The following is a 135,147-nucleotide window of genomic DNA, read 5'->3' on the forward strand; positions in this document are numbered from 1 at the left end:
AATGTCTGACAGTCCCCGTGTGCACCTTCATTTCCTGAAATGCCAAAATCTAGAAAGAGATTAAGGGTACATCAGCAGTTTGGTGCCCACTACATGTTCATGAGAAACCAAGGACTACATTTCTGAAGGTGTTTTGTTCTTTTTGAATCCCGCTAGCTTACTGGACAGGTTTTCTTTCTTTCTGATGTGTGTGTGAAGACTGTGGGGGTAAAGAGGCAAGTCACCCTTGGTAGGTGAAACCATCCGTCCAAAAGATACCTTTGACATGGATAAAACCTTCAATGATCATATTTTTGTTCTTTTCTTAAACCTGTCTTCTTCGGTTTAGAAATTCCTTAATTAGAAATCTGAAGTGGTTTCTTAAGCTTAGGATCTCGGAGATCTGTCACATTCACTTCTCTCAAACAGGAATTTCAATTGCAACGCATTATGGCCAAACTGTTCAGTAAATAGTCTATGCAATTCATTTAAAATAAAATGGCAAGGAAGCCCAATTGTTAAATACCCTGAGCCAAACTTACAATATGTTTAGATGTGAGAAGGTGAATTTTAAAACCCGCTCTAACCTCTTTTACTGTGCAGAACTTATTGGTGACCATACCTCTGTAACAAAAGGCACTATATGGGCGCCTGACCTGACATAGATGGACATGGAGGCACGTATAAAAACCAAGAAACTTTTATTTTCTTCACCTGTGGGGCATGTCTTCTCCGTGATCCCCACAGGCACAACACAGTCCCAAGTACAAATAAATCACCACCAAAGCAAAGCACTCTCTTCTTCTTCCTCCTCCACCACCACTCCTCCCAGGCAACCTTGTCTACCTCCTCCTCCCGACTCTGGCACCCGGAGTGGTGGCTGCTGGCCCCTTTTATAGTCCACCCGGGAAGTGCTCCAGGTGCTTGATTGCCGAGTTCCGGCTGCACTTCCGGGTGTGGTGGAAACACTGCCCATAAGGGCTCAGGAGTTCCAGCTGCAGCACCCCCTGGTGGCACCTGCAGGACCCAACAGGGCTGCACCCAACTCCAATTTCCATGGAGCTCTGCAGGAAACCGAGGCACCGCTCCAACCCAGGGGGGCGGCCATCTAGCGTCCAGGGGGAGGTATTGCACCATCCAAGGCTGCTCCCACTAGGCATATAACAAAGGGGTGTCCCAGCCGGTCATGGACCCCGGACATCCGCCACACCTCCTTAAAATGCCAAGAACAAATAATGTTGGAAACAGGACAATTAAACTACTGAATGTGGCAGCAAACTGCAGAATGAGCAGCCTAACACAGAATGAGCCATCAGTCACAGTGTCACCAGGGTGGTGTAATTTAATATTTTAATTCCAATATGTATTTAGAAAAAAAAGAATACTTTAGGAGGTTGGTGGCAGATTTGGCTGACTGGAAGGCCACAGTGTGTGTGGCTACAGGGCTGTATGTCTGACACTGTGCTAAGTAACACTGGTGCTCCACAAGGGAAAGTTCTCTCACCACAGATTTTAGCTACAACACAGAGGGCTGCCATCTGTAGGAATTCTCTGATGACTGTGCAATAGTGGGAAGTATTAGACATGGTGATGAGACAGAATATAAGAAGGTAGTGGACAGTTTTGTTAACTGGTGTGAGCTGAATCAGCTGCAGATCAACACCAGTAAGACTAAAGAACTGTTGGTGGATTTAAGAAGATCACAACTTCCAGTTACTCCCCTGTCTATTAGGGGGGCCTGCAAGTACTTGTGGGTGTATATGAACAGTGAGTTAGATTGATCTAAGAATATACTGGCCATATTTAAGAAGTGTCAAAGGCTGTAGTTCCTACAAAGACTCAGATTCTTTAGGGTCTGCAACACTTCTATGAATGTGTGGTTGCCGGTGACATTTTTTCCACTGAGGGGAGGGCAGCATGAAGTTGGCAGACATTAAGAGGCTAAACAAACTAATTCAAAAGGCTGACTCTGTGGTCAGAGGTGTAGCTGGGGTTTTCAGCGCCCGGGGACAACTGAAGATTTCGCGCCCTCTCCTGTTTGCCAAAATGCGATGGGGAAGGGAAAGAAAATTTTAAAATGGCGCCCCCTGGATGCTGCGCCCGAGGACAGATGTCCCCCCTTGAGCCACCCCCCCCCCCACCACCAGCTACGCCACTGTCTGTGGTAGGAGAGAAACTGGACAGCTTGGAAATTGTGGCAAATAGAGAATGTTCTCTAGACTTCAGTCTATTATTGGAAATGCTCATCACCCACTTCATAGTGTTATGGTTGGACAGTCAGTAGACTGACTAGCATCAAGTGCTCCGCTGGACATTACTGTCAGACTCTGTGACTCCTCTTCTGGTCACTCATCCACACAACAGGCCGTTCTCTCTTTCCTTAATGGATCTCCCAGAACATTTTTCAGCTACTTACAGTAGATGTGCAATAACTCGCCTGTTGCTTCTCATGTGAACAACTTTTAGCTTTACTTTTTGTTTTCAAAATGTGCAATATTTCACCTATATGTGCAATATTATTATGTGAAATACTTCCTGCTCAGTGTGGTATTCTGTTTTGTAAACTAGGGATTTGGTAACAGACTGAGATGTATAGTATCTATTATATTTAATTCACCATGTACCTGTAGAGCATAGTGAATAAGGATTTATTGTAGTTTATTGTGATATTCATATTATTTTACTTTATATGCTTATTTGTTATATTTGGTCTTTGTGTTACTTGTGCCTTTGTCTATCTGTACAGTTGTACCATAACTAATTTCGTTTGAGATTAATAAAGTTTTCTGATTCTTATTCTAATTAAGTGCTGCTCTGGTTATGTAATTTGCATTGATCTGGTTGTAAGCGATTAGAGTGTGAAACCTCTACTTTGATACTCAATCTGGGGCATCAGCAGCATTGATTTAGTTGGACAGGCAGAATTTAAGAACCTTCAGAAAGAGGGTTTTGTCGTGGGTATGACATTAAACTACATCTGCCCTGCCAACTTTTGGGGCATCTGTTGGTGAAGAAAGATTCATTGATCTTGACTTTTCTGATGATGCTGTGATCTTCGCAGAGTCAATGGAGGCTCTGATCTTCGTGGAGTCGAGAGACTGAGCGAGGAGTCTGAATGTCTGGGCTTGTGGGTGTTCTGGATAAAAGCCAAGATCCAGGCCTTTAATGACCTCTTGGGCACAGCAGTGTGTCTGTCTGCAGAGAGAGTGTCGATCTTGTCGAGAGGTTTATTCACCTCGGCAGTGACACTCATGTCTCTGGTGACTCTTCCTTTGAAGTCACTAGACGGATTGGGAGAGCATGGGGTGTCATGAGGTCACTGGAAAGGGAGGTGTGTCGCTCCTGATATCTATGCAAAAGGACGAAGGTCCAAGTCTTTAGAGTCCTGGTGCTTCCTGTTTTGCTATATGGTTACCAGACATGGATGCTCTTCAGTGACCTGAGACGAATAGATTGGACTACTTCAGTATTGTGTCTCTTCAGAGAGTCCTTGGGTACTGCTGGTCTGATTTTGTGTTGAACATGCGGTTGGTTACAGAGTCCTAATTAAGTCACATTACCTGCATTGTGAGGGAGTGTCAGTTATGGCACAATGGCCATGTGGCGTGATTCCCTGAGCATGATCCAGCTTGCAGAATCCTCATTGTTGAGGACCTGAGCAGCTGAACCAGGCTGTGGCAGGTAGATGGTCATTCCTGGGGGGTGGGACTGGACCGTGTGTCTGCCTGGGGGGTTGTCAACCAGGATCCCAAGCTGTTTCGTTGTGTGGTGGGTGCAGCAACATGCTCTACCATTGCATGCTCACCAAACTGACCTGACCTGGAAGGAGGGCAAGTTTTACAAGCCATTCACTTCCAAGACTGGGGAAATACATGTGACTGAGATGAAAGGACGTGAACACGTTTGTGCTGGCCCACAGCTGGACCGGGGACAAGTTTAACACTCCCTTTAACAATCCCTGAAGCTTGTGATTATTTTCGTTGCCCCAACCTCCTTAAATTTTCCTGACATATGCCAAGAAACGCATTGCTCCTAATCACTGTGCTAATAGCCCGCTTTTGGTTTGTAAATGTGTGGTTTAGCTACACCCCTACCCCCCATTCAGCCAGATGAAGGCATCACCCTGCTGAAGCCCAACTATCAGTCAGTACAAAATAAAAGAAATTTGCATATGTGTGTGTGTTTGCACGTTTTATTTTCAACCAGTTGTCACAGTAGTAACGCTGCTCTGTCACAGATCTGTGCAGATGGTGCAGTAGATAAGCTACCTTTTAGCTGTGGTGTAATAGGTTCAAATCCTGCGTCTTCTCTGTATTTAGTGCTTTGAGTAGTGAGCAGCTATTATTATTATCATATAACAAAAACATACATTTAATGTGAATCTGTAACATTCTGTGTAAATTGATGGTAATTGTAAAAGATGTTACTTTTCCTTGTACACGGACATTCAGATCAACCGGTCATTTGAACAATCATTTTTATTAGATTTATTCTTGGATTCTTGCATAAAAAAAAATCATTCAAATGACATGTTGATGTGACTGTGACTGTGGTGTCTATTTTGCTCAACAAGACACCAAAAAGAAATGATTGAGCTGCACTTGTGTGTCTACTTTTATCACTTAAGCACTAACTTTTACAAGTACCACAAATTTACACTGGCTATTACAGACTCAAATCAAATGTATGCTTTTATTATATAATAGTAATAATAATAGCAACTCACTACTCAAAACGTTAAATTTGAGGAGGACCCAGGATCAAACCTGCAACCTTTTGATTATGAGGAAGCAGTTCTTACCTCTGCACCAGCCAAGTGGAGTTGTTTCCTTCGTAGCGATTGAGAGTTGGGCTTCAGTTTTAACATATTGCCAGTAACATGTAAATGGAACAGTTTTTTTTTTCTCTGGTTATATTCTTGAATCAAAATGCACTTGTTTTGTTATACCTTTTGTGTTTATTTGATATTTGGACTTCAGTCTTCACACGTTATACTGTATATTTCACGTCAGCATTTTGTCATTATTACAGCAAGATGAAAAAGTTTCTGTTTTAGTTATGTGTTCAACATTTCTTGCCTCACGTTTCCTGTCATCCTACATTTACATAGATTATTGTAGACATGGAACACACATGAAATGTATGTATTCCAAATAACAATATATTATTTACCCTATACGCTCCAGGCACCTCATACCCATATTAACCTCTTAACCGCCCTCTGCCAGATATATCCGGCATCGTAGCGTTATTGCTGACGCCTTACTGCCAGAATTATCCGGCATATTTGCCTGTGGTTATGTGAATGCCTGGCGCGTAGTATAACTGACAGTTTGGCGTGGGTATTATTACTACATTGTATTTCGACAACTCTGCGGTTGTATTGGCCGGTCATGTGATGTGATTCGGAAGTGAAAGCTATGAATATGACGAAATGTAAACTGACTTCAAGTGAGGTTTTGCAGGCAATTTTGGACAATAATTCTGATCATGATTGTAGCAGTTCTGAAGAAGATTTTAGCAACAATGATGATCAGCAACGTGCGCTGCATGATACTGTGAATGACGACGCATCGGATAATGGCGATGAGTGGGTGTATCCCCAAAATCTCAACTGGACTGCTGCCCGTTATCTGAGCCAGATAAGAAAGATCCAAACCGTGACCGCTTGTTCAAGCTACGTCCTTTGATTGACCATTTATTTGAAACATTGCAGCAGGTATTTCAGCAGGTAAATACTGCTTGAATAAATGTAAAGTAAAAAACCGAAAATTGTTCAGATTTCGCCTGGCATGGGGAATATTTAGGGAGTTGGCGGTTAAAGGGTTAACACACTTGAGCTCTGAGAATTTTGCAACTTACTTCAGCTCCGTCAGGTAGGGATGGGATAGCAGGCTACTTGCTGCTTGTGCTGATTGACACATTTGCAAAACAAAAGACGCTGGTGAGGAGGTGCGAAGGATTTTAAGGTGTCCTGGCATTACAAATATTTTTGTATACTTCAGGGATTCTAGTATTAATCATTGATACCCCCAACTAGTCCAGGAGATGTGTTAAGGACTGCAAGACCAAATCAACATACTAAGACAGAGAGACTAAGTATATTGGATGTAAGATGAACTGCTTATTATCTAAGTTGTACTTATATTATTAGTCACCTCGTTATTATTATTTTGCCAGGTCTTTTTACTTTGCTTTTATTCTGGGCACAACTGGAAACCTTAAGTCAATCTATGAATACATATGGCACTTTTACTTCTGTCTGTTCTTGTATGCTATCTAATTACCTGGGGTTACAGAAGTAGAAGAAAGGGGAAAATATTTAACTACAACAGCATCAGTCATTTACAGTGAACAAGGCTATAGAGTGGATTTGAGCCATTCTGTTCAGGGCTACATAGTGAAGAGTATAAAGTGGGGAAATTGGGTCACCTAAGACCTTACTGTGACAAAACACTCAGCATTTTTAAATAAAGCTGAAGACTCCTGTTTTAGGACAAGATGTACTTGTTAAGAGTTGCTGCTGAGATTTGTTTTATAATAATCTACAAGTACTACTGTTATATTCAAGTTTAATTATAGAAATTGTGCTTATTTAATTATTCACTTTCTTCCTCTTCTCAGTGTCCATGATGGCACTTGGTCTGCCTGGCAGTGGATGCTCATCATTTGTAATCTACGTTATGTTCAGATGTCGTGCATCCAAATTAATTTGCCATTATCTGCCCACAGAATGATTTTAAGACAAACAAACTTTGAATCTATCAATTTGTCTGTCTGTGTATTTTAGTATATATTAGGTGATTTTTCTCCATTTACAGTATGTTCCAGCATCATATGTATGCTGCATTTCATTGTTTCATATTTTATTTCTAATTGATGTGTAGCATGCTGGGCTCATAAGTGGGAGTGTGTTTAGCATGACTCCATTACCACATTTGCTGAAGCCCCTCTCTTCAGTGTCCTATATATAAATCAGAATGCCACTCATTGGCAGGGCACACAGCCACACTCAGCGTCACTAAGCCACAACAGACTAGTACGGGGTAACAAAGAGACAAGGAGAATGTGCAGGCTGGGAAAGGAGTCCTGGAATCTCCGAGGCAGTACCAGAGCTCCTCCATACTTTCCACTTTGGATTACATTTCCTAGCATTTTGAAGGTTTTCTTTTCTTTAGCTCTCTTCTGTTGCCATCAGGCAATTGTAAATTACTCATTTCTGGGTGAATTAATCATTTGTGGTTTCAACATGTGACACTGTATAACAAGCTGATTGGAATTAATTTATATGGATTGAGCCCTTGTCTTATTAATCATCTTTTACCCTTTTTTTTAGTGTTTTTGGAAGAATGATAAGTTATAGATTGATTTTGGTATGCAGTCATGACATATTATCATATGAAGAAGAAAAATATAAATTCAAAGATACATGAAACACTGGGCTATATGAACTGATGTTCTCTTAAGGCAGAACTATTTTAAATGTTATATTCATAGTATAAAAAGAGAAACAGCATACATGTAAAAACAGAATAAAACAAAAGCGGGCTTAGTGGATAGGATCAAAAATATAGGTGTGAAAAACAAACAGTTACAAGCATCAGCTTGATGAACACCCCCTCAGTTTTTGAATCAGAACGTGAGCTCCCTCTCAGCTCAGACTGTGCGCTCGCCAAACTGAACAAAGCAACAGATGCCAAATTAAAATGAAGAGCTTGAAGTTTGGTTTCTTAATAGGGTCTTCTTGAACTCTCCATGCACTTTGATTACAACCTTCTCCAGAGTACTTCACAAAGTCTGTTTGGGTGGATGAAGCTTCCCATCTTTTTTTAAGTATCGAATTACAAAATCTTTCTGGCCTCCAGTCTTGTCTTCCAAACTGATTCTGTTAAATACACTGCCAGTCCAAAATCACTAGTGTATGTTTCAGGGTGTATCCTGATGATGCATAGTGATCATTAAAACTTGACCTAAATATATAAAAATAGAACCCTGGGGAGCATCATGTAACAAATGTGAAGAAGCTGACCTGAAGTTGCCAATAGAAACAAATTGTTCCTGACAACAAGGGTAAGACTTGATCCAGGACAGCACTGTATTAATGATACCAACTACATTTTCCATGGGATCCAACATTCTGTTATGACTAATGGTGTCAAATACTGAAGAGACACCTAATAAGATAGCCAGAGTCTGCAGCTACCAATAATCCACTGGTTATTTAAACAAGTGCAGTCTCAGGACTGTGTTTTGACCTGAAACCAGATTGAAATTCCTCAAGCAAATAATTATTAGATAAATGAGCTTGTAGTTGCCTCACAACACACACAAACAAGTAATTTGGACAAAAAAGTGGCAGGTTTGAGAAGGTCAGAAGTTGCTATAGTCCAAGGGATCTTGTCCAGGCTTTCTAGGTACTGGGGTAATCAGTGAAGCTTTCGGACAAGCAGAACAGAACTTGTGAGGAGAAACTCATTAATAATTGTAGTTACCTATGGACATAAAATTTACCAGAACTTTACTAGAAATGCACGCATACAATCAAGAATACAAGATCAAGCTGTAGATGTGGCCATAAGCTCAGCAGTTTATTTCTCCACCACAAGTGAAAAGTCTGACAGTTGATTAGTTGTCAACATTAGAACATAAGTAAAGGACGATGAAACAAAAAGCTGCACACAGCTCTGAATGTAAAGATTTTCTTACCCAGTGCTCTGCAGATGCAGACAACTGGTAACCAGCAGGGGAAAGCAATCGTTCAACATCTAAAAACAAACAAATGAGTCTGACCGTTTTGAATTAAACTGGCATAGTGGGCAATCCTAGCCTGTTGTAATACCTCACAGGATCCTGATAATGCTGCATATGAACAAATAAGCCAGTTCTTCTGTTAACATACTCTGACACCGAACAGCTGTCATGGCACCAAGCTCTGGTGTGTTCCACAGGGTAGAACATCAAAGTGATACTGTATGTTGTTTTAAATGAGCCAACTGATATAAAACGGGATGTGATTAAACTGGTGTACTAAATCCTCCAAAGGAATGTTAAAATTCAAATGTGAAATTTGGTTATTTAACATATCCAAGAGAGCAACTGGATTGACATCCCTACAGTTTCTAAATGCAGTAATTACAAAGATTAGCAACGTACATTAGTTGGTGTGGCACCAAAGGTGCACATGAGAACCAGAATATGTTCTTTACAGTGACTAGAGAGATTCACATGTTGTGAAATATCAAAACACTGAAGATTTTAAAAAATTTGCTAAAAATGAACAATTATTTTAATCTATGTGAATAAGAAAATCACCCAGTAATATACTAGGATAATCAGAATAGCTCAGATAAACCTGCAATAAATGGCAATGATGATTTTGGAGGACGATAAATAAATACAGGCGGCACGGTGGCGCAGTGGGTAGCACTGCTGCCTCGCAGTAAGGAGACCTGGGTTCACTTCCCGGGTCCTCCCTGCGTGGGTTTCCTCCCACAGTCCAAAGACATGCAGGTTAGGTGGATTGGCGATTCTAAATTGGCCCTAGTGTGTGCTTGGTGTGTGGGTGTGTTTGTGTGTGTCCTGTGGTGGGTTGGCACCCTGCCCGGGATTGGTTCCTGCCTTGTGCCCTGTGTTGGCTGGGATTGGCTCCAGCAGACCCCCGTGACCCTGTGTTTGGATTCAGCGGGTTGGAAAACGGATGGATGGATAAATAAATACAAGCAGCAAAGGCTGTGCAAGGCAAGATATTCAAAAGATGTTACTTGTTGGAGGAATAACCTTGTAAGTTTGTAAACAGAGTGACAGAATACTGCAAGCCCTCCACCCCGGACAGAATTTCGAGGATTGTGTTCATACGTATACCGAGAAGGTAGCCAAGTTCAAAGCTAAATATCAGAGGACTGCCAGGTTTTGGTCAAACACATGAAATCAACGTTCAGTTCAGTAATAAAGTCATTAATAATCAAGGCCTTATTGTTGAGAGAACGAACGTTCAATAAAGAAGCAAACTTTACAAAGTCTTAGGATTGAACTTGACTAATGTTACTCACCTAACATGGCTCCTGCATAAAATGACACCTAAATACCCAGCAAGACACAACATTTTTAGAAAAATGATGGTACTCAGAGTGCTGTTGAGAAATTCTATGGCAATATTTCCATCACTGAAGTATCTCCAGATGTCGAAATCTCAGCAAATATGCACAAAATTAAAGAGAAGTTTTGAAATTTAATCAGATCTGCGTGGGAATACCTTGCGGCCATTCATAGTTTGCCCAATCCACCATATTCAGGCACTGCGAGCCAAACTTATCAGCAGTATGTATTAAAAACAATGAATACTCCTCGTACATTTGACATTCTCAACATCAACCAGCAGTTGACTGAAGTCATATCCACCTCATACCTCAACAACACGAGACCTGGAGAAAGGCTGAGAGGTTGAAAAATCAGTGAATAAACTCCACTTGCATCTGAAAATATTGGCATCTCCAAGTCACAGCAGTTGACTAGAGTAAAATGCACCTTACCGAGCTGGCTGGCACAACTCAAAATCTGGTGGAAGGTGGAGGGGTCAAAAACCCTCCAAAGTCCTGATGCATTAATTAACTCATGAATGCTTAAACTTAGAACTAAAGCAATAAAAAATGAAGACAAAATTAATCATAATTTGAGAAGTTGCAGCCAACTGCATCAGATTATTTCTCAAATTTTAGCAAACAGTACAATAAATACTCTATTAAGCCACCATGGAGGCAATCGTCTTCTTCAATGATTCCTGCCAGTCAATGCTTTTCACAATTTCAGTTGTTTATTTAAACATCTCTGCCCCACCAGCTATGTTACACATTTAAACACTATTTCAATTATTCTATTCATCATGACTGTTTAATCCAGTTCTGGGTCACTGGGGCAGTGTCGGGTGCCAGACAGTGGCACCAGTCCATCATAGAACATACTTGCACATACCAGGCCAAATTAATAACTTACTTAACTCTCATATTTTAGGGATGTATGAGGAAAGATAAAGTACCCAGAGATAAACCAACGCAGAGACGAAGAAAACGTCCAAACTCCACAAAGACAGTGGCCATGCTGGGATTCGAACACAACACCCTGAAGGGGTCATGAATCAACACTAACCACTGCACCAATTAGAATGCTTTCCACCATATTCTGGAGGAATAAACTCATTATTTTGGAACTAGAGACATTTATTAAAAACAGCTGCAGCTCTCCTCGATTACAAGATTTTGTTCAGTCATACTGAGATGAACTATAAAAGAACTATTTGGGATTCTTTTATTCATATTAATGCTGTTTTACATCTAAACATTCTTTCATTCTTGCCTTGGGTTAGAATGCCAGATTGTTTACAACTAACAAGTAAAGAACTGGAGAAAACTCATTAAAATTCCAAATTAAAACAAGTTAACGACCTCTGAAATGCAGATGGCAGATGAAGGGACAAGCAGGTTAGTTCTGGTCAGGAATGGCCTGGGGGAACTGAGTTATGCCTTAAATGGCATCCCCCATTGGTCAGGAGGTCCTTCAAGAAGCCATAGGACTGGCATACATGAAGATAATAGAGAAGGATGGAGTCTTTCCAGAGGCCATGCCTGAGAGAGACCCCTACTGGATTTAAATAAGCCACTCAGGACATCATCTTCTGACACTGGAGCTAATCTTCAATAAGCTTTCTTTAAATCATTTTTCTTTAAGAATATTATATTGTAATAAGACACAGAAAACATCAGAAAGAGTTGGGGCACCGTAGTGATCCCCGAATATTGTATGGCCACGCATAAACACAAAATGTTAATGCAAGAAATCGTCTTGTTCAGACACAAGCCTTCTTCAGCCTGCCCCAAGATGGAGTTAGAGCCGGTTATGATGTCTGAGGTCAGGTTCAAGAGGGTGGAAACAAGTGATGTCAGAGATGGAACAGCTGTCAATCATCCGTTTTGCAGCGAGGAGAAGAGAGAAGGCATTAGGCAACAGTGCCACCCTCTGGCTTGGAGTGTAACAGTTATTAAATGAGCCCTAAAGGCTGTCTCCCAGATGCACATGTGTGACTATATATATATATATATATACAGTGGTGTGAAAAACTATTTGCCCCCTTCCTGATTTCTTATTCTTTTGCATGTTTGTCACACAAAATGTTTCTGATCATCCAACACATTTAACCATTAGTCAAATATAACACAAGTAAACACAAAATGCAGTTTTTAAATGATGGTGTTTATTATTTAGGGAGAAAAAAAATCCAAACCTACATGGCCCTGTGTGAAAAAGTAATTGCCCCCTTGTTAAAAAATAACCTAACTGTGGTGTATCACACCTGAGTTCAATTTCCGTAGCCACCCCCAGGCCTGATTACTGCCACACCTGTTTCAATCAAGAAATCACTTAAATAGGAGCTGCCTGACACAGAGAAGTAGACCAAAAGCACCTCAAAAGCTAGACATCATGCCAAGATCCAAAGAAATTCAGGAACAAATGAGAACAGAAGTAATTGAGATCTATCAGTCTGGTAAAGGTTATAAAGCCATTTCTAAAGCTTTGGGACTCCAGCGAACCACAGTGAGAGCCATTATCCACAAATGGCAAAAACATGGAACAGTGGTGAACCTTCCCAGGAGTGGCCGGCCGACCAAAATTACCCCAAGAGCGCAGAGACGACTCATCCGAGAGGTCACAAAAGACCCCAGGACAACGTCTAAAGAACTGCAGGCCTCACTTGGCTCAATTAAGGTCAGTGTTCACGACTCCACCATAAGAAAGAGACTGGGCAAAAATGGCCTGCATGGCAGATTTCCAAGACGCAAACCACTGTTAAGCAAAAAGAACATTAGGGCTCGTCTCAATTTTGCTAAGAAACATCTCAATGATTGCCAAGACTTTTGGGAAAATACCTTGTGGACTGATGAGTCAAAAGTTGAACTTTTTGGAAGGCAAATGTCCCGTTACATCTGGCGTAAAAGGAACACAGCATTTCAGAAAAAGAACATCATACCAACAGTAAAATATGGTGGTGGTAGTGTGATGGTCTGGGGTTGTTTTGCTGCTTCAGGACCTGGAAGGCTTGCTGTGATAGATGGAACCATGAATTCTACTGTCTACCAAAAAATCCTGAAGGAGAATGTCTGGCCATCTGTTCGTCAACTCAAGCTGAAGCAATCTTGGGTGCTGCAACAGGACAATGACCCAAAACACACCAGCAAATCCACCTCTGAATGGCTGAAGAAAAACAAAATGAAGACTTTGGAGTTGCCTAGTCAAAGTCCTGACCTGAATCCAATTGTGATGCTATGGCATGACCTTAAAAAGGCGGTTCATGCTAGAAAACCCTCAAATAAAGCTGAATTACAACAATTTTGCAAAGATGAGTGGGCCAAAATTCCTCCAGAGCGCTGTAAAAGACTCATTGCAAGTTATCGCAAACGCTTGATTGCAGTTATTGCTGCTAAGGGTGGCCCAACCAGTTATTAGGTTCAGGGGGCAATTACTTTTTCACACAGGGCCATGTAGGTTTGGATTTTTTTTTCTCCCTAAATAATAAAAACCACCATTTACAAACTGCATTTTGTGTTTACTTGTGTTATATTTGACTAATGGTTAAATGTGTTTGATGATCAGAAACATTTTGTGTGACAAACATGCAAAAGAATAAGAAATCAGGAAGGGGGCAAATAGTTTTTCACACCACTGTATATATATATATATATATATATATATATATATATATATATATATATATATATATATATATATATATATATATATATATATATAAATCCCGGCTGAAGACTCACAACTTCAGTTTAGCATATCCTGACTAGAGCTGTTGGTTAACTGTACAGACTGCATCTCTGTTGTTAGTCATTAGCACTAAAACATAAGTAATACACTAGCTAAAGTACCTGGCATCGCCAGTGTAAATAAACAGGGGAAAAACTTTTTTTTTGGGAATTAAACACAATCCACAATAAAATGAAAAGCCAAACTCCTAGACCAAAGCTGTAATCCAGCAAGACAATGAAACTTCTATGCAGATGAGTTGAGAAGACAGCACCATACGTAGTTGTGGTCTCTTAACATATCACTTTAGCCAGTAGAAAACTTTGTGAGTGCTCCTGATGCCTGATAGGAACTGTAACTGGTTTTTGGGTTGCCCCCTCATATCTCTCTGATATGACATATAGCCCATATTTTAAAATTCCATGAAAACCGGATCAGCCATTATTGTGTAATTAGCGAACAAATGAACTGACAAACAAACATCCAAGTGGCTTACGGTTTTATTTATTTTTATTTATGTATGGGGTGGAATCACCATTAATTTTACGGAATTAGCCCGTAATCTAGGAGTTATCTTTGATTCTAGCACGTCATTTAAAGCGCACATTACAAAATTGTCCAAAATGTGTTTCTTCCATCTTAAAAATGTTGGGAAATTAAGGCATTTTCTAAATATGCAGGATACTGAAAAATTAATTCATGCATTTATTTCTAGTAGGATTGACTACTTGAATGCGGTGTTCACTGGATGTTCAAACTGTTCTTTATATTGCCTCCAGTTAATCCAAAATGCTGCTGCAAGAATTATTACAAGAAGAAGAAAATACAAACACATAACTCCAGTTCTTAAATCCTTACACTGGCTCCCGGTTAAGTTTAGGGCAGATTTCAAAATCCTCGTTTTAACATATAAAGCCTTAAATGGCCAAGGTCCGGCTTACTTGTCTGGACTTATCATGACTTACAAACCAGAAAGTATATTAAGAGCTCAAGATGCCAGTCTGCTAATGATTCCAAGAATTAATAAAATAACAGTGGGAGGTCGAGCTTTTAGTTACAGGGCCCCTAAACTGTGGAATGGTCTGCCTGCTACTATAAGAGATGCCCCTTTGGTCTCAGCTTTCAAATCCCAGCTGAAGACTCACTACTTCAGTTTAGCATATCCTGACTAGAGCTGCTGATTAACTGTACAGACTGCATCTCTGTTGTTAGTCATTAGCACTAAAACATAAGTAATGTGATAGTTATAATTTGTTACTATCTCTTACCCATTCTGTTTCTCTTCTTGGTACTCAAATGTGGCACTTGAGACCACCAAAGCTGTCTGATAGGCATTTAAAGATTTTGGTCCAGAATGATATTAATTTGGTGCACACTCAGAACTCAATAGCTCAATGAGGCTAGGGCTCGATTGCATTGTTCACAGGTTGGATCTTGCCCTGGAAACATTTTGAACAATTTTAAATGAGACAGATGTGCTCAATAAAAGATTTTAAGTTGAATAATTGAATGTTTTGCACATATGGAGTTAGAGTGAATTCTGTGTGTGGCTGCCTTCCACTCCATTTCTGACATGTTAAGTAAGAGATCCTTTTCCCACTGTACTCTAATATCTTTGAAAGGAAGGGACTTTAAAATGTTTTTACCTATTATAGAAATGCTGTCTGAGTCTTCATGACTGATCAATATTTCTTCTGGAATAGAAACGGGTGGGAGGTGAGGAAAACTGGGGAGATTTCATGTAGCAAAGTTTCTAATTTGTAAATAGTGGGAAAAAAATGTGTTGATGGGAAGCTAAATGTGGAGTGTAATTGTTCATAGGATGCAAAGACGTTGTCTATGTACAGATCTCTAAGTGATTTAATCCTGTACGTTTTCCAAACATTAAAAACTGTTTAAGTTTGAGAGGGTTGAAAAAGGTGGTTATCATGTAGAGGTGCCACAGATAAAAGCTTCTCTGTCTTGAAGTGCTTCCTACATTGGTTCTATATTCTGAGTAAATGAAGGACAATTGGGTTGTTAGTATATTGACAATCACTTGTATTTACTAGGGTACAAAACAAAGAATATAAAGATGTATTGTAGGATTTTATTTCTATTGCAGACCAAGCTTGTGTGTGTTTATCTCTTTGTGTCAATGTCCAGGTTTTTATTGATTGTATATTGCCTGCTCAGTAATAAAACTGAAAGTTAGGTAGAGCCATGCCACCTTCTGATTTAGGTTGTTATAGGTTTGCCCTTGTGTGGATGTTTTGAATTCCAAATAAATGAAGTTATGGTTGAATCTAATTTCTTAAAAATGATTTGTTAATGTATATGGAGATGCTTTGAAATAGAAACAGAAGCTTAGGGAGGATATTCATCTTGACAATGTTAATTCTCCCTGCTAAAGTGAGATGAAGGGTAGACCATCTATGCAAGTCTTGCTTAAACTTTTTCTATTCAGACAGCACAATTTTGTTGAAAAAGAGCTTTATTTTAATTTGTGATGTTTACCTCTAGGTATTTAAACTGATCTGCAATGATAAAAGGGAAGGTGTCCAATCTAATGTTGTGTGCTAGAGAATTCACTAGAAAAAGCACACTTTTATTCAAATTAATTTTCAGTCCAGATATCTTTTGAAATACTACCAGTGCTGTTAGGGCTGCATGCACAGAATTTTGTGGATCTGATACATTTAATATCATCTCATCTGCCTTATAGTAATATTTTCTGTTCTTCAAGTCCTTCTTTGATAATCCCCTTTATCTCAGATGCATTTCGACAGCCAATGGCTCAATGGCGATTTCAAACAGCAGTGGTGACAGTGAACATCTTTGTCGAGTACGTCATTCTAGTTTGAAGTAGACTGAAATAATGTTAACATAAACTGAAGCTTCTGGACTGGTATACAGTAGTTTGATCCATGCACAAATGTTCAGGCCAAACCCAAATGTGTGCAATGTACTGAATAGATAGTCCCATTCAACCATTTCAAATGCTTTTTCTGCATCCAATGATGATCTCTGAGGTGTTATACTTTATGGGTGAATATATTACATTAAACAGGTGTTGACGATGTGAAGCTAAGTGTCTACCTTTAATAAAATAAATGTTATTCCTCAGACCAAAACAAGAGATTATATTAATAAACACATTCATATTTTCTCTGATTTTTCACCATCAACAGCTGCTAAACATGCCGCATTTTACAGGATTAAACAGCACTTACGCAAAGCTGAAATCAGAAAGAGCTTCTTGTATCCTGCTAAACTGAGAGTGGATATTCAAGTCAAGTTCTATATTTTTAGTTCTCTGGATGAAGCAGAAAAAGAGCTAAGAAAACTGATCCCGACACTTTTTGAAATACGATTGTTAGTCTCATTGTGTCCTGGCAAGGCAAAGCAGATTCTACCTGCAGTTTGGTCCATTTGCAATGAGACTTTTGCTGTAATTACACATCCTATTTCATTCTCAGCTACTTTTATGTTTTTTATGTTTTACCTTTGGTTTATTGTATTAGGACTGTAATATCATAAGTTATCTGCTTCTCCACAGGTACTGATTAACATCATTTGTTTAAGATTATATTCTAGGTTTATAGCATTTAGACTGTATTGCCAATTGATATCTCTACTTTAATCTTTTTACACCGCTGATGGGGGGCTTGTTTTATTCTGCACATGGTCTGTCTCTAGGGATGTCAGAGGACTGGGACTTCATGAAGTGTGGTTTAGCCTCACTAGGGGAGGCAACTGGGTGAGAGAAAGAGAGCAAGCTATTGTAAGTGCCGACATAACAATAGGTTTCTTAGCCATAACTTCTGAGAAACTTGTAAATTAAAGTTAAAGCTATCATATTTAATAATTGGCTACCTTAATTTAAGACTTTAACATGACAACAGAAGTTCAGAAGCAATGTCTCTAGGACCAAACAGTGGACTTTGTGTGCTGGAATGTCAAAGGTCTCAATCATAAATTAAAGAGGAAAAAAGGATTCTCTTTCACCTAACAGGTCTAAATTCCAAGATAGTATTTTTACAGGAGACTCACATAATTATCAAAGATCAGTTTTGGTTGCAAAGAGATTGGTCAAATATTCCATCCATCCATTTTCCAACCCGCTGAATCCGAACACAGGGTCACGGGGGTCTGCTGGAGCCAATCCCAGCCAACACAGGGCACAAGGCAGGAACCAATCCTGGGCAGGGTGCCAACCCACCGCAGGACACACACAAACACACCCACACACCAAGCACACACTAGGGCCAATTTAGAATTGCCAATCCACCTAACCTGCATGTCTTTGGACTGTGGGAGGAAACCGGAGCGCCTGGAGGAAACCCACACAGACACGGGGAGAACATGCAAACTCCATGCAGAGAGGACCCGGGAAGTGAACCCAGGTCCCCAGGTCTCCCAACTGCGAGGCAGCAGCGCTACCCACTGCGCCACCGTGCCGCCCGTCAAATATTCCACTCCAGCTATACGAAGAAAACTAGAGGTGTGGATACTCATTTATAGTATCAGATGTAGTATCTGATCCTGAAGGGTTATATGTGATGGTGATGGGTGATTTATTTAATTGTAAACTGATTTTGATAAATATCTATGCACTCGATGTGGATGATAGAGACTTCATCCAAAACGTATTTGCATCAATTCCTAATGTGAAAACTCATATAATTATAATGGCCAGAGACTTTGTGTTTTAAATCCAAAACTGGATAGGTCTTCAGCTACATGGGCGATAACATCTAACCTGCAAAAATGATTACATAGCTTGTAATTGCTCATAACTTTTTAGGCCCTTGGAGATTTCTAAGTCCATACTTAATAGCATATTTCTTCCTCTCAACAGTACATTATTGTTGCTCAAGAATTGATTATTTCTTTAGAGATAATAATTTTTTGCCCACGATCAAATATTGTAAGTATGATGCAATTTCAGAGGAACTGAGTAAACCTCTGACAATCTCAGAATTACTAGATGCTGTAAACTCACTTCATACTGGGAAAGCAGCAGGTCTTGATGGCTACCTTGCTGAATTTTATAAAAAAAATTCAATTAAGTTAGCTCCCCTTTTATTAGCAACATTTACAGAAGCTAGAGACAATAAATTTGTACCTCACACTTTTTGCCAAGCATTAATTACCGTCTTTTGATGCTTTGCAATGTTGATTCCAAATATGAAGTCAGACTTTTTTCTATCAGGCTTATTTTTTTTTTTTTTTTTTTGTGACACCATCTTCATTTTTTCATCATTTAGTGTCATCACAGCACATGTCAAATATTAATCACTATTACATTACATTTCTTTTCATTCAGTGATGGAGATTCTTGTCCCTGAACACAATGTGGATAAGCATCACTTGTTTATTGACTCCTCAAAAGTAAATCTGAAAGCCGTCCATCTCCGGAATGGAAATAAAGACCCTTCTGCACCTATAGCACATTATCCTAACTCAAAAGAGTCCCAGGCAAACATGAAGTAACTTTCATGGTAGAATGCCTAGAGGGGGCTGGGTGGTCTTGTAGCCTCTGAATCCCTGCAGATTTTTTTTTCTAGCCATCTGGAGTTTTTTTTTTTTTTTTCTGTTCTCCCTGGCCATCGGACCTTACTTTTATTCTATGTTAATTAGTATTGCCTAATTTTATTTTTTAGATTTTGTCTTTTTTCTCTTTCTTCATCCTGTAAAGCACTTTGAGCTACATCATTTGTATGAAAATGTGCTATATAAATAAATATTGTTGTTGCAGTTTGGTCACACCAAATCCTGCTGATTTCTGCGTGAGTGGAACAATAGAGACAAGAAGAACCACTATGGTTGGAAAGAGTGGTCAAAATTGGCCTCTTATGTCCCAGGATAAAAATTGTGCTAAACACATTTCTGACTTGCATATCAAACTTGGGCTTATAAAAAACTTTGTTAAAGAAAAGGATAAAATAGCCACAGGAGTCATGTATTTAAGAAATACATTTCCCTTGCATAGGTGCCACCAAGGTTATGGAAAGCATTTTTGTAGGACCTCATGTGTGACTGTGGTCAGAATTCGCAAACTTGTTGTTGCTACTCCTAGGATCCAGCTTAGTTCCAATAGGTTACCACCTACTAAGAAAATGAGCTTGGACTTGACCAGACTTAAAGATCAGACTGTTTCTAATGTGTTTGTATGCAGTTTGTGAGAGGAACTTGCGGATTTGGGTGCGACTGACGATCCTAATGTGATATGGGAGACCTTCCGTGACAAGACCCTGAAGGTTGCTGAGGGTTGTGTTGGTGTTACCGGTGTTCCCAGAAGGAGGTGTTTCATCTTGCAGAGCACCCTGGATATCATCAAGAGGAGCTGCAGCATACGGCTCAATGGCAACTCTGGTCTGTACCGGGAACTGAGAAGGACAGCTGCAAGGGCTCTGAGGGCAAATAAAGAGGCGTTTGTTAGAGGAATCTGTAAGCAAGTGACACACCATCTGTAGTTTAGCGACCCACGTCCTGCTTACAGAGGAATTGAAGCATTACGCACATCCGAATCTATTCCTCGGAGAGCCACAGTCAAGGCGGCTGATTGAACGGTCTTCAACACTGCAGTTGTGACCCGCTGGGCTGGCTACTTTGAGCAGTTGTTCAAAGCTGATCCTCCAGCTAGGACATTGGATATCTCTGGGTCCACGATTCTTGAGGCTGATCCTCCAATTAGCTGTGAGCCACCCAATCTCACTGAGATTGCACAGGTGGTGAACCAGCTGAGGGGAGGAAAGGCTGGAGGGATCTGTGGTATCTGGGGTGAACTTCTCCAGGCTGGTGGTAAGGCTGTCCTTCTGGCATTGCAAGCAATTTTTGCTTCCATTTGGGAGACTGGCATCATCCCAAATGACTGGAAAATGGGACTTGTCGTCCCTATCTGGAAAGGGAAGGGTGATCACCTGGATTGTGGCAACTACTGGGGGATAACACTGCTCTCAGTGCCGGGTAAGGTCCTTGCTAGGGTTGTCCTCACCTACCAGCGACCGGAACAGTCTGTTTTACATCTAAGAAGTCTACCATCAACCGCATCCTGGCACTGATGGTTCTCATGGAGTGCAAACGCGAATATCAGCAGAGTTTCTTTGCAGCCTTTGTTGATTTTCGTAAAGTGTTCAACTTAGGTGACCGAGCTACCCTGTGGGACATCCTGAGGGTTCACGGGATCTCCTTGAGGTTGCTGGATATCATGGCTGGCCTGCACACTGGTACTGTGAGTACTGTGCAGAGTGGAGGCAGAACCTCTGCGTTTTTCCCAGTTGATTCTGGGATTTGTCAGGGGTGTGTTCTTGCTCCTACTCTGTTCAATGCTTGTATGTACTGGGTGTTGGGCAAGGTCATGGGGTCCAGTGGCTGTGGGGCATCTTTTGGTGAAGAAAGATTCACTGATATTGACTTTGCTGACGATGCTGTGATCTTCGTGGAATCAATGGAGGATCTCATCGGGGCACTCGAGAGACTGAACGAGGAGTCTGAGTGTCCGGGCTTGCGAGTGTCCTGAATAAAAAACAAGATCTAGGCCTTTGATGACCTCTTGGGCACAGCTATCAGCAGTGTGTCTGTTTGTGGAGAGAGTGTCGACCTTGTCGAGAGATTTACTTACCTTAGCAGTGACATTCATGTCTCTGGCGACTCTTCCTATGAAGTCAGTAGATGGATTGGGAGAGCATAGGGGGTCATGAGGTCACTGGAAAGGGTTGTGTGGCACTCCCGATATCTATACAAAAGGACGAAGGTCCAAGTCTTTAGAGTCCTGATGCTTCCTGTCTTGCTATATGGTTGCAAGACATGGACGCTATAAAGTGACCTGAGAACGAAGACTGGACTCCTTTGGTACTGTATCTCTCCGGAAAATCCTTGGTTACAGTTGGTTTGACTTTGTGTTGAATGAGCGGTTGCTCATGGAGTCCCGAATGAGGCACATTACCTGCATTGTGAGGGAGCGTCAGTTACAGCACTACGGCCATGTAGCGCATTTCCCCGAGGGTGATCCAGCTCATAAGATCCTCATTGTTGGGGACCCGAGTGGCTGGACCAGGCCAAGGGGTCGCCCACATAACACCTGGCTGCGACAAATAGAGGGTCATTTCCGGAGGGTGGGACTGGACCGCGTGTCTGTCTGGGGGGTTTCCAACCAGGATCCCGAGTTGTTTTGTTGTGTAGTGGGTGCGGCAAGGAACTGTACCAGTGCATGCTCCCCAACTTGATTTGACTTGACTCAGGTCAGATAGATATGAAAAGATGAGAGATTTGTAGAAGAATTGAATGATTTTGTGTAATACTATGTAACATTTTATAGTTAAGAGTGAATTTTGAGCTGAAAGTTTGGTCGAAGTATGTTATTTTAGTTCACATTATTATTTTAACAGTTTCATTTAAGATGTGGGTCTTCTTGAGGGTTGAGTTCTGCAAACTCTTGTGACACTAAACTGGATCATGATTATTGAGAGCATATTATTTAAAAAATGAACATGTCTAATGCTTTCTAAAATGTTCTATAAGGCCTGTATGCTCCTGGTCTCATCAGTCGGTTCATTGTGCTCATTTTCACCATTTCTGTATTGGTGCTCTATGATAGACATGCACGTTGTAATAGTTTCTTCTTCATTTACTATCCATCCATCCATCCATTGTCCAACCCGCTGAATCCAAACACAGGGTCACGGGGGTCTGCTGGAGCCAATCCCAGCCAACACAGGGCACAAGGCAGGAAACAATCCTGGGCAGGGTGCCAACCCACCGCAGGACCTTCATTTACTACTAAAACTTTATTTTTTTTTACATGAGTGGAACAGTAGGGACAAGAAGAACCACTATGATCAGAAAGAGCTGGCCAAAACAGGCTTCACTTGTCCAAGAAGCAAAAATTGTGGTAAACAGTCCACTTGTTGACCTCTAGAAAGTTTACCTTCCTCCTCAGCATATCACACTTGGCCTTAGAAAAACTAGAAAACAGTAAAGGATAAACCACAAACAGGATTTATGTATTTAAGAAATAAATTTACCTAGATCAGTGACAAAAAGACTAAATAGGCATTTTTGTAGGCCCTCTGGTAGGAGATACAGTATGTGAAAAGATGAGAGATTTGAAGAAGAGTCGAATGAAGTTCAGAATGATTTTGTGTTATGTCAGCTAACACTGTATAGTTAGGAGTGAATTCCGGGCTGAAAGTTTGGCAGAAGTAACCATCTACAGTGTATTAGTTCAAGTTATTATTATTTTAACAGCTTCATTTAAGATGTGGGTCCTGTTGAGGGCTGGATTTTGCAGACTGTTGTGACCCAGAGCTGGATTATCATTATGTAGAGCAGATTATTTAAAAAGATGTGTACATCTAATACTTTCTAAAATGCTCTATAAGGCTTATGTGCTTTTGGTGTCTTCAGTCAGCTCACCATGCTCCATTTCACCAGGGTTTCTGTATGTGTGCTCCATGATTGATGCTCACTTTTTAATACTTTTTTCTGCATTGAATGCTAGGAAAACTTTACATAATGCCATCGTGACAAACTCTTCAGCATAAAAGAATAGAGGGACATATGCCTATATGCCATCCGCTAAGAATGATTTTTATTTTATTGATGAAAGCTGAAGAATTTTAATGAAAAGCTTTTTCTTGGCTTTCAGGTACAGTAAGTGCAAGTGAAAAATAGTCCCAAGGCTCATTAATAATAGCTATTCACTTTTTAAGGATGTTTGAAAACTGCTGTTAGTGGAAGGAAGTTGCGCAGAAACCCATCTACTTATCTTACTTAAAAGATCTTATGGTGGGTACTGTGGGCACTTTATTTTAAACGCTCATTGTGATTGCAGTTTGACATTTAAAAAATGTCTGTGCTGCAAAGGAAGGACCCATTAAATGGAAGCCTTATATAGACTAACAAAGCACAACAGTACAAGAACAATCAGCAACAGAGCATCAGTTCAGAAAAAGAAAATAAAAAAAATATTCAATCTAACTTGTCAAGTGAAACCTGCGATTAAGCTGTCAACTTGTCTTAGTGTCTTGGCTAGACTGGCTGAAGAGCAGTAAAAGCAGTATAAAGAGTATATGATTAATGTAAAGAAAAAACACTGGGACACCTACAGTCTAAATATGAATTACTAACACAATTTAATGGAGAGATCTTGGACAATAAACCAATTGAAAATTTTGGTGACTTAGTCCAGTGTAGCATCCCAGAGGGCAAACCTCTGAGAGCATCAACAAAAACTGAGCACACAAGACCACTAAGAAGTGAAAGTCTCACATAAAGAGCCACACGAAATAGTCTTCAGTAGTAAAAAAAAATAAATAAGTTACCATTAGACACGTTTAACAATCCCTCTGTGTTCTGAAAGCCACTGCTGACTTACTGTACCTCCATATTTGTCATCTAAACTACAAAGGAGTAAGCCAGTAAACAAGCGAGGCTTAAAGTATGTGAAATATTACAACAGAATCAAGCATAATTAAATGTTTAACTTACACAACACTTGGGTTAAACGGCTTATTTATGGCTCCAACAGACTGGGCAATTCATTATGACTAAGTCATTTTTAGAAGTGACTTTACAGTTATACAACTACAAAACCTCTTCTAGTCTGCAACATCCTAACTGGTCGGAAGTGCTCTTTCATAATTATACAGTGCATCCGGAAAGTATTCACAGCACATCACTTTTTCCACATTTTGTTATGTTACAGCCTTATTCCAAAATGGATTAAATTCATTTTTTCCCTCAGAATTCTGCACACAACACCCCATAATGACAACATGAAAAAAGTTTATTTGAGGTTTTTGCAAATTTATTAAAAATAAAAAAAACTGAGAATTCACATGTACATAAGTATTCACAGCCTTTGCTCAATACTTTGTCGATGCACCTTTGGCAGCAATTACAGCCTCAAGTCTTTTTGAATATGATGCCACAAGCTTGGCACACCTATCCTTGGCCAGCTTCGCCCATTCCTCCTTGCAGCACCTCTCAGGTTGGATGGGAAGCGTCGGTGCACAGCCATTTTAAGATCTCTCCAGAGATGTTCAATCGGATTCAAGTCTGGGCTCTGGCTGGGCCACTCAAGGACATTCACAGAGTTGTCCTGAAGCCACTCCTTTGATATCTTGGCTGTGTGCTTAGGGTCGTTGTCCTGCTGAAAGATGAACCGTCGCCCCAGTCTGAGGTCAAGAGCGCTCTGGAGCAGGTTTTCATCCAGGATGTCTCTGTACTTTGCTGCAGTCATCTTTCCCTTTATCCTGACTAGTCTCCCAGTCCCTGCCACTGAAAAACATCCACACAGCATGATGCTGCCACCACCATGCTTCACTGTAGGGATGGTATTGGCCTGGTGATGAGCGGTGCCTGGTTTCCTCCAAACGTGACGTCTGGCATTCACACCAAAGAGTCCAATCTTTGTCTCATCAGACCAGAGAATTTTCTTTCTCATGGTCTGAGAGTCCTACAGGTGCCTTTTGGCAAACTCCAAGCGGGCTGCCATGTGCCTTTTACTAAGAAGTGGCTTCCGTCTGGCCACTCTACCGTACAGGCCTGATTGGTGGATTGCTGCAGAAATGGTTGTCCTTCTGGAAGGTTCTCATCTCTCCACAGAGGACCTCTGGAGCTCTGACAGAGTAACCATCGGGTTCTTGGTCACCTCCCTGACTAAGGCCCTTCTCCCCCGATCGCTCAGTTTAGATGGCTGGCCAGCTCTAGGAAGAGTCCTGGTGGTTTCGAACTTCTTCCACTTATGGATGATGGAGACCACTGTGCTCATTGGGACCTTCAAAGCTGCAGAAATTTTTCTGTAACCTTCCCCAGATATGTGCCTCGAGACAATCCTGTCATGGAGGTCTACAGACAATTCCTTTGACTTCATGCTTGGTTTGTGCTCTGATATGAACTGTCAACTGTGGGACCTTATATAGACAGGTGTGTGCCTTTCCAAATCATGTCCAATCAACTGAATTTACCACAGGTGGACTCCAATTAAGCTGCAGAAACATCTCAAGGATGATCAGGGGAAACAGGATGCACCTGAGCTCAATTTTGAGCTTCATGGCAAAGGCTGTGAATACTCATGTACATGTGCTTTCTCAATTTTTTTATTTTTAATAAATTTGCAAAAATCTCAAGTAAACTTTGTTCACGTTGTCATTATGGGGTGTTGTGTGTAGAATTCTGAGGAAAAAAATGAATTTAATCCATTTTGGAATAAGGCTGTAACATAACAAAATGTGGAAAAAGTGATGCGCTGTGAATACTTTCCGGATGCACTGTATGTTATATCACATTATTTCGCATGGTACTGATATTCTAAATACAGTTCTCACTTATTTAAAAGACAAAAATTAAATGACCTCTTAACTGCATTTGATCTGCTTCTTCCCCAGTTCATAAATGCTCAGGTTTAAAGGCTTACGCCAAGATATACACAGTTCATTATCATGCTTTATTTCTCAGATAGATTGGAACAAAGGCAGAAGGAGCACTGGGAAGGGAAGCTCCACCATCCTGATTAATGTTTATATTCCCCTCACTGCAACAGAAATGATTCACTCAGCTACCAACTTTGTAATGATAAATCGTTCCAAATATGTGGGGACTTTGAAAAGAACAGTGACATCCTTCCATCAGCATGTATCATGTTCTATTTGTGATAATGGCAAGCTGCACCTTCTGTATTTCAATGTTAAAGATGCCATTTAAAGTAAACAATTGTGCAGACATGATCACAATCTGGGGGGTATTTTTTGTACGTGGATTACTCGTTTAGCCGGATATAATTGTTGACGATTTGGCCTGATCCTGGATCTGTCGGTTTTTCAAAATTCATCATAGCAACACATCCTAATCCTCAAACCTGCTCGGAGCAGGTTTGTTCTATGTAAACAAGGATTAGCTCACACACTTAATCAGTGTCCGTGCGTGGAATTCATTTAGTCATGGCTTCACCGTTCATGAATGAACGACCAATTGATATCGGTGCGCAAATTATAAGAAGAGAATTTCATATAGATAGGCATTTGCGTGATCCGCAAGATCCTTTATTGCTCCCAGAGGAAATTCTTTTCGAAAGATACCGCTTTATCCGAGGGGGAATATTGTACCTCAAAAATGTATTAGGACCTTATATTCGAAGTCAAACTCGGCAAAGTCGGGCTCTCACAACCACACAGACAGTATGCACTGCTTTGAGGTTTTTTGCAAACGGCACTTTTTTTATATACTGTAGGCGATGTGGAAAATCTAACTAAAAGTGCAGTTTGCCAGGCAATTTGTAAAGTCTGTTTGGCTCTGAAATATTTCCTTCGGGTTTTCATAGTGTTTCCTGGACACCTGCGTGTGCAGACAATAAAAGAGGCGTTTCATGCCATTACAGGTAGGTAATACACAGGCTAAAACACCCACAGTTCCATAAAGAATCTCACAATCAGCCTAACATTCTCATTACCCAGGGTTTCCAAATGTGATTGGGGCACATGGGACTGATCAGAGTGGAGTTTGATCAAACATTATTTGGAAAATGTACCTCTCCTCCTGATGAATAATCAGACACAGTGTCTTCATCAAATATTTGACCTTCATCAACATCTTGTTGGTCAGACACAAGTTCTACGGATATGACATTCCCTGCAACTGACCCAACAAAAAAAAAGAGGGCTATATGGAACATACCTATGGCACACATTGAGGACAAATACTGTATATGCAATGACCATCCTTTACCAGGAATGAAGTGACCAATGCATCCTGCCACTGGTTCTGGGGAGGAGCTTCCTCCTGGAATGCCCTGAGAAACAGGGCGATGGGCATTTTGCAGGAGAGCCAACTCTTCTGCAGGGGTTAGGTCTGGACCGCGTGGACCTCCACCTGTTTTTTTTTGTTTGTATTAGCTTTAAAATTAATGTTTTTTATATTAAACAGTAATCCCTCGCTACTTTGCGGTTCACTTTTTGCGGATTCACGACTTCGCGGATTTTATATGTAAGCATATCTAAATACATAACGCAGATTTTTCGCTGCTTCGCGGGTTTCTGCGGACAATGGGTCTTTTTACTTGCTTCCTCAGTTGGTTTGCCCAGTTGATTTCATACAAGAGATGCTATTGGCGGATGGCTGAGAAGCTACCCAATCAGAGCACGCAGTTAAGTTCCTGTGTGCTGCTGATTGGCTCAGCGACGGAGTGCTGCATTAACCAGGAAGTCTCATCTCACTCATTCATCATTAACGTGCTAATGCTTCAGGGGCCGTGTCCAAGCACCAACAGAAGATGCAAATGATTGCAGAAAAGGTAAAAGTTTTGGATATGTTGAAGGAAGGGAACAGCTACACCACTGCAGGACATCGATTCTTTTTATTTAAAAAGGAGGAAAAGCATATAAGATCTACGGCCGCAATGTCCTTTAACCAGGGTGCAAAACGAGCTGAAAGTGGACGTGATAAGGCAGTAGTCTGGATGGAATCTGCTTTAGGAATCTTTGCAACAAGGTCGACGACGTCATGACCGCCTACAAGCTGCTACGTGTACTTCGCTATACAGTAAGTGTAAACTTATCTACCGATTTCATATTGCTTAGCAGTTGTCCCTGTTTTTAATAGAGTAAATGGTGGGTTGTAAACAATACAGGGAGGGTTTAAAAACATCCAAATACATGTTAAATAATTAAATAAATATAGTGTCCCTACTTCGCAGAAATTCAGTTATCGCCGTCTGCCTTGGAACCTATCTCCCGCGATAAGTGAGGGATTACTGTATATGATTATTTATGTCAATAATTCTTTAAATAGTTATATACCAATATTTACCAGTTTGAAGTATATTCTTGTACTTCACTTTAACCTGTTCCCGTGTTCTCCTTGTGCTCACGTTTGATCTGGAATTATGACATATTAAATAATAATTAATCTGACACATAGAAAATGAAACGCTGCATTCAGTAAGTACAATGCACACTACTTAGCATTTAATTTGTCGGCCACTTTTTGCCAGCTGTCTTTTCTGGTCTGGGCTGCTTTTGCAGTGTTACCCCTTGTGCATATTAAATCTTGAAATTCTTCATGTCCTTCAAATAAAAGGTCCTGCTCCGCTTTTGTGAAAAAAAATGCGCCAGTTCTTTCGTCATTTTGTTCTAGCATATCAAAGACTTGCTGATCATGTTTTCTAGACTCAATATTTATGGGCTTTTCAATCAGTGCGGGCGCGCACATTCATCTCTGATGATTAGATCCAGCTCTACTAATCTAATACACGGCTGCGTTTGAAAACCGACTTATCCCAGACGAGTTTCACCGGCATTGACTCATCAAATTTGAGGCATTTGATCTCGAATGATTTAAGCGAATCGGGGGATTGAATACCAACCCCCCCCCCGATCTGTCTTAATCCCATCTACAAGCCTGTTGTAACAACAGATCACTTAGCATTATCCTAGCCTGAAGTTCTCATGTGTATTTGAGTGGTTGTTGTTAGTAATAATATTTCTATTTTTGTTAAACCTCTGGAAAGTCTTGATTTTCTCCTAGGGACAAATAAAATAGTATTCTCTGCACATGTTCATAGGGGACAGCTGACGGGCTCTAGTGACTGTAATTCCACTGCCACACCAGAAGTTGGCCCTGTGTCTTAACGTCTTTCTCCCTCTGCAGACTGGATGATGGATGTGTAGAACACCTGTGATGTCTCTTCTGGTATTCATCCACGTGGACCCGCCTCTTCCTAGCTGGAGGACCTAAAGTCAGAAACTCTGCCATATTTGGCAGTTCCATTTCAACTTGCATTTGCAGAGACGACTCCACAATAATTATATTGGGTGGCCCAACTCTTTATTGTTGTCCTCTCTATCTATCTATCTATCTATCTATCTATCTATCTATCTATCTATCTATCTATCTATCTATCTATCTATCTATCTATCTATCTATCTATCTATCTATCTATCTATCTGATCCAGTGTCCTACTAGCATCACAGAATGGATGAGTAGTAATTTCCTTAAACTAAACGTGAACAAGGCGGCACGGTGGCGCAGTGGGTAGCGCTGCTGCCTCGCAGTTGGGTGATCTGGGGACCCGGGTTCGCTTCCCGGGTCCTCCCTGCGTGGAGTTTGCATGTTCTCCCCGTGTCTGCGTGGGTTTCCTCCGGGCGCTCCGGTTTCCTCCCACAGTCCAAAGACATGCAGGTTAGGTGGATTGGTGATTCTAACTTGGCCCTAGTGTGTGCTTGGTGTGTGGGTGTGTTTGTGTGTGTCCTGCGGTGGGTTGGCACCCTGCCCAGGATTGTTTCCTGCCTTGTGCCCTGTGTTGGCTGGGATTGGCTCCAGCAGACCCCCGTGACCCTGTGTTTGGATTCAGCGGGTTGGAAAATGGATGGATGGATGGATAAACGTGAACAAAATAAACATTTTAATCAGAGGCAGAAAAGTAAAAAAATGAAGATCTTAAAAATAAACTTGACCATCTGAATTTACTAATGTGGCCAGAAGTAAAAAATCTCTGAGCAAAATTTCAAAGCACATATTAAATATATTATTAAGACTGCACAGTTTACTTTGAAAAATATAGCAAGAGTTACCATAGATCTCTTAGGACGGAAACGTTGCTGAAAAGTTAATACACACTTTTGTCTTCAGAATTCTTGATTATTACAGCACACTCCTATCAGAATTGCTTAAAAAAATATAACACAGCTACAGTTTGTCCAGAACACAGCAGCAAAAAACTTTACGAAAAACGTAAAATCTGAACACATTACACCAGCCCTGGTACCATTACACTGGTTACCTGTGTCATTTGGAATTCATTTTAATTGTATCCATTGTAAGGATCTGAACAATTTGTTACATTCTAGCAAATATTCCTAATCATAATATCACATTATTTTCTTAAATATTCCACAAGTAAAGTACAAAAAAATCTTGAAAGCTTTAATGTTGGTGATACACCTTGGCCAGGGGTGGGCAAATTCATTCCTGGAGGGCCGCAGTGGCTGCAGGTTTTTGTTCCAACCCAATTGCTTAATAAGAAGCACTTATTGCTCAAGAAACACTTCTGCTTCATTTTAGTTATCTCCCTCGTTAAGATTATGAACCCTTATTGCTTATTTAATTCTTAAACAGCTGCATTCTTGGTTTTTAATTGTTCCTTATTAGCAATAAGATGCAAATGACAAAAGAAACCAGCAGTTATCCATCCATCCCATTTTGCTTGTTACCCTTTATACCTGTGTGTATTTATCGTGCACTATTTGGTTTAATTAAATACTTGGAAGGAAAGAGAAGAGAAAAAAGTGAAGGATTGAGAATTACCCATCCATTTTACACTTCAAAGTATTTGGATGATATCCTTAGAATGGAAAAAAAAAATCTAGGATATGAGAATGACTTGACATAGCAGAGTTAAAGCACTAACAAGCCATGAAATGTAATTAATGGCAAGGATTGTTTTCTAATTAAGCAACTGGGTTGGAACAAAAACCCGCAGCCACTGCGGCCCTCCAGGAATGAATTTGCCCACCCCTGACCTTGGCAATACGGTTGAATACTTCAGTAAATTAATAAATATTGACCTCTGTAACTTATCTTTTACAAAATGTTTTTCTTTGCTGTGTGTGTGTTTATGGGAGAGTGAGGCTGTGTAGTGATTGGCTCTTATCATAATTGTAATTATTTTATAGAGTGCTCACTACCTTTTTGTGTGTTTTTTTTCCAAATAAATTTGGTAGTAGCCTATGTGCCACTGCCGCTTGATCATAGCCTGTCATGGCCACTTATGACACAGAGAAGCATGAAGTAATCTACGCAGGGCTATACTAACGTTACTGTAACCAATAAGCCTTGACACACGTGTTTGTTAGAAGCCCTTGAGGGGGTTAAGCCATGTTTGGCTTTGGTACCCCAAATGTTTTACTCACCAGCTTTCTTGTTGATTAGTGTTTATTTCCCTCTCTTCCCTGGCCATGCTTGATTACTAGTCAGGACATTTACTGGCCATGTTTTACAGTCCTTAAGAATTTTTTTATCAATAATTGCTCTTCAGTTTTTCACGTTCATCTTTGTAACCCTATGATTATTGTTTTAAAGCACTTAGAGATATTTTAGTACATGAGAATGTGTTATATACACAAAATAAATGTTGTGGTTGTTGATTCTGTGTATATAAAATGCAGTCTAAAGCAGTTCTTATCAATGAAATGGCTGCATTCAAAATAATCCTGAGCTGATGAGCCCCAGTGCCTAAGGCAGTTTTCATTTCCAAGTTACTTTCACCAACTACTGACATGAATTTTAACTCAGTTTGAATATTAAAAAAAAACGTGTTGACAATTGATAGCTCCAATCCTGTTTTAGGTCACAGCCTGGAATATTACAACAGTGAACACAATCCTCAAACTGAACATAATGTGCAGCCCAATAACCCTTCATTCAGTCATTCACCATGTTCTTTACAAATCTGCATTCATTACCGTGTTTGTGTGTTCAAAATTGAAGAGACAGAAAGACAAAAACAAAACATTTATGAACAGTTCAGTTTCTTCCTGAAAAGATTTGCTTTCTGAAAACAGAGGTCACAAATCTGTTGTCTGATATTTTTTAACCATGAAAGGCAAGTCATTCCTGTAAAAATGACTCAGATTTGCCACACATTTCCTACATGGTTCAAGTGATTTAATAACAACTGACAATTGAGGCCACATTAAAGACTATCACAGCTCCCCCAGAGTTATAATGTTTTGACTCCTTACCCCATATACAATAACAGAAGACAACTGGTCAGGATTTTAAATGTATAACTCACGGTCCAAAACATAAATGGACAGATTCTTGGATGGATGTATGTTGGAACTGCATGTTTGTTTTACTGACATCTTCATAAATTAAAACCTTGTCAATTCCTGTTTCATACACAGAGGCCCAGGGCAATAAACCTACTGAACAACATCAAGTATTCAAGTGCATATTCACTGTTAGGAACAATCAGTATGGAGACATTTTCATTAAACAAGTTGATAAATTGATAAATTCTGTTTATTCATAGGGACCACCAGAAACCAGACAGGGCTGACTGCCTGGTTTCAGACTTTTTTCTTCAGTAAATAGATAGATAGATAGATAGATAGATAGATAGATAGATAGATAGATAGATAGATAGATAGATAGATAGATAGATAGATAGATAGATAGATAGATAGATAGATAGATAGATAGATAGATAGATCTGTTCCAAGAGGGATTTTAGCAAGAACAAGTACAAATATACCAAATGTAAGTAAGAAATGTTTGTGGACTTAACCACACATAAAAGCAGATACTCTTCTGTTTTATATTAATTTTGAGTTTTTGCTTTTTTTCTTGTCTCTGTTCTGTTTCATGTTCCATGGAAAGCCCATTTCTTCCAGTTCCTTTGATGAACTTAGTTATTGGCCAAAATTTCCATGTCGTAGACTTCTGCTACTCTTTTGTCCCCATTTTAGACATTACCCAAATATTGCACAAAGGAAAACAAATCCAAATAACTAAACCCAAAGTTTTCAAAAGATTTGTGTGCAGATTTGATACGACTGACACCAATGGCCCTGACATTACTGTGACATCAGCATATTCTACAGACTTTACAAAGGTAAAGTGAACTGAATTAAAAAATTAGTACTTTAAAAATTGCTACAGCAAATGACACTAAGACTAGTAAAAGTACGATTCTCCCCGCCTTGGGAAGTGCAGGACCAAGATTTACTGTGACTGGAAGGACTATGAGTGGCGAGGACACCATATGTACAAATTTCTCCCGTTGTCATGTGTTTTGTTTGTGTTGAGACTTAGATTATTTGTTTCTTTCTGGATATTTTTATTTCCACAATGCTCAGTAACTTAATAGTCATTTCTATTAAATTTGAAAGGGGCCATTTTGAAAAGAGGCATGGTTTATTGTTCTAAAACAATGATTTATTCCCTTTTCAAAAATGTTTTAATGCCTAATTGGCTTCATTGGAAGATAACAGTAAGGTGTGGCTGAGAAGGGTGTTCAGAAGAAATAAAAATCAACATGTGAAGCATAAATGCAACATTCATTGTCTTTCTTTATAACAACTCCATCAAAATGTTTTGTGAACCTGAGCAGATCGACATTACTGAGACCTTCACCTTTGTTTATTTTCAAATAGTGTATGATGGACGCAGTATCTCATTAAGTATCTCATAATTCTTTGGTTGCTAATTAATGAAAAAATAAATAATTAAGGGGTCTGAGTCTTAAATAGCAAGTCAGATAAAATGAAGGCAAATCAAGGTAATTACCAATAAAAATTGGTCAGTAATTAAGATAAGGGTTAGAATGAAAACCTACAGCCACAGTAGCACACCAGGACCAGAGCTGGAGACTCCTGCATTAGAGGAACACAATTAAAGTCCTTGAAGTGATGAATATCATGTGGTAAGTTGCAGAAAATGCATTTTTAGTTTACATGTGGTGAAGACGTATGGAGGTTGGACCCTTGCATCCAAAAGGAGCACAAGTCTCTTTCAACAAACTAATCCATCCATTACCTAATATGTCCAGCTCAGGGTTGTGGGAATCCTTCTTCCAAGAACAGGTGCAATTTGGGAACCAACCCTGGATAAAACATTATTTGTTTATTTACTTTTTGATTCATCACCTCGCCATAAATAATCCCCTGTAGCAGTTGTATGGTAACGATTAATTGTGGTTGCTTACCATGTTAATAGCTGTTGTCACACACAGAATCATGGTGTGTCTCTTATGAGGATCATTTTTAGGGAAAACAGGGATAATAGTAGAAGAGTAGAACAGTTGTTAACTCCGTTTCTGTATTCTTCCTCTCTAAATGGAACAAACCCCACATAGAATATGACTGGCATTACCGCCACTCCGTCCCTTCTGGGCAGGAAGGATAAAACTCCTTATCTTACAGGACCCTGTATTGTGACTAGCAGACCTCAAAGAGAACAGATGATGCTCCTGTGACTGCATTTTTTCCAACTTACAACATCCGTGGCACATTGTAAGGTGGCACCTGTTTATATAAATTACTATTTTTGTTCCTTTAGTCTTTCAAATTGAATATGGCTTTCCAGCTGGAGCCCCTACTCTTAGCTGATGTACTTGTCCTTCCTTTACATTTTAACATAAGAAATACAACAAATGAGAGGAGACCATTCAGTCCGTCCAGCTTGTTTGTTTAGCTAATAGTTAAGATGTCCCAATATCTCATACAGATTGTTCTTAAAGGTTTTCAAGGCTGCAAATTTAACTAAAAGTCTCAGTAGTATGTTCCAGAGTCCAACATCTCTTTGCATAAAGAAGTGCTTCCTGGCCCCAAATGCACTTCTCCTTAATTTCCACTGGTGTCCTTGAATACACAAAACTAAATTGCAAATCATTAACCATCCATATATAGTAAAACAGTATGGTCTGTGTGTATGTGTGCGTCCAGTCTCTCCAAACAATTTGATTGGTCAGTTTCAGTTTGGTTGCTCAGTCAAATGCAATCAAGACAGGAAGTGCTGGGCATGAGAAGTTGACACAACCAAAGAAAGGCATAGGAGAAGTCCTGAGAGTTGCCTTCAAACATAGGAATTATTGCAAGAATATGAATGATATTTTCACAGTGGATAATGGGACTTTTCATAAAGTAAAAAATTAATATAAAAATTGTTACTTGGTTATGGTAACGAAAAAGTGCACTGGAAACTACTTATGCCTTTTTACATGAGACTATTTCCACCTCTTTGCCAATTCAGTCAGTCAGGGGACGTGACCAATCACTGTCTGCTCCTCTTGATTAGGTCCTGAGTTTTCAGAATATAACCTTTGCCTTTAGAAATCTCACTCATCAGCACACACAATTCAAATGTGTGCATCATCTGAATACCACACACCATAAAACGGTTTGCTACAGGCCTTTCTAATGTTTCCCTTTGTTCTCTTTGCTCTTTAAACCCCCAGGTACTTTCAACATACAGTATGTACTGGAAATGTTCTAAACATTTTTCAAGCTGCGTCACTTTATCTTTTTTCTGTCCTTGCCTATAATATCCCATTTATTCCTCCGGGTTTCCTTCTTTTGGAGCTTTCTGCTCTTTACAGCAGAAACTGTTCTGTTTAGGCACAACCACTGCAAAATTAGGCCTAGCTTTAAGTTGGAAATCTCAGAACTCTCTATCCTATAACTTCTGGAAATCATCTTTCTACAGCCTTATGCTTCTCAAGCTATCTGCTGCTAGAATTAATGGTACTGCTGGCTCAAATACTTCTAAGCGGCAATCAAATACATAACTTATTCAGACTTATCAGGAATGAAGCTTTACTTGATGGTCACTTCGTTTTTCCCGTGTGTAGCCATGCCTTCTCTCCTCCGTCATTAACTTGTGCAATTTGGGGCTGTGGGGTGGGATGGGCGCGGTGGGATGGATGTTTTATTTTGTATTGACGTTTTCGTGGTTATGTTTGATTTACTAGAACATGTATATTCTACATACTTATTATATATTTAATAATAAACAATGCAAAAGTGGACAGGAGACAAGCAAGGCACCTCCAAATGACAGAGTCTGAGAAGCAGGCTGTTTTATCGTGTAGGGTCCTGTGGTGACCCTGTTTTTCCCATTATGCTCTTTATTGTGTAAACCTTAATAAAATGTCAAAAATCCCATACACTTACCACTCTGTTATCTGATACTTTAGCACTCCCTCCCCTCTTCCCTTCTATATCTGTAACCTCAGGCAATTAGACAGAGTAAAGAAACAGGTAGGGGTTAAGTTACACATTTAATTATATATTATTGATAAAAATGCCCAAAAATATTAAGGAAGTGAAATACTATGTGAATATTGGCAAACCATACCATTACAGGTGAAGTAGCAGTGTATCTTGCATCCACCGGCAGCTCTCGGCTAATTCTTCCGTCTAGCCTGCTTTGCTACCACATGGCCTTTGAATGAACTATCGAAACAGACCACATACCTGCTGAGACAGAGTTGCCTTCATCATAGTCTTCTCTTCATGGCCATATGGTGAGTGAGACAGAGACAGAGAAAGAGAAAGAGGTAAAGGCAAGGTGACTGACTTTATGCCATTCTTACAACAAAACACAAACCAATGGGATGTTGTAGTACAGAATGGCCTCCAATTCAAAACCAATCATAAACAGCTATACTTTAGACCAATAGAATTAATTTTCCAGTTCCTTCCTGTCCAGTTACCAATAAAACCAATACAAGAGTTCAGGTACGACTCATCCCCCAGTTGCTTTGCTTAGTCAGTTTATGGCCTTTTTGTGGTGGATGACTTGTACGTTCATGTAAGTCCAAGCACAGTCACCCTTGCCAAGCTGGTTTGATGCTCCATGTCCCTCGCCATAAATAACTCATTCTGAGTCAGTCCTAAAGCCTGGATGGTTAGTTAAACCTCAAAGCACCACTGTTCTCATCAATGAAGTAAAACATGCCTCCTGTAACACTAATATTAAATTTGCTTTGTCTAGCTTACAAATAAAAAATATACAAAATATGTACCAAATGATATGCTAAAAATCAGTTCACCACACTGGCTTTGCAGGAACGCACTGGAGAGAGGAAACGCCGGCCAAGGCAGGGTGAGACACACGAGGATACCAAAGAAAGGCTTGGGATGAACACCGATGGCACACATAAGATAAGGGATATCAGTTATCATATATTTTTAAACGTATTCTATTACCTGTCTTCAGCAGATAATGTAGTTTGATGTACGAGATAACTATGTAACACTGCACAAGTTGGATGGCGTGGATTGACTGTTGCTACACGTAACACAAGCCAAACCTAAATAGATAGATAGATAGATAGATAGATAGATAGATAGATAGATAGATAGATAGATAGATAGATAGATAGATACTTTATTAATCCCAATGGGAAATTCACATTCTCCAGCAGCAGCATAATGATACAATAAATAATATTAAATTAAAGAATGATAATAATGCAGGTGAAAAACAGACAATAACTTTGTATAATGTTAAATGTTAACGTTTACACCCCCGGGTGGAATTGAAGAGTCGCATAGTTTGGGGGAGGAACGATCTCCTCAATCTGTCAGTGGAGCAGGACAGTGACAGCAGTCTGTCGCTGAAGCTGCTCTTCTGTCTGGAGATGATACTATTTAGTGGATGCAGTGGATTCTCCATAATTGATAGAAGCCTGCTGAGTGCCCTTCGCTCTGCCACAGATGTTAAACTGTCCAGCTCCATGCCAACAATAGAGCCTGCCTTCCTCACCAGTTTGTCCAGACGTGAGGCGTCTTTCCTCTTAATGCTGCCTCCCCAGCACACCACCGCGTAGAAGAGGGCGCTCGCCACAACTGTCTGATAGAACATCTGCAGCATCTTATTGCAGATGTTGAAGGACGCCAGCCTTCTAAGGAAGTATAGTCGGCTCTGTCCTTTCTTGCACAGCACATCAGTATTGGCAGTCCAGTCTAATTTATTATCCAGCTGCACTCCCAGATATTTATAGGTCTGCACCATCTGCACACAGTCACCTTTGATGATCACGGGGTCTATGAGGGGTCTGGGCCTCCTAAAATCCACCACCAACTCCTTGGTTTTGCTGGTGTTCAGTTGTAGGTGGTTTGAGTCGCACCATTTAACAAAGTCATTGATTAGGTCCCTATACTCATCCTCCAGCCCATTCCTGATGCAGCCCACGATAGCAGTGTCATCAGCGAACTTTTGCACATGGTAGGACTCCGAGTTGTATTGGAAGTCTGATGTATATAGGCTGAACAGGACTGGAGAAAGTACAGTCCCTTGTGGTGCTCCTGTGTTGCTGACCACAATGTCAGACGTGCAGTTCCCAAGATGCACATACTGAGGTCTGTCTTTAAGATAGCCCACGATCCATGCCACTAGGTATGTATCTAATCCCATCTCTGTCAGCTTGTCCCTAAGGAGCAGAGGTTGGATTGTGTTGAAGGCGCTAGAGAAGTCTAGAAACATAATTCTTACAGCACCACTGCCTCTGTCCAAGTGAGAGAGGGATCGGTGTAACATATAGATGATGGCATCCTCCGCTCCCACCTTCTCCTGATATGCAAACTGCAGAGGGTCAAGGATGTGTTGAACCTGTGGCCTAAGGTGGTGAAGCAGCAGCCTCTCCATTGTCTTCATCACATGTGATGTCAGAGCAACAGGCCGAAAGTCATTCAGCTCACTAGGACGTGATACCTTTGGGACTGGGGTGATACAAGATGTTTTCCAAAGCCTCGGGACTCTCCCCTGTTCCAGGCTCAGGTTGAAGATGCGCTGTAGAGGACCCCCCAGCTCCGATGCACAGACCTTCAGCAGTCGTGGCAATACTCCATCTGGACCCGCTGCTTTGCTGGCACGAAGTCTCCTCAGCTCTCTGCTCACTTGCGCTATTGTAATTATGCTCCTTTATCTCCACCATGTCCCATGTAAGAAGTTTATGAACAAAACATGGTCAATAGTTCTATGCTGGAAACAAACTTCAAGCCACTGAAAAAGAATTTGAAATGAAGTGTGTGTTCTGTTCACTGTTTGTAATGCTCTGATGCTAAGGTAACGTGTACAGGTCAGCGTCTGTTCTGAATTTAAATGCCGACTACAGCTTACCTTGGTGTTCTTCCAATGACCCCTCCATGCCAATATTGGAATATTTGGGTTTGGCTAGTGAGCGAATATGTTATACAAAAATGATCCTTTATCCACACATTAACAATAATTGAACCTTTTAATACACAATGATTGGTGCCTATGTGTTTAATTAGATTTGGCCTTAAAAAAAATTCAGGCAAAAAATATAAAACATAGCATAAAGCTCTTTGTTAGTCACTTTGTCTCTATATCCCTCATTTTCTTCTTATAAAAATGAACACATATTCATGAAACCAAAACACAATAATATGTGGAACTCACTTTAGGTAAACAGATAATATAAAAGGTCTAGCAGCATTTGGAACAAAAGCATTTAACGCCCACACCAAGTGGCCGGTTTCTGCTGCCTCAGGTGTCGGCTCAGAGTGACTAATGCTTTTTTGTTTTATTATTCTGTTTTTGTTGCATCCTACGTTCTAACAAAGTCCATGTTTCGTTGACTTGCATCTTTAAATTTGACTGGTACTGGTAAATGTGGGTGTCTTTGTCAGTTTGTTCCTGTGATTAGCCAGAGTGAATTACTGGACTCTATGGGGCAGAACAGGGGTTCAGAAAATGGATGAGTGTGTAAAGTGTGGGTGGGCACAGGGTGTCTTCCTGTTTTGACTTCAACAGGCCGTGGCTTCCTACAAACTGGTATGGAAATAAGCAGGTTCACAAAATAAATTGGGGAATGAGTATACAGGTTCTGCGGTGGGTTGGCACCCCGCCCGGGATTGGTTCATGCCTTGTGCCCTGTGTTGGCTGGGATTGGCTCCAGCAGACCCCCGTGACCCTGTGTTCGGATTCAGCGGGTTGGAAAATGGATGGATGGATGGAGTATACAGGTTTAGGTGTATGTCCTGCATATGGGTGGTCCTGGCTGATTTCCTTCTTAGTGCCAGATGCTACTGGGAGAGGCTCACACTGACTTGGTACTGGAAAAAAGCAGGTTCAGATAATGGATGGATAGATCAGTAAATGGTTTTGTGCACAAGTGTATCCTACATTGCACTCAAACCTGTCAATGCAGGCCCCAAAATCATTGCAGCAGGTTCAAAAAGAGAAGATGGATGACATATTTGGTTCTTCTGCATTCACCTTTCTTTTATAGATAACCGATCATCTGTCACGTATCGTAATTTCACATGTTTAATTTCCAGAGTGACCCAGTGGCTAGCACTGTCCATGTGGAGTCTACACATCTTCCCACATCCCTAATGACCAACAGGTTAGACTGAATGGCAATCCCAAATTGCACCCAGCATGTGAGAGTGTGGGCCCTGCAATGGACTGTTTGTTTCCTGCCTTGGCTTCAGACCCCTGTGACACCGAGCTGCTTTAAGTGGGTTTGAGAACATTAAATTCTGTCTACTCCTGCTAAAAATGTGGTTTCCCTTTGCAAAACAGGCTTCCCCTTTTTTTGCGCTTGGCTGCTGCTTAAAGTTTACTACTAGTGATTCTTGGCGTCAGTAAATATTCATTAATTCAGCATAACACAATAAAATGTTGAGTTCAAGTGGCATGGCATGTTAATAGAAATAGCATAACCATGAATTCCTTTTTGTTTCCCTGCCTGACAGCTGGGACCGAAAGATCTGGCATCTCTACAGCAAACTCGTGAGAAATTGGCCAAGGAACTTACAGATGCCATGCTGGTTGACGTGCTGTCCGTTTCCTAGCAAGTCCTGCTATCTTTCAGAGTGCTGGGTGTGATGTTAAGGGCTTTTACCGTATGAGGAAATGTGGACCTTTATAGCAGATTTATGACGTGTGGAAATCGGTGACAGCTTACAAGTGCTTTAGCCAAACATGATGGCCCAGATTCTCAAAGTTTGTGCATTGTCATATTTGATTGTTTTTGTCTAGAAATTTTTTTTTTTATTAGTGAATTATTAAATTAGATATTAAAATATATAGTGGTAGAAATAGTTCCTATTTTTTCCCTGCAGAAACCAAGCGGATCTCAAGGTAATTTGATTCACTGCCATGTCAATGGGGAGCAGTGAGAATATGTACTGCAATCAAGGCCGATCTTTAGAACAAGGCAGCCCGGAGTAATTACCGTAAGTGCAAAGAACAGCCATCACTCCATCCATCTTCACGCCTAATGCAGCGTCACTGATATGAAAAGCACAGTCCCAATTTAAGAAGCTAATTAAAAACTAGACGCAGGATCGCCAGCGTGGCAAACGAGCGGGCCGAATTCGTTAATGATCATTCTGTATGGGGTCCATCTCCTACTGATTTTATACTTTCATAATTTATGACGAAGGGTGAATCAATGCTTATTATAACTCTAATTGTGAAATACAAGGAATATGTTACTTACTGAATATATGAAGGTCAATAAGTACAAGTATAAAAAGACACATTGTGGAGCTTCAAAGGTAATAGTGTAGGAGGTTTCATTTTAGTCATTCTGTAACACTGCACAGCATAAATTCCCGAGCAAAGCAATATTCCTCCATATCAGTGTGGATTTTTCTCCGCTGTGCAGGTTAGGTTGATGGATGACTTTATTTGGCTCAGTTTAAGTCTTACCATGTTAGATTCTGTCTTTAAGCACTTTTGGTGAGTAGCTGACCCGCATAGCTTGTTCTACCATAACAGAAATAAGTAATAAAATGTACACATGGCATGACATTCAGGAGCGTCCTGAGACATACTGAGAGTTGGAGCGTTTTTACATTTTCTAGTCACTTCATCAAACAATTTGTTATCATGATTTTATCATGTTAAGTCAATTTTCTAATCTGCTTAATCCCGATCAGAGTTGCAGAGTTGGGGGTTTGGGAGATGGAGCCCATCCCAGCTAGCATTGGACGTGAGGCAGGAATCAAACACTGGAGAGGGGGGCCATTATGTGTTATATGACAGTTGGTCATATTCAGAAATATCAGTGATGACAGAATGTGTATGCAAAATACAGTGCTCTCCTTAATGCTTGGGACAAAGACACATTTTTCTTTGAATTACCCATCTGCTCCACAGCTTAAAATTCAAATCAAACAATTCAGACGTGATCAGAGTAGACATTACAGACTTTCATTTAAGGGTATTTGCATACATTTCAGTCATGTCAAGTAGAAATGGCAACACTTTTTCTACACAGTCCCCCCGATTGCAATGCACCATAATGTTTGGGACAATTGGTGTCACGGGTGTTTGTGATTACACAGGTGGATTTCATTGCTTCACTAGTTCAGACATAAGATACCTCAGATAGCTTCTACCCTTTAGTTGCCATTGTTCACCATGAGGACATTTTAAACACTCCAGGACTCTCCAAGAGCTGTGCCAATCAAAGTCAAAGAACCAAGAATAAAACAATGAGAGATATTGGTGAAAACTTTAGGATTACCTAAATCAACTGTCTGGAATATCATTAAGAAGAAAGTATACACTGGTGAACTCAGTAACCACAAAGGGACTGGTAAGCCAAGGAAGCCCTCCACTGCTGATACAGAAGAATCCTCACTACAGTAAAGAAAAAGCCCCAAATGGGTGTTTGACAGATCAGAAACAGTCTTCAGGAGGCAGATGTGTATCTGTCAGAGACTACTTTTCACAGTACACTTTATGAACAGGAGTACAGAGGCCACACTGCTAGATGCAAACCATTAATTAGCCACAAAAACAGGATGGCCAGATAACAGTTTGCAAAAACGCACTTAAAAAAGCCTGCAGAATTCTGGAAAAAGTTCTTGTGGACAGACAAGACAAATATGAACCTGTATGAGAGTGATGGCAAAAGCCACATATGGAGAAAAAAAGGAACTGCCCAAGATCCAAAGCATACCACCTCAACTGCTAAACATGGTAGTGGAGGTGATAGGGCTTGGGCATGTATGGCTGGCACAGGTACTGGCACACTTATCATCATTGATGATGTAACTACTGACAGCAGTGTCACAATGAATTCTGAGGTTTATAGAAATATCTTAACTGCTCAAGTTCCAGTTGTGAAGAGATAGTCTTGAGCAAAAAAATACTCCAACAAAACAGATAAAGATTTGGGGACCGTCCCCGTATATTGTCGTCCAGACAATAAATAAAGAAGCTGATTCATATGACTTTGAAGTACATTGAACACTTTACTGTAGACAAAATGGAGTTTTTATAACAGATTGAATGATGGGACAGGAAATGGTTGGCAGGATGTGACGGGAAGCAAAGGATTGTGGAACCGGAAGTGACATCATCGTGACGAACCGGAAGTGACGTCATCGTGGCCTTTTTGAACCCGGAAATAGAGATTCTTATTTTTCTTCAGGTTTTCTGCAGGTGAAAAGAGATTCAGGTAAGCACCACGTGATGACCCTCTGTCTTGCGATATTTCACTCACTTTAGGCTCTTTGACTGCCTCCAACTCGCATGTGTGTGACACAGTACAATACAATACAATTTATTTTTGTATAGACCAAAATTACACAAGAAGTGCCGCAATGGGCTTTAACAGGCCCTGCCTCTTGACAGCAACCCAGCCTTGACTCTCTAGCTAGACAAGGAAAAACTCCCAAAAAAAAACCTTGTAGGGAAAAAATGGAAGAAACCTTGGGAAAGGCAGTTCAAAGAGAGACCCCTTTCCAGGTAGGTTGGGTGTGCAGTGGGTGTCAAAAGAAGGGGGTCAATACAATACAATACACACAGAGCAGAACAAATCCTCAATACAGTATAAAAATAAAAATTTTAGACGTACAGAGCTTAATTTAACAGTAGATGATATCACATAATAAGATTTGGATATATTTAGAGTCCTGGAGACCTCAGTCATCAAGCTGCCTCCCCGATTTGGCCATTCCACGGCTGAAACAGCGCTGGGCCAGCCAATCCGATGAAAGGACCCCTCTTTCCCACGATTCCTGCGATCCTCCATCAGGGATGACTTTACCTTATGCAGGCAAAACAGCTTGACAGGTGGGCCGTGGCACCAAGTGAGTACAGAGAAGAGAAAGAGAATAGGTGAGGGTTAGTATCCAATTATAACTATCATGTTACTTATGTTTTAGTGCTAATGACTAACAACAGAGATGCAGTCTGTACAGTTAATCAGTAGCTCTAGTCAGGATATGCTAAACTGAATTAGTGAGTCTTCAGCTGGGATTTAAAAGCTGAGACCAAAGGGGAATCTCTTATAGTAGCAGGCAGACCATTCCACAGTTTAGGGGCCCTGTAACTAAAAGCTTGACCTCCCATTATTTTATTAATCCTTGGAATCATAAGCAGACCGACATCTTGAGATCTTAATGTGTGCTCTGGTTTGTAAGTCATGTTAAGTTCAGATAAGTAAGCCGGACCTCGACCATTTAATGCTTTATATGTTAAAAGAAGGATTTTGAAATCTGCCTTAAACTTAACCGGGAGCCAGTGTAAGGATTTAAGAACTGGAGTTATGTGTTCGCATTTTCTTGTTCTTGTAATAATTCTTGCAGCCGCATTTTGGATTAACTGGATGCTATATAAGGAACAGTTTGAACATCCAGTGAACACTGCATTGCAGTAGTCAATCCTACTAGAAATAAATGCATGTATTAATATCTCAGAATCCTGTTTATTTAGAAAGCGCCTTAATTTCGTAACATTTTTAAAATGGAAGAAACATGATTTGGACAACTTTGTAATATGCGCTTTAAATGACATGCTAGAGTCAAAGATAACTCCTAGATTGCGGGCTGAATCAGTAAAATTAATGGGGATTCCAACTGAGTTAAATGATGACAAAATATTGTTGTGATCAGCGTCATTCCCTCCAACAATTAACTTCTCTGTTTTATCTGTGTTTAAAGACAAGTAGTTCTCATTCATCTACTCCTTTAATTCGCTAACACAACTAAATAAAAACAACATCAGAGAAACTTCATTTGATTTAAATGAAAGGTATAACTGGGTGTCATCTGCATATGAGTGAAAATTTACATTATATTTCCTAATGAGAGATCCCAGTGGAAGCATGTAAAGTGAAAACAGTAAAGGTCCCAGTAATGAGCCCTGCGGGACACCATATATAAATGTATTATTATTATTATTATATTGAACTTCTGTGTATAATGATGGAGTACTGTCAGCACATTTCTGTACATATTGGAATCGATTTGATAAATAAGAACTAAACCAAGCGAGTATGGGGCCTGTAAACCCAACATCATTTTCTAGCCTGTGCAGTAAAATAGAATAGTTGATGGTGTCAAACGCTGCACTTAAGTCCAACAACATAATTACAGTGGAGTTTCCTTCATCAGAGGAAATCACAAACTTGTTTACAACCCGCGTTAGTGCAGTTTTTGTACTATGACTAGTGCAGAAACCAGACTGGAATTTCTCAAATAAATTGTAATGTGTAAGGTGTGACTGAAGCTGACTGGCGACTACTTTTTCTAGTATTTTAGAGAGAAACGGTAAATTTGAAATAGGCCTATAATTATATAGTATGTGTTGGTCTAGGTCTGACTTTTTAAGTAATGGTTTAATGACTGACACTTTTAGTGCTTCAGGTACTGTGCCATGCAATAATAATGTTTAGAATAGGCGCTGCAAGAACATCCATTGCACTTTTTACTAGTTTTGTTGGCACTGGATCTAGGGAACAAGTAGTGGACTTCATTTTAGAAATTAAAGTTAAGACTTCCTGCTTAGTTACAGGATTGAAATTATTAAAGTGCTGAATGCAATGTGAGACAGGGTCTGCTAAGATAGTATTTGGTTTGTACTGTGATGCAGAGATCTGGGATCTTATATTTTAAATTTTCTCATTGAAGAAGTTCGTAAAGTCTGTACTGCTAATATCTGTTGGTATTTTGCACTGTTGATCTGAATTTCCATTTGTTAATTTAGCCACTGTTCTAAACAGTACCTGAGGATTTTTATTATTGCTATCTATTATTCCATCCATCCATCCATTATCCAACCCACTGAATCCGAACACAGGGTCACGGGGGTCTGCTGGAGCCAATCCAAGCCAACACAGGGCACAAGGCAGGAACCAATCCTGGGCAGGGTGCCAACCCACTGCAGGCTATCTATTATTGTAGAATAGTATTCTGAGCGAGCTTTAAAGAGAGCTTTTTTATATTTATTAACACTCTCTGTCCATGCAATTTGAAAGACATGTAGCTTTGTTGTTCTCCATCTGCGCTCCAGTTTTCGACACTCTAATTTAAGAGCTCAAGTGTTTTCATTAAACCAGGGAGGGTTTCTAGATGCCTACAAACTCATTGGACAGCGCTTCAACCTACAACAAGATAATATTCCCAAACATACTGCTAAGACAACACTGGAGTTTTTTAATGATAAAGAATAGAAAATTCTTGAATGACCAAGCCAGTCACCTGATTTAAATCCAATTGAGCATTCCTTACATATGCCGAAGAAAAAACATAACGGAACAAGCCACCTAAACAAGCAGGGGCTGAAGATGGCTGCATTAGAGGTTTGGCAGAGCAACACCAGAGCAGATCCTTAGCACCTGCTGATGTCTGTGACTTGTAGACTTGAAGCAGCAATTGCATGCAAGGAATATGCAACAAAGTACCAGATATGACTCTTTTAATATTACCTACTATGGCTATGTCCCAAACATTATGGTGCCCTGAAATTGGGGAAATGTATAGAAAAAGTGTTGCCATTTCTACGTGGTGTGACTGAAATGTATGCAAATACCCTTAAACGAAAGTCTAATGCACTCTAATCACATTTAAATGGTTTCATTTAAAATTTTAAACTGTGGAGCAGAATCAAGAAAAAAATGTGCCTCTGTCCCAAACATTATGGAGGGTATGTTTCTAACACCTTTTTACAATACCATGTGGCTGAAGATTCTTTCATAGACAGCAGATTGCAGGCTCAAAATATGAAAATATTCATGTGCAAGTGTTACTTGTTGTTGGATATGGAGGATCTGAGGTTAATTGCAGTTTATATTTCTTAAAAGATTAAATTTTTCAAAGAAGTACCTGATGGAGATTTAAAATCTGTGCTGAATTCTCCTGCTAAAATCGTTGGCTGTGTTCAAACAAGAAAGGTAGCGGGTCATTGTGGCACTTTGCTAACTAATTACAGTGGCAGAGAAATACTGAATTATCATAATCTTTAGATAATGCAACTGTGAGGATGTTTTTACTGTAACAGAATTTCCGAGAACATATTTAGTCACTAAAGCATTAAAGTATCATGGAGCCAGCTTTTGTACATTTCTCTATAAGTTAAGTTGCTTTTATTTTTTACTTGCACAGACAGGCATATCATGTCACTGACTCGCTTCGATTTCAAAGAGCAGGAGAGCCAAGCTGCTGAGATTGAGGTTTGTGGAAGACGCTGCATGGCCACGGAGACGAGCATGGGATGAGGTGGTGACAGAAGAAGATTGTTAGCATATAACAACACTTACCCCTGCATTCTGGTACAGTAAGGGATGAAACTTAAATTGTTTGGTGAAGAGTAGATAAACAATACTGCTACAACTGCTGTACCAAAATACCTAAACAATATAATTATTAATGAATTCAAAACCTAAATACACATGTAACATCATACACTCTTTTATGGCATCTGTCCCCCAGATACATCTGACCCTGCTACATTCTCAGGGGTATTTGCTTCAGCACACATGACTGTAGGGGTTTCATCACTTTGCCATCAGTAGCGGCTGTCAAATGAGTAAAAGAAAAAATATAAAAAATATACAAGGTGAAGTAACCGCTCTCAAGGTTGAACTGAAACAGTAAAATAAAATGTACTTGAAGGTGCACAGGTTTCTGTGTTTGCAAATTTGCTAATGCTGTTCGATAGGAGGTTTCGAAATTTCAGAAAAGTGTACCATGTGCATAAACAGGATAGCTCAGCGAAAATCAAACAATCTTGGCAAATATCCTTTAAGAAAAAGCGTGCTAAATTTCAACAAAATTGGTCGAGTTGTTTAATGCGGACAGACAAAGACATGGCTACCACACTGGGTGCGTTTTGCACGCCTTAAAAGCTCTCCACCAGCAAGGGACGGGTAGAAGTCAAGTGAGGGATGTGAGCACAACATATTTGTATGAATCAGATGTTAGCTGTTGAAACCGGCCCTTGAAATGTGGAGCTGCGGAGGATGGTTTGAAGTACTTCCTACAGTACATTTAATCCACTTCTTTATTCACAGAAGGGTTGCATCCACAGGAGACCCCCCTGGAAGGCAATAGGAATACTTGCAGTTGCTCAGTTGTGTGTTGGAATTTGTAAGGATGCATGAAATGATTATCTCATTATGAATTCAAATTAGACAGAGAGAAGTTTTGCCTGTTATTTCAACTGTTACACCCAAGAACTATTTGTCCTTTCCAGAGGCGGTGGGCTCAGTGCCTATGAGGTAACATCAAACAGCCCTGCTGTCCTATTGGGGGATGTCTGCTCTCACATATGTAATGACAGAGATACTTGGATGGTGCTGAATGTGAAAAATGCTAGGCGTAATCGGAATGCAAATAATCAAATGAAACTGGATTTTAGTGAGGCCTTAGAATCGAACGTGTTCCATTAAAGAGACTTGTGGAGCCATTTTATGGTGGATGACGGGTAAATGAGATGTCACCCACCTTAGCTAATTTCAGTAGAGTGGGGAACTATAGACCTTGGCTGTATTATTCCAAAGTGCATGAAACACTGGTGAGCTTAACATCTCAACAAACATATGAGCTCACAGGAAGGACCACCAGAAGTGCTCATATGTGTCCATTTCTTCGGCTAAGGTTACACATGTGGCTGACGTGCAATGCAGTAGTAAGACTTGGGGTGGATGAAATCTGGCCATTAACTGTTATGGCACTGGCCATCCTGACATGGTTAAAATACCTCTTCAATGTTGGGTGGATGACAAGGACTTTGAGAATGGTACCAAACTCTTATACTTTTTCATTTGTCAAGAGGTGAAAAACAACATGGACCTGGACATTTACCCTTACACAGGTACCGAGGGGTTGTGAAGTCGGCCAATCTCATCTACAAAGGTTTAACAGACCTTGAATTATGCTTAAGGCTGTGTACCTTGTGGCATAGGGTCCCTGATGCACTTTTGGGGCCAACCAATCATTGTGTCTGCTTAGCAATACTTGTGTTTGGATTCTTGCAGAGAAGTCCTTTGTCAATTTAAAGAGAGCTCAGAACTCCTCTGGGAGTGTATCTAATGCTCCCTGCTGTTCAAAATATATCTGGTTATACTTCCTTAGAAGGCTGGCGTCCTTCAACATCTGCAGTAAGATGCTGCAGATGTTCTATCAGACGGTTGTGGCGAGCGCCCTCTTCTACTCGGTGGTGTGCTGGGGAGGCAGCATTAAGAAGAAAGACGCCTCACGCCTGGACAAACTGGTGAGGAAGGCAGGCTCTATTGTTGGCATGGAGCTCGACAGTTTGACATCTGTGGCAGAGCGACGGGCGCTAAGCAGGCTCCTATCAATTATGGAGAATCCACTGCATCTACTAAACAGTGTCATCTTCAGACAGAGGAGCAGCTTCAGCAACAGACTGCTGTCAAAGTCCTGTTCCACTGACAGACTGAGGAGATCGTTCCTCCCCCAAACTATGCGACTCTTCAGTTCCACCCCCTTTGGGAATAAACGTTAACATCATACAAAGTTATTGTCTGTTTTTACCTGCATTATTATCAATCTTTAATTTAATATTGTTTTTTGTATCACTATGCTGCTGCTGGAGTATGTGAATTTTCCCTTGGGATTAATAAAGTATCTATCTATCTAACTATCTAAAATGCAGCCAAAGCTTTTAAAGAATTCTGCCTGTAGATCTGAGAGTTGAAACCTTGCTGGTCGTGAATAATGTTGACCTCACCCAACTGTCATATTCAAGGAACAGCCAAATGTGATGAGCACAGAATGAAAATCTGCACCTCCTAAGGTGAAATCCATAAAAAATAGGGTAGTTTGTTCTCAGCATGTGAGCAGGAAATCATCTGCCCTAAACGGTCATGTGAGCTAAGGTGAGACTGAACAAAAGATCATTGTAAAGGCCACAGGACGCTAGGCAGATGAAGAGGGAGTGAAGTCTGCAAATTAAATTCTTGATTGACAGGTCAGCCTATAGGCCCACCATCACCTGGGGTCACCAGCTCTGTGCGGTGACTGAACACATAAGATAGTGAAGCCAAAAGAAGATTCTCTGCAGTACCCCCATGAGGGGGCACAGAGGGGATCCTTCATTGCTGTGGAGTAAGTTGAGGTATTTGGGGAATGTAATGAACATGCCAGTGGGTTTCTCTCACAGGAGTTGTAAGCATGTAATTTCAGAAAACAATGGACTAATTCTCTCTCTGTCTCGGTTGACTAAGGAGAATCAGGGCTAGAACCTGACTAGCCATTTGTCACCACAACTATCACTAGTAAATGTGGACTGAGAGTGACTGAGATCACATGTACAATGACAGAATTACTGTGTAGCTGTTTACATAGTTTAATTTACAGAGTGATCTGACAGACAGACAGACTCAGTGGTTGAAATGCACTGCCCTCCTTGTGGTTTGAAGTTTAGCACTTTAGCCACTAGGCCACACAGCCTGCCGATGACTAAGATGGAGCTTCTTTTTAAACTGAAAGTGACTGCAGATGTCTAAAATTGGATCAGAAAGCCAGATTCTCTTTGCAAAGACTAGGTGTCTCATTAATTTGCTTGGCAAACTCATTTAAGGGGGTCAGCACCCTTTAGATAATGTGAAAGAGCAGCCAGCCAGAGGGCTGAAGCTGACAGCTTGATTAAGAATCGAGGTCTGTGCTTTCATTAATCATGTACAGTATGATTTTAGGAGCCCTTACTCGACTATGGTAATATTGTGGTCTCAACGTCATTCCAAATGACTTCAAGAGAAAAAATGAAGCAGCATCTTTGTCTGTTCTGCTCGAAAGGAAAAAAATGTTGTTAGGAAGTAAAGTTGTAGGAACATCTGAAAAAAATTATAAACAGCCATTTAGACCACCAAGGCTTATCAGTTTCTATTCATATTCTGTGTGTGTGTTTTCTCTCTGCTTGGAGCTTCTAGATGTTCTGCAGAAAAAAAAAGCTTTGCTCCTCCATGATCAGCGTCTCCACCAGTACATTAAATCTGGAAAAATCTTCTTTCCACAGAGCCTGAGGATTTGGAAAAGTGTGTCGCTTACTTTATGTTCAATTTACAGAGAAAGCTGGTGACAAGCCCAAGTGAGGTGACAAATGTAGTTTTAATTTCAAAATCTGATTAAACATATTTGAAAAAAAAAGCATATTTTATTTAAAAAATGTTAAGTGTTCATAGTGCAAGGACAATCCACTAGTGAGACTTTTAGTAATGATGCTCACAACTCCAATCCTGGGCACAGTCTAAGCTAAATGGAGTTTGCAAGCATTTCCAGTGTTTCGGTGGGTTTTCTCTGGGTTTTACTGCCCCCTCCCACCCCTCAGCCCTACACGGCAGTGAAATTCTCAGCACTTGTCTAGGGTCAAAGGGTCTTTACACATCCTGACCATGTCTGCATGCGTTTCCTGCTCACATTCCCAAAAGATGTTCATGTCAGATTAATTGCTGACTTTAAAGCAGCACCGTGTACTATAAGTACAAGTGTATGCAGGAGTGGACCCCACAGTGCACTAAGACCCTCTGTCCGGGGTTGTTTACTGCTTTGTGTCCAGTACTGTCAGGTTAGCCTCCCAGTCCACTGTAGCGTGAATTGGATTAAGTAGGTTTGGGAGTGTTAACTTGCTTTCACCTTTATTCATTTACCACATTTCATACATCAGAATCTTTCTTTGCATTTGCCTTCTCACTAAAATTTCATTCTTTTCTTTTCCTAATATGATTATTCGTGGACATCTGGTGGTACTGGGCACATGGTAGGAACCAACACAAGGACAGGGCACCAGTCCACCACTGCACACACTTTTTCTCATCTATCCATTTCGCGAAGGAGCTCAATTAAGTTCAGATTTGGGGTTACTGGGGTCCATCCCAGCATCAGCAGGGTTCACACTCACCTACCCTCCCTCACTAATCCTGGGCCAGTTTAGAATCCCCAATTAAGTGGATATACAGCTTTTTAAATGTACCGGGTAGAAAAAACACTCAACATTATCACCACTTTACTAAAATTCCATAACCTATTTTGTTTCTTTTAGATTGATAGACTGTTTAATAACAAATTATTATTATCAACAGGCACTATATGCACTGCTACTACAGAACAACAACAAAGCACATAGAAATGAATATACAGCCATCCAGCTTACCCAGGAGAGAGTCTCAGGGCAGCTGAAGCCTATCCTAGCAAACATCAGGTGCAAATTAGGAACAACAGCTGGACAGTGTGCCATCTGTGGGTGAAGACACACACACACACACATCAGGGGCCAGTTTGGCAATTCACCTAACCTGCGTGTCTTTGGGTTATGGTAGGAGGCTGCAGCACCCAGATGGGAATCCAAAGTCAGAGTGAGTTACACAAGTGCCCTGTGTAACAAAATGTAGACATAACATTTACAACTAAAACAGTAGTGGATTTTTGCAGCTTTGAATAAAAACAAAAATGATACATTGTCTAGAGTAGTTTGATGGGCTTTGTCTTCAGAGTTAAGACTGCATGTTGTCAAACCAGCCAACTCTCCTATTTCTTCACATTATTTTTTAAGATGTCCTATGAGTCTAATAAAATCGATTCGGGTGCAACTCTTTGGAATCTTGACGCTCATTGGCTCTGCTGTGTTACAGATTAAGGTGCAAGTCTCCCAAGGACTGAAATATGTTGTCCTCTAATGATGCTCCCAGCCATTCCCCAGCAGTTGGTAAGTCGAAGACATTTGTGGATGTTGGTTAGTTAAGAGTGCAGGGTGTGCAAGTGTGTGTTCTGCAGTTTACTGGCGTCCCATCCTTAGTTGCTTTCTGCTTTGTACACAATGCACCTGTGATAGTGTGTGATTCCCATTAGGACTGTAATGAAATAAATGGACTCAGAAAATAGATGGATGACTTGCTAATTTGCATAACAGAAGATGGAATGTTTTTAACGCTATAGTGCTATCTCCCCAGCCAGTTCCAGTCTTGCTTTAACAAAGAGGAAAGCATACTGGAGCTACCTTACTTTGGTCTGAAGCCTGTCAAAGTGCATGCTCTGCCAGATACATACCCAAACCTTTCAAACACACACACACACACCCCTATATTACACATATCATACTTGTTGCCAGCCTGGCCCCTCACAGCCCCTTCTCAGTTAGAAACAATCTGAGTCATCTCTTTTATCCTTTCTTAAAAAGTGTCCTTCAAAGAGGCTTCTGCATTGACATTTATTTTGTCGACACTGGTTCCTTAATGTCCTTCATTGTATACTGTTGTCTTTACCAGATGTCTTCAAATCTAAAAATGGCTTTTTTGTTCTCTTCATTTGAAATCATTCACTGTTGCTGGAGAACACTGCAAGTGTTTCAGAAGTGCATTGAGGCTTCCCAGCAGTGTCCAGCAAATCTAAATAGGCCAAGAAAGTGTTCAAGTAATTAAATCTTAGTATTTGGTTCTTTAAAATGTGCATCAGGGCGGCACGGTGGCGCAGTGGTAGCGCTGCTGCCTCGCAGTTAGGAGACCTGGGTTCGCTTCCCGGGTCCTCCCCGCGTGGAGTTTGCATGTTCTCCCCGTGTCTGCGTGGGTTTTCTCCAGGTACTTCGGTTTCCTCCCACAGTCCAAAGACATGCAGGTTAGGTGGATTGGCGATTCTAAATTGGCCCTAGTGTGTGCTTGGTGTGTGGGTGTGTTTGTGTGGGTGTGTCCTGCGGTGGGTTGGCACCCTGCCCAGGATTGGTTCCTGCCTTGTGCCCTGTGTTGGCTGGGATTGGCTCCAGCAGACCCCCGTGACCCTGTGTTCGGATTCAGCGGGTTGGAAAATGGATGGATGGATTGAAAATGTGCATCAAAAAAAGCAGCATCTTCACCTGGTGTGACGGACATGTTCTAAAATCAGTTAGTCCACCTTATAGTCAGCCACTACTGACATAACTGTCAGTCATACTTTAGAATTGCACACCAGCACGGTCCGAGTAAAAAAAGTTTTCTGTGTGTTTTCATTGTTCGTTTGAGTGCTGCCTCAGAATATAATAATCCTTGTGACTTTGGGTTAAGGAGGCTTAAAAATTGAAGGATGGGTGGGAAAAACATTTTGGCCACCAGATAACGCACCATTCAGACATCCACTTTCGTACTTCCCAGAGCAAAGCTTTTGTGTGTTTTAAAATCTATATAAGAAGGAGTGCACGTGAAAAAGAAAAGGAAACTTCCCATCAACACCAGTACAAAGCTCTGTGGCTAATAAAAAAACAAACAAACAAGAAGAAGGCACCATTGTTGGTGTTGTTGGACAATCCGTGATAATGTTTACTCCTGACAATTCAGTAATCCATAAATTAAGCCACATGAAGTGTGAGCTGCTACACTAAGAGGGTCATACTTTTTTGTTCATTTTCTTTTTATTAAAACATTAAAGTTAAATGTACTAAGGAACAAAACACACCAGCAGTCTTTCTCCATACCTTGAAATTCTTATAATCTTCCCCATTACAGGTCTACCCTTGACAGTGTGTTTAGGATCTCGGACATAAAAGAATACTCACGTTATTCGTGTCACATAATCCACATGTTGGTTAGCCAGTTGTATGCTCAAAATGTGCAAAATGTGTGCTAAGACAGGACAAAGGAATGAGAGGGAGAGGTGGGTCTTCAATTCAAAAAGTGACTCCCATGAGGCTTTAGTTTCCCAGTTATGAATTGTGTGCTAATTATTCCAGAAATATATATTTAACCTTATTTTACCAAGTTATATGTTTTGCCCACACAACTGGATAACTGATATGTGCATTATGCAACACGGGTAATGTGAATTTTTCTTTTTTTTTTTTCTATGAATGTTTTTCACAACATTTGCAGTTGTATGACAATGGTCACTATTGGTTTCTATTTTGTCATAACATTTTTTCTTTTCCATTCTGGATGAAAACACGAGATTTAAAAGTTTTTTCAGCCACCACTACAAACCTCCAAGTTCTTGGATTTTTTGAAGGTGCCCAAACAATTATAAACCCCACTAACTATTCTTTAATGTAAATTGTGTCTAACATACTCACTGGATTCATGAGTTGTGTCCCATTTTGGGGAACATATAAAAAAATATTGTTATTGAGTGGAATGATCCTTTAAATACTTTAAATGGTTTAAAGGATCACTTTGACATGTGATATTATTACTACAACTACTACACTAGCCCACTACTATAAGCTTTGCTAAATTGGTATTGTGAAGTTTAAGAAAATTTTTATCATTTTGTATTTACTTATTTGGCCGACACCTTTATCCAAGGCGACTTACAACATTTATGATACAATCCGTTACATTTCTTTTGGTTTTCCATTTGGAGCACAGGCAGGTCAAGTGACTTGCTGTTGGTCACACAGTGTCAGTAGAAGGATTTAAACCCATGACCTCAGGGTTTGAAATCCAAAGTCTTAGTGCTCCACACTGAGAATTTTAGGACATTCCTCACAGGAAGCATTCTGACTGGTAAGCAATTGGCAGTTCAGTTGCTGTGAAGCAGCACTGGCACTCACTACATCACTGTGCAGTAGCCCAGGTTCTGCATAAATATAAAGTAGAAATCAGGAGGAAAATGAAAACTAAATATTAAACAAAATAAAATTGGTAGCCAATAAAAAGGGCAGTAATCTACATACAAATCTACAGAATGGTACAGTGTACTGACCTGTATAGAGCATTTCATGACTAGTACATGGCAAATGTTATGCCAATTCCGACAACTCTGCAGCTTAGACGCCCACTACCCTTACTTTCGCCATACTGAACACTCCATGTAATCTTTTGGAAAATGTGTTGTGGACGTTAGGGGTTGCTGTTGCCCCTTTCAACCCAACAGACAGACGCCCAGGACACAAGATAAAAGCAATGAGAAGTATTTTAATTCTTTTCTTCTCCTTAATAGTGCCCAAAGCACCACCGCCACCAATAAACAGGCAAATAAATACATTAATAATTACAATTCTCTCCTCTACACCTCCCAGCAAGCTCTGTCCTCTACCTCCCAACTTTGGTTCACTTGATTGGTCTTCAGCAGTCCTTTAAATAGTCCTTGACCCGGAAGTGCTTCTACTCTTCCGTCCATATGACTTGCCAGTACTTCCGGGTCAGACGGAGAATTAAAGTTCTTTAATCAGCCCTGAAGTACTTCAGGGCTCCCGTCCATGTGACTTGATAGTACTTCTGGGCTATGGATGAGGCATGACTCCTCCAGTCCTCCTCACAGCTCCTCCTGGTGGCACCCACAGTACCCAATAGGGCTGAGCAACTGAACTCTAAGTCCTAAGATGCCCTGTGGGAATCTGGGGCACCGTTACACTTCAGGGGAGCTACCATCTAGCGTTTTGGGGGAGGCAGTGTCCTTGAAAATCTGCCTTTCCCCATCCTTCCATCGCAGGGGCGTCTTGGCCAGGTTGAGTGTTTAAGAGTACCTGCTGTTTAAAGCAGCTAGCCAGGAGATCTACAATGCTCACAGGAATAAAAAAAAAAAATTCCCAAAGACTGAAAATAGTATTGAAAACAGTGACCCCTGTTCCCTTAGATCCTATTCTAAGGGTTGTGCTTTAAGCCATAGGGGTTAACAGTAAATGTAGTCGGACAAGAACCGCAAAGAGTTGTTCATCAAAAGTGTATTTTTTTTAGTCAGGACAGAAGAGCTATAAGTCGAAACCAGAATATCGAAATCAAGACTACCTAACTGAACTTGTTCACTGATCAAATCCCTATATTGGACAAAGGGGTTCATGCACTTCAGTAGTATTTATAGACAGTCTTCATGACGCAAGTCAGGGAGGAAGAAGATCAGTTATAACCAGTTGAGATCCCCTAGCAACACATTATCTGCCCATAGTGACTTCTAAAATGGCAATGTGACGCACATACAATTTAATAAAAAAAATTAAAACAAAGTCTTTCTCAAATAAAGAAATTAAATTCAAACTCATATCTAAAAACAAAGCTAAAAAATAAAGTTTTCAATATATAAAAAAACTGAGCACAAAAAAAATTTGTAAGGTGCCAATGTGGGTTTCCCAAATATTAAAACACCCCCTCCAGGCATGCCCATCAGGCTTATGAGAGTAATGATCTTTGAAATGGGTGAGCATGGGGGTCCTTGAAGGGAGATCTTTGGGGCCATCACTCTGAAAGCTAAGAAGATATTCCACTGAGGAGTGTCTCCTAGTAAAGTCTAAAATTCACTGTACTGGAAATTCAGCTTCTCTCTGCACCTGCACTGGCTACTTACTGGATCCAGACATGAAACATGAAATACTTGATGTCGTTCAAGTTGAGCTGGTAAATGATATAGGGTACAGTGAGATACGGTGCTAACTTATACGAATAAGCCTTGAGTTAAATATCTTTAATATAAAACCTCACTTTGTTCCCCACACAAACATCAAAGCTTTTTGTAAATTCAGCAGATTAGACTTTCTGGTGAATTTGGCCAATGGAAGATCTTCACTCCAACTATCTTGTGCATTTAACAAACTTCTCAAAGTCATAATGCACTTATTCTGTCTGACCATGACTGAGAGAAGCAGAAGTGAGTTTTAATGTGCAACCCAAATTTGTTTCCCATTTTTATTCGCTGTTTGATCAGTTATCACAAAATTGAAACAAATGAAAAACAAAGCCCTCTGCACCTGCCGAGTGTTCACACTTTGAATAAACCTGGTGTTGTGGTCATTATAAATTATTTAAGAAACCGAGCACCTTCTATCCACTGTTTCCACACTTCAAGCATCAATTTTATGGCCAGCAAGTCATAATTCTGCTCCACTGAGGAAATGTTTCTGAAGAAAAATGCAAAAGTATGCCACTTGTAACTATGGCCAGTTCTCTGCAATAAAATGGCACCCACTGAGATAACATGAGGTGTCTATCTCTGTTATGAATTGTTTAGTTGAGTCTGAATGTTGTTAAATTAGGTCAAAAGCGAACAATTGTTTAAGCTGTCACAAGAATAACACAAAGACATCAAAAAGGTTTGAGGCAGCCACCTGTATATTGTACCCTAGCTGCAAAAGGTTGTTTTTTGACAAGCTGTATTCAGGTTTGAGTCTAGAACAGAACTGATTAGAGAGTGAGAATATGGCGGCTTTAAAGACCGGGACACGAAGTGACGTCATCAGGACTGGTACCAGAAGTGACGTCATCAATAGCGCCAGAACCTAGCGGGATTTCCCATGGATGGTCTGCAGAGGATTGAGAGAGAAAGTCAGTGCAGCTCGCCAACCCCCTGGTCTGGCATGGTACTACTATTATTCAGGCCCTTTAGCTGCCTCCCAATTGCATGTGTGTGACAAATCAAAAGACTTTTGATCCTAGGTTGTCCAAGAAAACTTCATTTGAGTCTTTTTGCATATGACTTGATTGGAGAAATAATAGAACTGAAATTTTTAATAAACTGCTGGTAACAGTTTGCAAAGCCCACACTATATGGTGGTTTCTTATGTTAAGCTCAAATACCTTTGTCTTACTCATTCTCAAATCTATTCGGGATATCTTGTAACCCAAAAGCAGCACCCTATGAAATTCACACTTTTACAAGTTTGAATAAATTTTGCTTTGACGTAGTCTTTCCAACACTTCTCTGACTTGAGAAATTGGTTCCTCAATATTGTTAGAAAACAATAGGATGTCATCAGTATTAAGTTGACCCATAATGCCTAATAAGTTGTGAAAAATGTCAATAATAAACTTTTGGGAAACCACCAAGTCTTCATGAAGTGAGTCAGGGATAGGTGGTCTCTAGCAAATTATTATCCACCAGTAGGGGCTTCTAAAAAGGTGATGTGTCACAGGCATAATTTAAACCAAAAATAAATAAATAAATAAAATCTTTGTCAAAGCTTGAAAAGTTAACCATTCAAAATAAACTAAGTTTGATCCAAAAAAAGTTACCCGATGCAAAAAAAATTCTTAACAATTCCCAATTCTTAACAGCTAAATGTTAAACACATTCTTTGTATGACAAGACACAATATTTCACTCTGCAGCTTATATACTTACAGGTTGAGTGTGTATTTGCAATGTTTCAATGGAAACAGGCAGCATCAAAGTGGTCTGTGCAGATCCATGTGGCCTTTTAATGATCAAGGAATCCTGAAAGAGACACACTGGTAAGCACATTACTAAAATGGAACAATAAAATTGTATAACACCACCACTGTATTATTTTAGAAGATGGGATCACAGACTGAACATGCTTGAAGTGTTTTTTTTTTCTTTTTTTTAATTATTTTACCATTGTCCTTAAACCTACCTACACACAAATATGTGGCAGTTGGAATAAGTTTTTTGTGACAGTCGATTCTCATTTTTTCCAAATGCTTTTACTATTGATGTGTACACACCTCAGGAGAAAACAACCTCATCACTATTTCACCTTCAAAGCTTTGGACCTGCTAATGTTGACAGTTTTTGTGTGTCTTTTGTGTGCATGACATTTATGTTGCGTGAGAAGATGGTGCTTTCAATATTTAATGACTTCAATCATCAATTGCTAAATCTTTAATGGTTTTTGAGCACAGTTAGCATGGCAATAGAAAGTGTGTCACCTGCAGAGTACCTAAGCAAGCACTGCACTAGAACCTGAGAAAAGGAGACTGCTAAATATGATACCATTGTGAGATCTCCCTAAAGTCTTAGTTCCAATACAGCAAATAGACCTAAACTTAATTGGTATGCAGCGAATCACATACTTCGATGTTTCTGAACATTTTCAACTGTATGTCTAATTGCTCAAAGTGTCTTGTGATAATGGAGTGACACTATGCTCTTAATGTCACAAATCACAACAATGGACTTTCAAATACTGTATGTATGTGCTGATTGATTGATTTCATGACTTTAAAAAAGTTCAAGTTTATTAAGATGGATTGTAAAATATACTTGCAGTATTTACACTGACATTTTATAAAATTATAAAATGATGACCACTAGCTGCTGAAATTCAAACATTTATATAAAGGTACCTTGCGTTGCCAAATGTACACGAGTTGTTTTCGGTCAACCTACATTTAAAATTGGCATTATATACACTAAAATCTGCATAAGCATCAAAAGTAATATTATGACATGAGTGAAAAATTAATTTACATTTAAAAAAATATTTTTTAAAAAGAAGTAGCTTGTGTGGGTACAGAAATAAAAGTATTTTGTCGTGGATTGTAATTCAGCGTTGGTCGGCTTCTGTCTAATGTCTGATATTGTTTAGCTACAGGACGATTCTGCTTCTCTGTAAGTCCAGACAGGCACAGACAGTGGATAACAAGGTGCTATGTGATGTAAGAATTCTTGTGCAAGTGTGTAGAAAAAAGTGCAAATACAAATAACATTTTAATAATTTTTGTTGATATGCAGTATTTACTGCATATTCATCTGAACAGTCAAAAGGTAGTCTGTAATATTCTAATTGAAGAGTACCAAGACTGCAGGGTCAAACAATGAATTTAATCAAGCTCTAATTCAATGAAAGTATTAATACGTATGCATGATGTGATGGGTCTCTATTGTAACGCATGAGTACCTGAGGTTCGCCTTCCGGGCTCATCAAAGGCAAGCACTACCACTCCAAGACATGAGGGGGTGCTGTCGCTGAAGGTATCATCTTTTCTTTCTCTCACAGCTTTAAGAAACTACCCAATGAGGGCAACTGAATCTGGCCTGGCTGCTATAAAGTAGAGGTGCACCCAGCAGGGGTCGTCTCACTCCAGAGGGAGCAGACCACAGAATGGAGCGCCTGCCTGAATATCAGTCACTCTACAGAGTCTTGAACCACCCTGAGTCTTGCTTGGCTAATTTGCTTTTGTTCATTTGTAATTATTCTTGCCATCAAGTGCCTGTTTATTTTGAGACTTTGCAATTTTTAAAAGGGATGGCCAAGTTGGTGCCCCAACATTTCTTTTTGTGGACCTTGTATTCCCTCGGTCGACAACACTATGAACACACCTTATCAGGAGGAGCTTTACAGCTGTTTTCAACGCAAAACTTGCCTCAAGATTTTTCTGTAGCATTGTGATTTTTAAAGCCAGCGAAGGAGGATGACAGAGAATGAAGTTATTATTAACATTTCAAAAAGGAAAAAAAAACTGTAATTAGTACTCATTGTTATTTGAACATAACATGTACAAGTTCATCACATACATTTCCACACTTTTTTCAACAAAAATCTTGTCTTAAATTTGCATTTTGGATTAGACAAAATTAAATGCAGAAGTTGTTATTCCCACATATATGGTAAGTGTGAACCCTTAATGATTTAGCCTTTTAAATTTATTTAATTTTCATTATAGCATGGACGGTGGCAATCCTGTCAGAAGATATAAAAAAAATGGACAACAAGAGGTCCAATCCAGAATACCAAGAGAGACATGGTTGCTGAGCTGTGCGTGAATCTGCTTTAATGAACCTCACATTTCGTTTTTCATTCTCTTGCCGCACTTTAAGTGATTTTCCAAAAAAAAAACCAAAAACAATATGCAGACATTGGAGTGCAGTATATGTAATAAGAAGAACAAACACTATTGCGCCACATCTCCTACAGATTAAATAGCACAGAAGTTATATAAAAAAAAGTTTATCTTAAAAATAAACAGTAACATTAAAAATCACGTTTGGAGTCGTCTGATTGACGTTACTCTTTTCATTAATAAGCAGTACCTACTTTTCATGGAGATCCACTCATTTCTGGATATTATTTCCTGAATGGGTACCATCATGACGGCAGCTGGAAGAACTCAATTTATCCACTTGAAATTAATGGAAACTCCTCTATCCAATGTGCTTCTTTAGAGATTTATTTGCTGTCATTATTGGATGGTTTAAGATTCAGAATGTCAAGGCCACAGGACATTTCAACAGAGGATACAAAAATCCTGTTATACATTTATATTTGAAAATGCACATAAAGACAAAGTAAGCCCTTGCTTTTTAATGTTGTTTTTCCATTATGTTTACTCAATGCTCCTGTCATATTTTTAGCAGCCATCATCACTTACTTTATTTGTATGACTTTTTATATTTTTAAGAAACCATTTTATTTTCATGCAAAAACCTTTTATTTTTAAATATTTATGTCCTGGTGTGGAGGAATGTCAAACCTAATAAGCGGGCTTTGCTTTACTGAGTCCATTATCCTTTAAGAAAAACACATATTCTTTATTCTTCTTGTTTTCTGGTACCAATGCACCTCAATTTTTTCTGTCTCAGTTCATCTCTGAAATTGTAATTGAACAAATTTAAGTTTTCATTGCATAACTGCCTGTAAGCATCAGCAAGGCTTCTGAAATGGCCAATGGTCAGCTCTTTAGGACGAAGACTGGGATCCACATCAGCTGTAAGAAACAATCGTTCTGCAAGCTTTACACGTTGGGCTTCTGGAAAAAGCAGTCTGAAAAGAGACACAAAACAACATTCCGTCACGAATGGCTACAATACTTAGCTTCTGAAATAAATCCTCTACTACGCATGCAACCTTTATGAGAAAATTCAATGTAAGTATTTTTCATTATTTCATTTGACTTGGCTTACATTTGGGTGTCACAGTAAAGACAATTTGAATTTATGCATTTTTAACAAAATCTGAAATGTTGTTTTTATGCTTCTGCTTTCAATGTTTAATTCTCCCCTGCATTATCTGGATGACACAGATATTTTAGAATATTCTGATAAGGGGAATGACAGCTTTATTGCTAATTCACATCAAGTACCAATCAAGGGCTTTGTGAAATGAATAATGGAGAGACTACTTACTCAATTCCACTTCGACAGTATTTCCGTCGAAACTGGAAAGCATTCTTTACTAACTTTTCCACCAAAGGGAAAGGCTGGATAATCTGTGGCTTTACAAGTGGTGTGAAGTGGACGACTCCAACATCTACCTGCAAAATTAATCATAAATGTAAGAAGAAATCAAATAAAGATCATGTTTATAATATCATTCCATTATAAAGAATGAAAATTTGCAATCATCATGAACATTTTTATACATTCTACTTTTGACACTCATGATGTAATCCCTAAATTTAGAAGAAAAAATGATTTACTCTTTTGTTAATACTTACAAGACATTCGAAGAAAAAAAAATAATGGTAATTTAAAAGATGTGTTTTGGTTTCATCTGATTGAAATGTCAGTGTGCTCTGAATTACCACTGCAAAGAAGGGATTGAGTTTACATGACGTTGTTAAAGATTTAAAACCAAGAATACAAGTGAGGAAAAATCACCACTTTTGCAAATTCACAGGGAATGCAGCACTGGTAAGCTTAGACTACACACAAGAATGGAAAGTATCCGTCCATTTTCTGGAATCACTCTTTCAATTACAGGGCTGCAAAGAGCAAAATACAGAAGATTTACTTTGTGCAGTCATTCTTGTAAATGTGATGCTAACATTAAGATGAAAGAGTTTAGACTGAAGCCTTCTTAATATTTGGAAGAAATGATCAAGGGCAATCTCCAATTAAAGGAAGATCAAATAAATCTGTCAATATTAAGATAATACTGAAAATAATGTTATTTTTGAAAACATTTAATGCAGTTCTCTGAAGAGTACAGTATAATTTATTCATTTAAAACTGGACTGGACTGCCAATACTGATGCTCTGTGCAAGAGAGGACAGAGTCGACTATAGTTCCTTAGAAGGCTGGCGTCTTTCAACATCTGCAATAAGATGCTGCAGAACTTCTATCAAACAGTTGTAGTGAGCGCCCTCTTCTACGCGGTGGTATGCTGGGGAGGCAGCATAAAGAAGAGGGACGGCTCACGCCTGGAGAAACTGGTGAGGAAGGCAGGCTCTATTGTAGGCACAGAGCTGGACAGTTTGACATCCGTGGCAGAGTGACGGGCACTGAGCAGGCTCCTGTCAATAATGGAGAATCCACTGCATCCACTGAACAGTATCATCTCCAGACAGAGGAGCAGCTTCAGCGACAGACTGCTGTCACTGTCCTGCTCCACTGACAGACTGAGGAGATTGTTCCTCCCCCACACTATGCGACTCTTCAATTCCACTCGGGGGGGTAAATGTTAACGTTATACAAAGTTATTGTCTGTTATACCTGCATTTTTATCACTCTTTAATTTAATATTGTTTTTTATCGGTATGCTGCTGCTGGAGTATGTGAATTTCCCCTTGGGATTAATAAAGTATCTATCTATCTATCTATCTATCTATCTATCTATCTATCTATCTATCTATCTATCTTTACTCTGACCTGCTCATTTGAATATACAGTCAAGGCAGTCTGAAACGTAATTCAAACCATCATTCACATCATGCTAGTTCAGAGCTGACAATGTAACCTAACTTAACCTCCACATCTTTAGAATGTGGGTTGGAAATGTGAACTTTAGCCAGGATTTCAATCCATGCCTCTGGAGCTCGGAGGTAAGCTGTGTCAACTACTGTGCCACAATGCCACCCCAGCAGTGTGTAATGCATTCATAATATTCAACTACTGTATATAATTCAAGCAATGGCACTGCTTAGCACTACATAGCAACATGGAATCTAACAAGTAAGCCTGGTCTGTGTACAGTTTGCATGTTCTCCCCATTTCTGTGTAGGTTTTCTGAGGATATGCCATACCTCAAAGATGCGTGGCCGGTTGTGAATGAGTTTGGGTTTGTGTGTGAAAGTACTTAGTGAGGGACTATTTCCCTGTCTATTTACTATGCATTTACTTGTCATTTAAATGGCATATGTTCACACCACAAATATGCACCCATCTGTTTGAATATTTTTAATATTTCAGTTTGTAAATGTTCACCTTGTGTAAATTGAATACATAAATTAATATACCATGTTGACAGATAAACTGTACTAGTGGGAAACTCTTCATTTTTGACATTGCCACCATGGCTAAAGATGATAATCATTACTTGTGTACTGTTACCTAGTGCAGTATACATATAATAATAACAATAATAATAATATTATTATTATTGATAAGCGGGAGACAATGGATGGATGGATAATAATAATTATTTACATTTATATAGCGCTTTTCTTACTACTCAAAGCACTATCACACAGGGAGGTTCTGGGACATGAACCCATGATCTCCTTACTATGAATCAGCAGCGCTATCACTGTGTCACAGTAAAGCTCCTTTAACTCCTTTTTTTAACCATTGAGGAAGTAAGCTTGTTTTAAGGTTAGCAAGGTTAAACTATTAAAAAAACAAAGGATTACAAATACCTTCAAGAACCAGGATTTTTATAGCAGAGGAATGATTAGAAATGTGCTAAAAACAGAACTTCTGTTTCTACTAAAATGCAAAAAATATCCAAAGATGATATTTTAAATACTTTTTCTAATACAGGATGGAATGGTGAACCTGTAGTTAGTGCTGCTGCCTGACAATTCCAGCACTTGGGGTTTGGCCCTGGTTTAGTAACAGTCTGTGTGGAATCTGCATGTTCTCTCTCTGTCTTCTTGGAGTTTCAATCAGTTCTCAGTCTTTTCTTGCCACATCTCAATAAAGGTGTGCATTAGGTTATTTGTCAATGTTGAAATGGCCCCATAAGAGTGAATGTGCAGTTTATGAGTGGACTCTGTGATGATCCTGAGTCCGTCCAAGGGTGGATTCTGCCAAGCACCTGACACTACGTTGATAGGCTCTGCTCCCCACAACTGGACAAAGCGAGTTCAGATAATCGATGGTTTTATAGAATACTATTTGATTATTACATTGGGCAAAAGGATAAAAAAATATTTTGCACACCATGGATTTCTTTTTTGCTTGTTTTTATATGAAATGCACGCAAATCTCTTAATCTATACAGTAAATGCAAAATGACATTGTGCACACTATTGTGCTATCTACCTATATGCAAGTTTGTCTGAGGAAAATGGATTTTTAAAGAAATTTGTTACATATCATTGGCATTTAAACTACAATTTTCAAAGAAATGGTTTGAATGTTACCACAATCCTCAATGTGCAAAATGCACTCCAGAATAACCTAACCTAAAGCACATGCAAATATAAGGCAATTTATATTAATAAACACCTCTAAATATGTAGTTTGCTTAGTATACAGAATATTTTAGTACAGTTAAATTATCATGGGTTAATGTGGTTTAATCAAACGTTGTTCCTTGTGTAAATGTGAGTTGCCAAGACACGATCTATCTTAAGAGACTCTTGCTTCATTTTTTACTCTTCCCACGCTCTCCTGCAGCCCAAGGCTACAAATACAGCATGTATCACATAATGCAGCTGCATCCCACGGCACAAAAAAATATATACATATATTATTCCATCCCAGAAATAACAATACTCCTGCAGCTCAGTGACAGCTCAGAGTTTTCCAAAATTTAGTGTGAGAACAAGAGAAAGCAAGCCAAAATTTCACTGCACAGAATGAAAAAAATGATTTGAATGCTGCACACAGAGAAAAGTAGGTAATAATCAGCTTTAAGGCTCTCTTTATTCAGCTGTGCAAATTGCTGTTTGATATGTCTATGAACCCTGACAGCCCAAGAACTGAATGACAGTCTACTTCAGGAAGTAGTTTTTTTTTTTACTATCACTTGCATTGGGCGCAGTGATTTGAACTGCTACCACTCAGCTTCAGGAAACTGAGTTAGTAACGGTGTGTGCTGTGTGGGCTTTTCTCCTGCTTTCTATACATGTGTAGTTTAGGCTAATTGGGGAGTCTAAATCAGTTTACTCTACAATGGGCTGAGGCCTCATCAAAGGCTGGTTACTGCCTTGTGCCTGATATAACATAGTTCAAAGCTTATTCGATCAAAACATTCAAATAAAGCAACATGTATATTCAGCAAGGCACACATAATACAGCAGAGACATAAAACATTTAAAAAAAAAGTTATGCAAGATTTTGACTTTGGCCTGAGCAAGTGCATAGGCTCAGATCTTGAAATCATGAAATACTGGTTTCTTTTTTGCACTTTTTTTGTTGTCTGGATGACTGCATCTTTGAAAAATCCTGAACCCATCAGGGTGGTTCAAATCAGTTTTTTTAATGTTTGTACAAAGCATTAAATAAAACAGACATATAATGAATATATACATCACCTTGGTACTTTACATGACATCTAGTTTTGAACCAGGTACAGATCACTCAAGATTTGGACTTTTCTTTATCTAGCTTATTACCAAATTTAGTAATAAAAACGTCTTACACAACTAGATTAGAGTTGTTTTGCATTACTTAAGAATGTCTGCCATTAGGATATTAGAACAATCTAGATGAGAATAAGCCATTCAGCCCAACAAAGCTCAACAGTGCCATCCACTTAAGTGTTAGACATGCCTCTAAAGTACTATATATAGGATTGTATGTAATTTCAGGTATTCTTAGCTTCTTTCACTCAACAGAACTATGTGATTCTGTTCTCTCTCATTGGGTTCTCTTGGGCCTTCCCCATGTCCTAATCAAGTTCACACTTGACAGCACAATGCTAGCCAAGCATCCCATTACATAAAATCTAAAACTAATCTTTAAGCTAAACTATCTTCAATCAACAGAAGCTCCAACTGCATTAAAGGAGGCTCATCTTTAACCATAAAATCTGTTTAAAATAGTAATATACAAATCTGTTTTTGTTTAAACAGCTTTTATTTTTGCTTGTCTTAATAAAGCTCACTCAGCATGAATTCTAAAGAATTTCTTTTACACATCAAAAGCAGAATTCTTCCAATGGTATGAAACAATTGCTAATAGACAAATCACAGAGGGTGAGATAGAGTATGTTAGCAACTGTATATTCATATATAGTAGACATAGTAATAGTAATAAAACAATGTTTATTGATTTCCAGGTAAAATAAGCAAGAATGGTAACATTGCATATTTTAATTCTTATAACAGTAACATTTAATTCAACTTTTGAAATCACAGTTCCCAATTATTGTTATTGTTTATATAAATGATCTGACTTTAAAAAAAGAGAATTAACTTGTATATTTTGGATTTGAGCATTATAGTAGTGTGCACACATTACTTTATATGTACCAAAAATACAAATGGGAGGGAAAATAGTGCTATTTATAAGTCGTCTAAAGTTCTTGTCCAATAAAGTGTTTCTGTCATAGCTTGAAAAAGGAAATGCTACAGTAGATAAAACTATTGGGGAAAAATGAATGCTTCTGAGACTATTAGTAATTTTCATTCATTGGTAGAATAAAAGAAATTGCTACTCTTAAAAAGGTAATTTACAAAACATACTGGATAACTTAAATGGTGTTACATGAACAGTTATTTGTAATAATAAAAAAAAACATGCAAGAGATTACTTTTTCTGAAATTTTTATTTTTCACAATTCATTTTTATGTTAAATCTCCATTAAAATATACATGTGGCAAGAAATGTACTCTTTATAAAAATGAGATACTCTTTAAAATCTAGAATCAATAGTGTTTAGCGAGAGCCTTTAATTACTCAAACTAAATCAATTATAAGGCTAATTAAAAAAAAAAAACTGTTTAGCATTCTGACCTGTTCTTCTCACTATGGGTGACACAGATGACAGTTTTTCATGATTTAAACAACATACCAAAAGAATGTTTCAGGCAAGTTTATGTAATTTGCAGTATAATTGCAGTATAATTAAGTCATTTGCATTTTGGATGAACGATGCTTTGCAAATTTTGCTTGCATTAATTCACTTTATACGAAGAATGCAGAATAACCATTTTATTAGGTGCACCTACCTTTCCAACAGGATTGATTATTTAATCACAAACAGCACCACAGCAGGAATTGCTCTTTAAAAGGAGGTAGACAGGTGCTAACAGATTGTGTGTATAAGCACAATTTCAGAAGGAGAAAGGGCAAAACTGAAGATTTCATTGGCTTTGATCACAGCATTATAATGAGTAACAAATGTATGGATGTGATTTTATCAGCTATTGTACATTAACCCAGCTGGGGTTTATTCCACAGTAATGTCACTGGTTTGAGCCACTAGTCGAAATGCATGTAAGTCAACATTGGTTTCGTGGATGGAAATGAGATGATGGAGGCAGACACAAGTTGTGCAATAAGGGAGTTGAACTACATTCATTTAACAAGCCGCTGAGCGCAAGTGTTGTCAGAAGGAGCACATCATTTTCAGCTTATACAGTAGTACATTGTCACAGACTGCCGTGCGTATTCATGATACACTTTAGGTCTTTTGAAACAAGTACAAAAATGTTTGAATGCCACTAGCTCTCTGAACAATGATGACACAAGTTTTTTTTTCAGGATTCACTTCATTGTACTTATTGCTAGTAAATATTTTTCCATCACATAAAAAAGTGATTGAATCAATAATAGTTTCAATAGTTCAATATCGGTAGGGGAATGATCAGAACTTTTACAGAGAGTGCAGAAGTGGAAGAGTCATCTATAGCAACAGATGTGCTTGAACTGGCCTTGCAAATAAAAGTCACAGACTACCATACAAGAGACAGAGCCTCAGGAGGCATTGCACAGATGTATAAAGATTTAGTTTAAGCAGACAACGATGCAGGTCATGGTGTGAAAATTTTCAGTGCCAACAGTGAGTTCTTGAAAGGTCAGTCCTGGGGCTGCTGCACTTTTTAATGTATATAAATAACCAAACGTGGTACTCAATGCTGACCAAAATGGAATAAAAGTGCAGATGTTGTCATTAAATAAATTCTCCAGGGGAAAAATTTTTACTGACTACCCCCACCACAAGGAACAACTTTGCATACTGGTGCAGAGTCTTTTAAATACCTCCTAGGGGTACGTCCCTAACAAAACACGGGTGCGGTCACTAAATAAAAGGGAAACATGGCCTATAGGTTTTCTCTGTAGAAATGGGGAATCAGTGCACAATTTGATAGAGATAGTGTTCAATGGGGTGGAATTACACCTGCACAAACATACATTCAGCATTATAAATTAGACTTATAAAAATATGAATACATTTGTCAAATTTGCATATGAAACTAGATAATGTTAGAGCTTTATAGATGTACCAGATGTGCTACCCATCTAAGATGGATTGAAATCTAAGTAATCAGCGTAGACCACAGTGTTGACATTTGCAGTGCACCATGCAAGGCATGTGTCTCTGCTATATACCATTTGGTATGGTAGTCATAAAAGCACTGTTAATGTTTGTGATGCTCTGTTGGAATCACAGAGGCAATACATTTGAATTACTAAAAATGTTTGTGATGCACTATCTTTTGGAATGACAAAGACTTAGCAATCAGACGGACCCAGAGACAGATACACAGGGACTTATCCTTTTATTAAGGTGGAAATTTGTGCAAGTAACCTGAGCCTGTAATCAGTGAAAAGCGCTTAACAAAATTAATTGAATTGAATTAGATGAGGAATATTTCCAGATTTCTGGAAGTCAAAAAAATCTCGTCCCTGATTAAAATTAATTTCTGAGGTATGTGCGTGGTGAAGTTTATTGTAAATAAAAGTAATATTTTATACAAAGAATGACAAAAATGAACTACCTAATTTGGGTGTGTCTAAAGTTGAGTACACTTATGGTCATATAAAGATTAGCAATTTTTTTTTTCACTCGCATACCTACAGGTAACTTGTTCCATGGATCAAGCAACGCTGCAGAAAGTACTGTACAGTACTGGTGACTTTCAAATCATAAATTAGCAAGATTTTTTAAAATAAAACCTAACATAAAGATGTGCAAACTCCTACATGAATCAAAAGGAACATAAAGTATAAAAAGGACACAGGCAATGGTGACCTACAGGAAGGAACATCTGAAAATGATTTGGAGGCTTACAGTGATACAGATATTCTCATTCACCATGGAAAGCAAAGGAGCATTCATTACACCAAATAAATTGTTCAGCTATATGGTGAAAACATTTGAATATAAATAGATGGACAGATACTTTGATGCCAAAGGGGAGCTGCAGTGTTTCAGCAGCTTACATACCGTATATTAACAGCAGACATTTACAGAGTGATTTTAAGCTCAAACTCTGTAATGAACTGGTTCATAGCACTGTAAACAAAGTAATACTCCTGCAGTGGCAGCACCAAAAGGTAAAAAGAAGCAGTTTATACACTGTAAGAAAAGGGAACAATGCATATGATATTTAATATTAAGTTAGAGAATACCTTGTTTTAAAATATAACAATAAAAAATTCATGAGTAATTTTAAGAAATACTTTTCTGCATAATTAGTGGTAAAACCAACATGCAAGAACACTTTAATGCAAAGTATGGTGAAGGTTCTGGTAAATCTTGTCCTAACCCATTGACTTTTTTTGTTAAAAAGGGTCATGAACCCATGAATGAAAATAATCTTTTGTCTCGTCTTTCCACAGGGCTTCGACAATACAATCACCTTTTCAGACTGAAGTGAATCTGAGTAAAGAACTGATGACTTGTGATTTATAACTGAACATTTTTCTCTGAAAACAGTGTAATGACTGATGCCTATCAGGAGGTGTGTACAGATGTGATTGCCCTGTCCGTCTTGTAGAATTCAAAAGCCTCAACCTAACTGGCAGACAAGCTGCAAGAAGGAGGGCTGGACTGAGCTGTAACCACTATTTCCGATACAACTTGTTAACGCTTGCTTGTTTAAAGAAAAGAGGTCTTTTCACTTGCTGCAGCTTCCCAGGGGTCAATCATACTTTGCATTAGTGGAGGAGATGACTAACAGTTTCAGACGTTTTAAGACATCTTCAGTTACCTGCTTGAGTAATTTATTTTAGCTCTTTTATACAATACATTTTAAATGATCCTATTCTCGCTGTAACTTTAATATTGAATTTAATATTACTGACATGAGTTAATTTTTGACTTAATGCAGTCAAACTCAAATGCAGCACTATAGTTTGGAGACATCTAAAAAAAGAGAGATTTTTTTGCAACTTATCATCGTGTGACACAATAATAATGTCAGATAACAATGGGATAGCAATGACAGACACATTTCTACAGGATAAAAATAATGCGTTACATCGAGGAGCAACAGTTGTGTAATGCTTTCATTCTGTTTTCCTTTTGTGCTGCATACATTTTGAAAGCAACATCAGCTTATTGAAATGCTGCTTTTGTGCTGGCCTGAAGGCTGTGATGAAGTAGAGGCACTTATCTATAGTATTGAAAAAGGAAATAATAATAAAAACAAGAAAAGAGTCGGCAATGTACGGGGCATCTATGGACCATAACTAGTTTCTATTGTGGCAATTCTGTTGCTAAGGAAATCAATGTGATGAATGGATCTTTACAGCGAAATCCTTTTTATTCAAAGTTAAAGAGGGAGGGAAAAAAAAAAAAAAAACCCACCAGAGCAAAGTGTTGCAGCCCTAAATCTATGGTCTGCACTGCGAGAGAGGTAAGAACCATAATAATATCTTCACAGCTACCATCAAAATGATGTAAATCAAAGACTGATTGCTTGCGCTTAAATGTAAGAAACTTTTTAAAACAATATTTCACTGCTGTGTACTTTACACATAACCTAAGAGCTGTAATTCAAAATAGAGAAGTTAAGATGCAAACATAGTGATGAGATGCTTGTGTTAACTTTTTTTTTCCTGACACTGTGCCTTTAAGTGCCTACATGACTCCTTCGTGATTCGAATAGCTTACATACTGAAGATTTAAATATAAAGGAAAGACTCAGTTGTAACACAAACAAAGTATTAGCAACCAAGAAGACAAAGAGCTCAGCATTTAGTGTCTATGGTGTTGTATGTTTCATTCACTTTAGTTTAATGTGTAGGCTTTTCTTTTTGCACAAGTCTCATTTTCATATCACATAGTCTACTGCATCCTCAGCTAAGGAGCTATCTGCTGTTACAGTGTCAGAGGGAGAAGAACAGATAGACAAACAGGGAGGGAATACCAGCATGGCATCTGCTGGGATGCAGATCCTCGCTTTCATCTCTGCACTGCTTGGTGTCTTCGGTGCCACTGTTGCTACTTTGTTGCCCAACTGGAAGGTCAGTGCAGATGTGGGCTCCAACATTATCACTGCCATCTCACAGACACAAGGACTATGGATGAACTGCACTTGGTACAGCACAGGGATGTTCAGCTGCACAATGAAACATTCGGTCTTGGTGCTGCCTGCCTACCTGCAAACGGCTCGTACTACTATGGTGCTGTCCTGCGTCCTGGCTGTGCTGGGAATCTGTCTCTGCTCCTTTGGTCTAAAATGCACACGCTGGGGAGGAGGAAGACAGGCAAAAAGACACACTGCGCTCGCTGGAGGAGTCTGCTTCATCCTGGCTGGAATCCTCTGCCTCATTCCGGCTGCTTGGTTCACCAATGAAGTCATTTCTAGCTTTCTGGCTTCCTCTGTGCCAGAAAGTAACAAATATGAGCCAGGAGGAGCTGTGTATGTTGCGTTTGTGTCAGCAGGTTTTCTGCTTGTTGGGGGGTTGATCTTTTGCATATCCTGTACTAGGAAGCAGCAGGGACCACAGTTCTATCCTCGAAGCAAACAGCAGCAGCAGTGCTGCAAAGCCTCTCAACCTACAGACAATAAGACGGGCTATAGCCTACAGGACTATGTGTAATTCATAAGTACAGACAAGCTGGTGTTATTTTTCTGCCTGCGCTGCACTGAGATGAGAAAAAAAAGCTGTGGGGATGAAATGGACAATTCACTGCACCAAAGCTTTGCTGAATGAAGAATCGTTAGTAAAGAGTTTAAAATGCTTAGCAAATCTCTATTTTCAGTAATTCTGGGATTGTGTCCATAAAAACAAATGTGTAGATCAAGAGGGGGTGGCTGGGGGTGGTTTTTGTAAGAACAACATTTATGAAAAGCTGGCTGTTAATAGAAAGAATATACAATTTTTTTTTCTGCCTTCTAAAATAGTTTTCACAATTCACAAGAACTTAAAAAGCTTTTCAGTTTAAAATAATTTCTCATAGTTAATAAGTATTCATAAATTTGACAAACAGCTACATAATTTTTTTTAACAAAATGTGTAAATATACTTTTCATGTTTCTAAAAAGAATATATAATTTTTTAAGTTTATTAGCTAATACTACAAATTCTTCCAGAATTTCACATTGTACAAGTGTATATTCATTCATATTGTACAAATGATGCCTTACCGCAGAAATGACTGGACTTGTTTTTCACAGCATTGCATTTTAAGCAGCCAAACAAGAACATCAGACCCTCAAACAGAATAATAAGCTTTGTAATTATGTTCCTCTTTTCTCATTACCCCAACAAAAACAAAGCTCCGTAACATGCTTTGTGTTGCTCATTTATCCCCCACACAGAGCCGCGTGCGCTTTTCACCAAAAGCTTTCTACTGCCATGGTTACAGCAAGCCTTTTTCCAAACATCTACACTGTCTAAGTGCATATCAGTTTCAGCGGAGCCATGGGTCTCTTCAAAATCTCCTCAAAGTAACTGGCAACATCTGCCACTTTTCTACAAAACGGACAAGAATACAAGTGTGAGAAAAAGCATATATGCTTATCTCCCTGCTTTTTTTTTTTTTTTTAATCAAATGAATAAAATGCTTAATTGTGCTTTGCAGTTGTGGCAGGCTGAAAGAAGTTTGCGCAGCGCCTTTCTGCTTTGTATTTACATTCTGAATAACAGTTTGCTACCCAGATTGTCTTAAAAAAATACAATCTCAGATTTTCATATTAAGCAAAAAATACTGAAGCTTGTGATTTTAGTATTTAATTACAGTGATAGTGTTAAGATAGCAATAAAGAAAGAATACATGAAAATGCTTGCAAAATGTAAATAGCCATATACTCCATAAGCTATATAATACTTGCTGCTGTTGTATATAATGACAATCTTTAAATGATACAGAAATAACACCCCAAATGGTATAAAGTTGTCAATGTGTGCATATGAAGCATGATTTTGATTAAAATATATTGAACAGCTGAGATTTATTTTGCCTCTAATAAATATTCAAGTCCTATCTAGATGCACAGATGGTGGTGAAGTAATTTTTTTTTCTTGTGCGCAGACTTCCACCACACATTATGTGATGAAATCACTAAGGAGTGTTCTATTTTCCATTCTTATGTGCAGAGATTTTTATCCAAAGTATATCTGACAATCCATTAATAGTTCTATATTTTGCTTATATTACTATATTTATAAAAATGTGCCTCAACTGCAACTATAACCTAGAATAATATTAACATCATTTATTATTACAAGTAATTAATTGTAAGAATATCTGATTAAACAAATGAAAACTATGGTTTCTGTTTGATCCATCAATAATGTGAATACCGTGCATTTTAGTGAACTTACTGCTGTTGCTTACTAACTGTTATAAATACAAATAGGAACATTTAACTTACGAAACTGGTAATAGGTTATAGCTCAGTCTAGCTGTTCAGTCAGATAAATGCAGTAGACATTTCATGAGCAACACCAGTTTAATTAATTATAAGCAGAGAGATTGGTTTTGTTTGTTTGATTGTTGTAAAAATCCTCACTGAAAATTAAGCTTGCAAAAGTCTAAGCAAAACAAAAATCTGTTAAACACTATATACTTAATATAATATGGAAAAAAGAAAAAGGAACAATGTTAAAAAACAAAATATATCTAAGTTGCAAATTCAAGAAACATAAAGCTATATACCAGAAGAGCCATATGATTTGCAGAAATGTTATATATGTACATGCTTTTTCAAGCTTAGTAATTTCAATATCTATTGATGAATAAACAAATAAAAACTGTTTCGACAGAATTTGTTGACAATTGTTGTGTGCAATTCTTTCTTCTTGAAGGCACTGAGTCTTCTCAAATGTTATACTTCTCTCTCTCTCTCTCTCTGTATTGCTATCAGGTCACTCTGTTAGTTCAATTACTTTACAAGGGATTGCTATCACAATCAACCACGGATATTGTGTATTATGTGCACTGTGTGAAAAATGTGTTGCTTGAAAACAGGATCATTTTGTGTTTTACAGCACAGGGAAGACTATTTCTTTATATTGTACCTGCTGCACAATTTTGTGAAAATACCCTTTCGATGTTAAAGAAAATAACACGAAATAAATTAGCCCAACTAATCTAAAAACAACACTTTTTAAATTATAAAAATATCATAAAACAATATATTCATCATTCATTTATTTTATCCAACAAATTAGACTTGACAAAAGGAATGTTTATTTTTATGGAAATTAATGGAATTCATAATTTCCCTGAATTATAATCATTGTTTCCCTTTTGCCAGTCAGAATTGTGCCTACTTATACTGAGGGCACCCTCAAAGACTAAATAGAGCTTTCAGTTTAAAAAAACTTTAAAACATTACAGAGTCTCAACAAATTATATCATGGGTTCAACAATGCAGAAGAAATTACACTGCACAAGGTGTCACTTCAGCTCAACCTAACCAGTTTAAATACAGATCTGTTCATGCATATATATCTCTGCATAGCTGAACAAAGGAACAAGTGGAAAATATAACAAAACAGATTACCAGTTAAAAAAAAATACACAGAAAAACATGCATTGTTTGAAAAAGATAAACTTTTTGAACTAACTATAGGACTAATGTGGAACATACTCAGTAATGAAACAGACATGTTGATTCTATTATATCTCATTAATGCAAAACTAAATTATACTTTTAAATTATGGATTCATTTTTAATAAACTGTGTTTTTGTTGAAGAGAAAATCATATTTTTTTGTGAACTGGAATTACTATAACAATGTTGATGGAATAAGTATAAAATAAGAAGTAAAACTGAACTAGATATTGTATTTACCAACATAACATTAAAGAAGTCATCACTCATGAATGTGAAAATGGTTTGGTACAGCAACCATGGTTTAAGCTGAATTTACATTCAAGTATCTATTTTGTATACGCAGTATATAAAAACAAGCATTATTTATAAGTGGCAATGACATTGTGTTTGGATTAACTAAAGAATTTAAATGGTAATTGCACTATAAGTTATTCCACATCTTTATTTAAACAAAAACAAACATGGCAAACAAATGAAACAAAAAAGTAAAATTAAAATAAGTGGCCAGCTTTGATGTCAAATATCAAGTCCAGATTTATTCAGAAAGTTGCAAGAAATTAGGTCATCTGGTAGGTCTGTCAGAGGTGCATAGGTCAGAGCACTTCATTTTCAGGTACTAGAAAAGTTATGACATTTATCATCAGCGCCTTCAAAATTGCACACCTTTGTTCAGTACAGCAACAAACTACAAGTATAATCTAAGCTTTTGTTTTGCCAGGTACCACTATCACAGTTACTGGCAACCATACTGGAGAACAGGCTTGAACTCAGTAAGGACACTGTCTGTGTAGAGCCTGAATACCTCCACCATTTCTACATGGAATTTTCCTCAGGTTACTGATGACTCTAAACTAGTCTGGTATGAGTGACTGTAACATTACAAAGATAAAACAGGCTTTGAATATTTTGCCTATACATATATACATACATACATATATACACATATATACACATACATATACATTATACATATATATATACACATATATACATATATATATATATATATATACACATATATATATATATATATATATATATATATATATATATATATATATATATATATATATATATATATACATATATACATACATATATATATACATATATATATATATATATACATATATACATACATATCTTGCCTGAAGAAGGGGCCTGAGTTGCCTCGAAAGCTTGCATATTGTAATCTTTCTAGTTAGCCAATAAAAGGTGTCATTTTGCTTGGCTTTTCTCTACATTCATAATGGCTAACACGGTACAACACCCTAGTACTACTATATATATACAGTATATATATATATATATATGTATGTATATATGTATATATATATATATATGTATATACACATACATATATACATATACACACATATATATACATACATATATACATATACACATATATATACATATATACATATACACATATGGAAGAGAAGGTCTGTGATACAGTTTGCATATTTGCAGCTGGAGATGCAGCTGGACATACATATATATATATATATATATATATATATATATATATATATATATATATATATATATATATACAGTTAGGTCCATAAATATTTGGACAGAGACAACTTTTTTCTAATTTTGGTTCTGTACATTACCACAATGAATTTTAAATGAAACAACTCAGATGCAGTTGAAGTGCAGACTTTCAGCTTTAATTCAGTGGGGTGAACAAAACGATTGCATAAAAATGTGAGGCAACTAAAGCATTTTTTAACACAATCCCTTCATTTCAGGGGCTCAAAAGTAATTGGACAATTGACTCCAAGGCAAATAGCAGGTGTGGGCAAGTCCGTTGTTATGTCATTATCAATTAAGCAGATAAAAGGCCTGGAGTTGATTTGAGGTGTGGTGCTTGCATGTGGAAGATTTTGCTGTGAGGAGACAACATGCAGTCAAAGGAGCTCTCCATGCAGATGAAAGAAGCCATCCTTAAACTGCGAAAACAGAAAAAAAACCCATCCGAGAAATTGCTACAATATTATGAGTGGCAAAATCTACAGTTTGGTACATTCTGAGAAAGAAAGCAAGTACTGGTGAACTCAGCAACGCAAAAAGACCTGGACGTCCACGGAAGACAACAGTGGTGGATGATCGCAGAATCATTTCCATGGTGAAGAGAAACCCCTTCACAACAGCCAACCAAATGAACAACACTCTCCAGGGGGTAGGCGTATCGATATCCAACTCTACCATAAAGAGAAGACTGCATGAAAGTAAATACAGAGGGTGCACTGGAAGGTGCAAGCCACTCATAAGCCTCAAGAATAGAAAGGCTAGATTGGACTTTGCTAAAGAACAACTAAAAAAGCCAGCACAGTTCTGGAAAAACATTCTTTGGACAGACGAAACCAAGATCAACCTCTACCAGAATGATGGCAAGAAAAAAGTATGGAGAAGGCGTGGAACAGCTCATTATCCAAAGCATACCACATCATCTGTAAAACACGGTGGAGGCAGTGAGATGGCTTGGGCGTGCATGGCTGCCAGTGGCACTGGGACACTAGTGTTTATTGATGATGTGACACAGGACAGAAGCAGCCGAATGAATTCTGAGGTGTTCAGAGACATACTGTCTACTCAAATCCAGCTAAATGCAGTCAAATTGATTGGGCGGCGTTTCATGATACAGATGGACAATGACCCAAAACATACAGCCAAAGCAACCCAGGACTTTATTAAAGCAAAGAAGTGGAAAATTCTTGAATGGCCAAGTCAGTCACCTGATCTTAACCCAACTGAGCATGCATTTCACTTGTTGAAGACTAAACTTCAGACAGAAAGGCCCACAAACAAAAAGCAACTGAAAGCCGCTGCAATAAAAGCCTGGCAGAGCATTAAAAAGGAGGAAACCCAGCATCTGGTGATGTCCATGAGTTCAAGACTTCAGGCTGTCATTGAGAGCAAAGGGTTTTCAACCAAGTATTAGAAATTAACATTTTATTTCCAGTTATTTAATTTCTCCAATTACTTTTGAGCCCCTGAAATGAAGGGATTGTGTTAAAAAAATGCTTTAGTTGCCTCACATTTTTATGCAATCGTTTTGTTCACCCCACTGAATTAAAGCTGAAAGTCTGCACTTCAACTGCATATGAGTTGTTTCATTTAAAATTCATTGTGGTAATGTACAGAACCAAAATTAGAAAAAAGTTGTCTCTGTCCAAATATTTATGGACCTAACTGTACAGTAATCCCTCCTCCATCGCGGGGGTTGCGTTCCAGACTCCCCCGTGAAAGGTGAAAACCCGCGAAGTAGAAACCATATGTTTATATGGTTATTTTTATATTGTCATGCTTGGGTCACAGATTTGCACAGAAACACATGAGGTTGTAGAGAGACAGGAACGTTATTCAAACACTGCAAACAAACATTTGTCTCTTTTTCAAAAGTTTAAACTGTGCTCCATGACAAGACAGAGATGACAGTTCCGTCTCGCAATTAAAAGAATGCAAACATATCTTCCTCTTCAAAGGAGTGCGCATCAGGAGCAGAGACTGTCAGAAAGAGAGAGGAAAGCAAACAAATCAATAGGGCTGTTTGGCTTTTAAGTATGCGAAGCACTGCGGCACAAAGCAGTTACAATGAAGGCAGCAGCTCATACCCCCTCCATCAGGAGCAGAGAGAGAGAGAGAGACACAGAAAAACAAACAATCAAAAATCAATACGTGCCCTTCGAGCTTTTAAGTATGCGAAGCACCGTGCAGCATGTCGCTTCACGAAGCAGCTGCACAGAAGGTAGCAACGTGAAGATAATCTTTCAGCATTTTTAGACGAGCGTCCGTATCGTCTAGGTGTGCAAACAGCCCCCCTGCTCAATCCCCCTACGTCAGGATCAGAGAAAGTCAGCGCAAGAGAGAAAGAAAAGTAAGTTGGGTAGCTTCTCAGCCATCTGCCAATAGCGTCCCTTGTATGAAATCAACTGGGCAAACCAACTGAGGAAGCATGTACCAGAAATTAAAAGACCCATTGTCCGCAGAAATCCGCGAACCAGCAAAAAATCCGCGATATATATTTAAATATGCTTACATATAAAATCCGCGATAGAGTGAAGCCGCGAAAGGCAAAGCGCGATATAGCGAGGGATTACTGTATATATATATATATATATATATATATATATATATATATATATATACACACACACACACACACACACACACACACATACATACATACATACATATATATATATACACACACATATATATATATATATATATATATATATACACACATTATATATATATATATATATATATATATATATATATATATATATATATATATATATATATATATATATACACACAGTGGGTACGGAAAGTATTCAGAACTCCTTCAATTTTTCACTCTTTGTCATATTGCAGCCATTTGCTAAAATCATTTAAATTAATTTTTTCCCTCATTAATGTACACATAGCACCCCATATTGACAGACAAAAAAAAGAATTTTTGAAATTGTTGCAGATTTATTAAAAAAGAAAAACTGAAATATCAAATGGTCCTAAGTATTCAGACCCTTTGCTCAGTATTTAGTAGAAGCACCCTTTTGAGCTAATACAGCCATGAGTCTTCTTGGGAAAGATGCAACAAGTTTTTCACACCTGGATTTGGGGATCCTCTGCCATTCCTCCTTGCAGATCCTCTCCAGTTCTGTCAGGTTGGATGGTAAACGTTGGTGGACAGCCATTTTTAGGTCTCTCCAGAGATGCTCAATTGGGTTTAAGTCAGGGCTCTGGCTGGGCCATTCAAGAACAGTCACAGAGTTGTTGTGAAGCCACTCCTTTGTTATTTTAGCTGTGTGCTTAGGGAGCCCTCACTGACTCACTGACTCACTCACTCATTGACTGACTGACAAACTCATCACCAATTCTCCAACTTCCCGTGTAGGTGGAAGGCTGAAATTTGGCAGGCTCATTCCTTACAGCTTACTTACAAAAGTTAGGCAGGTTTCATTTCGAAATTCTACGCGTAATGGTCATAACTGGAACCTCTATATATATATACAGTGGTGTGAAAAACTATTTGCCCCCTTCCTGATTTCTTATTCTTTTGCATGTTTGTCACACAAAATGTTTCTGATCATCAAACACATTTAACCATTAGTCAAATATAACACAAGTAAACACAAAATGCAGTTTGTAAATGGTGGTTTTTATTATTTAGGGAGAAAAAAAAATCCAAACCTACATGGCCCTGTGTGAAAAAGTAATTGCCCCCTGAACCTAATAACTGGTTGGGCCACCCTTAGCAGCAATAACTGCAATCAAGCGTTTGCGATAACTTACAATGAGTCTTTTACAGCGCTCTGGAGGAATTTTGGCCTACTCATCTTTGCAAAATTGTTGTAATTCAGCTTTATTTGAGGGTTTTCTAGCATGAACCACCTTTTTAAGGTCATGCCATAGCATCTCAATTGGATTCAGGTCAGGACTTTGACTAGGCCACTCCAAAGTCTTCATTTTGTTTTTCTTCAGCCATTCAGAGGTGGATTTGCTGGTGTGTTTTGGGTCATTGTCCTGTTGCAGCACCCAAGATCGCTTCAGCTTGAGTTGACGAACAGATGGCCGGACATTCTCCTTCAGGATTTTTTGGTAGACAGTAGAATTCATGGTTCCATCTATCACAGCAAGCCTTCCAGGTCCTGAAGCAGCAAAACAACCCCAGACCATCACACTACCACCACCATATTTTACTGTTGGTATGATGTTCTTTTTCTGAAATGCTGTGTTCCTTTTACGCCAGATGTAACGGGACATTTGCCTTCCAAAAAGTTCAACTTTTGTCTCATCAGTCCACAAGGTATTTTCCCAAAAGTCTTGGCAATCATTGAGATGTTTCTTAGCAAAATTGAGACGAGCCCTAATGTTCTTTTTGCTTAACAGTGGTTTGCGTCTTGGACATCTGCCATGCAGGCCGTTTTTGCCCAGTCTCTTTCTTATGGTGGAGTTGTGAACACTGACCTTAATTGAGGCAAGTGAGGCCTGCAGTTCTTTAGACGTTGTCCTGGGGTCTTTTGTGACCTCTCGGATGAGTCGTCTCTGCGCTCTTGGGGTAATTTTGGTCGGCCGGCCACTCCTGGGAAGGTTCACCACTGTTCCATGTTTTTGCCATTTGTGGATAATGGCTCTCACTGTGGTTCGCTGGAGTCCCAAAGCTTTAGAAATGGCTTTATAACCTTTACCAGACTGATAGATCTCAATTACTTCTGTTCTCATTTGTTCCTGAATTTCTTTGGATCTTGGCATGATGTCTAGCTTTTGAGGTGCTTTTGGTCTACTTCTCTGTGTCAGGCAGCTCCTATTTAAGTGATTTCTTGATTGAAACAGGTGTGGCAGTAATCAGGCCTGGGGGTGGCTACGGAAATTAAACTCAGGTGTGATACACCATAGTTAGGTTATTTTTTAACAAGGGGGCAATTACTTTTTCACACAGGGCCATGTAGGTTTGGATTTTTTTTCTCCCTAAATAATAAAAACCATCATTTAAAAACTGCATTTTGTGTTTACTTGTGTTATATTTGACTAATGGTTAAATGTGTTTGATGATCAGAAACATTTTGTGTGACAAACATGCAAAAGAATAAGAAATCAGGAAGGGGGCAAATAGTTTTTCACACCACTGTACATATATACATACATATGTATATGTATATATATATATATATATATATATATATATATATATATATACATATACATATATACATATATACATATATATATATATATATATATATATATATATATATATATATATATATATATATATATATATATACACATACATACATACATATATATATATATATATATATATATATATATATATATATATACATATATATATGTTACGGCCAAAACCCGAAATTGTCCAAAGCGGGAAATGTCCGGCCAAATCGGGAAATGGCCAATGTCGCTGTAAATTGACCGGCCAATGTCCGATCTTTTCCTCGATTTCAGGATTTGGCCAGCCAGTTTGCGAAATGGCATGGGGCGATCGGCCAAAATCGGAAGGAAAAAGGCATGAGCAGCGATCTGTTGCGCAGTTAGTAGTGCAATTGCGTTGAGTGTAGCCTTGGCAGCTCATGTTCAGAAAGCGGACGCCACTTGGTTGTTTCACAATAATTAAGATCAGGTATATAAGTAGATTTCACATTTCTGTTATCATTTTAGCAATAAAATAGTGACTTAACATCAGAGACCTATTTTATTGACCTTAAGGTTAGTGTTTGGGCGAGGGGAAGGCCATCTCAAGTGGCGTCCTCTTTGCTGAACAAGACCCGCCTTGAGCAGTTTCTCGTGCAGAATGGAAAACTCACTTCTGAATCTGCATCTGAAAATTTTTAAGCATCTTCGCACCTTGAGCGGACAGTCTTACATCAGCACATCGGATTTTGACCAGGGAGTTCTCGCCACTTCACGAAATGGCTGGCCAAAGTAGCATATACGCTGGTCATTTCTAGTACTTTGGACTTTGGCCACACCTCGTGGCCAAAATGCGAAATGGCCGGTCAATTCGGGAACTGGCTGAACTTCAGGTTTTGGCCGTAACATATATATATATATAAAAATACATACATATATTATATATATATATACAGTGCATCCAGAAAGTATTCACAGCGCATCACTTTTTCCACATTTTGTTATGTTACAGCCTTATTCCAAAATGGATTAAATTCATTTTTTTCCTCAGAATTCTACACACAACACCCCATAATAACAACGTGAAAAAAGTTTACTTGAGATTTTTGCAAATTTATTAAAAATAAAAAAATTGAGAAAGCACATGTACATAAGTATTCACAGCCTTTGCCATGAAGCTCAAAATTGAGCTCAGGTGCATCCTGTTTCCCCTGATCATCCTTGAGATGTTTCTGCAGCTTAATTGGAGTCCACCTGTGGTAAATTCAGTTGATTGGACATGATTTGGAAAGGCACACACCTGTCTATATAAGGTCCCACAGTTGACAGTTCATGTCAGAGCACAAACCAAGGAATTGTCTGTAGACCTCCGAGACAGGATTGTCTCGAGGCACAAATCTGGGGAAGGTTACAGAAAAATGTCTGCTGCTTTGAAGGTCCCAATGAGCACAGTGGCCTCCATCATCCGTAAGTGGATGAAGTTCGAAACCACCAGGACTCTTCCTAGAGCTGACTGGCCATCTAAACTGAGCGATGAGGGGGAGAAGGGCCTTAGTCAGGGAGGTGACCAAGAACCCGATGGTCACTCTGTCAGAGCTCCAGAGGTCCTCTGTGGAGAGAGGAGAACCTTCCAGAAGGACAACCATCTCTGCAGCAGTCCACCAGTAAGGCCTGTATGGTAGAGTGGCCAGACAGAAGCCACTCCTTAGTAAAAGGCACATGGCAGCCCGCCTGGAGTTTGGCAAAAGGCACCTGAAGAACTCTCAGACCATGAGAAAGAAAATTCTCTGGTCTGATGAGACAAAGATTGAACTCTTTGGTGTGAATGCCAGGCATCACGTTTGGAGGAAACCAGGCACCGCTCATCACCAGGCCAATACCATCCCTACAGTGAAACATGGTGGTGGCAGCATCATGCTGTGGGGATGTTTTTCAGCGGCAGGGACTGGGAGACTAGTCAGGATAAAGGGAAAGATGACTGCAGCAATGTAGAGAGACATCCTGGATGAAAACCTGCTCCAGAGCGCTCTTGACCTCAGACTGGGGCGATGGTTCATCTTTCAGCAGGACAACGACCCTAAGCACACAGCCAAGATATCAAAGGAGTGGCTTCAGGACAACTCTGTGAATGTCCTTGAGTGGCCCAGCCAGAGCCCAAACTTGAATCCGATTGAACATCTCTGGAGAGATCTTAAAATGGCTGTGCACCAATGCTTCCCATCCAACCTGATGGAGCTTGAGAGGTGCTGCAAAGAGGAATGGGCGAAACTGGCCAAGGATAGGTGTGCCAAGCTTGTGGCATCATATTCAAAAAGACTTGAGGCTGTAATTGCTGCCAAAGGTGCATCGACAAAGTATTGAGCAAAGGCTGTGAATACTTATGTACATGTGATTTCTCGGTTTTTTTATTTTTAATAAATTTGCAAAAATCTCAAGTAAACTTTTTTCACGTTGTCATTATGGGGTGTTGTGTGTAGAATTCTGAGGAAAAAAATGAATTTAATCCATTTTGGAATAAGGTTGTGTAACATAACAAAATGTAGAAAAAGTGATGTGCTGTGAATACTTTCCGGATGCATATTATATATACACACATAGATAGATAGATAGATAGATAGATAGATAGATAGATAGATAGATAGATAGATAGATACTTTATTAATCCCAAGGGGAAATTATATATATATATATATATATATATATATATATATATATAATAATATATATATATATATATATATATATATATATATATAAAACCATCTATTGGAATTTATTTTACAAAGCATGTAGCAAAAAATGTATTGCATTTGTCATTCCAACAGATGGAGCATCACAAATATTTCTAGTAATATAACACATTACTGCATATGTCTCTGCTGTATGCCATTTGGTTTTGAATTCATAAAAGCAGTGTTAATGTTTGTGATGTGTTATTTGTTTGGAATGACAAATGCAACGTACACATCAGCTGCATTTGGTTATTTACCATAACCTGTTTTTAAAAAGCTACACAAGTGACTGAGAGCAGAAGGACATTAAATATGCACAACCTCTGAATAGTTTGCAAAAGATAAAAAAGAACAATAAAAAGATCAGGCAAAGTACTTGCCATTTCAAATGTGGCATACACAGCTAAATGAATCTGCATTTTCATACCACTATAAATGTACTTTCAAACAGGTGAGAGCCTTGGTAAGATGACTGGAAGTAAATGACATGGACATGCAAACTATCTGCAAGATTATGGGATTTTGAAAAGGCTCCAGATTTAACACTACACATGCAAGGAAAATAAAAAATACAGAAGGTCAATTTGTGCTGGAAGATACACCTCTGAGTGAAGCTTGTGGGCCAACAGTTTGCATGAAGTTTCAGCCTTCAACATTTTAATAACATTACAAAACAATAAATAGATAATGGTTTGAAGAACACAAATAAAAAATGAAAGTGTTAATGTACCATAATATGACTTTACCACTTTCAAAAAGTTTTTTTTTTTTTAAATTAAAGGTGTATCCATCTTTTTGATAAATGCTAAGGGAAAAATAAAGTTTATACTTGTTCCATATTTCAAATGTGTTATTTCTCGAGTTTTGCAAATACTATATAACATGGCATGTTTTTCAAGTTAATGAATACATCATACCAATTTTGGGCTTCGCATGTTTATCAAAGAATGAGAAGTGTGACTGCAGAATTTTAGAATTCATGGAGAACAACTAGAAAAATTGTGTTCTGTACTATATAGGCATGCATGAAGTATCTTTGCAATTTAATTTAATATACACAATTAAAAGAGTTATTGCATTTAAATTTGCTTGAATCCTAAAGTTAAATGGCCGAGGTCCGGCTTACTTGTCTGAACTTATCATGACTTACAAACCAGAGCGCACATTAAGATCTCAAGATGCTGGTCTGCTTATGGTTCCAAGGATTAATAAAATAACAATGGGAGGTCGAGCTTTTAGTTACAGGGCCCCTAAACTGTGGAATTGTCTGCCTGCTACTATAAGAGATGCCCCTTCAGTCTCAGCTTTTAAATCCCGGCCGAGGACTCACTACTTCAGTTTAGCATATCCTGACTAGAGCTGCTGATTAACTGTACATACTGCATCTCTGTTGTTAGTCATCAGCACTAAAACATAAGTAACATGATAGTTAGAATTGGATCCTAACCCTCACCTATTCTGTTTCTCTTCTCAGTACTCAAATGTGGCACTTGGTGCCACGGCCCACCTGCCAAGTTGTTTTGCCTGCATAAGGTAAAGTCATCCCTGATGGAGGATCGCAGGAATCGTGAGAAAAAGGGAATGGCCAAATAGGGGAGGCAGCTTGATGGATGAGGTCTCCAGGAGTCTAAAATTATCCAAATCTTATTATGTGATATCATCTACTGTTAAATTCTGCTCCATACTTCTAAAAAAATTTTATTTTTTATTGAGGATTTGTTCTGTTCTGTGTATTGTATTGTATTGACCCCCTTCTTTTGACACCAACTGCATGCCCAACCTACCTGGAAAGGGGTCTCTCTTTGAACTGCCTTTCCCAAGGTTTCTTCTATTTTTCCCTACTAGTTTTTTTTTGGGAGTTTTTCCTTGTCTTCTTAGAGAGTCAAGGCTGGGGGGCTGTCAAGAGGCAGGGCCTGTTAAAGCCCATTGTGGCACTTCCTGTGTGATTTTGGGCTATACAAAAATAAACTGCATTGTATTGTATTGTAAAGTGAAACAAAGGACAATATTGCTACTGTCCCTCAAAAGTTTCTAGCAATCAATAAGAAAAGGGGTACAGATAAAATTGTAAGGTTTACCTAGAAAGCTTCATGAAACTATGATCAGAGGCAATTCAGCTTGAGACATCTGTAAATAATTATCATTACCATACAGCTTACAATAATACATAAGGCACAATATAAATAAATAAAAATTACTAGGAGCATGTTGCATGATGCTCCATGCCACAATTAAAGTGCAGGTTTGGGCATACAGTTTTTGTAGAGAGTGGAATGGTTTATTAATATACTTCAGTTGCAATGAATCATTAAATCATACAACATTTAAAACCACAAATACACAAAACTAAATTAAATACACACAGTAAAACAAAAAGTGAAAATAGATATGATACTTGAGAGTGCACTCTATCAAAGAAGTCATCAGCAATGTAGCAATGGAAGCTTTCAGTAGAAAATCCCAATGGGAATAAGAAGGAATGTGACTGAGCAACTAGAAATTCTTATATTTTTGAGATCATCATTAGTCTGAATGCATTATAAATGGCAATGCTACTGGCCTTGATGGATTTGGAGGTGTATTTTATTAAAAGCATATGGAAGTATAGGTGCCTCTTCAACTGAGAAATGGACATTTCTTTAACCAACATACAATTAGGGATAGGCACAAGTACACCCCGTGACCCTGTTCATGACTAAGCAGGTTAGAAAATGACTGACTGACATAATTACTGCTGCAACAAAGTAGAAATGAGTTTAAATGCCCTTCTTTTTGTACTATCATGTTATTAAACTGCAGTTTTAATACTTTTATTAAAACATTCTAAATTAAACTAAATGTCATTATTCATATCCTGTCATTCAAAAAGGTTTACTTCTATGAGTTCTGTTACTACCACTCGGGCACTGCATATAACGTATCTGTCCAATGAAGTTTTTAAACCAGCTGTTTTTTGTCTTGATTCATGAAATGAATTTGACCAGGTGGATTGAAATTACATGGAAATGGTATTAGAGGAGGCTAAATTTGGTAACAGCATTGTTCCATGGATTAGAACACTTTATTCCCAACCATTAGCCACTACATTAACAAACCATGGTAGTTTGTTACCTTTCTCACCTTACAGAAGGACAATGCAAGGTTTCACTAGTGTCTTTGAACCTCTGGTCATAAACATAAGGAATCTCCCGCTAATTAAACATAAAAGACTGGGTAATGTGAATCACCATATTTATTTGAATGAGGATTAAATGATTCTTTACATTTACAGTTTGAGCTTGAACATTCATTTTTTCCTTTTTGCATTTGAAGTTTATCTGACTAGGATTTCAAATACATTGTACTATTAATTGTCAGAATAACAAAATACACAATGCTATTGTTTCTGGATATTAATAGCCCATGCACACTTTTATTTTTAAAATAGCAGCAAACCAGATTATGCTTTAATTCACAGGAACTTATTTTTCAAGAAAAGGGACAAACGAAAAGCATACAAAAGAATTAAGACTCCTTCCATTGTTAATGAAAAAAATGACTTCCCTAGAACTCTGCCTATTTCGAAATATCCCTATTTTAATAATAATTCATTTATAAAGCTGTGTCTTCAAACAACATAAAATTCCTAAATGACATTTGTGAAAACAAAATGGACTGGGCCTACATTTTTTTTACAATAAGAGGTTACCCCTAACATAGATGACTTCTTGAATAATGTATGATTCACGATTACTTAAAAGCATAGAATCATTAGGAGGAGCTGCCTTCTTCCTCTCATTCTCCCTGGCTTCTTTAAGTGAGTAGAGAAGAAAGAGAATAGCTACTAAGAAGTGAATCTTAGCAAAATATAGTTTCCTTTGAGCAGTTAAAAATAACTTATTTGCTCATAGCTCTTTTTTTGTATTAGGCATGTAGACATTGAGGTTAATCTATGAAGAATCTAATTGAGAGACCCATCAGACCTTGGAAAGTTTCTTTCAGACTCTGTAAATATTTTTAAATTCAGTGTTCCATACAATCTTCTAAAAGACAAGTGGGGGATTATAGTTAAATAATGGGGATTAACAAATTAATACCTTGTCTACACCTGGCCAATAGTCATCTAAGCTTGTAATATAATAAAATGAAAAATCAAATCAATCACACACTAAAGAAAACACTTCTGCTATATAAAGGTGTTCTGTAAAATTATACAGTACAACAAAAATACATTCCAGCAATGCAGCCAAGTAAGGGACACCTTTGCTCTCACCCAGATGTTAAAAAATGTCCCTTTATCTCTGCGGTCTATGGTGGCTAAGAAATCATCCTTGTGTGCAAGACTTCATAATTTACTTTGTCCTTTGAAGACTTGAACTAGCTATAGCATCTTGTATTCCACAATCTAAAAATGCCCACTATTCATGGGAAAGTGGCAACCTATTGTGCTAAAAGAACATCACAATGTCTACTGAATACAGTGCAGGTGGAATCATACCCAGCTCTGGAACAAGTTCAGTCATGATAATGTAAACTTTACATACACTCACCATTAAACAGATAATTCAATGGATATCACAACTGCATCAGATCAAATGCATTAATGATCAGCAATAGCTTTCTAATTTAGACACAAATCAGCCACCCATTCAGGAAACATGAAGCATGAATCAATCACTTATATGTAATGCATACAAGAACTGTACAAAAACTAAATTACAAATTCCCTATTAAATAGAGATCATATCACCAACTTCCTCTTCAGTTAATCAGCAGGTTACGGTATATGGTGTCTTTCTCTCAACACATGAGAGATCATCAATTTAGCTAAATTAGACTAATCACTACAAAAGTAAAAGGGACCCGCATGTCTCCTAATAATTAATCCTAAAAAGTCAGAATATGATTTTATGCATTACATATGTTAACAGTATCACTTTGTAATTGAGAGAAATTTTAAAACATTCAAAGATTATTAATATCACCTTCATCACAATACATGTCATGTAATTTTCTAACACGCTTAATCCATACCAGGGTCATGGAGGGTGCTGGAGCCCATCCTAGCTAGCACAGGGCACATGGCAGGAACAAACCCTGAACAAGGTGCCGATCCATTGCAGGGCTTTATTTATTTAATAACAGAAACAGTTGTAGTAGTAGTAGTAGTAGTAGTAGTAGTAGTAGTAGTAGTAGTATTACAGTCACAATTCTTGCTGGCATATCCAACATATCAGTGCATAAAGAACAATCATTTTGAAACTTTATAGCTTCTAGTACACAGATTATCTTTAACCCCAAATTTAATATGAACAAAAAATAGAGTGTTGGATAAAATAAATCAGTTACAAACAAAAATATTTACTCTCTCTAATGCTTTTCAATATAGAAATAATTTGATGCTTAACAGTATTTAATACACTGCACCATCCCTAAAATGTGCTCTTATATGAGAACAAAACTACACATTTATCACATATTTTGTACTTAAATATAAATTAAATAAATTAATAAATATTAATGAAATATAAAAGTAAACATCATAAGAATATATAGTGTTGTATTCATTATCTGCTGTTTATTTGTATTACACTACTGTCACTAGACTGAGAGATATACAAATAAGAATTTCATTAAACCCTCTAAACATGACAATAAATCGAACTTGAGCCTGAAGAAAAACTTTACATACAATATAGATAAATACCTTATTATCTGCATAAACTTTTTCATAAGCCTGTCAGAAAACTGTAAAATGCTTGCAAGAGACTCTACATGCTAAAATGTTACTTCTGATGAGTGTGGATCTGAAATGTTTTGCTTGTTGAATTTTAAATGCTTGCACGCGCTGCTAGTTCATCTTTCTGGTGCTGTCCATTTGTATAAACCATGTCAGTTTAACTGTGACTTGCAAACTACATGACAAGTGCTCGGCTAAGCTCTTTAGTGACATGAAAAGTATTTGCACAATGCTTCCATAGAACATTGTTTTTTCAAAAGTAAAACTGTCTTTAATTTTGAAAATAAGTCAAGACTGCCTGGTTTACATGTGTTGGATGATAAAAGAATAACAGGTAAGGAAAGGATTGTACTATTCTCTTACCACTCATATCAGAAAAGATACTAGACACAGTCTTTTGTGTGGATGTTAATTTAAGTATCTTACTTCAGGTTTTGGGACAAAAGCTCGACCTGGAATGGTAAAACAGTTCTTCACCGTGCAGAGATACTGTGCCATGACAGACAGTCTGCTTCTCTGTCTGCTGCCTGTGCTTGCAGTGAGCCTCTGTGAAAGAAAAGATATATTTTCAAATAATATATCTCTGTCTGAAACAAAACTTATGAAACATAACAGTGTTGTAGCAGTAAGGGTTATTCTAACTTTGGTCAACTTAGTTATCCAGTTTCAGAAAATTATTTTATTTTGATTTTTGCACATTTTAATTTGTAAAGCTATAACTTTCTTGTTATGCTGACACCACGCTGACCTATTTAGTATAAAGATATTTACTCTATATGGCCACTGTATATACTCTATAAAAAATATAAAAAAAAAGTTAGTCAATTATTAAAGATATTCTTTGTTAAACATTTCATGAACTTTACAAATCAGCTGTTTCTTTACATGATATATTCAGTCAAACTGTAAAATTTACCTTTAAGAGACTTATAATCTACAGTATATTGAAATTTTTAATTCAAATTCTATTTATCAAATGCAACCTTGAAGAGTTTCTAAACTTTTAACAATCTCTCGGTATGTATTTTTCTATTGCCTTCTCAGTGATTTCATCATCTTTAATCTAACTACAACTCCACATTTTGCAACTTCTCTGATCTTTTCATGAGAGACACTGAAAAACTTTTTATTTTTTTAATTATGTGAGACATGGTTATATTACACTAGTCACATTACCTGTGAAAGACATTTAATGGAATATGTTTAAAAATATTTGATATTTCTTGTCCTACTTGTACCTTTCCTTGGTATCCTTGTGTATCTTTACTTTTCTTGACCAGCCCTTCCTCTCTCAACTCTGCACCCATAAAGCACTTTTCTCACACTTATTATTTTGTCATGTTCAGGTTCCTTGCTTACCTCCTATCTGTTTTTAAATTTCCTGTCTTTTGAAGGAGACTCTCTGAGTGCTTTTACTCCTCCTTGTGTGTCTCATTGGATTCACACTACCCCTTTCTATTATGTCACCAAAGCCAAACTGACCAATCAGATTGCTCATACGGACTGGACACACACACACACACACACAGACTTTACCATTTTATTATATAGTTAGGAACAGATTTTGGAAATAAAAATAATATTACAGTGTTTCTTTCACACCGTAGGCTTAAAAATATAATGAACTACTGTTTTATTTCCAAATAAAAACAGCCAAACTAAACTCTTAGAACTAAAGTTCATATTCTGTTAAAAAGTAAAGGTGAAAACGCATTGTTTTTACTGCAGTTAATGGATAAGATCAGAGTGGGTACAAAACACTAATATTTTCTCTTGTAGCCACCACATCATTTTATGTATTTTCACCATTTATGCAAACCAAAAATAAACAAACAGGGGGCTGCCTAAACAATCCAGTGTTCTAGGCTAGAATTACAGTCATATGAAAAAGTTTGGGAACCCCTCTCAGCCTGCATAATAATTTACTCTACTTTCAACAAAAAAAGATAACAGTGGTATGTTTTTCATTTCCTAGGAACATCTGAGTACTGGGGTGTTTTCTGAACAAAGATTTTTAGTGTAGCAGTATTTAGTTGTATGAAATTATATCAAATGTGAAAAACTGGCTGTGCAAATATTTGGGTCCCCTTGCAATTTTGCTGATTTGAATGCATGTAACTGCTCAATACTGATTACTTGCAACACCAAATTGGTTGGATTAGCTCGTTAAGCTTTGAACTTCATAGACAGGTGTGTCCAATCATGAGAAAAGGTATTTAAGGTGGTCAATTGCAAGTTGTGCTTCCCTTTGACTCTCCTCTGAAGAGTGACAACATGGGATCCTCAAAGCAACTCTCCAAAGATCTGAAAACAAAGATCGTTCAGTATCATGTGTAAAAGGCGCTTTATAGCACCCGACCCGGCACAGACTCAGACAGAGGCACGTACTTAAATAAAGCACACTCCTTTATTTTTCTTCAGCCATGGGGCACGCCTTCCCCGTGTCCCACAGGCCCAACACAGTCCCAAAACACTCACAAACCACAACACTCTTCTCTTCCTTTCTTTACCACCACTCCTCCTCAGGCTTAGTCCTCCTCCTCCCGACTCTGGCTCTCTCGAGTGGTGGTGGCTGGCCTTTTTATACCCCACCCGGACGTAGTCCAGGTGCTTGGTCACCTGGGCCTAATTGCATTTCTGGGTGGGGCTGAGGAATTGACCAGCCGGGCTGGAAAGTCCATGAAGCTCCCCCTGGCGGCCATCCAAGCCCCCAACCAGGCTGTGGAGGACTCCATGTCCCATGGAGCCATGTGCCAGGCTGGGGAATCATCATCTGCCAGGGAGGCTGCCACCAAGCGTACCGGGGGAGGTATTGAGCTGCCCGTGGTGGATCCCCCGGAACAGATGCAGCAGAGGTGTCCCTGCCGGGCATGGAACCCGGCTGTCCTTTACACATGGTTTAGGGGAAGGCTACAAAAAGCTATCTCAGAGGTTTAAACCGTCAATTTCAACTGTAAGGAATGGAATCAGGAAATGGAAGGCTACAGGCACAGTTGCTGTTAAACCCAGGTCTGGCAGGCCAAGAAAAATACAGGAGCGGCATAAGCGCAGGATTGTGAAAATGGTTACAGACAACCCACAGATCACCTCCAAAGACCTGCAAGAACATCTTGCTGCAGATGGTGTATCTGTACATCGTTCTACAATTCAGCGCAATTTGCACAAAGAACATCTGTATGGCAGGGTAATGAGAAAGAAGCCCTTTCTGCACTCACACCACAAACAGAGTTGCTTGTTCTTTGCAAATGCTCATTTAGACAAGCCAGATTCATTTTGGAACAAAGTGCTTTGGACTGATGAGACAAAAATTTAGTTACTTGGTCATAACAAAAAGCGCTTTGCATGGCGGAAGAACACCACATTCCAAGAAAATACCTGCTACCTACTGTCAAATTTGGTGGAGGTTCCATCATGCTGTGGGGCTATGTGGCTAGTTCAGGGACTGGGACCCTTGTTAAAGTTGAGGGTCAGATGAATTCAACCCAATATCAACAAATTCTTCAGGATAATGTTCAAGCATCAGTCAAAAAGTTGAAGTTACTCAGGGGTTGGATATTCCAACAAGACAATGACCCAAAACACAGTTCGAAATCTACAAAGGCATTCATGCAGATGGAGAAGTACAATGTTCTGGAATGGCCGTCACAGTCCCCTGACTTGAATATCATCAATATTCTATGTTATGATTTGAAGCAGGCTGTCCATGCTTGGCAGACATCAAATTTAACTGAACTGGAGAGATTGTGTATGGAAGAATGGTCAAAAATAGCTCCATCCAGAATCCAGACACTCATCAAAGGCTATAGGAGGCATCTAGAGGCTGTTATATTTGCAAAAGGAGGCTCAACTAAGTATTGATGTAATATCTCTGTTGGGGTGCCCAAATTTATGCACCTATCTAATTTTGTTATGATGCATATTGAATATTTTCTGTTAATCCAATAAACTTAATGTCACTGCTGAAATGCTATAGTTTCCATAAGGCATGTCATATACTAAAAGGAAGTTGCTACTTTGAAACCTCAGCACAATGATAAACAAAAATCCAAAGAATTAAGAGGGGTTCCCAAAACTTTTTCATTTGACTGTATGTACCAGGTAATTGTCTGCAAAAATTTGTTCCTCCAATTATTGCATGGGTTTTTCTCTGGGTATTCTGTTTTTCTTCCAACATTCCCAAAGAAGTGAAAGTTCAGTCAACTATTTGCCCTAAATTGGCTCTGTGTAAGTATAAATGTGAGTGTGTACTTGAGTGGGCATTGTGAGAGCCACATGTCCCATTTTGAGTTACTTTCAGTCCTGCACCAAATTCAACATTAGGCTACAGCTCACCACGACCCTGAATTAGGCTAAGCAAGCTTGAGAATGCTAAATTGTCACATTAATAAAAACAAAACACTTTTCGTTTTTGTCATGATATGAATGATGGAAAAAAGTCAATTAAGTCAACAACTAGAAATGAAAGGAAATTTGGATCATGAAAAAGACCATTGAGGCTCTTTTTGAAGTGATCCATTGAATGGCAAGTACTTTGACTAACACTGCTGTGCACATAAAAGTGAAACACTTTTGTCTCTGCAAATGTATTGTAAGTTATTCAGGTAAAAGATTTTAAAGTTTGTAACAACTGATTATCTTCTTAGTTTCTAAACAGAAAAACAATCATTACTGCTTATCAGATATCAGATATTCTCCCTACTCCTAATGTATTAATAGATTTATTTATGTAAGGTAAGGCAGCACAGTGATGCTGTGGTAAACACTACTGCTTTGTAGCTGTGCAGAGCTCGGTCTGAATCTGTGTGCATTCTCCACATGTCTGCTTGGGTTTTGTTCCCACACCCTAAAGACATGTATCCTAGGTTAACGGAAGAGTCTAAGCCGGGCTTGTATGAATGTGTGTGGGTGGTGTCTGTGAATGCCTTGTGGTGGGCTAGTGCCTCATCTATTGCTGGTTACTCCCTTGCACTTGTTGCTGTTGGAAAGGGCTCCAGTCCAGGTCCAACAATGAATGAATGTATACTGTGTATGTTATTAATGTACAGAAATAAATCCATCCATTATCCAACCCACTATATCCTAACTACAGAGTCACGGGGGTCTGCTGGAGCCAATCCAGCCAACACAGGGTGCAAGGCAGGAAACAAACCCCGGGCAGGGCGCCAGCCCAACGCAGGGCGTACAGAAATAAATGAATGCAAAAATTGGATTTCACATTGAAGCTTTTAATTTGTTAGAATAACTTTTCAGCATGCACATTTTCCATTCATATGTACTGTATTATGTTTGTGACTACTTTTGAGTGAAAAAAAAAATACTAGAAATAGTTTCTTTCACTTAAATGAAAAATATCCTTCACAGTTCTCTGGATGGAAAACTCCAGAACCTACAGTATCTTTTACTTTTAACCATTTAAGTATATCAAAATATTAAATACAGTCAGCATATGTAAAAACAGTTTAACATAATCTGTACAATTTAAAATTAAGATTATAGGAAAAAAAATATATTTCTACAGATATAAAATTTGTAAATATTTGCATGGATAGAAAGAATCAGGATTTCTAAGATATACTTTGATATAAAAATGAGAAAATATATTCAATAGAATGAATAATCCCAACACAGATTGATATTCAAAAAGATTACATACTGAAAACATGAAATATGTAACTGCTTTCTAAATGAGACATCAATCTTATTTCAATACTTTATGAATGTTCTATAAATAATTATTACCTCAGCTACTTCTTTTTGAAATGTGAGGGTCAGTTGAGTGCGTCCAAACACAAAAGGTCCATCTTTGTTAGCAATATTTTCAAGCCATTTGACGATTAAAGGAGTAGAAACACTGAAAGGTAAATTTCCAATAATGTGCAAATCTGGAGGATCTATGAACAGAAAGTCAAAATGAAATACAAGTTCAAAGGAAATAATTTGTTAAGACACTTACATAAAGATGGATATAAATTGAGAAAATTATTGTGAAGGGGCAGATAGCCAGTCTTCTCAAAAAGTATTAAAATGTGAAATATTCCTACAATAAACAAAGCAAACAAAAAAAAAGTATCTTCAAACATAACACAACAGTTATCCTGGCAACATTGTGCGCAAAGTAGGAACTGACAGAGTGCCAGGCCACCATAGGCCACACACACACACACAAACACGCACACCCACACACACACACACACAACTTAGAACCATTAATTAACCTAACACACTTTTTGGATGTTGGAAGAAAACTGGAGTACCCAAAGAAAGCCCACAGCAACACAGGAAAAATGTGCAAAGTACAGGCAGACAACAGCCAAATGTGATATTCAAGCCCAGGAAGCAGGAGCCCATGAGGTAACAGCACTAATAAAAAAAATTAAAAGATTTAAAATGCCAATCAAGAAGGAAATGAGTCATAAGCTTTATATGAAAAAAGGATATATCATGTGTTATTTGATATTAAAATAGTGAAATAACTATCATTTAAACTCACCGTCATCCCATGTTTTAGCAATATGTCTTGGGAAGCCCCTTTCCATTTTAAAGGTTAGTATATCACCATGAATAATTCTTAATTTGCCTGGTGCTGCTTCAGCCAATAACTGTAATAAGAGAACAGTGGATTTAAAAATTTAAAAATGTGAATTCAGAAAGAATTTAGAAGTTAGCATCAATACTATGAAAATATTTTAAAGTTTATCCCAAAAAAAGGTACTGTATAGTTCTCATATGTGTCCCACATTGATGTTAAAATGTTGGTTACGAAATTAATTTACTTGCAATCATTTTTTCAAACTTTAAAATGGCAAAGGGCACAAATTTACATCAGTGCACAAAAGGGCATCAACCAAAATTCAGAATCTGAAAAAACAGCCATTGCTCTCAGCACCATACCCTGAGGGCCAGCATGTCTAAATGTAAGGGAATATGGGAGTAGTGTCTGCAGTTTCCTGTGTGCATTGTGACCAAAAGGGCAAACATTGACTGCTTTGCCCAGAGAGGCTAAGCAGTGGCCCCTTGCCAGAAGCCAAGTGCTTCTAATAACATACTGTAGTTTCTGTCTGATACAGCAACAGCTTCTGCTAAACAGGCTTCCCAGTTCCTAATTTCACATGGGACAGACACAATTAGAAAATTTCATTTTGTGCAAAGCTCATAACTGTGCAAAGTTATTATTGAAAATAAAGTTACAGAGCGCCAGAAGATTTTGGAGCTCTCATGCCTCACAATGGGTAAAATCTTCAGGAGACAACACCTTGTATTTTGGTATGCACCTTTCTATTATACTCATAAGAAGTATGCAATTTAACAGGCCAGCCGGGCTGCCTGAAAGAGTGCTCTCTGCTGTGAGATGCCACTGCCAAGTTTTACTGTGTGTTTGTGGCAAGAATTGAAGCTGCTAAGGGTTTGCCACCTCAGTCTTATGTTTGAAATAAAGTGTGAAACTGCAAGAATACAAAGTGTTCTTGTCTAAAGTATTTTAAGCAACACAGAACCCAGAGTAGCTACGGTGTTAAAAATGACTTGAAAAGGTGAAGAATAGTCTGTTACAATCCAACAAAATTCACATAGTGTAGTACATTGCTGTGGTCAATAGTATCAAACGCTTTGCTTAAATCTAAATATGTGATGCTGCAAAATAACTTTGCATTTCAATCTTGTGGATCGTATTAAAAATCCATCCTAGATAAATAGCTAACGAGTATAACTTACTGCATCATTATAATTATTTTATTAGAGTATTATACAACTTCTAACAATGGAAACAGACTTAGCACCTGAACACATTTGTGTCAGTGATTTTGCTTACTATATGCAAATAAAATAAATAAATATAAACATATTGCCACATTTTTTAAGATTCATATCTCACAGTTTCACGAGAATGGTTTCAAATCCCAGTCTAGTAACTGTCCCTATGGAGCTTGAATATTATCCTTACATTTGTGCAAGTTTTTCCTCCAAGCATTCTGGTTTTCACCAATAGAGATATGAAAGGTAGGTTACACTGTAAACTTTAAATTGCTCCAGTATAAGGGAGTGTTGTTGAGTGTGTGTTTGTAAATGTATTCTGTGATGAACTATAGCTTTATTAAGTGCTGCTTCCTGCTGCTGGAATAAGACCCTCTCCTTGTGTTCCTGAACTAGAATTACTGGGTATACAAAATAGAGGGATTTCTTTAGCACAACACCCTGAACATGTATTCATGCAGGTAAACATAACTACCATCCAACAAACCATGCATTAAATCTTCAATGTTTCTGGAGACCTGGGTTCACTTCCCGGGTGCTCCGGTTTCCTCCCACTGTCCAAAGACATGCAGGTTAGGTGCATTGGCGATCCTAAATTGTCCCTAGTGTGTGCTTGGTGTGTGTGTGGGTGTGTGTGTGTGTGTGTGTGTGTGCCCTGCGGTGGGCTGGCGCCCTGCCCGGGGTTTATTCCTGCCTTGAGCCCTGTGCTGGCTGGGATTGGCTCCAGCAGACCCCCGTGACCCTGTGTTAGGATATAGCGAGTTGAAAAATGACTGACTGACTGACTGACTGTTTCCATCTCTGTTTAGCTGTGATCCTTTATTTCATTTATTTCACAAAATCTCTGAGGGTGTGGAAAACCTGCAAACCCTATTAATTAATTTATATTATGGATTGTCTGATTACTTAAATAATACAAAAAGCACAAAAAACAGAATTATAAAAAAAGATGAACGACTGATTCACCTGTAAACCTGGTATAAATCTAGTATCTTTTTCAACTACGAGAAGTTCAGCTGCACCAGCATTCAGAATTGATCTTGTTATTCCTCCAGGACCAGGACCAACTTCGCAGATATAAGAGTTTTGCAGTTTTCCTGCCTGTCTAACAATTTTATCTGTTACAGAATACAGAAAAGACAAAAGAAGAATATAATGAGAATTTCCACAGCAGAAATTTAAGAAAAAAAGTCCCAATATACCAAAATAATCACAGATTATTTTACATGTGCATTTTAAAGAACATGAAAGATTATATGTTGTTTAATAAATATTTAAGAAAAAATACACTCACTGGCCACTTTATTAGGTACACCTGTTCAACTGTATGTTAATGCAAATATCTAATCAGTCAATCTCATGGCAGCAACTCAGCACATAGACATTGTCAAGACAAACTGGTGAGGTTCAAACTGCGCACCAAAATGGGGAATAAAGGTGATTTAAGCGACTTTGAACATGGCATGGTTGTTGGTGCCAGACGGGCTGGTCTGAATATTTCAGAAACTGCTGATCTACTGGGATTTTCAGGCACAACTATCTCTAGGGTTTACAGAGAATGGTCCAGAAAAGGGAAAATATCCAGTACGTGGCAGTCATCTGGGTGAAAATGTCTTGTTGATGCCAGAGGTCAGAGGAAAATGACCAAACTGGTTTGAGGTGATGGAGAGGCAACAGTAACTCAAAGAACCACTCACTGTCCAACCAGGTACTGGCAATGTTTACCTTAAAAAGTGACCAGTGAGTGTATATAAGTGCTACAGTGTACCAGCCAATTTTCTAATTAATAAAGAACAAGTGGCCTCGTGCCTTTTGCACTTGTCGAGGCAGATTTATTTTTCTTCTAGTATACATATCTTAAATTGGACTGTATGTTAAATTATTTCTGTAGATAATATTTATACACAAAAACTGAAAAATCCAAAATCCAAAAAATACAACATAACAAAAAAAATTCCCTGATATATAACCCTAATATACACACAAAGTAGCAAATTACCAGTCTAGGTATTATGGTCATCTGGTCTGGTTATCTGCCCAGATATCAAGCAATATACCTAAGAAAGGATGTGAGAAATTATTAATTTTATTTTAAAATTAATGTCTGTACTGTAGATATGCTGACAAATAACTATTTTCCTTTAACATTTTCACCTTGAATATACATCGGCACAATGGTGCAGTGAGAGTGCGGCTGCCTAGCAATAAGGAGAATTGGGTTCACATTCCAGGCTCTCCCTGCATGGAGTCTGCGTGTTCTTCTTGTGTCTATGTGGGTTTCCTCACACTGTCCAAAGACCTGCATGGCATGTGATGCTAAGTTGGCCAGGGAGTGTGTGTGTGCTTGTCCTTTGCTGAACAGGCACCCTGTCCAGAGGTTAGTCCTGCCTTTCCCTCTATGTGATAAGCTCCAGCAACCCCCCAAAGTGACCCTGGTCTGGGTTAAGTGGATTAAAAAATGAACTGACATGACTTTGAATAGAAAAGTTTCTAAAAATGTAGAATTTGTCAACATATTTGTGCAGACCTCATGCCCTCACATTATTTTATTAGGGTTTATAAGCAGAATGAGCTTCATCAATTTTCTTACAAGAGTAAATTAGATTAGATTAGAATAGATAAACTTTACTAATTCCATTCAAAGCATTGTATCCACGTTTTGATGGCTATCGCAGTGGCAATCATGTCTTTTCAGGGTGTAAATGCTTTGGCAAAGCATGGAATTGTGCATAAACTGTAATCAGAACACAGAAATAATGCTATGCATTAAATGTAAAAAGAAGACTTGGCTGAGGACAAAAAACAAAATGCATACCTGTCTGGGCCTTACTCATACACTTTTTAATATTAGTTAGCTTTATCTTGTTTGTGCTAGAGTCCCCTTGCTTCTCACTGTAAACTTACCTAATTTTGTAAGTGGTGCTTCTGGAAAAATGGCAAGATACTGTGAAATGAAAACTAAAGAACATTCTAAGGAAGTCAACAGATAAAGTGATAGATAATATGCATGGGATTAGGAAGATGGAATATTGATAAGTCATCTGAATGTGTTAATGTTATAGAGAGACTCTCTGGAAACATTTATTATATCAGTCATCAATCATTGCAAACAAATAATCTAAACATACTTCAATGGTATCTTGATTTCTTTGTACTTTTCAAAACTAACAAAAAAACAGTATTTGTTCATCTTGTTTATTAAATGATTGCAATTTGACAAAAACAACTTAGAAGCATTGATTAATGAGGTCTGCTAAACACATAAAAGAATGAACACCAGAAGACATAGTAGCTCTCAAAGACTCGTACACTATGAAGTTTGTTGCCTGAAAGTCAAACTGTCATTTTAGATTGCATTACAAAGATCATTCATTTGTGAAGAAAATTGGATGAGCAAAATTTGAAATACCGTAAATGAAAAATATGTTGCAACACCTTAACTGAGTTTTGAGTAATGGTCATTTTCTGATATTAAGCTGGTACAAGAGAGACTGAAAAATAATCAATGCACATAAATCTTTGCAAGTACTATGTAATATATAATGCTTCACATTAATAAAGTACATTTAATACAGAATACAATATTGTACAGTGGAACCTCGAGATACAATCACCTCTGTATACGAGAAATTCAAAATACGAGGAAAGTATGAGCGAAAAATTCAGATCTAAATACGAGCATTGGCTCGCATAACGAGCCACGAGCCAGGCTGTGGGTATAGCTCGCGGCTTAGCAAGGGGGCGTGGTAGCAGTTGCGAGCCGCGATCTGCGGTGTCTGCGTTTCTCACTTAAGTGCACAGGTGGGAAACTGCCCACATCCATGATTGTTCCTGTGGCTGATGGGCTGCAGCTGCCATGTCCTCCCCGCATATATAGAGAAGCGCGAGCCGGTTAAGGGGGAGAAAAAGTAAGAGGAGAGAGAGAGAGAGAGAGAGAGAGAGAGAGAGAGAGAGGGGGGGGGGGGGGGGGGGGGGGTGGGGGGCAGGCAGGCAGGCGTGCGGGTGAGTGCAGGCTCGCGTGTAGCTGAACAGTGAGCTGAACAGGCGAGCCAAACAGCTGAAGCAGGACGGTGTAGAGAAGGTCAGCTGCATTAAGAGTGTCTCGCCTGTTGCAGAGCCCGCAGGTGAGACGCTAACAGAGAAGAAGCACCGGGGATTGTCATCTGTTTTTTAAAGACGGCATCCTTTTGACGTTTTAACCTCGTGTTAAAGGATTGTTATTCTTGTGTATTTTAAACCTCCACTTCACAACTGTTTTAAGGATTATTTATTTAAAGATTTATTGAATGCTCTACTGCACTTTGGACACCTGTTTTGATTCTTTTAATAATCAGTTATATTATTTACCAGTGTTATTTATTAAAGGTAGACTACAGTATATATAATTTATCAGTGTTATTTGTTAGGAAAATTGATTTTTATGTTAATATATTTGGGGTGCAGAACGGATTAACTGGATTTCCATTATTTTCAATGGGGAAGTTTGTTCTAGATACGAGAAATTCGCTATACAAGCTCAGTGCTGGAACGAATTAAACTCGTATCTAGAGGTTCCACTGTATTTAATTCAGAGTGATCATCTCAATTTATTGTTAAGATTCATAAAGCAAACTAGAATCAAATGGTACTTTACACTACAGAAAGGAAATTGGAGATGATTTCTTATTGGTTAGACTTCAATAGTCATGTGCAAAATAAATGAAGTGGTATTGTAGTATTACAGCTTTTTATTGCCATTAAACAAGTTAAATTACACTGCCTAACTTTAGTAGTGTTAAGTTTAAATTTCAAACTATACCACATGTGGCATTCCAAAACCAGGAAATATAAACAGAAAGATAGCCCAAAGACCTGCAGCTTATAAAAAAACACTGTCTTGCCTGTTAATCTTAAGTCAAGGAGGAAGTTTTGTGACAATTGCTTTTCTGCTCTCAAATTATACAGTTTAATGATTTCTCCAATTGTAGGCAGTGGGGGTAAACGGAAAGAAGCAATTTTGCCAGATGCTGCCATGCTGCTTTCACCTATAAAATAAAATTGGAACAATAAAGTTAATGAAAAGCATCTGAAAACATTCATTCATTGAACAGAACAATACTATAACACTAAAGGTCATTACCGGTACAGAATTATAATCTAACAAGACTTAGCATTAATTTTAAATGCAAACATACAGTATGCATATTCCAAAAACATGTACTACCATAAGTAGTAACATAAGTTCATACCAGATGGTAAACAGGATATTTACATGGCACTCAAGTTTAATATTAATCAAAAGATAAACTACAAGCAAAAAAACACGACAAACTGATATGATTTTGTACAAATTTTTTTTGATTTCAAAAAGAGGATAACAAAGCAAAACAATTTCATATATAACCCATGACACAACTATATAAAACCAAATGGAGTATAAAATAAATCAATAAAACACACAGGCCACTGAAAAAGCCCAAAGGCCCACACATGTGACTGAGTGAGAGAAAAGTTAATTTAGGAATTTATTTTGTTTTTTAACTATTTTTTGTAATAATAATTTTACTGACTCAGTAATTTGCGTTGTATGCGTTCTGACAAACACATATAGCACTACCTCGATTGAGATCGGATTCCAGTTTTTGAGTTTTGTGTCAAATGATGTCAGATTTGGCTTTTTTTCTGTTTTTTTGTGTTGTTCCAATGCACATAAAGGAAATAAACATGTATACCAAAACATTTGTAATTGCAACAATTTTCTGGGAGAAGTGGTGCATTTTCAAGGAAAATTCCAGGGGTGTCGATAATTTCGGCAATGACTGTACATATGTCATCAGTACAATGAAAGTCTTATTCTGTGAGTCCTATAGCAATAAACAAGAATACAGAGCAGTGGACAAGAATACACAACAATAAACAAAAATGATTCAATGTAAGCTCTGTAGGTACATGGTCTCAAGAAGGACTTCCATCCTCCAGGCACAAACTAGCCTGCAGTGCTTAGGGGAGGAGCAGTGGATGGGTTTTATTTACAAGCCTGGTGGCATAAGGGGGAATGTCTTTCAGCTTTGTTGGTCTAGCTGCTATGCTCTTGTAGCATCTCCCTGATGGTATCAGTATGAACAGTTCATATTGTGGGTGGGTTGTGTCCTTAATAATGTTAGGGGCCCTCTGGAGAATTATGGTATTAAAGATGTCCTCTAGTGTTGGAAGTGTTGTTCCAATGATATTTTGTGCCAATTTTGCCACCCGCTGTAGATTCTTGCGGTCCCATGCTGTACTGTACCCAAACCAGACTGATGGAGTAGGTTAAGAAACTCTCAATTGTGCACCTTTATAAGTTGCTGAGGATAGTGCTTAGCATGACAAACTTTTCAGCTTTCTCAGAAATTAGCAACGCTGCCGGGCTTTCCCTGCCAGTTCTGAAATGTTGTAGGTCCAAGTGAGATACTCAGAGATGTTAATGCCAAGAATTTAAATGTGGCCACTCTCTTCACCACAATCTCTCCAATGTACAATGGTGGGTGCTGTACTCTGTTCCTCTGTGTATCAATAACCATCTCCTTCATTTTGCTGGTGTTAAGAAAGAGATTATTGTCCTGACACCACTTCACAAGGCCAGCCACATCCATTTGCCCATTATTCTTTGGGTACTTTATAAATGTATTTACTGTATATGGTAATATCTGGCTTGTGAAGGTACCATGGTGCAATGGTTAGCACTGCTGAATCACAGATACATCATCCTATGCCTGGTTGTACTATGTGGGTTATTCTCCAAGCATTCTGATTGCCCTCCCATGATTCCAAATTGTTCCTGTTTGGGTGTGTGTTAGTGAACCTGCAGTAGACTGCTGCCTTGTCCACAGGTAGTTCCTACTTTTCACACATTGCTAATAGAATGACCTTCAGTCTTGCCTACTCTGAGCAGAAAGTGAATGGTGCTACTCTTTATAACATAACGTTTTTTAAAAATAAGGTAAAATATAAATAACATATATATATAATTGCCATCATCTTCTTTGTTTTAAGGACATTAAGGGCTTTTACTACACTTGATCAAATTTCCAGTAGGTGCAATAAATTGTGATGCAATCCTTTAAATTATTGCAGTCAAGCCAATGCCAAAGAAAACATTTGGAAGGTATATTAGACACATATAAACGAAAGACCTGTGTTTGTGTGTGTGTATGGAGCAGTCCACTTAGCTCAAGCTCAACCACATCCACTGGATGGTGCATGCATGCACCTCACTTCTCAGTACGAAAGACCTGTGTGCAGCAAACGCCACCGCACAACAACAAGATCATACTAATGACACAGATAAAGAGACACAACAAAACGAAGCAATCGCCATGGCTCAGCAACGTGCAAGTGAAACACCTCAGCAATGGAGAGCAAGGCTTGAAATTTTCACTAAACATATTGGGTATCTAGAGGCATTTTCTCAAGACAGATTACTAGGACTCGTGCCAACATTACGGCTAAGATATGGTATCGCCAGTGTCTTCTTATGAATGCCAGTGGAGAAGCACGCATAAGGTGGGTCCACATCCTCTGCAATGGGTAATTCTTAAGAATAGCTGATGCCTCTCCAAGTTAACAAACATAGTAAAACTGCTAGGGAGTCTTCAGGTTGCCTTTTGTCCAGAAGCCCACACGCAGCTAGTTCCAAAGTATGTTTATTTTGGTTCTTAATACTTATCATAACTAATCCATGTAGTCCATGTAACTCAAGTGGAATGATCTTACTGCAGAGAAGAGCCTGATTAATTAATTGAGTCGTTGGAGTTCTCCTTTAGCTTGAATGGCTAAGCCAGCTGCTTTTCACACTCAGTAGCAGTTAGAACCAACATTTGTGTAACAGAAGATCAGTAGAAACATGGCCTATGAGATGCCATGATAAACTCACACACTGCACATAAACACCACAGTTTCTGTTGTCTTAAAACTTCATACTTCTAGGTTATAATAAATTATTTTCCTAGGCAAGTGTCCTATTTGACTACTTTAATACCACAAATCCGAACACAACCATATTGTTCATTCCTGCTTAAAGTGTCACAGTTTCACAGAGGGACTATTTTCACAGTAGACCTAACATTAGCACTGCTCATTCAGAGCTCTACAAACCTGGGTTAATTTCCCTGAATGGATATTATTTATGTAAAGTTTGTACTTTTGCTGGTGGAGGGAAGAGTGGTATTGGTAAAAGAAAACTGAATAGAGATTTTGTATGCATGTGGGAAACAAAAATGTAGTTCTATTTATAGCACCTTGGACTTTTTGGAGCCAGGAAAAATAAAAGCTATTACATGGGTATTGTTTTACTATGTATGCTTGTACCTCATGATTAACTTCCTTTGTTTGTAAAAAAAAGGCCTAATTTTTATATACCCTAAGTTCTTGTCTATAAGCCGGACTCATGTATTAGCCGGAGACCAAAAATCATACGAATTTTCAAAAAAAAATCGTATCATAGATAAGCCGGACTCATGGATAAGCCGAACGTACTATAACCTATAACTAATAGAAGGGAGGGAGGTCAGTGGTCTCACTCGCGCCCATTTAATTTCTTTAAGGGGGGAGAGAGTGTGAGATATTGCCGTCTCTCTCACTCCCCGCATGGCGCGGTTGGAGCGGCCGGAGCGCGTTCTTTCTGCTCTGGGCGTCGCCGAGTCAACACGAGCGCGTAGCGGTCATTTAAATTGTGATTTTATATGTAAGCATATTTAAATATATATCGCGGATTTCTGCGGACAATGGGTCTTTTCATTTCTGGTACATGCTTCCTCAGTTGGTTTGCCCAGTTGATTTCATACAAGGGACGCTATTGGCAGATGGCTGAGAAGCTATCCAGCTTACTTTCTCTCTCTCTCTCTCTCTCTCTCTTGCGCTGACGTAGGGGGGTGTGAGCAGGGGGGCTGTGTGCAGCTGCTTCCTGAAAGAAATGCTGCACGGAGCTTCGCATACTTAAAAGCTCAAAGGGCACGTATTGATTTTTTTTATCTGTCTCTCTCTATCTTTCTCTATCTCTCTCTCTCTCTCTCTTCCTCTCTCTTCCTGCTCCTGACAGAGGGGGTGTGAGCTGCCGCCTTCAACAGCTTTGTACCGGCGGTGCTTCGCATACTTAAAAGCCAAAAAACCCTATTGATTTTTTTTTTGACTGCTTGCTTTGCACTCCTTTGAAAAGGAAGATATGTTTGCATTCTTTTAATTGTGAGACAGAACTGTCATCTCTGTCTTGTCATGGAGCACAGTTTAAACTTTTGAAAAAGAGACAAATGTTTGTTTGCAGTGTTTGAATAACGTTCCTGTCTCTCTACAACCTCCTGTGTTTCTGCGCAAATCTGTGACCCAAGCATGACAATATAAAAATAACCATATAAACATATGGTTTCTACTTCGCGGATATTCTTATTTCGCGGGTGGCTCTGGAACGCAACCCCCGCGATGGATGTATAAGCCGGACTTATGTATAAGCCGATATTCTATTTTTTCATTTTCACAACTTTTTTCCTTAGATAAGCCGCGGCTTATTGACAAGAACTTAGGGTATTTGTATTTTGTTTTTAGCACAATTATTGTAATGCATATTAAAATTATATTATGCATCTATTACGTTATATATTTTTTCAGAATCATATATTTTAACACAGCAATGAAAATAAAGCATGTAACAATACTTAAAAAACAAGAAATCAGATAGTATTTCAAAAACATTTATGCATAACTGGCAGTACCTGGTTTGGTTACTTGAACTTTGATTAAAGTTGTGCTGGTATGCTAATTACTAGACTCTATATGCCATCATATAACAAAGATGTGTTTGGAAAGGTCAAGAAATTGTGTATATTTGAACTTCAAATTCAACTTTAAGTGCTCTAACTGTGGTATGATAGCAGTGTACATTGCCACAGGTTCTGCAGTAGCTTTTGTTAACAAAAAAATGTACATAAATATTTACTTTTTATTTAACTGATTTTAAAGATTAAAAAATTTAACATTTCTTCCCATGGTGAAGATTATAACACTGAGTTTTAACAAAGCAAATCCCAAATTCTAGATAATTTCATTACCAGTGTAAAAAACATGTATTGCATGAGAGGAGCATTGCATTACCATCACTATAAACAGTTAAGAGCAGGTAGGGTCTGAGCATGCAATACACATACTAGTGAAATGGAAAAATAAATAGCATTTGTTTGTAACATAAAAAGACCTGTATCACACAGGACCCTGAAAAAAGTAAATCTATACATATTAACATATGCAACCTCATGTTAGAAAAATAGTTTCAGAAAATAAATTAAAGACCTGAAAGTCAGATGAAAAAAGTACAATATTTTATTTCAAGTTATGCTAAACTAACTTGTCACTAAAACATCATTTCCTTAGTTGCTGTTCAAGGTGTTTTCTTCAAACACTATTTCTATATAAATATCTACTATAAAGGTGGTGCAATGGTTAGTGATGCTGCCTTACAGATCAGTAAGATTGGATTTGATCCCTTGGCTTAGCAGTGTGTTACACCACATGCATTTGCAAAGATGGCACTAGACTACAAACTGGGCATCTTGTAGTTGAAGACCGATTGGGCTCAGAAATGAGTGGTGTTAGACAGGGAAGCACAGACACAAAAAGATGGCATTGCAAAACAAAAGTAGTTTTTATTTACAGGTGCACGTAAAGTAGTGTCAGGAAAGCTTTTTTTACACAGTCCTTACTGCAACTGCACCAGCTCCCCAAACACCCAATACAACAGACACAAGGCACAAGTCCAGCACAACACACATTTAATTTGGATGTGGGAAACGTTTTCCAATTCTCGCACCTGCATAGCAAAGTATAAAACACTAGCACAGTCAATAGAACCGCACACAGCACTTTGTCTCTTCTTTCTTTCTTTCTTTACTACTCCTCCAGCAAGCTTCGTCCTCTTCCACCAGACTCTGGCTCCCTGAATGAAGTGAGGCGTTCTCTTTAATGCTGCACCTGGTAGCATGTCAGGTGGCACAGCAGCATTATCTGAAGTACTCCCAGGTGTGGTGAAAACCCAAAGTAGGGCTCTGCAGCTCCCCCTGTCAACCCCCACAGAGCCCAACAGGGCTGTGCCAAACTCCAATGCCCATGGAGCCCTGTGGGAATCTGAGGTACCGCTGCAACCTGGGGGCTGCCATCTAGCGTGCCGGGGGGTGGCAGTGTTCTGTGCACATCTGCTCCCCTGGTCCTTCCCGAACAAATAGTGAAATCTATATATATATATAAAGGAGAGTTGGGATCCGTGTGACTGTGTTTGTGTGGTTGTGGAGGGATGGAGAGTTAAGGTGGGTGTTGGAGTCACGTGATCATCTCCCCTCCCATTCACCTCATTTCATTCACTTCATTTCGCTCTGAGCTGAGCTCCGCAGCTGACGCGGTCTTGCCGTCCTTTCTCCTTTACTGATTTACTGTTTAGTAGACACGGTATGTACTGAATAGTATTTTTTCCTTTAGTGTTTCTACTTAGTGTTTCTTAGTGTTTAGTAGACGCGGTGTTCCGGTGTTTCTGGCGGTGTTGCGGTTTAGTGTTACTTTCTACTTCATTTTTGTACTTTAGTGTTTAATAATAAATAATAATAATTCATTACATTTATATAGCGCTTTTCTCAGTACTCAAAGCGCTAAAATAGTGATACTTAGCTGATAGCAGTGTAGAAGCAGCACAGCACAACGCAGCCGGTAGGACAGGCGGGTGTGGTAGTGTAGGTGAGCAGCGATAGCAAGCAGAAGGAGGAGGAAGCAGGATTTGGATGTTCCAATACACAGCCATAAACAGTAACGCTTGGTAATTTCAGGCGTGATCTCCCTGGAGCCATAAGCCATAAACCAGGTTAGTATGAACATCAGATCAGTTCCTGGTCGTAGGGTACTGTAAGATGAAACGGGAGCAGATCAGCATAACGAATATAATCATGGAGACAGATCATCCTGAGGTGCTAGATCGCCAGGTACAAAGAAATGTTCGTAGGTCTCGTCCTGTGATCCACAGACTCTGCTGTTCCCAGTAAAGTGGAGTCCATAAAATCTGTAAATATTAAGCCAAATCCATGCAATTCGAGTCAGCTGTATCCACGAACTATACATACAATAAACGAAATAAAACAAGCGTAAGAAAGTGCAGAATTAAGGCGAATTTTGCGAAAAGTGTTGTTAACAGGGAGGAGCGGCAACAACAAGCGTGCACCAGCGTCCCCTCACCTGCTATAATAAAGCAGTTATAATAAAGAAGTTTAGTAGACTTTTACTTTATCTCATTTAGTCTTCTTCCCGGCGGTGTTGCCGTTTTTTAGTGTTAGTGTCTACTTAGTGTTTGTGTTTAGTGTTATGGAAGGAGTGATCTTACCACGGTCAGATTTTGCAATGAATGAGTTGGTAAATAATGATTATTTATCAACAGATCACATGTGCAAATTCAACAAAATTTTAGCTGCGCATACAATTTTCCAACTTCAAGAGGTTTTGCTAATGTGGACTCCTGACATACCTATAATGCCCATTACACAAAATGCAAAACATATTCAAATATTACCTTCTGCAGCTACTGAACGAGTGACTCACTGGGTGTGTACCTATTATGATGGTGCTGTAATTCATGTCTATGACAGTTTAACACTAGAATTACCAGAGCCTACGAAAAAACTCGTATATCCGGCCCACCTTAAATCGCTTCTTAAATCCGTTCACACCTCTCCGCCAGCATCCTTTGTCCTCTAAATGTGCTGATAAAAGACAAGCTGCCAGCAGCCGGCTATTCCATCCCCCCACCGACTTAGAACGTGAGCGAACTTTTCCCAGCTCATGCCTTGATTGATTATGTGGGAGTGAAGTGGAGTTTTACAGTGGAAATAAGAGATCGTTATTCTAAAGTAATCTGTGTAAACACATTGTTAAAACAGAAACTTTGTCATATCTTAGTAATAAATGTTACAAAATGTAGTAGGCATAAACTATAGAATGTGTAAAGCCCGAGTTCCAAAGATCAAATAAACACTTTCACAAAAGCTTCAAGGATGGTACAACAGCCTCTGTGGCATAGCGCGTTAAGATTTGCCTCTTAGAGCCCAACAGCTCTGCTGCCTCACAGACCTGAGTTCAATTCCCCGCTGGGGATAAAATGTTGCTTTTTTTTTTTTCTTTTTAACCTCAAACGGACATAAAATTTATAAATTGGTATGCACTGTCAGTTAATGAGATCGTTATATTTTCATGTGGGATGCTCCTTTTAAAATATTTTTTTAACAATTGAGACTGCAATTAACAGGAACAACTGTCCTTATAACTGTTATTTTTAAGATCCATAACACACAGACAGACGAGCAATGCGTAATAGAGAGACAGACAGGCAGAGATATATAAATAAACAGGGAAGGCACATGTACTGAAAGAAAAAAAAAAGATCAAAGTGCATTGTTCATGCTGCACTGAATGAGCTCAGGCGCTCTAACATCACCCCTCCCTCCAATCTGACTCTCGTTATTTAGCTGTTGATAAGTATTAGTGTCCGATCGACACATCAACTTCCTGGACATTTACATCAAAAGAAATAGTGACGCCACCCTGACCACAAGTGTTTACCGTAAACAATGCTACGCAGACAAGATCCTACACTACGCCAGCAACCACCCGGTATCTCATAAACGGAGCTGCGTGAAAACCCTATTTAAACGAGTCCACACGCATTGTAATACCAAGGAAACAAAAATTAATGAGAGACGCTATCTGTTTCAACTTTTCACCTCGAACGGATACTCAAAATCATTCATTAATCGGAGTCTACACAGCAGACGCTAAAGGAATCAGCATACAATCGACGTAAATCAGAACCCCCACCCCACCTGGCATTCACTCCCGTATCACCATAATGTGTCAGAAGGCACGGCACGCACCCTGACCAAGTGGGGCATCAGAATAGCACATAAACCCACCAACAATCTGCGCATGGTCCTGTTTAATGCTAAAAACAAGAAATCGACAGCCGAAACACGAAACGCAGTTTATAGTATTCCATGCAATTCTTGCTCAGCTGTATACATAGGACAAACGTCAAAAAAAATCTCAACACGTGTACAGGAACATCGCAACGCCGTCAGAAGAAAGGACACACTATCTTTGATATATGCACATACTAAATCGACAGGACACACATTCAACTGGGACAACGTAAAAGTAAAATTTAAGGCCAGTACAAAAAGCGCCAGAGAGTTGGCCGAGTCTTGGCTATCAGATGAAAACGCCATCAACAGACACTTGGACATAAACCCAGCATATGCCAACTTAAGAAGGACATATACACATTAATTAAACTATACAACCCCCCCCCACCCTTGATCATACTGACTTAGTCAACTCCACCCACCCCCCCCCGTCCCCTGCCATACTGAATGTGTTGCTATATATTGCCTTTGATTCTTGTAAGTCTAAGCATTATCCTCTGATGAAGACCCCTGATAGGGGTTGAAAGCTCAGGAATAAAACTATTTTATGATACGTGATTCGTTTTTTCTCCCTTTGTGGATCTCCAACTGCAAATATATATATATACACACTATATATATATATATATATATATATATATAGTGACAAACAGAGGCACTGTCGACCCCTTGAACCCTCAGACCAGACGTCAGACACCTGATAAAAGTCCAATAATAATATTTATTATTATAAATAAAGTGCACAAAGCACCACCACTCCACTATACTCAATAACAATCAATAATCAAATAAACAATCCACCAATCTCCCAGACGCTTAGCCACCCTGCCTCCCAACTCAGCTCGTTATCTGGGATTACCCATGGTCCTTTTATATTCCCTGACCCGGAAGTGGTTCCAACCCTACAGTCCATGTGATTTCTATCACTTCCGGGTCAGGTAAAAACTTCTCCTTTTCTTCATCAGCCCAGAAGCACTTTATTTCTTCCAACCATGTGACTAGGATTTACTTCCGGGCTGTATGGAAAATAAACGTCTCTGTGTCTCCCTGCAGCGTCCCCTGGCGACCCCGACGTTATCCAGCAGGGCTGTGTCCATGATAGCCATGCTGGAATTCCATGTCCATGATGCCTTGCTGGAATTCGGGGCATCTCTACGTTGCAAGGAGGGCTCCATCTAGCGGCCTGGGGGTATTGGCCGGGATGAATGGCCGGCCATATCCCACAGTATACACACATATATATATATATATATATATATATATATATATATATATATATATATATATATATATATATATTACAGTGATCCCTCGCTATATCGCGCTTCGCCTTTCGCGGCTTCACTCTATCGCGGATTTTATATGTAAGCATATTTAAATATATATCGCAGATTTTTTGCTGGTTCGCGGATTTCTGCGGACAATGGGTCTTTTAATTTCTGGTACATGCTTCCTCAGTTGGTTTGCCCAGTTGATTTCATACAAGGGACGCTATTGGCAGATGGCTGAGAAGCTACCCAGCTTATTTTTCTCTCTCTCTCTCTCTCTCTCTTGCGCTGACTTTTTCTGATCCTGACGTAGGGGGTGTGAGCAGGGGGGCTGTTCGCACACCTAGACGATACGGACACTCGTCTAAAAATGCTGAAAGATTATCTTCACGTTGGCTACCTTCTGTGCAGCTGCTTCGTGAAGCGACATGCTGCACAGTGCTTCGCATACTTAAAAGCACGAAGGGCACGTATTGATTTTTTTTATCTGTCTCTCTCTCTCTCTCTCTGCTCCTGATGGAGGGGGTGTGAGCTGCCACCTTCAACAGCTTTGTGCCACGGTGCTTCGCATACTTAAAAGCAAACAGCCCTATTGATTTGTTTGCTCCTTTGAAGAGGAAGATATGTTTGCATTCTTTTAATTGTGAGACTGAACTGTCATCTCTGTCTTGTCATGGAGCACAGTTTAAACTTTTGAAAAAGAGACAAATGTTTGTTTGCAGTGTTTGAATAACGTTCCTGTCTCTCTACAACCTCCTGTGTTTCTGCGCAAATCTGTGACCCAAGCATGACAATATAAAAATAACCATATAAACATATGGTTTCTACTTCGCGGATTTTCTTATTTCGCGGGTGGCTCTGGAACGCAACCCCCGCGATGGAGGAGGGATTACTGTATATATATATATATATATATATATATATATATATAATGTGGCATGCGGCTGGGGGTGGTACCCAGCCGGGACGCCCAGGAAGACAGGAGGAGGGCTCATGCCTCCTCCAGACCAAATTGGGGGCCACGGGTACAGGGCTTGGAAGCTCAACCCTGTAGGGGCCCGTGGTCACTACCAGGGGGTGTCCCCATGCCTGGTGGACCCTGGACCCCAGCCCTTCCGCCACACCATGAAGTGCTGGGGGGAAGAAGAGAGGGGACACCCGGAGTGCTTCCGGGGAGACAGCCGGCACTTCCGCCACACTGGGGCGTGTCCGTGGGAGATTGCCGGTGCACACCTGGAGCACATCCGAGTGGAGATAAAAGGGGCCGCCTCCCTTCATTCGAGGCTGGAGTTGGGTGGAAGAGGACAAGGTCTGAGAGAAGAGAGAAGGAGGCGGTCTGAAGGCATACTGTGGCTTTGGCCTGGACTGTTGGGGTGATTGGTGCTGCGGCACTGGGTTTGTGCACTTAATTAACTGTACATAAATGTGTATTGGACTTTTAAAAGATGTCTGTCTGTCTGTGTCCAGGCTATTTCCCAGTATAAATATATATATATATATATATATATATATATATATATATATATATATATATATACACTACAGTACAGGTCAAAAGTTTTAGATCACCCCAGTTTTTCATGCTTTCTTCAAATTCCTTTTTTTCAGAGGGTGTAGTGACACAGTCTGTTTCAACTCTGCTTTAAGACAGTGCTTTTAAGTAATCGACAGAACTTGGAACACCAGTGCAAATTGTCTGCTTCAGCTTGCAAGGCTTAATTTACTTTAATTGCTGCAGAACATCTGTAGGTTGTAACCTATTAGTTGTTCCATGAAGGAGGCCCATTTGTATATTCTGAAAATTCCTTTTTGCAGTTTTTGATAACCTAAACTTTAAATTTAAACCTTTGGCAGTTTACTATATGGCAGTTAAACATACATTTAATAAATGTGCTTATGCATAGAGCCAAATAAAGTTGTATCTATCTATAATTACATCCAAAAAAATAATCTTTTTTTTTTTTTTTTTTTTTTGCAGACAGCACGAGTGCTGAAATATATATCAGGGGCTCTTAACTTTTCAACAATTTTACATACCTGTTAGAGACATTTAAATTCTGTATTTCTCACAATAGTCTCCCTTTCTTTTCAATATAATTATACCAGTAGTCAACATTACTCCAAGTGTGTTCAGGAAAAAAAATTGTTTACTGTAGAGTGAGTTACATCACCTGCAAATCAACAACCTTTCAGTATATCATTTAACTTTTGGTCATCACATTTTTGGTCTTTCTAAATCCAGTTTTCTACTGCTTCAAATGATTGTTTTTTCAAGCTGCAGGATCTTGAACCGGTAGTTTCCTTATTTATTTCCAGCAGAATTTACTACTGCAATATATTTTGGAAAGGCTGTTGAAATCACTCACTATTTTATACAGTAGTTAATTTAAAACACAATACCAAGAATCATACCTAAAAACAGTAAAGTGCAATCTCAAGATAAACACCTTGTTAAAATCCAATGAATAAATAAAACAATTGCTGCTCCTCCGCATCGAGAGGAGTCAGATGAGGTGACTCGGGCATCTGATCAGGTTGCTTCATGGACGCCTCCCTGGTGAGGTGTTCCGGACACGTCCAACCGGGAGGAGGCCCCGGGGAAGACCCAGGACACACTGGAGGGACTATGTCTCCCAGCTGGCCTGGGAACGCCTCGAGATTCTTCCGGAAGAGCTTGAAGAAGTGGCCAGGGAGAGGGAAGTCTGGGTATCTCTGCTCAAGCTGCTGCCCCCACGACCCGACCTCGGATAAGCGGAAGAGGATGGATGGATGGTTGGATTGCAAAGCTGTTATCTACATTGTAACCAAACCTCCCTTTTGTCTCAGCCATTTTATTCAAGATTGAAGACTGTATTTTGGAATAGCATACTATTCTTTGAGTTAATACTGACATTATTGCATATTATTCTTAATTATTGTTTTTATATTTATTGTATTCATTATTTTTGGATTTGTAATTAAGAAGTATTTTAAGTGTCCTTGTTAGGACTTTATCAATTTCAGACTGGATGTATTGGCATATACTTTTAGTTTGGATGTATGCATGCATGTACCCTGCAACAGGCTGGCAACCCAACCAGGTTTACTTTCTGCCTAGCAATTAATGCTGCCAGAATATGTACTAGCTTCTTGGGACTCTGATCTATATAAACAGGTTTGAAAATGTACAGCTGGAAAGTTTTACAAAACTGATCAAAATGTAGGCTCAGGTAGAGATGGTTGACAGTGCTCTAGGCTGCCCTCAACATGCATGACTGGTAAACATCTTTATTGTTAACGTCATACAAATGAACTTCTGTAGTGTCATCAGGTTCAAAATTCTTCATGCTGAAACTAGCCTAAAGCAATGCAAACATATGGTACCTCCACATACATATCAAGGGAGATGTCCTGCTTTTACATTGGTTGGAAGTAGAACAGTGTAAATTGGCTTCTACAAGTTTGTAATCCAAGGATATTTTTCATTTTAAAGGTCTGTAAAAAAACAAACCAATTCATCATCTGTATGTCAGGCTAAAAAGGATTTAGATATAAAATCACAGTACAACCAGTTTAAATTTTACTTCCATTACTTCAGCTACCTTGTCTTCACTTCACTCAAGCTCCTTTTTTTGTTATAGTTTTCATCATAAAATTTGCTACATGAATTCAGATACATAAAGCAGATTATAAAATAAATTATAAGAAACCCAAGCAGCAATGTCAAGAAAAAATACCTTTTAGCCTACAAGACTATAGCAGCTCTGTATACTTCATATGCCCAAAATAATATTAAGTCAAGAAAAACCCCATGATGCAACTTCCTAACATGCAGCACTTTGTGCAACTGCTCTACTGCCAGGCTGCTTGCCTACATTTGGCAAACTCATCTTGGATAAAGGGGTGTTGATATCATCAGATGGAGAGATTCCCTCTCCAGACTGGATGGCCAGCAATAGAAAACCCAGGTGTAAGTAGGCAGCCAGTTAACTGAAGTCTCCAGGAATATGACTTTACTTTTGACTTTCTGTTGTCAACTGGCCATAGCTCATCAATTAATTAATTAATGGGCAGATATTGTTGGTTTCCAGTTATGTTTAATCTGTTCTACCTTGTTCTTTGTGTGCTTTAACAAATCTCCATTTTTATGTGTTCCAGTTCTGTATTTAGTAATTAGTATAATGTCTTTGTATTATGTGATAATTGTTTACAATGCACTGCACCTGCACTCAGTGGAGAGCACTATACAAAAAGTAAGTTGTATCTGGTTTAATATACAGAATTTACATTTCCTTGTGTGAGGAAGTGTTTATTGTTTAGCGGTTGAGTGAAACAGTATATATACAACTCAAGTCAAGTGAAATTGGGGAGCACCCACTACACAATGAAACAACTACATATATATATGATATATATACATATATACACACACATATACATATATATATATATATATATATATATATACACACACACACACACACACACACACACACACACACACACACACACACATACTAAAACAAATTTCTAAAATAATAATTAAGGTTAAAGAGGCTTCACAGCAGCAATCTGATATGATTCTCTCATGTGATGTTTACTGGGATTGACAAGTGGCAGCAGATGCTTGGTTGTCTCACAAATGAAAAATGCAGCTTTCTATTTGCTTTGCAACATTACTATATTAAAATATAAAGTACAATTAGCTTGGTTTTACCCTATGAAGGCTTTAAACAAAAAAGGATTTTTTCTAGCTATAGAAAAGAGAGAAGAACAGCCTTTAAGTTTGTTCCTGCAGCATACTTCTTCTGCAGGGCTTAGCTCCCTTTCCATTCATTTGTGATCAGGTTTACACCAACAGCACAATGTAACAATCTGAGTAAACAATAATGAAAAGCTTAATGCAAATGTGTGCATTTTTCCCCCTTTAAACACTTTTCATGACACGGTAGATTTATAACTGCTTGTTGATCTTGTCATCCATGATACTGGCTTAAGGTATTATTGTTATATTCACCTAATTTTGCTTACACATACGTATCCATTCAAATTAAATGAAACACTCCGACTCACAGAAAATAATAATTTCAGTTTAAATTCAATTATTAAACTCAATGTGTGTTTTTGTTAATTAAACAAAACAGCAGTGGGTGTTCTAAAAAATAGCACCACAGGATGAAATCAGTAAAGTACACTTTTCCAAATAAGTAATAAACACTTAATGGGTAAAACAATCTCCAGAAAAGGAGCATGGAATAAACAAAAGCGCAATGTTACCGAACCATGCTTCTGTCAGTCTCCCTTATAATTCCTGTAAATATTGATATAAAGGAGTGTGCATTAAAAATCTTTCAGCGCACTAAAATTATTTTTGGGTTGAGAAATATCAGCTATTTTATAAATCGAGCTACAGCAAAATCACAACAAACTGTATGACTAACATAATAAGTTGATTTGCTACTAAAACCAAATCTGTGCAATTTTCACTCTGCGAGGCGTAAAAATGTCTTTTTTTATCGGTAGCCTTCTGACACCACCTAGTGGTCTACTGTAGAATTAAGAACTAAAAGTAACCCGGATGACATTTTGGCAATCCAGACTACAGTACTTCAGATTTTGACCGTTCAAAAGGTAGAGGGACAGTTTAAACTACCCAGTTAAAAAAAGAACTGCCAGTAATATTTAAAAGGGATTCCGGGCATCTGTAAGTAACAACACCCCTTGACAGGCATGGGAACCAAACAGCGTCAGCTCATCGAAAAATTCTTAAATAATTACAAGTATTTGAACAATCTCGTTCATTTAGTATCCCTGCAGGTTATTTTCACGTTCACGAAGTCCATAATTCCAGTGCGTTCATGTGCTTAAAATTGTAAAATGTAACTCGACCTTTGAACACATATGCAGTAAGCTCGATATTTTATTAAAGTTTATTTCTCCATTTTTAATTCATTCAAAATCGAATCATATGATTAACAGTAAAAGTGAAGGTATTTGATCTGACATTGATCTGATTTGATCTATCTGAAAATCTGACATGCCAACACCACATTCGCCTCTAATACCCATGTTACGATCGCCTCGTCCGACCTTCAGCGTAACCAACCCCAGCGTGGTCTCGCTTAGACAGACCGTGCCGGTTCATATGAGAAGCCCAGCCTATCATTGAGGTCAGAGATGCGAACGTTAAAACACCGGTAGTGTGGTTCATTCACTATTCTTATTTTAGCCCCAAACAGCGACGTTCGGATAAAAACAAAGAAGGATGTTGAAAACGCGTGCTGGCTTTCATTTCCTATCCTGAAAACATCACAATTGAGTACAGGTTATATTAAAAAGTTTAAACCAGTATTCTGCATGTTTAATATTGTAGCAATGTATTTTAGCTTATAATGTAAGCGCCAAAAGGTATATTAAAGTAAAATTACATGTTTCACCAAGACATTTAAACGTCTTGTGTATACCATGTTAACGCGTGCGTATATACTCACCAAGAACGTCACCCCGGCGCGTTATGTGACAACTCTTGATTGACAACAGAAATATCCAATAGTAAAGCAAGACGGATGACAATCTTCCAATAGTAAGATGTTTAATTAAAGTTTTTTTTTTATGTTGTGGGCGAGACTTCATCGCTTCTCTATGACCTCATTGGTTCATTGTTAAACGAGTCCAATCCGATTTCAGAGTTGTGTGCTGAGGGAAGTTTTACAGACTGCACCCTATGCTGCAATTTTGGGGAGAAGAAGATGGAATTGAATGTTAGAAAATACATTATAATGTTATCTGGGTTGAATATATTTAATCATTTAATCGACTGTGTGGTGAATGTAGCAACTATAAATATTTTATGTACCCTGTTCAGCTTTAGGCAGCCTTAGATACATTTCTGGATGCATGAGCACAGTACGTCATTACGTTGCTTTCATGGTTTTTATAAAGTCATTATTTTTATTTTTAGAAGTCCTAATGTGAATTGTTTTGAGTGCATTAATTTTCTTCACTAGACACATTGCTGTTGCAACTAAGAGACAGTTCATAGCTTTGTTTTTAGGACAAACACTTTGAACCTGTAATTGTTTCCTTCCAGGCTAGTTCTACCTGTGAACACAATGAAACCTAACTCCGGGCCACTCTAAGAATGCTGCAGTGTTGCCAGAAATCACATGAAATTAGAGCCCAAAATTTTCTGAAAAATAATCCAGAATCAGCCCAATTGAAATGGAGAGTAGTATACCGTTTTTATCAGTATATCATATTCAGAATAACAGGTTAGTTCAGGTCAGGTTGGGCAACACATTTTAATTATATAGCGCCTTTCCCATGCTGACGGTTTCTCAATACCAGAGTAAGCATTTGAATTTTTGGGGTTGCATGTTGTTTAGCATAAGCAAGTAAGAATTTCAATGTGCTCTGCACTGGAGACAAATAATGACCCTAGAAACATAAAAAAACAACCTACTTGTGACTGCATACCTTTACTACAATTCTAGCTTTAATACAGAAGTCAGCTACTTAAAAAAAATATTACTATGGGCTAAAATAAGGACCCAAACCTCTACCACCAAGTTCAAGGACTGAGTTGAACTTTGTAGTGAGTTTGTATTATTTTCTCTCAATCTCAGCTCTAAAACACATGATGCAAACTGTTTAGCACAACTATAGCTAAGTTTGGTTTGATGCTTTGTCATTTGATGTTTATTCTATGCAAGTTAACATTTGTTGTTTTTAATTATAAAATAGCCTAATGTTTTTTTTTTTAAGAGCAAAACAACTGCAACCTGCAAAAGTCGTTTTTCCCTATGGAAAACAATTAAAAATAACCCATTTGGATGGGAGAAACCACATACCTGATAATACTGGTCTGAATTAACTTCAATGACTCCTGTGTCATTTATGGGCAGTTTTGCAGCCCAGCCTTTGTTATAGTCTGTTATCTCCGTTATTTCTCCAAGAATGTGTATTTCATTTTCAGTTTTCACTCTAAAGTATTTACATTTTTGACTATATGGGTTCTATAATCTCTGGGAAAATGGCTCATTTTCATATATTTTGTGCACCGACAATTTTTAGATAGCCACAAGTTTTCTTTTCCATGTTCCTTTATTCCCATTTTGCACTTCAGCACATTTTTTAACACATTTCTTTGTTTTACATAATTGTGACTATGCCTTTTCCATCCATGGCCGCTTATCCTGCAATCTCTCTGATCCTGACGTTAGCCTGCCACTTTATTTAGTTGTGTGCTACCTGCTTGTTGTTTGATGTACATCTTTACCTGCTTAAACTGTTGTACTAGCTCAGCTACTTTATTCAGAGTCAAATCTGACCATTGCCATTCCTATTATGACAGCTCCTAGTCCAATTTTTTATCACTAGCCAATCACGTATGTTCTAATTCTTTACACTCTCAAATGCATATGCGCCTGATAGTTCATGCAGGATTCTAATGTATCCTTCAGTGGCCTCAGTGCTTTTTGTGAAACTTGATTAAAATCTGCATGCTCATGAACTGTGTTTATGTGGGTACAAATGTAATTGTCCAACTTTCCCAATACTCACCGGGGCTATGTCTCTGTTATTTGCCATTTTGTATAGGATTCATAAAAGAAGTGCTAATGTGCACACATTACAAAATACATTCCAATATGGTTCACTTCAAACATTAATGCTGAGTATGCTGAGGTCTACATCAGTTATGTAGATTTTAACCTGTCTTAGACAGGCAGCACAGCTAGTAGATAAGTGTCGTGTTGTGGGTTTTAAATTTTATATTTTATTTTATTTTTGGCTTACACAAACAAAAATGAACTTCATCTTAAAAGGACAATTAACATCAAAATGCCTTTTCTTTCTGAATTGTATCACATTAAAACAAATATTTTGCTCAAATGGGCAGGATAAATGTAACTCTTAAGGAGGCAGGACATCAAAGCATCCAGTTTTCCTGAATTGTACCAGTATCAATCATAGTAACATCTGTTTAAATGGAGCAGAAATCTAGAAGATGCATCAAACTGTATTACTTACTTTATAACCTAAGAATGGATGGGCACCTGGGACAAGAAATTGCAAAATTGTTTTACAGCTCGGGAAAGGCAGACATGTTGGAAAAATCCCATGCGGAACTGTAAAATAAATATGCCTCGTCTGAGAGTGATGATAGAAAAAGAAACAGCGATGACCAGAGCAATGTTAGAAGATGGTGCAACTGTTTTCATCTGATTGTCAGCTAAAGCATTTTGTGAATATCAATTGCTAAATCAATGCCACCCAGGGACAATCATTTTTGACATCACTACTTCTTCGTAAGATTTTTCTAAAGAATATATATCCAGACTTTGCTATCAATCATCTTTTCTATATTTCTTGTTCAATTTGGTATTGTTATTCATTTAATAAATACCACATTGCTTTTAAATTTCTATACTTTGTGTTTATGCCTAGAGTGATTGAAGTAATAAATTGAAAATTAAGGCACCTTTATGGGAGGCAGCCACAGTGCCTTCCCATAGGGTTTATCAAGGCAAAGATTCTTGTGTCTGCGTTCTTCATTGTGGGAGGTGACATCCTTTATATCTTCTATAACTTTGGTGTCCAGTGCAATCTAATAATCTGTGGCATGCTGAAAAGAATTCCTGAAAAGAAAAGGCAACTGCGGTAAAAACAGGGCATATTGTTTGGTTGGTTTGTGGCATAACCAAAAGAGATGCAATTTTAATTATGTCACGAATACACCCGTAAGTTTGTCAGTGCTGGTGATATGTAAATTCTTAAGTAGAGACTCCTATAGAATATTGTGAGATATATTAAGGCTCCATTGTCTAATTAAGGATATTTATTTATGTAAAGACTCCTGCAGAATATTGTGAAATGTATTCTCCATTGTCCATTAAAAGGATATCTATGTGTGAATGTTAAGGGGGTTCTAAGTAGAATATTGCAGGGTGACTGACAATTACTCTTTCACCTGAGACTTTGTCTGCAGGATCTCTATATGTAAGTGTATCTGTAGGTCTGATAATCTTAAGGCGCTTACAGCATTTTTCTTCATTTCCACATGGGCAGCACAGCATGGCACGTGCTCAATATCTAATGGACATTTCAAAGTATTAAAATCACTATTGTGATTGGATTATTGGATTATTGGATTGGATTACTTTTCTTTTCACATGATTTCAACAGCAGACACTCCAAAATTAATTGCAGTTCAGTGTTACCTGGCCCAAGTCTGTCTAAATACTGTATGTAACATATAGTACTTCCATATGTAGTACAGCACCATATGAACTGCAGTATCTTTTGACCCATTTAAGATGTCATATAATGTCATGGTCCAATTGCCTGACAGAATTGGCATATGCACTTATGCCCCGTATGTGCTATAAAGCTGCTGCAGGTTGTCCAGAATGTAGCGGCCCATCTTGTATTTAACCAGCCAAGATGTGCACATGTCACTCCTCTCTTCAGGCCGCTACATTGGCTCCCTGTAGCAGCATGCATCAAATCCAAATCCCTGATGTTTTCTTACAGAGTAGTCAGCACCTGTGTATATGGAGACACTGGTGAGGTGCTATTCTCCTTCTTGCCCACTCAGGTCTGCCAGGGAACAGTGCCTTGTGATGCCACCTCTGTGTGGTATCAAGTCTCAATCTAGACTGTGGTTCCTAGTTGGTGGAATAGACTACCCCGCCTCCATCCGAACTGCTAATTCCCTCAATGTATTTTAAGAAAGCATTGTTCTTTATTTCGCCTTATACAATTTCTTGTATAAGGAATTTGTTAGTTTTCACATACCCCTTGGGGTCAGATTGCAGGGTCAGCCATTGTACAGCGCCCCTGGAGCAATTGAAGGTTAAGGGCCTTGCTCAAGGGCCCAGCAGAGTAGGATCTCTTTTTTGGCAGTGATGGGGATTTGAACCGGCAACCTTCGGGATACCAGTGCAGATCCTTAGCCTCAGAGCCACCACTCTGCCCTATAAAGCAACGCGAACCCGCATCTCCTTACTGCGAGGCAGCAGCGCTACCACTGCGCCACCATGCTGGCCAGTCAATCTGTTTTTTGAATACCTGTCTAATCGATTGGAAAAAAAACATTCCTCTATCTTTCATATTGTTTGTTGATTTGTTGTGGCATTCCGTTTAATTGCTTTATCGATTGTTAATCTATGTCTGTAAATTTATTAGTTGTTATATCTTTTCACTTGTGGCAAACAACTTTTGTTACCTGACCTACTACACTTGCTGAACAAACAGGCCCTAGCCTAATGTTACTCGATTAGATTTACCTCTGTTGTAAGTTACTTTGAATAAAAGCAATATAATGCAAATGTAAATTTTACTACACTGTGTGCTGCTGACCCCAGTATTTAATGGGCTTTTAAAAAGTTAAATTGAATTGTGACACTTTAATTGAACATGTTTTTAGTAAAAAAATACTTTATTGTTAAAGTGCAGTTGATTGTACCTGGCTCAATGCATATACTGTATAGTAAGATATGTCTATTTGCAAATTGTACTGGAGTGGTAGATTTAAACAGGCTGTACACAGTGAAATTGTTAATAATTTTAATGTATAACCAACAATAAAAATATTAATGAAGTAAAGAATCTGTGTAGCCTGAGGCATTGTAAATGGCTTCTCAGGGCACTGACGTCTAGACTGAAAGGCTTTCAGATATGTGATAGCTCTGGAATATATTTTCTACATGTCCTTTCAGCCACCACACATGCATTTTTCAATCTATTTTAAAATTGAATTATGCAACTTTGTCCTACCCTGAATTTTGGTGCTGTAACCTCCTAGTCCAACATTGAATGATTATAGTTAAAATATCATTTATACAGATACACCCATCCATCCATTATCCAACCCGCTATATCCTAACTACAGGGTCACGGGGGTCTGCTGGAGCCAATCCCAGCTAACATAGGGCACAAGGCACGAAACAAACCCTGGGCAGGGCGCCAGTCCACCACAGTTATACAGATACAGTATGTGGTAATGTTTGAGTCACAAAGTTTTATAATAAACATCTTACATATTTCTGCAAATGCAGCTGTTAACCAGTGCTGACAACAGCAGGTTTACTTTTAAGTGACTCCTTTGAGTAAATCCTGAACAACAACAGAAATTTACCATTAACTAAAAATGTATGAATATGTTATGTCATTCTATACTTTAATAATTATCATGCTGTAGAATTTGCATCATCCTAGTCTGACATCTCTAGACAGAAGAGCAGCTTCAGCGACAGACTGCTGTCACTGTCCTGCTCCACTGACAGACTGAGAAGATCGTTCCTCCCCCAAACTATGCGACTCTTCAATTCCACCCGGGGGGGTAAATGTTAACATTATACAAAGTTATTGTCTGTTTTTACCTGCATTATTATCAATCTTTAATTTAATATTGTTTTTTTGTATCAGTAAGGTGCTGCTGAGATTTGTTTAGAGGTAGTTTGAACTAAAAAATCTTCTAATCTGTTTGAAAACATGCTGGTACATTTTTTTACTTGTTATTTTTTGTATTTTTTAAATTTTAGTTTTGGTGTGGTGCCACCTACATATTTTCATGGGCATGGCCATATTGTTTAGCAGTGTCAAGCATGGCAGCCGGCCACATTATATGTGTTACAACTCTATTATTCGTGAATGAGGTTGTCTGCTTCGTCTTATCAGTCTGTGATCTTTGGCATGTGCTGGCAAGTTCACAGCTGATTGTTACATGTTTGGGATGAGATATTATTGTCCAGTCGTGGAAAATAACAGGTGCCTCCCTGCAAATAAGGGGTAAGCAGCTGGGCCAAGTGGAGCTGTTCAGGTACCTTGTTTCATTGTTCACTGGGTATAGTTCATAAATGACGATAGAAGTGTTAGTGAGATTGACCAATTATTCTTTGCAAATGGTGCGAGATTTATGGACTGCTGAGTTCCAAGATGGAGTTTTTGATTTTGCAATTTTTTTACATTCCATCTTCACATATGGCCATGAATTCTGGGCAGTAAATGAAGGAATGAGATTGTAAGTACAAACAACAAAATGAAGTTCTTATACAAGGTTGCTGGGCTCACTATCTGAGAAAGGGCGAGGCCCATCAATATTGGAGGACCTCTAAGTAGTACTACTTCTCTGAATCAACATGAGACAGTTGAGATGATTCAATCATATAATTAAGATACTTCCAGGCACCTGCCATGGGAGGGTGTTCCAGGCATGGCCACCCTAGGAAGATGATCCAGGATACATTCAAAAGACTGCTATTTTTATTTTTTTAAACATCTAGAAGATCCCCAGGAAGACCTTGAAAATGTTTGTGAGAATAAAATGGGCTTGTTTATGCAGCTCATTATATTGTCATCACAAACCAAGGAAAAACAGATAGGAAGTGAGGTGAAATGACAAAACATAAACAGAAACAGCATTATCACAGAAGGAGAAACTTAAATGGTCTCAGTTTCTGAAAATCATCCTATATTTTATATAGTCCCCATTACCAAGAACATCATCATCAGGCATTTTACAAAACAAAAAAAAAAAGTACAGTTCATAGTAATTACAAGGAAAAACACAGCCTAGTCTACATATGTAGGACCAAAGATTGGTCAATTTGACACAAAATACTCGAAGTAGATAAAATAGTTACAGGCAATGCTCATTAAAATATAAGAGAAAAGGAGGATTTGTAACCGTTATCTGAATTTCCCAACTCAGGTAGCTTCATGAACAGGCCAGTGAGTAAAAGCAAAAAAAGAATGGACTTTCACTGAGAGATACACAATTGATGTTTAGAATAGTTAGAATGCTAACAATCAAATATCTTGCGGGTCTAGCTGGTTGGTGTAAATAAGCAACAATGACTGGAAGTTTGAGGTTTTATATAAGTTTTTCAGCATAATGCAATATCATACAAGAATCCTTTATAGCTGAGCCATTTGAGAGGTAATTTTTCATTACATTTGGCCGATGCATTGATGTAAGATGGTGAAGACAAGAAATATTATTTCACTGTTCTCTCTTGAGATGTAAAGGTAGGATTTGAAACTTAAATTTGGTAGAAAGAAAAATAGTGCTGGCAGCTTCCAGGGTGTATAATACTATGGCAAATAAGCTTTTTTTAGTGTTGAATGTTTCAGTAAAACAATATAGTCCTTTTGTACATGTCATCTGATTTCAAGGATTTTTTCATTTCATTGCAATAAATTGACATGGCTTTTTGAGATAAGACACAGAATTGCATTTTTTTTTTGGATAATCTATTTAACTTGTCTTCTTTTTGCACTACGATGAAAGACCTTTAAAACTAGCACAGCTGGCAGACATTTTTCATCTTTGAATTAACTCAATTTAAGTCTCAAGGGTGTCAGATTTACTAGGTTTAGCACTGGACATGGCTGAACAGTGATCAAAAGCTGTCATTCTGGTCAATTAAAATCCTTTCACTGTTTTCTAATTCTATCCACATTTATCGAAAGAAGGCGTGGTACGTGATCAAATTAAAATAATAGAAAATAACGGAAAACTTCAAAGATCTTCACCACCAACTTTAGATATTCATAATTCCCCAGTGTATCAGATTTGGATTTACAATCTTTAAAAGTTTACTTCCACTTGACAATTGTCACTTCAAGAACCGCAACTGGTAATGGTTTAGTCAAGTATTGTCAGTGACTTAGATTTCTTTATATTTAGTCTTTATATTGGGGCAGCACGGTGGCGCAGTGGTAGCGCTGCTGCCTTGCAGTTAGGAGACGCGGATTTGCTTCCCAGGTCCTCCCTGCATGGAGTTTGCATGTTCTCTCCGTGTCTGCGTGGGTTTCCTCCGGGCGCTCCGGTTTCCTCCCACAGTCCAAAGACATGCAGGTTAGGTGGATTGGCGATTCTAAATTGGCCCTAGTGTGTGCTTGGTGTGTGGGTGTGTTTGTGTGTGTCCTGCGGTGGGTTGGCACCCTGCCTGGGATTGGTTCCTGCCTTGTGCCCTGTGTTGGCTGGGATTGGCTCCAGCAGACCCCAATGACCCTGTGTTCGGATTCAGCGGGTTGGAAAATGGATGGATAGTCTTTATATTGTGTTTTAAGTATTACTTTGTAAGTTTTGCTAATTGTGTTTTTGTATATTAGTCCATTCTGTCTTGTTTGGTAATTTCAGAATACTGTAATTTGTCTACATTGATTCCCTTTGTTATTTTAATTTCCCTAGAGAAACAGACCACCCTGATGCCACAGCTATAGGATAACTTCCAGCTCCCATCCCTGTAAGTGATCATTTGCAATCTGCATATGAAGTATGGCATAGTTTAAAGATTGAGCTATGAATTCGATATTGTTTGTTTGGGTTTACCTTTTAGGCATATCATGTATTGATCTTTTGATTTGATCTTGTTTTTGGATTTTGTTAATAAACCCTTTAAATTATAAAGGTACGCTGTTTTACTTTTTGAGACCTGGGGTTTACATGGTTCCCCCTTTTCCACCTTTTGATATGTATTTTCTCAGTCTGGTCTGTGGTGGCTTGTGCAGGCCAGAAGCATGCTTGTTGAGTTTGGGGCCAGGCTGATTCTTCGTGACTAAGCTGAAACTTGAGTCTTGCAGCCAAGTGTTTTGGAAAAAAAAAACCTTACCATAAACAGGTCATTCACCTGAAGATAAGCATGTTCGGGCCCAGTCAGTACTTGGATAGGAGGCCATCAAGGAAAAGCTTGGGTTGTTGTTGGAAGAGGTGTTGGTGAGGCCAGCAGGGGGTGCTTACCTTGTGGTCTGAATGTGGAGCCCCACGCCCCAGTGCAAAGTGCTATAAAAATGGAGCTGTCCTTTGGATGAGATGTAAAACCAAGGTCCTGATTGTCTGTGGTCATACAGTAAAAGATCCCTGGACATCCTGCATAAAGAGTAGGGTGTATCCAAATGCCAAGGCTAAATTCATTCTGTCCCCCTAATCATCCCGTCTTTAATTGGCTATCTGTCTCACCACTTCACCACCTAATAGCTAATATGTGGTGCGTATACTGGCACAAAAATGGCTGCCGTTTCATCATCTAGGTGGATGCTACACATTAGTGGTGGTTGAAGTGGCTCCCAACTCTGAAGCACCTTGAGCAGTGAGAAAAGCACTGTATAAATGTAAATTATTATTATTATTACTAAGTTATTGTCAGATGGAGGACACAATATTCATTTTAAATGAAAGTCACTTGGGCACAAGTAATCCTAGAGTTTTATATCTTCACAAGAAAGTACTAATGTGCTGATGCCATTTGTTTAGAATCAAAGCCATATGTGAAAAAGGCTTTTCTGTTTTTACTAGGGGGCTCCGCCCCCTGCTCACTTCGCTCGCCAACCCCTGGCGTTGGGGCATGACAAAGAGTGAGATGTATGAATTAGAATAGTGTGCAGGTTTGGATGATGCCTATATAAATAAAAAATTGAGTGTTTGGCATAGAGTAATGTTTTATTGGAATATTTCTTTGTATACAACATTAGTAGTAAAGATGGTGTCTTGTCTTTGAATGAGTCTTCCTTGGCATGGATCATTTATAAATTTAACTTTAACGTCAGATGAACGTCGAATACGTGAGAAGGCAACATAAAGTTGTCCATGTCCAAAAACGGGCTCAGAGAGGTAGATGCTAACCTTGTCCATGGTTTGTCCTTGTGATTTGTTGATGGTCATGGCAAATGCAGGTTTAATGGGGAACTGTCAGCGTTTCAATGTAAAAGGTAATTCTAGGTCAGAACTCGTAAGGTCAATTCTAGGAATGAGAACAGTATTGTTAGCATGTGAATCTGAAAGAACTGTTGCTTGAATAACATTGTGTGTCATGGTGTTGACGACTAACTGTGTGCCATTGCATAAACCCTGTTTAGTGTTAAGGTTTCTTAATAGCATGATTATTGTTCCGTTTTTAAGGGTAAGGTTGTGTTGTGGTCATCCGTCCGGGTTAATAGTGTTCAAATATTCTATGGGGAAATTCAGATGTTCATTGTCGTCATCAGAGTCAACTTTGTCAGAGCTTAGAAAGAGCCGTGTCTCTCCAGGAAGTAATGAAATGACCTGGTTATTAATGTGATTAACATTAATATTTTTTGGACATAATATAGTGCGTTGTGTTAACCACATATGCGAAAGCAGTATGGGCCATTGCCTTTTGGTGGCCTGATATGTACTCCGGTAGATGCAAAAGCAAATGAACTATTGTAGGATCTAATGCAGTTTATAAAGTTTGTACTTTCAGGCACATCGTTAGTTAGAAGCTTCTGTAGATATTCAGGATATGAATGTAAAAGAGGCAGTCTAATCTGCCCCTTTTGACAACAACGTGTAAATTCATTATTTGTATTGCCAGTTGTTTCTTCTGGGAAGTTAAGTGAATGACAATGAATACAAATGGCATTCATTAATCCCAATGAATTTTCCTCAATAGTGGACTCATTATTGAACGCGTTGTCAGCCAACTGGCGTAAGCGTTTAGCAGGTGTCTGGCGTTGATGTCCGCGACGGGCATGTTTTTCTTGTGGCGTTTGAGTGCCGCGTTGTTGCATGTCCATTATTTGTGACGCACTATTTTTGAGTTTTAATTGATTCGCCTCCGCTTTGCGAAAAGTCCGTTTCAGTCTACGTCGTGCATTGTTTGTATCGAGCCTTGTCCGTTTTTGTATGTCGGTCAGTTGAGCTTTCTGCTTTTTGAGTCTTGCTTGCTTTTTTTCTGGCAGGTCATATGCGCATTGTATACGTCTGCGTTCATTTATTCTGTCTCTTCGCTCCCTTTTTTGTATGTCTGAGACGCGAGCTCTTTCTTTTGAAATCGTGCTTGTTTCGATGCAGCATTTTGAGACACGCGCTGTATGCGTCTACGTTCATTGTGTCTGTCCATTTGGGCACGTCTCTGTAATGGGGTTACTTGAGCTTTGCTTTTTTTGATCCGAGACATTTTTTCTCCCGGAGTTTCCGAAGCGCATTGTATGCTCCGCCGTGTATTTTGTTGTTTCATTCGTGTTCGTGTGTTTTGTCCCATTATCCGATCCGAATCGTTTTTGTACCCGTGACCGTGTATTCATGACTTGTTTGTTCCTCAGCGTGCGAAATATGGATAAGTAATAAGGAGGATCGCACTCACTGTTAATATGGAGCCTTTTCTGCAGTTGAACGGTTAATAGTGCTTTATTGTAAGGAGATCCACCTATGCTGCCTAGTGTGAAGGTGTTGAGATGACGTATGTTTAATATGGACGTTTCCTTTAGATATGTGGCTTTGGGTGTCACTTCTTATTGATGTGGGGGTGGGTGAGGATTGTTGTTGCGCGAGCGTCTTCTTTCTTTTTGTGTTCTAGGGGCTTGTTGAATCCCCCTCTTTGTGTGTGTCCCGTCCGTTGCTTGTAGGGTGTTTTGGGTGGTTTTGTGTTCTTTTTTTTGTGTTCAAGGGTCTTGTTAAATCCCCCTCTTGGTGTGTGTCCTGTCCGGTGCCTTTAGGGGGGGGGGGGGGGCCTTGCTGTTGTGCGCGAGCGTCTTCTTTTTTTTTGTTTGCTAGTTTTATGTGCAATGGGTTTCGTTCGGCGCCTGCGTTTGACTACTTTTTTCTGTGCATTTTCGTTTTTTCTGTGCTCGCGTCGCCTCATTTCTTTGACTCCTTTTTTCTGTGGTCTTGTCCGCCTCTCGCGGCCCCTCATCCGCCTCTCGCGGCCCCTCATTTCTTGGGGCGCCTGCGCAGTACGTCTTTTTGCGGCTACGGCCCATGGCCGGATGTCCCTGCGTCCATCCGGTTTAGCATTCTCGGTTAGCATTCTTGGTTAGTAATATGGATGTTCATGCAACAAGGTTGCTAAAGACTAAATGCTGAAAACAGTGAAAGTTTCAGTGGTCTCCAGTTGCTCACAACATTCCTGAGATTAATGCTGAAAACCAGGCTCATCCATCCTACTTTTTTAATATATATGTTGTGATGGGTGGCCGTGGCCACTACCTGTCCGGGACACCAACAGAGTGGAAGGACCAAGGGAGAGGGCATTGGTGAGGCAATACCTTCCCTGGGACACTAGGGGGCAGCCCTCCTGGACAAATGTGGCACCACGGATTCCCACAGGGCATGCTGGGAGCTGGAGTTTGTTGCAGCCCTGTTGAGTTCTGTGGGGGCTGACAGTGGGAGCTGCATAGCCCTATAAAGGACCTCCAGCACACCTGAGAGTGATTCCAGGTAATACTGATGAGCCACCTGGAACACTCCTGGGACCTGAATAAGAGGAGCTGCCTCACTCCATTCAATGGCCTGAGTTGGGACGAAGAAGACAAAGCCTGAGGAGGAAGTGGAGATGGATGGACTGACGGCAAGAAGGGACTGTTGTGGTGCTGGTATGTGTGTACAGAACTGTAAATAAAAACGGGTGTAGTGTGCCAAAACCTGTCTCCTGCCTGTAAGTGTCTGGGTTGGCTTCACAATGTACATATAATAGTGATGTTTTTAATATGCCCTGTCACAGCACTTTTGTACTTCTTAATTCAAACTGGTTATGTATTGGATATGAGTATTAGTTATAAATCCATAGAAACCACCCAAAAATATTTAATTATGTAATAAAAAAAACTATACTCTTTCTTTCCATTCAGCTTTACAAATCATACCCACATCAACAACAAAATTATAAATGGGAAATGTCCCCCAAAGGTATAGGTGTATGTGAGTTCTTGTGATGTAACATGGCCTAAAACCTTTGAGAATCTTTCAGAAGACAGTTCAAAAGACTTTCATTCAAAACATAAATATTTTGAGAGTATAAGTTCACAAGAACATCTATTTTCTTTTATAAAATAAATCACATTATGGTGCAGTTGAACTAACAAACTTTTATCTGTTATCTTACTGGCATTGCACATTTTACTTGCTTATGCTCCTTCAGTAAACTTACCTGTTTTTTATGAATATCTCCCCTTGTCTTCCCAGGGCAAAGTAAAGATGAGTAAGCCTTGTTCACAATGTATTTTGTATAGAAAATACTTCTTTTTTTTTACTTAAAACACATTATTTAATTAACGTTTCTCCCAGGACAGGTGTATATTAGTGTGTTATGAATTAAACGAACGACACGAATGAACTTCTAAAATGCCTAA

The 135,147-nt window shown here is 38.7% G+C and overlaps 2 protein-coding genes across 3 annotated transcripts; one reads left to right on the forward strand and one right to left on the reverse strand.

The window, feature by feature from the left end:
* Window positions 1-59,495: 59,495 nt before the first annotated feature.
* On the reverse strand, window positions 59,496-121,619 carry tfb1m (transcription factor B1, mitochondrial). Of its 2 annotated transcripts, XR_007934522.1 has the most exons (9): window positions 121,542-121,619; window positions 104,729-104,872; window positions 100,815-100,966; window positions 98,590-98,698; window positions 97,839-97,990; window positions 92,526-92,645; window positions 63,255-63,382; window positions 62,167-62,892; window positions 59,496-59,603 (listed from the first exon to the last, which is right to left on the reverse strand). XR_007934522.1 is itself a non-coding variant. In XM_028797429.2 (8 exons), the coding sequence occupies exons 2-8, from the start codon at window positions 104,859-104,861 to the stop codon at window positions 62,661-62,663; spliced, it is 1,026 nt and encodes a 341-aa protein (XP_028653262.2). In that variant the 5' UTR covers window positions 104,862-104,872; window positions 121,542-121,619; the 3' UTR covers window positions 60,593-62,660. The 2 variants fall into 2 exon arrangements, 1 of the variants encoding a protein (XP_028653262.2); XM_028797429.2 differs by lacking the exon at window positions 59,496-59,603 and having other exon boundaries at window positions 60,593-62,892.
* On the forward strand, window positions 73,058-74,954 carry LOC114648412 (claudin-20-like). The gene has a single exon (XM_028797430.2). The coding sequence runs from the start codon at window positions 73,342-73,344 to the stop codon at window positions 74,011-74,013; it is 672 nt and encodes a 223-aa protein (XP_028653263.1). The 5' UTR covers window positions 73,058-73,341; the 3' UTR covers window positions 74,014-74,954.
* Window positions 121,620-135,147: the final 13,528 nt, after the last annotated feature.

Source organism: Erpetoichthys calabaricus, chromosome 3 (assembly GCF_900747795.2).
Source record: "Erpetoichthys calabaricus chromosome 3, fErpCal1.3, whole genome shotgun sequence".
NCBI lineage: Eukaryota > Metazoa > Chordata > Cladistia > Polypteriformes > Polypteridae > Erpetoichthys > Erpetoichthys calabaricus.

What these genes read in the sequence shown, in the direction of transcription:
- LOC114648412 (XM_028797430.2), top strand. Translation starts at nt 73,342, where the DNA reads ATGGCATCTGCTGGGATGCAGATCCTCGCTTTCATCTCTGCACTGCTT.
- tfb1m (XM_028797429.2), bottom strand. Translation starts at nt 104,861, where the DNA reads ATGGCAGCATCTGGCAAAATTGCTTCTTTCCGTTTACCCCCACTGCCT. An exon ending in TTCAAAAAGAAGTAGCTGAG is followed by an intron (nt 92,646 to 97,838) that starts GTAATAATTATT and finishes TTTCTTTCACAG; the next exon opens with AGGCTCACTGCAAGCACAGG. An exon ending in CTTTTGTCCCAAAACCTGAA is followed by an intron (nt 63,383 to 92,525) that starts GTAAGATACTTA and finishes TTAATTTTGCAG; the next exon opens with GTAGATGTTGGAGTCGTCCA.